Raw genomic sequence first — 111,981 nt, 5'->3', positions numbered from 1 at the left:
AAAAAAATCAATGTGCTCTAGTGGCGTCGTTAAATAAAACAAACTTTACTTTTTTCACTATTAGACTGAAGTTGACAGAGGAGACTATATAGTTAGCAAACACTGTAACTTGTTAACACTGAAGACTTTCTTTGTGGTCATCCCAGACCATGTAAATGTAGCACTTTTAATTTAAAAGACCGGCCTCGGTGGCGTCGTGGTTAGGCCATCGGTCAACAGGCTGGTAGGTACTGGGTTCGGATCCCAGTCGAGGCATGGGATTTTTAATCCAGATACCGACTCCAAACCCTGAGTGAATGCTCCGCAAGGCTCAATGGGTAGGTGTAAAACCACTTGCACCGACCAGTGACCCATAACTGGTTCAACAAAGGCCATGGTTTGTGCTATCCTGCCTGTGGGAAGCGCAAATTAAAGATCCCTTGCTGCTAATCGGAAAGAGTAGCCCATGAAGTGGAGACAGCGAGTTTCCTCTCAAAATCTGTGTGGTCCTTAACCATATGTCTGACGCCATATAACCGTAAATAAAATGTGTTGAATGCGTCGTTAAATAAAACATTTCTTTTAATTTAAAATGGGCGTACATCGGCCAGGTTTAGTGGGTGTGTTTCTTTAAACCAATATCCTGGGAGAAAGAGTTGGAGAATAGGGGTTGTCCTTTTTAGAGAATTTTGCTCCCAGGTAGCAAAAGGTGCATTAAAAAAATCTACAGGCCTACTGATATTAATAAAAGTGCTATAGCAACTAACGCTATATAGAAAGAAATAGCGTAAATAATTGTGATAGGTGAGCGTAAGTTAGCGAATAGCCTGGTTAATAAGCGCGTTAATCTGGCTTAATGCTGCGAAAGGCTCCCCCAGTTAACCAGGAATCACCTTAGCGAACCCACTTCATTAAACACCCACACGCTGGGAATTCGCCGTGTGCTTCCGATTTAATTCTTCCTTCCGCTGATTAGTAGAACAAAATGTAACGCGGAGAAACGTACCGAATTGGACCCGTATTAAAATCTCCACAAAAGGAAACAAACATGCTTAATTAAAAGCAAGGTCGTACCATAACTAAAGGTAAAGCCACAAGACTTGAACTATACACCGTGTCTCATCAGCTACAGCTAACTACCATAATCTGTTTTACAACATGTTAAAGCTGCAGTGTCTGGAATAGTTTTATTATCTAAGCATTTAGAATAGATGATCCAGTTCTGTTTGGTACATAAAAGGCCCACCGCATCGCTATAGTTTCGCAAAGTTCGCTTATCTACATTATCTAGGTCAACTGCAAACCCAATGGCCAGCTTGTTTTTCTTCAATTAGCGGGACGCCAGTAGAACTGGGAATTTACGCGATTTGCGAAGGCGCTTAGCTTCTCACGTGATTTTGAACGAATTTAACTGTCTTGATTGAGGGGTCGTCTCATACCTCCAAAATATATTTATATCCATAGAGGTATGGTACAATACCTTTCCAGGGGTCGGTGGGGGATTTGCCTTGAAAATTTGACAGTGACCAGCGGTTGGCACACGCGTTAGGGGGTGTTAATACTTACGTAACGTTCTAGGGGTACAGCAAGGGGCGGTATGGTATGTTCGATATACGTAACATTTATGAAGACTATATGTTATTTCTATTCATTACTTAGACCTAAAAATGTGGTGTGGTTTTTTTAATGCGCGGTCGATCTAGGATCGATCCCCATCGGCGGGATTGTTCCAGCCAGTGCGCCATGACTGGTATATAAAAGGCCATGGTATGTGATATCCTGTCTGTGGGATGGTACATATAAATGATCCCTTGCTAAAAAAAATAATAATAAAAAAAAATATTTTAAAAATGTAGCGGGTTTCCAAGGCGCGTGTGCAGGGATTTCAGCGGGGTTGGGGGTTATAGACTGCGTTGAGCGAAATTTATATGGGGCCATGCTCTCCCCCGAAAATATATTTCATTTTTCTTTTTATCTTGGTCAGGGAAGGGTTTCGAACCCCAATATCCTCCCACCTGCACATGCGCCCGTTTCCTCTCTTAGATTATATGTCAAAATTACCAAACGTTTGACATCCAAAGGCAGATGATTATTAAATCAATATGATCTAATACTGATGTCGTTAAACAAAACAAACTAACTTTACCCTTTCCAAACGAAATAATAGTTATTTGAATTTTGTCGATTTTACCCAACGTAACATTAAAAAGTGAAAACGGTAATTTTCTACTTTAGTAAATTTTATTAAAAATATATACATGATCAATGTGTTATACAAACTAAACTTTGAAAGTTCTACTAACACTTTATAAAATATTAATTCTTAAATAGGAAGGTACGATTGTCGATAGTACGTTGTCAAGATCAAAACCGTTTTAACGAAAGAATAGTACGTATCCTCAACCGAACGTTCTTTGTACAGCGCAAGAATTCTCATTTCATTTTTTGAGACGAACCCTACAATTTTAAATCCGCAAACGCACCTGTTAACTGAAATTGACAACAGGCTGTCGTTTCTGGTTGCCGAGCAATGGCCGCACAGGCGACGAATCGAGCGTATACTTTTAACGTTCTCCGTTCATAGCGAAAACACACGATTTTTTTAAAAGTGCAGTTGAACTTGTATTGTGCATCATATTATTATATGGTAACCAGACACTGTAATTTTAAACAGCTCGCGACTGCTAAAATTAACGAACGTTTCTGGTTCATGGCTACGTGGCTATATTTCAAAAACATTATATATACCGCAATATGGATACCGACTGAGATATGATCATGTAGCTGGTTGGAAAAAGTAATTTTCAGGATGAACGATAAATATGTGTGGTTTCAGTCACTTTTTAGTTGGTCAACTTTTGCCTTTAAACTACAGCCATTATTAGATGTATAATATATGGCAGTTACGACACCTGGTTGAGGGAGGGACACACACACACACACACACACACACACATACACACACACACACACAGAGAGAGAGAGAGAGAGAGAGAGAGAGAGAGAGAGAGAGAGAGAGAGAGAGAGAGAGAGAGAGAGAGAGAGAGAGAGAGAGAGAGAGAGAGAGAGAAACACACAGACCGGCAGAAACAAAGAGGAAAACAGGGACACAGAGAAAGGAAGAGAGGCACAGAGAGAAGACAGACAAGAAACAAAGATGACGAGAAACGGTGATAGTGGGGGAAAAAGAGACGAAGGGAGAGAGGGCGAGAGAGATAGTCAGACAGAGGCAGAGGTGAAACAGACATATAGGAGACAGACACAGAAAGAAATAGACAGAGATAAAGGAGAGAGAGAGAGAGAGAGAGAGAGAGAGAGAGAGAGAGAGAGAGAGAGAGAGAGAGAGAGAGAGAGAGAGAGAGAGAGAGAGAGAGAGAGAGTAAGTAGGGAATCAGGGACCCGTTCTTGTCACGGTCTCGGACACTCATATGACCTGTCATTTCTCACAGACAGACACCTAGGCTGGATGATCTATTCTAAATGTTTAATTACTAAACCTATACTCGAAACTGCTGGTGCAAAACTGTCGCTTAAAGTCAGCCAAGGAAAGGAAATCGTCTATTTGTTTAATCAGTTGGTAGTTAATGCCATTCGTTCTAAATCCTCATCCAATTTCGTCAAGAAACGTTTCACATACCCTTTTCATTAGCAAGATTAATAACGGTGATGCCGCCAGCGCAAGACATTCATTAGTTCTTTATCTCCACTGGTTTCCTCATAATATATAGATTTCCGATAAATCTTGTGCTTTAATTTTGCGATCCAAATCGTATTACATGACCCTTTTTGAACCACGCTGTACACGAAAGAACATCTCCTGTTTCAAATAAAAATAATATTGGTATTTACCTTTCGGCAGAATTTGAAACCAATTTCTTAATGTCGGAGTTTTGAAGAAAAAAAATACACGAGATGGGTCGCAGCATTTTTAGTCGATATTTTGGTTAAAATTGCATGGCTTTTGCTTTAAAGTAATGACAACCTTGATTTGTGTTCTGTCTGCAGGTTAGTACTAATCTGCTGTGACGTCCTAAGTCGTGATTCTACATTTATTCGTTTCACGTCGCGCTGTCATGACGTGCCGGCAAGACGTTTTGTTTGCTGTGTAATGAAGTTACAATGAAAAGGTTTCCACCAGGTCCCGCTTAGGTGGAATCTGACCTTTATTCCTGTTTTAATTTTTATTCAGTTTACGTTATTTGTGTGTTAATGTCAGTTATCTGGGTTGACTGAACTGATATTAATGGCAGGTAGTGAGTCAGTTAGGTAGGTCACAGACGAGCACATATTGCCAGTACTCGTATTCGCGCATTCAGTACAATCACTGGCATTTATATGCTTCTCAGGGTTTCTAAGGGATTTTTTTTTAATTATTTTTATTATGGTCCCATATTTTTGCAAGGTAGCATACCTGGGACTAAAAATGCAAACGTCTTTTGGCTACGATAATGGCAGTGGTGGTGTACCATCATAGAAGTACGGGCTCCCGAATTAATCGAAATTGCCCAAATCTGAATAACATTTATTCATATTAGCAGCTGTATAGGGTTGCAAACGAAACACTGCGCATTTTCACTTAAATTACAACTAATAGTGTTGGTAGAATGGTGGCAATGCATTGTAGAACGTTTTGAGGCCAGCTTATTTTGCCTGAATAACTCCATCGTTTTTGACCGAATTCGACGATTTTCTCCAGCTCAGGACCTCCCATCTCATACGCTTATATGTACCATTCCATAAATATCTATCCGATTTCCGATTTCAGCCTGACGCACATTTAACATTTTAGATTGTTTTCGAAATCTTTTTATTTTGTTATTAATAAATTTTTATTTTTACTTCATGTTTGATCTTTGTGTACAGTTTCTTTTCGGTATTGCATATGCTCCAGGCAACACAGCATTACCCCTATTTGCAAGCCAAAAATAAAACATACACTTCGATGAAGGAAATATTTGTTTTGAGGGCACTTTTTATCGTATTTCTATAGAAGCAATTCGATTAATTCTATCTCACAGCCTATTGATTTTCTTCATGCTACAACCTTCCACTGACAGAAAGGCGGATTTCGCTTCGCGGGGTAGCAAATGTCTGAGCGGCGGATGGTCAAAGGATCGATCCCTCACAGTGGTAGTCTCGATCAGTAAACCGTTTGATCTTGTTCATCTGATGATCATATGCTGTTCCTTTTTATTTAAAAAAAGAAGAAGAAAGAAACGAAAAACAACAACAACCCCAGCATGTTTTAGCCTCTATGGTGCTAGCGTTTTGCTTAAATGGCAAAGAACCAGATATCACAGATGTGACGTAATAGGTATTCACCAAAACTAAGTATTGATATATTAAATAATCAATGTGCTCCGCATGTATTCCAATATAATTGGGGCGAGATCAGTTGGTAGAGCGCTCGCCTGAGGAGCTTGCGTCGTAGGATCGAACCACCTCAGTGGACCCATTCTCTGATTGATGTTTTTTCAGTTCCCAACCAGTGCCCCACGACTGGTATATGAAAGGCCGTGGTATGTGCTGTCATGTCTGTAGGAAAGTTCATATAAAAGATTCCTTATTGCCACTTAGTAAATGTAGCGGGTTTTCTCTGAGACAACGAATCAAAAATTACCAAATGTTTTGATATCCGATAGCCGATTATTAATACATCAATGTGCTCTAGTGGTGTTATTAAACAAAACAAACTTTAACTTTAACAATATAACTTACCTTGCACGTAATTTACTGAAACAGATTTTGCAATCATTAAATGTTCCCAAAAGTTTTGTTTTGTTAAACGACACCACTGGGGCACATTGATTAATAAATCATCGGCTATTGGATGTCAAACATTTGGTAATTCTGACTCGTAGTCATCAGAGGAAACACGCTACATTTTTCCTAATGCAGCAATGGATCTTTTATATGCACTTTCCCACAGACAGGAAAGCACATACCACGGTCTTTGCCCAGTTGTGGTGCACTGGTTGGATTGAGAACAAATGTTCCCATGTCTGATACGAGTGTTTACATGCTACTGACTCGTAATATTCTGCAATTACATTCAATCACGCTTACCTGTGCACAATCGATCAATCTTAGACTTAGTTGATTAATGAGAGAGAAGCGGCACAATGCCCTTACCACCCACTGGGCAGTGTAATTTGAATTGACGCCAGTACTGGGATTCGAACCCAGAATCTACCATCCTTACGCCCCGCCCCATCCCAACAGCTTGACCATCGTTTGGAGTAGTCTTTTCGTAATAGTATTCCTGTCCCGCTGAAGTCCGTTCCTTCAGGATATTTGCATCCTAGAGATCTCTCGACGCCATTAAAGCTTTATTTCGTTCACTGCGGAGAAAGCCGTTAGCCTGGGAGCATTGTTATAATTTCAATGCTGTAGTTACTGCCTGTTGTGTACACTGATGGAAGTAGATAGTTTCCATCCCGCACGGCATCCCCGAGGGCTACCGGCTCGGATTCGAATCTTCGATACGCAGACGTGACGTACGATTCAATTGCGAAATATATTTTTGGAATCTCTTTGTATCCATTGTATTCGTATCTCGCAGAAAGTTCGAGATTTTATTATTAATGTATCGAATAGGAAGCACATTGAGTGAAAAGCCCGCGGGGCACAGAGAAATTCAAACGTTGTTTGTATTGATTCGAATTGCCGACCTTAAGAGGGTAATCTGTATGGCTGTGAAAAGAACAATACGTTTCATTTACAGTTTTTATGCTTCTAATGTCTAAAAACAAAATTCCACCAGACAATAAAATGCGCCTAAAGTCATGTTTGATAATTCCGATATGCAATTATGTTACATATCTGTAGAAGATGGGAACCACGAGCAGATATTCGAGTGAGTTGAGAGCCACTCAAGGTCACGTCGACGAAGTAAAGAAATAAAAATCGTCATCAGAAAATGCTTAAAACTGTCTGCATTTTAAAGCGGGTGCATATCGGGATCTTACAAGCTTCAGTGCTGAGTGAGTGGGTGTGCATATCGGCGGATGACCGCTAAACCAAGCCTTCTCTCACAGACTTCTGTCCTTGAGAGTACATTAAAATGACAAATCTCCTTCAAAGCTTTTGCTTGGGGAAAACATGTCATTAATTTCACGATCCATCAATGATCATTTAGTTTATCATGTTCAGCGTGTCTGCGCTCTATCGTCTGATCTTGAAATCACCAATAGCACCTCACTTACGATGCAACCAGGTGTAACGTTATTGTTTTTTTTGTTTATTTCTTTGTTTACACAGTTTGCAAATATATAGGATGCAAAACTATATTTTCCAACTTTTATTCGCGTATACACCTGTAATCAGTTCATGAAGACTAACATTAAATGAATGCTATATGATAGAAGACAATGTTTGCGAGCACTTGATCTTCTGAACGTGCCATTGTTTTAATATCTTACAATACGAGAACTCGGCATGTTCGTTCTTTCATTGCACCCTACTTGACATTGTCTGATTTCACGTTCAGTCACGCAGTGCGTTTGGAAGAGGTAAGGCCGGTCTGGTTTCGGCCTCACCAATATTTGGCCTGTTTATTTATTTAGTTTTTCCAAAAGCAGTAGTAAGGAGAGGCCTGTATCGGGCCACAACCTACTTTCGTGACCTTGACCTTGGTATGTTTCCTAGGTTGACCTTGACCTTGGTATGTTTCCTACGTTGACCCTGACTTTGGTATGTTTCCTAGGTTGACCTTGACCTTGGTATGTTTCCTAGGTTGACCTTGACCTTGGTATGTTTCCTACGTTGACCCTGACCTTGGTATGTTTCCTAGGTTGACCTTGACCTTGGTATGTTTCCTAGGTTGACATTGTCAAAGGTAGGCAGGTCATGGTCCCATATAGGTCTCCTTACTACTGAAAAGGGATTGTTCTAAGGATAAATTATAAAGACGAGCTCGCGGCGGAAAACTTTAACTGGTACCACAAATTTACTTTTCGCTAACGACACCACTAGACCAGTGTACCGGATTACGCAATTGGGGTGGGATGGGTGGGATGGGGGTGGGCTGTCCGTAGCAAACCGGTAGCATATTGCACATATCCCCATACTGCCATAGGCTTACATACTGACAAAAATATGTCTAAACGAAGCTCTAATTGCCTGATAACCACAATGGGCGCTTGTTTAAAAAATATTAACGAGTGGACCCACGGTCCCTTGAAAGTCCGGGGATCATAGCATTTGCTACACCTTGCTATGTTGTCGTCTAGGTACTACACAAGAGGACACTGATGTGTCAATCATCGGCTATTGGATGACAAACAATGGGCAATTCTGACTTATTAATCTTCAGAAGAAACCTGCCATAATTTACCATGACTTATGACCCATTGCATCTCTGGTGAACCAAGTGCCTATGAGCACAGGCGTTCGGATCCTGGTGGTATATACAACAATACAGCATACGCGGATGACTCGTTCCATCGAGCGGTACTAAACACCCGTAAACTCCAGCCTGGACCCGAACGTCCGTGCCTACCAGTGTTAAACTAGATGACCTGACGATCGAGTTATCAAGCACGGAAACAACGACGATCACTCTCGCTCGATCGGAAAACTTTGTACTTGCGAAATAATGGGGGGGGGGGGGGGGGGGGGGGAGAGAACCACCCAGAGATATCAATCACTCATCTCTATGACAATTTGGTTTATTACAACTCAATTTCGTTTGATTCGCAGTTCCCTGCAAATGTCTAATTCACCGTTTTACGAAGATTACCACGGACACGATCCGGAAGTTACGCATGCGGCGATCTTGAGTTCAGTAAATTACGTCAGAACAGTCGAGTAAATCGATTTATATTTAGTTACGAAAATGACCGAACTGTGAGAATGCTGGAATGAAAATAGAAAATGATACTAATGCGAAATGCTACATCGGTTTACAACTTTTGGCAAATATTGTAAACTAACTGGTTTTAATGTAAGTACTGGGCCAATTTCACCAAACATCGTAAGTTTACGTCTGCGATAAGCAGTGATTACTGGCATACATTTACAAGTGTTTGGTATTTATGTCACGACTAAAATTACATCATTAAGAAAAATGGAGCGTTGTAAGCACAAACGAAAATAAAATATGTGTTCTTTTAACTTTAGTTGTGGTATTATAATAGTAATAAGAATTGTGGTTTAGTCGTAGATTTACGTTTACGTGCAAAACTAGACTTGTACGATGTTTTGTGAAATTGGGCACAGGTTTACTGAAATTACTGTGTAGGTTTTTTGTATAGCTCAAATGATCGCAATCTCGTTGTTAACCGTTGTACCATGGAATGAGTTTGCACACCTAAAGTTATTACAGGTAATATTTGGAGGGCAGGTGAATAAATTGAAGATGTGAGTATCTGCCGCAGGTCTGTGCTCCTCGAACTAAGCTGCTGGACTCGTGCATAAGTTTCCTCTCATGGTGTCATGGGGACACTGGTAGCCCAAGGCAAACGTTTTTCAGTGCATCTGCCGGATCCTGAAATAATGGGGATAATTTGTTGCGACCATGGTGTTCCGAAGGTACAGAGTTTGCTATTTCTTTATTCTCACTGTTTTGTTTTTGGTTTTTGTAGTTGATAATCTCATTAGTATCGTTACATGTCTGCAGCTGTATTTGTAAAGACAATATTTAAGTTAATATGATAGTAAAAGTCGTGTCGCTAGTGACCAGGCGCGTGTGTAAGTGTGTGTGTGTGGGGTGGTGGTGGTGGTGGGGGCGCCTTTTTTCTCTCTTTGAATATACTTGTATTAATATCGCTCGCTTTCATTGTGGAATATAGCATATCAAATTTCACAAACATATATGAATACTAGTGACATTTGTCGAGTGCACCTCATCGTCTCATATACCGGTACTGAGTTTCATTTCTGCAGATAATCAAAATGAAACTCTTTTTTATTTTTTAAATTGTGAAGCAGATAACCTTATCTATAGTGTGTGTGTGTGTGTGTGTGAGAGAGAGAGAGAGAGAGAGAGAGAGAGAGAGAGAGAGAGAGAGAGAGAGAGAGAGAGAGATTATCTGTAAGCCTTTAACTTCCCTTGTTTGATGTTCAATTATGAGTTTTAAAGAATAATCAATGAATGATTAAAATATAATCAACATTGAAAAGATTCAGAATTTGATATAGCTATAAGGAACTATTATAGGAAATTTTACTTGTAAAAATCTATTACGGCCCATTCCATTCTCTGTGAGTCTGTGACAAAAATAATATATTAGTTTATTTGTTTTGGAAATAAATCATTCCTCCACTCTTTTACATTGATTATTTTGAGGAATGTAATTTTTCTCTCTGCTAGATTTTTCATGAACAAAAATATGTATTGTACAGACCCAAAACTGTATTTGTCAAGTCGGTTAAGTGCTTGCCTGACTGAAGTGCTTGCATTGCAGGATCGAACGACCACTATGGATCCATTCAACTGATTGGGGGTTTTCTTGTTCCAATCAGTGCACCACAACAAGTCAAAGGCCGTGGTATGTGCTTTCCTGCCTGTGAGAAAGTGCATATAAACAATCCCTTGCTGCATTAGGAAAAATGTAGCTGGTTTCCTCTGATGAATTACTAACTGTTTGACATCCAGGAGCCGATGATTAATTAGTCACTGTGCTCTAATGGTGTCGTTAAAGAAAGAAGGAAAAAACCCGAACTGATGTGTAAGACTGCTCATATACATGTATTTGTTCTATCATTTTTGTCCTTTTGTCGATCTGTTTCATGTTTGTACAATTAATTTAATAATAATATCATTATCATGTATATAAAACAATCTCTAAGACGTTGTAAAATAGAAAATAGCTAGGGTTTTTCTGTTAAAAACGCAGGGTTGGGCTCTGACATTAAAACACATAACCTTTCTAAAATCGGGTAACAAATACATTTTTAAAACATAATTGCGTATGTTGATACAAATAAAAACATTAATTTCATCCTCAATCATGAATTCCATTATGACATTTGGACAAAATTGTATGATACGGCACTGCCCTCGGTCTCTTGAACATCACTTTAATGTACAGCGAAGGTCATGTGAAGCTTTCTTGATGTTTCTGTAATTCCTTAGAAGTGTTGAATCCGTTCAGGAATGACATTCATATTCAGTATAACAGTTGGCCAATTAAAAGTCTGACAACTGAACTCCCCATGACTCTTGACAAGGTAGAGTTTCGGTAACAGGGAGAAAAGCGAGTGTAATTACATGAAGCATTTTTCTTCATCTCAGTTTACGCTTTAAGAAGACACTGTCGTTCAGTTATTGAGGGAAAAGAATTACGGAATGAATTACAAAACATGGGGAGTATAATGTTAATTGAGACTAATGCTGCTTAGCCATTTTGTTTTTTGTTCATAAAACCTTTCAGCACAAGTGTGGGTTGAATTATCTTTTCGATGTCTAGTATATGACACACGAGCCATGAAAGCTTCATTAGTCCAGACTGATCTAATAGAAGCGCCCGTGTGTTCCGGTGATATTGTCAAATTTGTGATGATTTATGCACCGTTTATGTTAATACTGACTGGCGATAGTTATTGGGTTTGATGGTATTTGTGATTAAAATATATATTATTATATTCTTTGACAGGTCACGGTTCTTTTTCCTTGAATATTGGTTTTAGGAATAACCTTTTAGCAATGGATTGTTATTAAAAATAAGAATAGTTTGATAAATAACCACAGAATGGTACCAGCGGGATTAATGCGCTTTAGGGGTTTTTCACTTCGCAACCCCATGTCCCCTTGCGCAATAACCAGGAACATTATTTTATGGAAATAGTTCCCTTCTGGCCAAATTAATTAAATTGTAACAAAATCGTACCCGTATAAAAGGCATTAAAACAATTTTTAATTTCTATGTAAATAATCACTTTCGATAGGTCAGTAATGAAAATGAAATCTACTTTTTATGCTTCAGTTGCACAGTTCTTGGTCTTTCTCCTTATCAGTGATAGATTAATGAATAATCATACACACTACCATTGTCCTATGCTGATCTTTTATTATGGGTTCAAACTGGTTCGGGGATACGAACTCGAGCATTTAATATTGACTATTTTATATTGACTATTTTATATTGTCTATGTTATATTGACTATTTCATATTGACTATGTTATATTGACTGATATATTGACTATGTTATACTGACTATGTTATATTGACTATTTTATATTCACTATGTTATATTCACTATTTTATATTCACTATGTTATATTGACTATTTAATACTGACTATGTTATACTGACTATTTTATATTGACTATGTTATACTGACTATTTTATATTGACTATGTTATATTGACTATCTTATATTGAGATCAGGAAGAGACTGGCCTCGGTGGTATAGTTGTTAAGCCATCGGACTTAAATTTGGTAGGCACTGGGTTCACATTCCGGTACGGGCTCTCACCCAGAGGGAGTTCAATGACTCGGTGACCTTTACATCGTCTCTCTCACTAACCCATTGTCCTGGACAGACAGCTCGGATAGCTGAAGCGTGTGCCCAGGACAGTGTACTTGAACCCTAATTGGACAGAAGCACAAATATAAATATAGGAAGGAAGGTAAGCAAGTGCTGCTGCTACAGGAACTGACATGGATGGTTGTATTTTGGAGATTTCAGCATGCAGGTAACTATGCGTTTTGTGCCAGATACTGACTGCTCAGCCAGTCCACCATTAATGCCTCAGTTTACGCGCGCATTAACCGTCTCGTGACATTTAGGAAATTAGTTCATCACGTGGAGATAGCTGTAATCAATTACACGATCTGTTTCATTGTCATAAACACAGATCAGATGATGTCATCGTAATGATGCGGCGTTGAGCGGAATTAACCGGGGATCTGTTTTCTGGACTATCATACATGTATTTTGTCTCGTCGTGTTTCACAACACTGCAGACAGAGAACAATATACATCTGTAGTTTATAATCATGAGTTAGAAATGATTGTACCACGCTTTGGTGTCGGTCCCTTTGATTTTACCCGTGGTGTATCCCATAGTTAGACCACGGGCGTGTCTGACCTAAATTTTAGCGATTGCTGAATGGCTGAAGAAAGTTACGCCTACAGGTCACATATAGTTAAGCAGGAAGTAAATTGGAACATTGTTTTAAAAAGTAGCACTTTCACTAACATTACTAATAAAGCTACCATATAAATCTGTACACCCTCGATCATTACACCCGTCACTCAACGGCCGCAAAAAGCATGGTCTGACTAGACAAATCTCTCGGAAAAGGATGATGTAACTATAACTTACTATATATGTGTACAGTTCAGTCTGCACGGGCGAATGAAGGGTTTTTCTTGGGAGGGGTGAAACGTTTGTAAAGGCTGCTTCAGCATCCAGGGAGGGGAAGCAACGTTTTAAAAAACAAGGAGCCTATAGTATTCAATAGTACACTAACGTGTAAGTATCGGTTAATGGTAATCTACGACAAAAATGTAGAGCTGACCAAGATATTTCATGATTCCCACTGTAAATCAATGATTGCGTTTGTAGGCCTATTCAATGTGTTAATCGCTGGGTTTCTCAGGTTTTTCCATTTCAGTGTGTGTGAGGGTGGGGTGGGGTGGGGTGTGTGCGTCCGGCTGTTACAAGCAGACCCTTGTACTAGTATAACAAACCAAATGACTATAATAGGAAAGGAATGTTTAAAAGTTAAAGATTTTTTGTTTAACGACACCACTAGAGCACATTGATTTATTAAACATCGGCTATTGGAAATGAAACATTTGGTTATTCTGACACGTAGTCTCTGAGGAAACCCGCTACATTTTTCCATTAGCAGCAAGGGATCTTTTATATGCACTTTCCCACAGACAACACAGCACATACCACGGCATTTTATACATACCAGTCGTGGATCACTGGTTGGGACAGGAAAAACACTGTAGCTGGTTTTTGAAATATCGTATGTATTTATGTACCTTTGAAACATCACACCTGGTCTCGTGCTTTTAAAACTGAAAGTCCATCTCAAAAACAGCAAGACCAGCACAAACCATCGCCTTTCAGAATTGATAATGTTTAGTGTTTGTTTTGTTTAACGACAACACTAGAACACATTGATTTATTAATCATCAGCTGTTGGATGTCAAACATTTGGTAATTTTGACACATAGTCTTAGAGGGGATACCCGCTACATTTTTCCATTAGTAGCAAGGGATCTTTTATATGCACCATCCCACAGATAGGATAACACATACCACGGCAATTTGATATACCAGTCGTGGTGCACTGGCTGGAGCCTGGTATGAGAAATGGCTCAACGTGCCTACCGACGGGGATCGGTCCTAGACCAAACGCGCATTAGGCAGACTCTTTATCACTGGTCCAAGTCGCGCCTCGAATTGATAATGCCTCACACACATTTCCCAACTCCACCAAATCCCCCTCCTGGAGTCTTATTAAAATCGTTTACTTTCTCCTTCACTGTCTGATATATCAAGAAATGCAATCATTGGCGCAGGTTTGAAAATAAATCCATTGATTAAAATGGAATTAGATTTGCGTGGCTTCTTCGCAAAAACTCTTATTAGAATAGACTCTTTTTGACCCGTGTGTCCAATCAGAATGATTAATGCATAACCTCAACAGACAAGACATCAAACCATTACGTCCTTGAGTCCATCCAATGAAGAATGCACTTATAGTATAGCTAGACTGGCATGAGATGATACAAATCTAGGATAATCGTGCCGCGAATTGGAACAAATCCTAATGAAGTTTGCCTATCGTGAAGAAGACAATTTGAAGAGTTAGGAAATAAAGTTGGGTTTAACTTAGTGGAGATATGTAATATAGTGGAAGCCCCTCACAAGGTATCTTCCACCTTTAGCCACCACAACGACATTTGCTGTGTCGTTATTTGCAGGCCCGTTACCAGGATTTTAAGAGGGGAGGGTCGTTTAGGCTTATGGTGAGGCATACACGAGGGGGCGAATTATGACGAATATTGAAAAAAAAAGTCACTAGTAGGGAGGGGGTTGACCGATCCACCCGACCCCCCATTGGCTACGGGCCTGATTTGCCATAGCAATTTATTATGGTTCGGTTTAGGAAAGAGTTCTTCATTAAAAGTGGGGTTCGGGAGCATGCTCCCAGGAATTTTTTAAATAAAGGTATTCAGAACGCATTTTATAGAAATGTGGTGTGGATGATGAATTTATTTTTATAAAGTCGTTAAATTGGGCACGTCAAACAGGCGGGGGTGGGTGGTCAGGGGACCCCTATAACTTCCATCTGGATCCACCAATGATATGAAGGCACAAACACCTAATTAAAATGCACTGAGCTTCTTGCCAAGGGTAGCGTGCTTGAATGTTACTTGGATAAAAATATGAATATAGGTTACAGCATCATCATTATTATCAACATCATTTTAGTAACTAGTAGCTGATACAAAACCAGGTTAGATACAGTGACATTTTTATGTAATTACTACACTATCGTTAGATCGATCTCCCGTCCTAAACAGTGCCCCCACGACTGATACATCAAAGGCCGTGGTATGTGCTATCTACGGAACAATGCATTTGTTGCAACCTTTCAGAATTATTAGTATGTATTGCGGAAATCAGTTTGTTTCCTTTCTCTCCCCCAAATGGGACTAAAGAAATGTTTTATTTAACGACGCACTCAACACATTTTATTGACGGTTATTTGGCGTCAGACATATGGTTAAGGACCACACCGATATTGAGAAAGGAAACCCGCTGTCGCCACTTCATGGGCTACTCGTTTTCATTATCAGCAAGGGATCTTTTATATGCACAATCCCACAGACAGAGTAGTACATACCACGGGCTTTGATATATCAGTCGTGGTGCATTGGCTGGAACAAGAAATAGCGCAATGAGGCCACCGACGGGGATCGATCTCACACCGACCGCGCATCGAGCGAGCGTTGTACCACTGGGCTACGTCCCGCCTCCAAATGCGACTAATATATATAACAAAGTGGAACATGCTGTCATGTCTGTGGGAAGTGCATGTAAAAGATGTTTTGCTACTTTTTTTTATCATGTTTCCTCTAAAATTAGGAATAAAATGTTATCAAATGTTTGAAATCCAATAGCCGATTATTGTCAATGTGCTCTAGTGGTGTCGACAAACAAAAAACAAAACTTCAACTTTTTTGACTTTCCCGAATGTCGAAATAACATACCAATATGTTAAACAACCAAATAGCTGCATTATTCCTTTTCTTTCCCGGTATTTAACGACTATCGTTGAAAGGGTTTGAAATACTGATGACCCGACCTGTTTTCGACGGTAAACATCACCACGGGCCGAGAGATCTTTTTGCCTTTATACATTATGATAATATTTGGTCCGGCAATTTTTGATTCGTTCTAGTAGAATTTGTAGCTTCCCGGACCGAATGTCCGGCAGAAATTTCAGCCAATTTCGATCGCTGCGTTAGTCGATGCTGTTGATGAGATTTTGAGAGTTTGATGCGGGTAATGCAAAGAAGAAGTATGAGATTTATCACTTTTAACACGCCACCGTGAACCGCTACCCTCTAGAGCACTATCTCTTCGCGATATCTCATTCACGTCGATAATGGAAAGTAAGTTACTCGGAACCCTTAAAGGTAATTTGCTATTTCGTGTCATGCATGAGCTAAATAAAACATGTCGACAAGGTTGGCCTAGCTCCAGATCTGGTGTTGTTTTGCAGATTAAGATGACGTCTTAAAGAGGAATGGTCTTTGGTTGTTTACTCCAAATTTATTGACGTCAGTAAGAGAAAAGGACACATATTATCTTTCTTTTTATGTAACTACATTTTTAGAACAGTATTTTATTGCTTTTCTTTTCATATCAATAAAATAAATAATGAATTTTGTTGCACACTTTTGAGAAAGACCGCAGTGTAATAAGAAAATCGTAAATCACAGTGTGTAAAAGCGACTATTCGGAGCTTTTAGCCTTGCATAAAGTGTGTTTTTTGTTTAACAACACCACTAGAGTACATTGATTAAGTAATCATCGGCTATTGGATGTCAAACATTTGGTAACTCTGACACATAGTCATCAGAGGAAACCCGCTACATTTTTCCTAATACAACAATGGATCTTTTATATGCACTTTCCCACAGACAGGAAAACACACACAACGGCCGTTGACCAGTTGTTATGCACTGGTTGGAACGAGAAAAAACCTCAGCCTTTGCAAGACTTCCATTTGTTTCCCCAGAAAATGAAACGCGCATCTTGCTTTGTTCTGCCTTTTAAAACACTATCTTACATGTTTTAAATATAAATATATATGAATAAATCCATTTCGAATGACCTTTGGCCAAATTACTTCAAATTTCGTTTGGACGCTGAAAGAAATACTAAATTCATACATGCGAAATTATTTTAGACAAAAATCAATATAGGGATGCTACAAGACATTACGATGTCCAGAAATGTATTGTTTATATAGATATTCATAATCTAAGTATAACGATGTAAGTAAATTGTAATTTTAATAATATAAAAATATTTTAATTGCCGAAAACATTTTTAAATGACTACATACTCAGGTTAGCCCTTATAGAGTATATACTACCAAATCAATCCGGCAGATGTACTGTAAAACGTTTGCCTTGGGCTACCAGTGTCCTCATGACACCATGAGAGGAAAACGTATGCACGAGTCCAGCAGCTTATTACGAGGAGCACAGACCTGTCGGAGTTACTCATATCTTCAATTTATTCACGTGCCCTCTCAATATTACCGTTCATAACTATAGGGTGTATACTACCAAATCAAATCCCACAGACGACAGTAGTAACATATGTGGCTAAAACTCCTACCTGCAGCGTATCAATCGATATAAATCGATAAAAATTGGGAGTCAAGCTGCTCATTTCTGATATAACGAGTAGCGTCTATGACTACCCTAGTTCCGCACAAAATTTGAGTACTTTTTTTTACAGGTACCCCATACATGTTTCAAGCACAAGGCTTCTTGACACAGTGGTACCAGATGAAATAAAATTGCATACATGTTTTGCCCAGATGAAACTATTTTTATTTTTACAACCGACACACTCACATTTATCACTTGTGGTATTCACTTCTCTATCAAACGTTGGGTGCACCTTGAACTTTGACCCAGCCGGAAATTATTTCGTTTAGTACTATCTTTAACATACAATGTCTGTGACTAGAGTGACAACATCCAAATGTGTCAAGTATGTCGTACCATAGTAATTTCGTATCTGATTTTGCCATTTCGTAGCGTAGTCGTTTCTTGAAACACCACTTTGGTTATTTCGCACCTCAGGAAATCGCTCTACTACCGGGCTAAATCCCAGCTACGGCTAGTTCAAACGCGTACATTCGGTCCATTATTAATTCTGCTTTTGATATACCAGTCGTGGAGCAATGTGGCTAGAACAGTTGAAGCCAATCAAGATACAAGCATAGTGTTCTACTCCACACCACAAGTATCTGGCCTGTCTGTCGAGAACAGGGGTGGTGGTGATCTTACACCTCCCCGTCGAGCAATTAATCTCAGTCTAGGTTGGAGCCGGTACCGGGAAGCGAACCCAGTACCTACCAGTCTTAAGACTGATGACTTAACCACTACGCCACCGAGGCCGGCATAAATCAGTGCTCCACAGATGGAGCGCTATGAACCAATTAACCACACCTCATCTCCTGCAATCTCCAGACGGAAATGGATTGCTAAAAACCTATGTTGTGTTTGTGTACCTCGTTCATTTCGCAAACAATACGTCGGATCGATTCGTCCAAGAGTCTTGTGGCGATGTCCGAGTCCAGCTCTCGAGACACACGTCATTAGAGAGAGGGGGCGAGCGACTTCCAGTCCGTATGTCTTTATTCCATAGAAAACTCCCAGACTGGAAGATGTCCGGTAGAGTACATTTATAAGAAAATGACAAACAGCATCTCGTAACATATTTACGATGTGTAAGTTTCCCTTAAAAGTATGTTTAAAAATAGAGTCTGCTATTCTCAGAAAAAGGTTTGTATGCATGTGCGCAACCATCGTGATCGGAAATATCTATTCTCTAGAAAATGTCCATACTAATTAAGGTATAATTACAATTTTGGACCAATAACAAAACATATCTGATGGGATCTCAAAGTACTTCTGTGAAATATTAACATGCATTGTTCATTATAAAACGCACCTGTCCATCTTGCACCCCATTCCCGCCAGTAAATAAGGCATTTAGGGAAAATAGAAATAAATATAATAATGGAAAGAAAAGAAATGTCTGCTTGACGACACCTCAGCACATTTTAAACTACTGCTATTTAGTGTATAACATTTGGTTAGTTTGACATTCTGTGAAGAGAGAGAGAGAGAGAGAGAGAGAGAGAGAGAGAGAGAGAGAGAGAGAGAGAGAGAGAGAGAGAGTGAGAGACGGATATATATAGAGAGGGGGAAGGAGACACCAGTAGCCGCCACACGTTTATATGCACCTTTGTATAGATTTCTCGTTCCAGCCAGTGCACCACGACTGGTACATCAAAGGTCGTGGAGTGTTCTATCCTGTCTATGTGATGGTGCATATAAAAGATCCCTTGCTTCTAACAGAAAAGAGTAGCTCATGAAGTGACGACAGCGGGTTTCCTCCCTCAATATCTATGTCCTACGCCATATAACCGTAAATAAAATGTGATGAATGCGTCGTTAAATAAAACATTTACTTCCTTTGTATAGTCACGGCAGTACATACCATGCTTATTTATTTACCAGTCGTGAGGCACTGGTTCAGACGAGTGGAAAATCCGAAGCATTGAGGGGGATCGATCCTGCAACCCTTCGCACCTCAGGCCAGCTCTACCACTAAGCGAAATCCCGACCATAAACATGCTACGTCCCAGACGTCAAAAAACAAAACAAAAAACTTTAAGAATATTTCATAAAACATAATATCTGGATTGAAACACACATTTTTCGTACACACTTTAATATAAACTTGCCTTTGTTTTGATTTAGGTGAGGAAAACCTCATATTGCTTTGCCCTGGTTATTATACTGTTAACCTGAATATGTTTGGGTACAAGCATAGTTAAAGTCGCTGAAGGTGGGTCTGACTTGGGGGTAAATTTAAAGGATATCATTCGTTATTTATGATTAATTTCATTTCAACTTATTACCGTGCTTATATCCAATTAAGGTTCAAGCACGCTGTGCTAGGCATACACCTCAGCTACATGGGTTGTCTGTGCAGGGCAGTGGGTTTGTTGTTAGATGGTCAATGGTTGTTGAGAGAGAAGAGGGTGTAGTGGCCATTGGGTCGTTAAAACTCTGCGTGGAAGCCAGTACCTAATTGCGAACCCAGTACCTAACAACCTTATGTCCGATGGCTTAACCATGACACCATCGAGGCCTGTATTTATGATTACACACACGTCTGATATCAATTTAAAGACATATGATTGGCTACTCCTAGGTGATGACCCGGTCGCCACAGTCATGTCATCCCTCGAATAAAGCACGATAGAAATTGATACAAGCATAGTTAAAGTCGTTGAAGGTAGGGAGTGATGGGGACTGTGGGGTAAACTTTAAAGAACATCATTCGTTATTTAAAATTAATTTCATGTCATTTCATTTCCTAAAATAGTGGAAATTAATGGATATATATTTTAATTTTTACAAATGTGTCAAAGCGCATGCAATGGAGTGTTCAATTTCAAAACATTTCAAACCCATGACTACCCATAGCAGTAGCATTTATGTTGAGTTTTTATTACGTAACCTCAAATTGTTTTCTGGCAGGAAGCCTTATTGTGTATCTCGAATGATGTTAAACAATAAGTGCCAACAAATACAAAGTTCTTTGTTGTCACGTAATGTGGTTGACTTTACCCTCGATTGTTAATTTACTGTCACAGTTAATTATTTATCGTGCTTATATCGAATTAATTTTGCAGTGTGCTGCCACGGACATTGACCATGTCTTTAGAATGTCTCTCATCAACATATACTATTGGTTAATGAGAGAAAGGTGGGTGTAGTGACACTGGCACCTCTCGCCCTCTCTCAGAACTTAGCCCCCCTCCCCCACCCCCATTCATGACCTGATTAAGAGCTGGTTAGTGCAGGGTCCAAGCGTTCATTCATTTCAACAAATTTTCGTGCTTATATCCAATTAAGGTTCGAGCACGCTGCCCTAGGCACACACCTCAGCTATCTGGGCTGTCTGTCCAAGACAGTGAGTTAGTTGTTAGTTGGTTAGTAGGTCCAAGCGAGTGCCAAGCGCAGCGGTGATGTACAAGGTAACTAAACCGACTTTCTCACTAACCATTAACCTCAATGCAAAACAGACAACTCGAAGAGGTCACGTGAGTATGTATGTATGTATGTATGTATGTATGTATGTATGTATGAATTATGTGCAAAACATGGCGAGATATGTAATAGGCTGTCGATGTGTGGTGTATCTTGGCGTGGTGTGACGTAGCTGGGCGTACTTTGTTGTAATTTGGCGTTGTCACGTAGTGTGGGGCGTAGCATCATTTGGTATTGCGTGCGTGTTACGTGCATACGTACATATATATTTGTGTATACTTTGGTATGTTCTTCTTATACAACACCATCAATACAGTGTTTTAATCTCTGTGTGTGTTAATTATATTTTGAAGGCACACGCTGCATATATTCAAACACGGGCAACTTGCTTACGCCGGAAATGAAGAGCGTTATCAATACTTGTAGGGAATCTATAAATAAATGTCTTCTCAAGTCTGAACAGTTTATCTTCGTGCTGCGCTCTTCAACAAGGAGACACTTGACTTACTTAATGCGATAACCACCACGAAACATATTAGTGCACAGAGTTCACTGGAGATCAGTGCCATAAATAGATGGGAACTTAGTTCGGTTCCTAACATATGCGAAAAATTGCCATTTTACTATTAAAGAGGCTTTTGTTTTGCCGAGGATTACCCCTTATTACTGTGCCCTTATTATGTTTTCATATTGCCAACCTGGATATGTTTAGGTACATGCATGGCCACTGAAGGTGGTGGTCGTTGTGGTGGTGGTGGTGGTGATAAACTTTAAAGACGATCCAGTAAAAACATAGACTCTGAGTACCAGGCCACACAGTAGGGACAACTAATTAATCAGAATTAAGGTTCGAGCACTCATCAACAATAAACTGTCAGGCAAGCTATAAGATATGTAAGTTGTTTCACTCAACCATCATCTAACATATATGTGGCCGGCAAACTGCCAAGTTTTGGGACGGTTTTAAAGGGGACAAGATCGTCACAGCAATCATGAAGCACTAATGTGTGCTCTGACAATAGGTGGACTGCCACTATCCAAGCAAGATCTTGCTGACTTGTCTGTATGAGGACTGCCACTCTTAAGACTGGTCCGACGAGAGAGAGAGAGAGAGAGAGAGAGAGAGAGAGAGAGAGAGAGAGAGAGAGAGAGAGAGAGAGAGAGAGAGAGAGAGAGAGAGAGAGAGGATGTGTGTGTGTGTACGTGTGTCGGGGGGATCGGGGAGAGGTGTCTTAAAGAACTTCTTGACGTTAGAAGACCCCCTTGAACTCAACGCACTCTGTTCGAACTCCACGTAGTCTTCCCGACCCGAGCCACATGTCGTGAGCATGGCTTTTAATTATCAACTCCATTATTACCACCATAATATCACGAAAATAGATTCGTTCACCAACGAGGCATTACATCAGCGATCATTGCAGTCCGTAACATTTCATATGCACTTTAAAATTGGTTCTTATGTCGCTTACAGATGCTAACACAGATACAGTTATGATAAATCTCCCTCCGAGGCCATAAACGTGTGGCGTGGCGTTTTCGGAAAATCCTAGGAAATTGATGTACCGCAGTAGTGAATTAACAGTAAGCTTGGCCGTGTTCGCAGGATGGCTTCAGCTAAGATCCTGTAATCTGTATTCTACACCGAGTCAGATGTTCTCATGTCGAGATAAGTCTCTCATAATTAACAAACTGTCGTATGCAGCAATTGGCAATATCTCGACAGATCTTGCCCAATCTCCGATGGGAATAACATCCAATTCGCCAGACTCCCCTCAACGGAGACACACGTATGTGAGTGCTTTTCATATATTGGACACGCCTTGTACTGATAATTAATTAGCAGGTTTAGTTCTTTAAATAGCAAGGTGATACTTCAGCAACGAGCACATTAAAGGTAAAAATGTATCAAAACAAGGGTGGTACTTCAGTAACGAGCAGATTAAAGGTAAAAGAAGTTATCTGAACATGGCCAGTCTCCTGGAGAAGGACGTGATCAAGCGAGACCTCAACCTTGGACAGTTTGACTGCATTGGTCAGACATGTTGCTCTATTTGTTGTCTGGCTAGTAAAGTCATGTATATGCTTTGAACTAGTATCAGTCTATTCAGGTATTCAGGTCTTCGCCGTAAGTTTCCCAGTAGAAGCCCACTCAAAACATAAATTAAAAACAACAAAGCAAAGAGGCAAACAAAACAAAGTGGAAAAACCACCACCGACAACAACAAAAAGAAAATTCGTATCAATAAAAACAACAACAACAACACGTCTTGACGCATATCCCCGTTTTCTAATAACATGTCATTATTGCAATTTGATGTGTGCTGTACACAATTTGAAAAAAACAAACCCAAAAAATCTTTGAGAATTATGGTATTCCATGTATTCTCGTTCTAGAAATAAACCTGTTCCAAAAGCTAAGCTTCATAAATGTCGTACTGATCACACAGGTTGTTATTACATATGCTCGTTGACCATTAGTTTTTCATCATAATAAGAAACATAAAATTCCATTAATTCTGTTTTCATTGCCATGGAATACGGTGCATCGTAATGATATAGCAGATATTACATTATTTCTGGAATATAATTAGCATGGATGTTTTTGTTTAAGGTTATTGCTATCGTGGAGATGATGACAGGTCAGTAGCAGCACGTCATTGTGAGATTCTAATGGTGGTAGGCTCGTTCGCGTCTAGGTGTCTCAGTCATATCAAGTGTTTGATCATTAGCTTATGAAAGAAATTACCAAGAGTATCGTGTTTGATGGAAGCTATTGTCTTCTATTGCCAAGTGTACCGGCCTCGGTGGCGTCGTGATTAGGTCATCGGTCTACAGGCTGGTAGGTACTGGGTTCGGATCCCAGTCGAGGCATGGGATTTTTAATCCAGATACCGACTCCAAACCCTGAGTGAGTGCTCCGCAAGGCTCAATGGGTAGGTATAAACCACTTGCACCGACCAGTGATCCATAACTGGTTCAACAAAGGCCATGGTTTGTGCTATCCTGCCTGTGGTAAGCGCAAATAAAAGATCCCTTGCTGCCTGTCGTAAAAGAGTAGCCTAAGTGGCGACAGCGGGTTTCCTCTAAAAAAAAACAGTGTCAAAATAACCATATGTTTGACGTCCAATAGCCGATGATAAGATAAAAAAATCAATGTGCTCTAGTGGCGTCGTTAAATAACACAAACTTTACTTTTTTCTGTCGTCATGTATGACGTTTAACTGTTGTTGATTCAGCAATGTTTTGGGTGCTGGGGATGGGTCTCTGCACCATACCCTTTTAACGAACGGGTGTCATATAAATTATACCCACATAGGCTTTTACCGTTCTAATCAGTGTTTGACCATTAGCTTAGTGTATGAAGTAACAGTTTATTTTGCTTAACGACACCAATAGAACACATTGATTTATTAATCATCGGTTACTGGATGTCAAACATGGTAATTTTGACATATAGTCTTAGAGAGAAAACCCGCTACATGTTCCATTAGTAGCAGGGGATTTTTTTTATGTGCACCATCCCACAGATAGGAAAGCACATACCACGGCCTTTGATATACCAGTCGTGGTACACTGGCTGGAACGAGAAATAGCCCAATGGGCCCACTGACGGGAATCGATCCCACACCGACCGCTCATCAGGTGGACGCTGTACCTCTGGGATACGTCCCGCTCGCTAGCGTATGAAAGACAGTTACTAAATCTGTTGTCGCTCCAGCAGTGTGTCGAGGGTTTGGGAGGAGTTGTGGCAGGTAGAACAGTGGTTTTAGATGCAGCTGGTTGTAGAGTTGACCTTTATCAGAATACCCATTGAAATGTGTCCCTTTGATCATTAGGCTAGCGTATGAAAAACAATTACCAAAACAACATCTGTGGGAAACGATTGTTTCTCACATGTCACTACTTAATACTCAGCCTGACATTTATCTGTCGTTGATTCGGTAATGTGCAATGTGCTCTCTCTCTCTCTCTCTCTCTCTCTCTCTCTCTCTCTCTCTCTCTCTCTCTCTCTCTCTCTCTCTCTCTCTCTCTCTCTCTCTCTCTCTCTCTCAAAGAAACTGGTCTTTATGAGTGGCAGTAGGACGTATCTTCCTGAAGGAGTGGCAGTTCTCCTATGGACCAAAAACCTGACGACCTTATTTAAACATCCTTTTGACTCTGCTTTGTGCAGAGGTTCCATTTGGAATATGTTAATGGTTTTGTTGTTCAGATTAATCAAACTAAGTCTTTCTCGATATAACAGATCCCATAAATAGTAAATTACAAGAAGAGTACAATAAGACATTTATAGAAATCTGTGGTACGACTGCTAAGTACAGACCAGCGATGATCTGCAGAGGACGGCATTGTTCATCGACACTGCTAGCCCCAAGCTGCAGTCAATCAGCGAATAAAAAGAAGAAGACTACATAATCAAATTTGCGATATAAAGCAAGACGGGGTGGAAAAAAACCCCCAGGTCGTTACAAGACATGGCTAAAGAGCCAAAAGCGGTGTTGACTTTCACGATTTTTATCAGCTCGTTCTCATTAATGGTGAGACGATCTGCCGAAAATACAAACGTAGATCAATTTTTAATTTCCTCCAACTGGAACTAGCACGATCAAGATACCACTGATGCTGATCGTCGATTTTCAAAACATCTGTCCCTGGCGCGGGCCATTTGTTAACGAATGGAATGGAGCGCCGAGGGCCGAGGAAAAAGTTGACACGAAGTCAACAAATCATCGTCTGCTTCAGAGTACTTCCGCCACGACAATCTCACTCTAATGGTATTATTCAGAAGAGAAATTACATTTACGCCTTCATTTGAATACAGTTTGTGTTCTAAGATTCTCTTTCTGTTTGATATTCAAGTCACTTTTCCAATCAGAACCTACTGACATTCAGTTTGAGAAATGGCTTCCGGTGGTCATCCGAGTCTGTGCTTGTGTAAAAAATGTCCACAGGCATTTTTCTTTCAAGGCATCGAGACTTTCATATTCTTTTGACTTTTTACTTTTGATGCTTTCGTTCTGGGTTGTTTTGTTTTTTTAAAGACGTCTGGCATGTTATGTATTATATCTGCATGAGTGTTTCTGGAATATGTTGTTTTCCAAGTTGAAAAACATGACATGGCCTCAAATATTGGCTGTGATATTTAAATGCCTCTGGCGGTCATTTCCCTTGAACGGAAGGAAAGACTTTAGCTAGTTTCTAGAAATCACATGCTTGAGATTAGTGTTTGAGTGTACTGTAACAGCGTGATTAAAGCGGGTGTTTCAAAATAACGGAATTAAAGAGGGTAAACCAACTGATCACGACCCAGCGGGTCCACGATAATAACAGAACTGGGGGAGGTTGGAGGGTAAACCAGCTGAGCATGACCTAAGTAGGCGTATGATAACAGAAATATGGTGGGTAAACATATTCAGTGCGATCGAGGCTAATGTACGATAATAACAGAATTAAGTAAACAATTTGACCAAGACAGGTGTACCATAATATAATTATAATAGTTAAACATTTTAACCATAACTAAGACGGGTACGGGTGTACCATAACAGTGATATGATGGGTAAACAGTTTCAACTCGACCGAGACTGGTGTACGATAATGAAAATTAGGATGGGTAAACAAATTCAGAATAACTGAGGTGGTGTACAAAAATAACAAGATGGGTAAACAATTTGTGTACATAACTGGGGCGGATGTACAATAATAACAGAATTAGGTTGTGTAAACAAATTGAGCACCAAGGAGGCGGGTGTTACGATACTAACAATTAGGATGGGTAAACAAATTGAGCATCACGGAGGCGGGTGTTACGATACTAACAATTAGGATGGGTAAACAAATTCAGCATGAACGACTATGATTATTATGAACTATTTTAACATTTTAACCACTAAGGTTTCCGGCATGTCAGAAAATTAATGGGACAATTTAGACTTTTTAAACAAAAAAGGAAAGGGATAATTAATTATTTTGAAGCGTAGCCAAAATTAGAAAGAAAAAATTGTACTCATTGATACAAAGTTTTGTCGCAAAATTTTGAGCAGGCAGACTAATGTTAAAAAGATTTATTTATAATAAATTAATTTTGTTACTTATATTAACTAATTATTATCCCTTGCGAGATTAGGGTAGAGCTGGAAATGGGTAGAATTTTGAAAATAGCAGTTAGTAAAAACAATTATAAAATTTATTTAAAAAAAAGAGAAAAAAGTTAACAAGCCAAAAAAAAAAGAATTGACTGCTCGGCCGAATATTTATATAATTTGGAGCACTTCAGAAGGACAGTCCAAAATTAAATAAGAGAAAGAAGAGAGGATCGGACTATTTAATAATATTAAAAAAAGAGTAATTTCGACATACATTTCTGAACGAAGGTCTAAAAGTTTAACGTCCGATCTATATGTCCACGTGAGTGGCCTCGTTAAGGTCGTTTTGTTCTTGAGGAGGTTGGCGCCTACGGAGACGAGATGAACTGCTTGCCGTTGAAGTGTGGCACAAGTTCCCCCATCTGTGACCTAGCAGGGTTTTTGCTAGCTCGACGTAATGGACGCCGGCGATGATCGTGAGTACTCTGTGGACAGTGTTGTTGTCCATTTCCCTGAAAAGGATTCTTCGTCTGTACAGACACCCCCGGCGCGTCGTCACCACTAGGCAGAGCGTTCCGTCTCGTAAGTCCGTATTGTGGATGGCCACCTTACTTCCGTCGGGGAAGCATTTAAAAGTTCCCTCGTGGATACCTCCGCGTGTGGTGTATCACCAACAAGTACTTAGAGTACTGGCTCTTCATCTTGCTGACTACTAGACTCCATGCGGCGAAATCCCTGCCTCGGCCAAAGGCGGAGGGCCGTGCCTTGGCTGGTTGGTCACTCGGAGGAGTGACGGCCTTCCGTTTGGCAATACCAACTTCCTTGTTCGTCTCAACTGAGTTCCCCGTGGGTGGGGGTCTCGACGGAGACGAACGTGAAGGTGCAGGAACGGGAGACGCCGGCCGTAGAGTCTCGCACATGGCGATGTTCAGCTTCTCTCCTGGCGTCGATTCATTAGGCTTCGCTGGCTGACTTTCCTCAACTGGCTTGGCTGGCTTGTCCGGTCGGGCTGGGGGCTTCAACGCACAAGGGACCGCCGCCAGTTTTGGTCCCCCTGTGCCGCCCCTGGCGCACGTTTCCCCTTCCTTGGACCCCTTCCCTCCTTCTGTGGAGCTGAGTCGCCGTACACCAAAGTCACGGATGCCCGTGACCCGGTGTACGCGACGCGGTACTCTATCAGCGTCCCATACGAAGTAATTAGTCCCCCAGGTGTGTGTGTGTGTGGGGGAGGTGGGGGGGGGGGGGGTGGTAACACGAGAGAGCATGGAACAGCGTCCGTCTTCATCGCCAGCTCGAGTAGGAATGAGCATGAACGAGGCTGGTTTACGATAATAACAATTAGGATGGATAAAAACAAATGCAGCATGATTGAGGCTGGTTTACCATAACAACAGAATTAAGATAGGTTAACATAATGCGCATAACTGGGGTGTGTGTGTGGGGGGGGGGGGGGGGGGGGGGGTGTTTTACCATAATATAATTAGTATGGGTAAACAAATTCAGCATGACCTTAGTAATGGAAACTGGCTGATATCGAAATATTAATAGTATTATGGAACTTGTTTATTATGTAACAGTGGAAATGTTGAAGATGAACATCATGTTGTATGAGGTTGCTTTATATTTAGTGTTACAAGAAAAATACATTTAAAACGATACGACTGGTTTAGATCGTCTACGTTTACGTCTATTCAGCTTCTTGACAATTCAAATGTGAAAACGCTTTCTAAGTTGTGAAAATATAACTAAAGCCTTTAAGTACAATTTTTTTGTAATTGGTTAATATATCATGCTTTTCAATTAATTATTTATTTATGTTCTCCACTAGCCATTTTTTTGTCACGAATGTATATACTCTTCAACAAAGTAGGGGAACTCTAATAAGAATTTACAATTGCCAAAATTGTAAGGTATATTAGCTGTGGAGAATGGTTATATGATAATAGTGAATTAATTGGGCAAACATTACAACCGGTAGTTCAGTATTACAGTAGGTTTTATGACCACCAAAGATCTTGAAGGACGATTCGGGTCAGAAGTGAAATTTGAAAGTTGATGGGGTTTTTTTATCAGTATATGGCAAATTCAAACAATAAAAATGACTAAAACCAAAACAATAACAACTGTATGATCACCAGAATGAAAAAGATTGACAAAAATAATGTTCCACAGTGATTAATGGACCTTCCTAGAAATTGTCAAAATCGAGAATGACACCCAACGCATGTGTACGGGGCAACTGCAAGCTATGGACTGTGTTTCGGTGTGTTGATAAACAGACCTGAACGTTCTTTACTAGGATGTCTGTGATCAAAACGTATGTTTTAATATTTCAGGTTCCCCTACTTTTTTCGAAGAGTATATATATACATTTTGCTTACTGTACTATTGTGCTTATAGTAATAAAGAATTGGAATGAACTCGTGCCACTCAGACACCCACAGCGACATTTACTCATCGACCTTTGAAACACGTCATACCAGCAGCATCTCATTGGTACAAAAAGGTTTCGTATACATAATTAAAACATCCAGATACGGTGTCATAGCACATTTCATATTATGCTATTTTTTATATGGATGGCGGGATCTAGCTCAGTCGGCAGAGCGGTCGCAGCTAATGAAAAATATAAGACTATAGAATTGTCTAAGACAATAGAGTTTAAGATTTGTCTACGCGAAATTTCCGTAAAACTTGTGAGAGGCGCGTTTCTCGTGGGCGTGTTGCGTACACGCCGTTAACAACAACACAGTTTTCAGAACGGAGTTTAAGGTTTCTATACGAGAAACGTCCGTGGAACGTGTGAGAGGCGCGTTTCTCGTGGGCGTGTTGCGTACACGCCGTTAACAACAACACAGTTTATGAATATAGTTTAAGATTTTTATACGAGAAACGTCCGTGGAACGTGTGAGAGGCGCGTGTATAGATTAACCATTTCCGTACATCCGAAATGTTTCTAGTTATCTAGCTTATTTAGCTTGTATTCCTGTTGTATTTTAATACCATTATGCTCTACAATACAGTCCGGAGGTCCAGTTTTCCACATACTATCCTTCTCTCACTACGTGGTGTCTTATTTCTAGCAGACCATTTTGTTTTTGGCAGGTTATATTTCTCTTAGATAAATAACAGTAGACCATATTTTACTTCCTGTTACGCGCCCTGTAAGTCAAATATGCATTTTGGTTGTTTTTATAAATGCATGAAAACCCCGCATCTGCGAAATCGTTGTGGGCATTATGGGTAAGGTTTTATTGAAACAATGCTTAGACGTCAAAAATCGATAACAATAATAAGACACTAGTAAAGATTTACCACTAGGTTTACTGGCCCTTAATTAATTGTCTTCAGTATAGGATCTGTCTAACAGTCATCGCAGGGTGTTCAAAGACAGCCTCGTCTCAACTAGCTCGTAGGGAGTTGAACTAAACGTAAAAACACCAAAACAAACAAAATACATCCACCATTAGCATGGACAGGAATGAAATAGACTTTGAGAAGAAAGATTGTGTCATGCGGGTTTATTTTCAGTTTATCTTCAAGTACTCCAGCTGGGAAGAATCTGGTAAGCCTAATGATCCGTCTAGATCATTATGACCTGTCAAAACAGTTTTCATATGCAGCAGATCAGCTTACAGTCATTTCGCCTGGGGCTTAAGAACAAAAGCAGCCCTAATTTGTATTCGTGTTAACTGTCAAGAATAGAAATTGAAATGAGTTAAAATGAAACGAATATGTATTTGACAAAATATCATGTCAAATTGGTGAAGTGAGAGAGAGAGAGAGAGAGAGAGAGAGAGAGAGAGAGAGAGAGAGAGAGAGAGAGAGAGAGAGAGAGAGAGAGAGAGATAGATAGATAGATACTACATACTAGTATACTAGAATGATCGCTAAAAGTTTGTTTTGTTTAATGAGACCACCAGAGCACATTGATTTATTAATCATCGAAAACCAGATGGCAAACATTTGGTAATTCTAACACATTCTTAGCAGCAAGTGGTCTTTTATATCACTTTCCCACATACAAAGCATCGCATACCCCAGCTTTTGATATACCAATCGTTGGGCTTTGGTTGGGACGGAGAAAATCTTTATAAAAGAGCGGGTCCACCGAGAGAGTTCGATCCTGCGACCTAGCAGGCGAGCGCTCTACCGCGCGAGCTACATCCCACCTTAAGACGATCAGAAATACACCGGATTTGCTGGAACTGGTCATTTCAGCAAGAGGTTGTAAGTGCATAATAACCGAGATCAGTGCCTTTAATCCAACAATGGTGTTATTGTGTTTCATACTTTCAAGTGACTCTAGCAGCGACTCTGGCCACATGGACATCTGCGAGGATTTAGCGTTAGGCACATACAAACTCACAAAAATCATCGTCTTGCCCCGACCGAAGTGTTTGTTGTTCCTGCTACTCGATGTGTTTGCGGAGAAAATAATCTCTATTCTTGTCCGGAACTAGTCTGATTTAAACCAGATTGTCGTGCTTCGTGTTTGGAGAAAGAGTCGAGTTGGAACAACACAGTAACAATTACTATCGAGTGGCACATTGGTCTGCAGACCATCACCATTGATTCTGTTCAATCAGTAGAACTTTGGCTTGAAGTTGAACGAGACGCATAAATAGCATTTTGGCATTTCAAATGTGTAAAAAAAAAAAAAAAAAAATGAAGCCACCCTGAAAAAACAAACACTGTTGAAAAAAACCCCTAAAAAATTACAAAAAAACACCTCCATATTGCTATTGCCACCCACGTCTTCATCAAGGAAGATGAATTCAATTTAACTTACTTTTGTGCTTATATCCAATTAAGGTTCTAGTAGATGAAGCTGCTGTTCTATGAACACATATCGACATATCTTGGCTGCTTGTCAATGTCATGGGTTAGTGGTTGGTTGTTAACTGGAAAGAGAAACAAGTCGATGTAGTAACATTACACCTTCCCGTTGAGCTGTTGAAACGTCCGGGTAGATGCTGGGGTGCGAACCCTTTACCTATAACTTCGATTGTTTTTAAAACACTATGCCTCTGAAGTCGGTTAGAAGGTGAAACAGAAGCTCGACTTCGTTGATCAATCCTGACGCCATAGTCGTATGACCAACGGCTTTAGAATACCAGCCTCGCATCCCGATAACGGCTACGACTCGTAGTGATGCACTAACATTTTCACCGTGGCAGTATACACCACATGCATTGATGAACACGCCACGGTCCGTATATTTCAAAGACGCTGGTGCTGTCATGTGGAAAAGGGCAAATTAAACAATACAATAAGCTCTGGCGTTGGACGTCAAGGCAGATTTTAATTTCAAATGAACTCTTATCTTGTATAGGTTCAGTTTTGTCATGCCAATCTTGAGAGTGGCAGTTTGTCTATACATGAACTATAAAGGCTGTATCATCAGAAACTCCTTGGATTTTAACATTTGCAAAAACATGAAACTGTGTTACATACCTCTCTGCTAATCAGAAGGATTGTTAGGGCATTAGTTAACAAGAAAACTTCGAAATGAGGTGGGGTTTTTTATATATAATATTGACAGAGGCATGAAACTGATGTCACAGTTATGGAGATTTTAGATTTGCGGGTGTTATTGTCTATTTGATCCCGCAAATGTCATGTTTGACCGAAGGCGTTATGTCCATTGTAAACTGAATCTTTTTTCTACGAAACTAACTGTATATTTGGTATTTCTTGAGAATAAAACCCTGGCTACAATCTAACTGTAGACCTTTGAATCGTCAACTTCGCCTGTTCCAATTGCTAATGATGTCACTTTCTAATGACGACATTAGCCTTCCGGGTGTTATTTTCATTTGATCTTGGAAAAAGAATGTAATTAACCAACCACAATATAGAACACACTCGCCATCAGTATACAATGAAGTGTACACTAAAGTTTATTGCCAGTCCATGATATATTTACTCAAGTAAGCAAACATGGCGGGCATGACAATGTACGAGAAACGTGGGCGCTCACAAATCGACAAATAAAACATAATACATAAGTGATATTATATATTTAATTGCAGCTGTCGTCATACAATGTATCATATACACCGAGTCACTATCAACTATTTCTGGTCAACGGCACAGTTATTGTAGTTAGCTGACGTTAGTCGATAGTAATTAGATCCATGCACATATATTTACATTTATACATATTTAAATTAAATGTGATTATAAATGTCAGCGATTCTGTTGGCACATTTTTGAAGATGCGCGTCTGAGTTGCATCGACAGAACGTGATATACCAATGATTTTCTGTTGACTCTGCCCCCTCCCCAGCCAGCTCATGTCTATACTGAACTGTCTAACCATCTAACTAATGTAGACTGATTTTTGGTGGTCAGTAGCCAAACGCAAGACCGTTTCTATAGTGAACCCGGACATCAATAACGAGTCGGGGCGGGGCGTGGCTCAATGGTACCGCGCTCTCCTGATGCGCGATCGATCTAGGATCGATTCCCGTCAATGGGCCCAATGGTCTATTTCTCGTTCCAGCCAGTGCTCCACAACTGGCATAACAAAGGTCGTGGTGTGTAATATCCTATCTGTGGGATGGTGCATATAAAATATCCCTTGCTGCTAATCGCAAAAGAGTAGCTCATGAAGTGGCGACAGCGGGTATCTGTGTGGTCCTTAACCATATGTCCGTCGCCATATAACCGTAAATAAAATGTGTTTAGTGCATCGTTAAATAAAACATTTCCTTCCTTCCAATAACGAGTCAGAACTTACTTTTCAACTATCTGAACAATCTTCTGTGACAAACTGGCGTCAAGGAATTGCGAAATATGTTAATGTCCAACATTGGTTCAGTCCTAGAAAACATGAATAAACCTCTGAGAGAGAGAGAGAGAGAGAGAGAGAGAGAGAGAGAGAGAGAGAGAGAGAGAGAGAGAGAGAGAGAGAGAGAGAGAGAGAGAGAGAGAGAGAGAGAGAGAGAGAGAGAGAGGAAGCTGACAGGTGAATAAACAAACCAAAGTCTGATTAATGAAGACATATCTCTACAATCTGAAGTTCGCGACTTAGAACTGTATACCTTGCGTTTCAGCTTACACTTCACTGGTATTAAGGAAAACCCTTCAGAAAATACCGACGATGATATCGTTGATGTGGCCAAAGAGATACTACCGACTCGAGCCCCAAGGTACAGAAAACAGAGCTGATTTTCCGATTTACTACTATCAGGCTAGACGTCGATTCTAGTAGTGAAGGTCGTCATCTAAACACGTTATGACACCCGATAGGAATAATGTGTTTAGTATCGAAAATATGACAAGTTAAACACACACTTATATATATGAAGAGTGTAAAGATGCGCCGCGATGGAAAATTGTGCCATACCTGGACCAGTGATGGGAATCTCTCAATGAAAGAGAAGGAAAACAGCAAACCTGGATTCAGTCAAACTAGAAATGACCTGTCAGGATTCTTGAAATTAAAACCTTCCACTGAATACCTAACCGATCTCTTCAAAGATACCACTGCGATCACAGTGTATGACAGACCTCTTTCTGTGTGTATACTAAAGGGATAAATACAGTTTACAACCTATTTTCTCTGCGTTGTCTTACATGCTGCATAAATTGACTCATGAATTACAGAGATAAAACTGGACTAATAAAATTTGACATTCCTGTGCCAAAGAAAATGAAAATAAAACCTCACGATTATCACAATACCAAGCGAAGCACCAGGCGCATATGCAGCAGTTTTAGCGGGGGGGGGGGGGGGGGGGGGGGGGGGGGGGGGGGGGGGGGGGGGGGGGGGGGGGGGGGGGGGATTGGGGGGGGGGGGGTTTGGGGGGGGGGGGGGGTTGAATGGCTCTTCTGTCATATGCTGCGAGTGGTTATTTCTTGTGCATTTTTAAATTTCCCCAAAGTTGTTAGGGACTAGCGTAGCCCAATCACACCTCCACCATATGTTATATTTGTCGTTCCATAACACGACGCATAGACAGTGTGTGTGCCCCCCCCCCCCCCCCCATGTGGATGGCTACCCAATATAAAATCCTTGCTACATCAATACCTACGCATCCCCATCTCCAACTTCAACGAACAAACAATAAAACAAACAAACAAACAAACAATCAAACACTTACCTCTATTGGTCTATTCCCTTAACACTTACAGACATATCACAAGGCAAAACACAGTAGTTAGCTGTGGTCATTGGCACTGATTGGGTTGTGTTTGACCCAAACAAAGATATTTTACATTTATACTCATTTAAACTAAATATGATTATAAATATCAAACAGCGATTCTGTTCGCATATTTCTGAAACTAAACTGTATATGCAAAACAATGTACGTGGTATCGCTTTGATATCGATAAGCATATTAATACGTCAGAGTATTGATGGTTTTATGATAATGTTTGCGACCATTTTTGTAATTTAACGGAAATGTTGAAATACCATTGAAATTCGCACCCCAAGTACCCTTCCCCTGCACCCGCGCCTGTCAGTGAATAAAGGTAGCGCAGTTCAAATAACAGGACCGTACCCTGGTCAAAATCCAGGGGGGGGGGGGGGCAGTACTTTTTATAAACAAACGAAACACTATACAAATTAAACCCTGAGATGTGTGTGCTATTTTCTGGAGTAAAAAATGTTTAAAAAAAATTAGATTCTCAGGGGGGTAACTGGCCCCCTACCCCCGGAGGGTACGGCCCTGAATAGTTTTTATGAATTCATTTCTGTTTGTATAAACATCAGCATTCAAATGTATGCTACTGTAATCTCCCACACAAATATCAGGCTGAGCACTACATTCCAATAAATGCGTTGTATCCGTGTGCTAAACAAGAATATTTCGGGGCATGTCGAATTGGGGGTCAACACCCCTGGCACCATCCTTTTGATTTTGCGCCTGACACATGTGTATTATAAGAGGCTTTCTAGTGTATTTGTAGAGGTATATACATTTTATTATTGTTAGAAATAGACAAGACAGTGGTATCGCATTACAAAACATTAAAGATAGTTGGGGGTAGGGATATATATTTTGAAATATTCATTTAAAAAGGCATTTAAGTACACAAGATTTGTAGTAATTGTTGAGTGTTAAAAAATAATTATATACGCTAAAACGTACTAATAAAATATGAAATTGAAGTTAAAACAACATTTTGGCCCAGAAAACTTTAATGGATAATACACTGTACTAAAATAATTACTATAATGCACACATATACATTCAATCTGACATGAATTGCAACTGTTTATTTAGGTACAGATTAAGTCAAATTTCAGTTTTAAGGTACTTGTCCGCAAAATAGGAGAACATGGCACCACGTGTGAGCCCAGTAACACCGCATTTCTATTTTGATATGCTGGTAAAACAAATAGCTAATTAATTAGCACACTTTGAGTGGTTGATATATTTCTAGAATATGCCTTTAAGACGGAAAGGCTGTCAAGCTGTAGTATGTTTTATTTTTACACCATAAAAAAATATTTCTGTTTCTCTTCAGACTAATACCGGCAATGTGTGTACAACTCGATACATATATGAACTCTTTCACTGCAGATAATATTTATATTGATTTTGCTTTTCATTATAGGTCAGTAGTCCAACCGTTTTATTCTATTTTAGTTTTGTATTGCAGGCTAATAGCTAAACTAATTTACTTGTTGAAAGTGTTCTTGGTAAATAGGACTTTTAAAATTGATCACTTGAGCGGAATGCATCATTATATGTGGCCTAAAACATGCCCAAACACATTAGGTAGGGTAGGTCGGCGTTTAAAAAATATATAGAAAAGACCGTGATATATGTTTTAATTACATCCACTCTTACGGGTCCAGATAACATTTATGTGTGTACTCTTTTCACCTACATATTAATTTTTAAAATAGTGGGGATAAATTATTGAATACAAATTACAAATTTTATTCTGTGGCTGATTATATATATATATATATATACTCTTCAAAAAAAGAAACGCAAAAGGGTACAAATGGGTTATAACTCCGATTTTATGTTTCCTACCGGTTCATGCTTTGTGAATATAAGGTCATTGCATGTCCCAAACACATTCCCACGGTTACATTCGATAAAACGCAGCTACTGTACAATAAAGTTCCAAAATGTGAATATTCGCAAAAACGCAGCCACGTGCAAACCATGTCACCACTGCACGTGCGTTGTCTGCACGTGCAACATGAACACCGACAGTATAAAAGTGCAGGGTGTTCGCTTGCCTGGCCTCTGTATCTGGCCGACAGTTGACAATGCAGGACATGCCACGTCTCAGTGAACCGCAGAGAAACAATGCCATCGGCCAACTAGACGCAGGCGAATCCAGAACGGCCGTTGCCAGGGCATTCCATGTGTCCCCAAGCACCATCTCCAGACTGTGGGACCGTTACCAGCAACATGGATCAACACGTGACCTCCCTAGATCCGGTCGACCACGGGTCACTACCCCCGGGCAGGACCGCTACATCCGGGTACGCCACCTTCGGGAACGATTGACTACTGCCACCTCCACAGCCGCAGCAATACCAGGTTTGCGCAGGATATCCGACCAGACCGTACGGAACCGCCTACGTGAGGTAGGAATTCGTGCCAGACGTCCAGTTCGAGGTGTCATCTTAACACCACAACACCGTCGACTCCGACTGCAGTGGTGCCAGATTCATCGACAATGGCCTCAACTGCGATGGAGACAGGTGTGGTTCAGTGACGAGTCCCGATTTCTGCTCCGACGTCCATGATGGAAGATATCGCGTGTATAGGCGTCGTGGTGAACGTTATGCGGCAAACTGCGTGCAGGAAGTGGACAGATTCGGCGGGGGTAGTGTCATGGTGTGGGCAGCCATCTCACACACTGGCAGAACTGACCTGGTCCACGTGCAGGGCAACCTGAATGCACAAGGCTACATTGACCAGATCCTCCGGCCACACATCGTTCCAGTTATGGCCAACGCCAACGCAGTGTTCCAACATGACAACGCCAGGCCTCACACAGCACGTCTCACAACGGCTTTCCTACAGAACAACAACATTAATGTCCTTCCTTGGCCATCGATATCACCGAATTTGAACCCAATTGAGCATCTATGGGACGAGTTGGACCGACGCCTCCGACAGCGACAACCACAGCCCCAGACCCTGCCCGAGCTGGCAGCAGCCTTGCAGGCCGAGTGGGCCACCATCCCCCGGGACGTCATCCGTACTCTGGTTGCTTCAACGGGCAGGCGGTGCCAGGCAGTTGTCAACACACGCGGAGGCCACACCCGGTATTGACTCCAGATGACCTTGACCTTGGTGGTGTGTCCTATCACTTACTCACAATGGACTAGAGTGAATTGTGAACAATCCTGCAACATTTGGTAATTATCGGACTCACCATTCAATAATTAAATCAATTCTCCAAATGTTACGACAATGTGGTTTTGCGTTTCTTCTTTTGAAGAGTATATATATATATACTCTTCAAAAGAAGAAACGCAAAACCACATTGTCGTAACATTTGGAGAATTGATTTAATTATTGAATGGTGAGTCCGATAATTACCAAATGTTGCAGGATTGTTCACAATTCACTCTAGTCCATTTTGAGTAAGTGATAGGACACACCACCAAGGTCAAGGTCATCTGGAGTCAATACCGGGTGTGGCCTCCGCGTGTGTTGACAACTGCCTGGCACCGCCTGCCCGTTGAAGCAACCAGAGTACGGATGACGTCCCGGGGGATGGTGGCCCACTCGGCCTGCAAGGCTGCTGCCAGCTCGGGCAGGGTCTGGGGCTGTGGTTGTCGCTGTCGGAGGCGTCGGTCCAACTCGTCCCATAGATGCTCAATTGGGTTCAAATCCGGTGATATCGATGGCCAAGGAAGGACATTAATGTTGTTGTTCTGTAGGAAAGCCGTTGTGAGACGTGCTGTGTGAGGCCTGGCGTTGTCATGTTGGAACACTGCGTTGGCGTTGGCCATAACTGGAACGATGTGTGGCCGGAGGATCTGGTCAATGTAGCCCTGTGCATTCAGGTTGCCCTGCACGTGGACCAGGTCAGTTCTGCCAGTGTGTGAGATGGCTGCCCACACCATGACACTACCCCCGCCGAATCTGTCCACTTCCTGCACGCAGTTTGCCGCATAACGTTCACCACGACGCCTATACACGCGACATCTTCCATCATGACGTCGGAGCAGAAATCGGGACTCGTTACTGAACCACACCTGTCTCCATCGCAGTTGAGGCCATTGTCGATGAATCTGGCACCACTGCAGTCGGAGTCGACGGTGTTGTGGTGTTAAGATGACACCTCGAACTGGACGTCTGGCACGAATTCCTACCTCACGTAGGCGGTTCCGTACGGTCTGGTCGGATATCCTGCGCAAACCTGGTATTGCTGCGGCTGTGGATGTGGCAGTAGTCAATCGTTCCCGAAGGTGGCGTACCCGGATGTAGCGGTCCTGCCCGGGGGTAGTGACCCGTGGTCGACCGGATCTAGGGAGGTCACGTGTTGATCCATGTTGCTGGTAACGGTCCCACAGTCTGGAGATGGTGCTTGGGGACACATGGAATGCCCTGGCAACGGCCGTTCTGGATTCGCCTGCGTCTAGTCGGCCGATGGCATTGTTTCTCTGCGGTTCACTGAGACGTGGCATGTCCTGGATTGTCAACTGTCGGCCAGATACAGAGGCCAGGCAAGCGAACACCCTGCACTTTTATACTGTCGGTGTTCATGTTGCACGTGCAGACAACGCACGTGCAGTGGTGACATGGTTTGCACGTGGCTGCGTTTTTGCGAATATTCACATTTTGGAACTTTATTGTACAGTAGCTGCGTTTTATCGAATGTAACCGTGGGAATGTGTTTGGGACATGCAATGACCTTATATTCACAAAGCATGAACCGGTAGGAAACATAAAATCGGAGTTATAACCCATTTGTACCCTTTTGCGTTTCTTTTTTTGAAGAGTATATATATATATATATATATATATATATATATATATATATATATATATATATAAAACACAAAATATAACATAAATATGGAACCGCTCCTCTTAAAACAAGAGGCTGAGTTATAATATGAACAATCAAAAAGAGTCAAAGCCTCGTTTCAAATCACAATTCCTTTTTCATTTTCGAATTTTCGCCCCTTCAGGCTTCATAGGTAAATCTGTTGACAACATAATACAAACTATAAAACTACTAGCAAATACAATTAAATTATAACTAACCTTAATACATAACGATAGCTTACGTTATATTTTAAAAATACAGTTTGTTTTGTTTAACGACACCACTAGAGTACATTGATTTACTAATCATCGGCTATCGGATGTCAAACATTTGGTAATTTTGACATATAGTCTTAGAGGAAGTCCGCTACATTTTTCCATTAGTAGCAAGGGATATTTTATATGAACCATCTCACAGACAGGATAGCACATACCGCGGCCTTTGGTATACCAGTCGTGGTGCACTAGCTGGAACCAAAAAAAATACAACCTACAAAAACCCCAACATAACAAAAAATAACATGATAACAAACCATTATTATAATACATATACACGGCTAAAACCACTCCACCCCCACCGCTATCGCCTATGTGGTCGTTTCTAGAACAGTCATCCAGTACTTTGTGTAATTGCGGCTCCAAAGTGGAGACTATTTGTATGTAATTTGTTTGTGTCAAACTCTAGATTGGAGACAATCTGTATGTACATGTAATTACGTATTATGGACGTCTGTTTTGTGTTGCAGGGACCTCAGCATGAATAACATCAGCCAGCTACCAGAAAATGTGTTCAGACATCTCATCCGACTGAAGGAATTGTAAGTGTGTTCTTTGTCTTAAAGGTTACGACGTGACATTTATAGCCAGCATAGACTTTTAGTCACATTAAAGGTGCCTGGTTTTCTCTTACAACAATGTAAACTGATTCCGTTTTTTTCTGAGTCAATGATCACCTACATTTTAAATTAATATACACCAGGGCCACGTTCCACGAAACGATCTTAGCCCTAAGATTACCTTAAGCGCATAGCTACCCTATGCACTTAAGTTGATCTTAGGGCTAAGATCGCTTCGTGAAACGGGGCCCTGGGAGTTAATTAAGCGCCACCTAATTTTGACCATGTCACTTATAATTCGCAAGTAATTTAGAACATTTCGTGAATAGAAAACACTGAAGTTAATGTGCAGTGTATACAGGGGATATTGAAAAAGGTTGACAGAAAGTGACACTATCGTTACATCAACATTTATTGAATTCTATGACCGAATGTGTGGTAATTAACTATGGAGCTGCAAGGCCGTAGCTAGCGGGGTGGGTCCAATCCAAAAAGCATTATAGAAACTTAAAGAAAATTATCTTCTTAACCGTTTAAGGAGTTTTACTCAGTTGCCCCCCCCCCCCCCCCCCCCCCCCCCCCCAACAACCAATTCCTATCTACGGCCCTGAGCTGGAGTCACAATGATGTGCTTCCAATAAGTAATGTATTCACTCTATCTCGGTAAACACGCAGTAGACACAGAACATGTAAACACTCTCTATATCAGGTTTAAACTCCATCGGTACGGACTACTACCTGTTTGGCTGTAATATAATTCAGGTGGTTATTATTTATGTTTCCAGTGTATATTAATCATGGGTATGTTCGTGATCATTCAACATTATGCATTTCTAAAAATTACTTATATATATAGTATATGTTTCATTATACAATCGGTCAGAATGTTCTAAGCACAAGAGGGATTTGAATTATGAAGACTATGCACCTATTGCCATGATCCCCTAGATCTACACCCTGCAGATGGCTAATTTCACCTTTAATAACTATTTAATCATTAAAAACAAATATGTGCACATGAAGACAAACACCGACCCAACATATATACATCGATCCATCATCTCAACAGGAGGAACACAGTTAACATTTTCCCTACACAATCGATTATGGATGTTTATACTCGATCATCACATAGGTAGAGCCAAATCGATCAATTGTAGATTATAATCGATCATTGGAACATCACTACTTTATTTATATCTCTGCCGTTCTAATGCATGCACGAGTCAATAAAGTGGTTTCTCTAATAGAACTATAATGAGAGAAAGAAATTTAAGTCACTGTCACCATGATAATGTCTGTATAAAGTACAAAGATGTAATATGAGATTGAAGGTCTATTCCCTGACATTGAATGTCAGTGACGCAGTTAACTTCTTGACATCCTCACATTGAATGTCAGTGACACACTTAACTGCTTGACATCCTCACATTGAATGTCAGTGACACAGGTAACTTCTTGACACCCTGACATTGAATGTCAGTGACACAGTTAACTTCTTGACACCCTGACATTGAATGTCAGTGATACAGTTAACTTCTTGACACCCTGCCATTGAATGGCAGTGACACAGTTAACTTCTTGACACCCTGACATTGAATGTCATTGACACAGTTAACTTCTTGACATCCTGACATTGAATGTCATTGACACAGTTAACTTCTTGACACCCTGACATTGAATGTCAGTGACACATTTAACTTCTTGACACCCTGACATCGAACGTCAGTGACACAGTTAACTTCTTAATACAGTTAACTTCTTGACACCCTGACATTGAACGTCAGTGACACACTTAACTTCTTGACACCCTGACATTGAATGTGAGTGACACAGTTAATTGCTTGACACCCTGACATTGAATGTCAGTGCCACAGTTACCTTCTTGATACACTAACATTGAATGTCAGTGACACAGGTAACTTCTTGACACCCTGGCATTGAATGTCAGTGATACAGTTAACTTTTTGACACCCTGACATTGAACGTCAGTGACACAGTTAACTTATTGACACTATGGATGAAGGTTTTGGTAGGAGTCACTATTCGCAGTGGTAAAGCACTTGCCTGATGCGCGGTCGGTTTAGGATCGATCCCCGTCGGTAGGCGTATATCTCGTCCCAACCAGGGCACCACAACTGGTATATCAAAGGCCGTGGTATGTGCTATCCTGCATGTGGGGTGATGCATATAAAATATCCTTTGCTACTTAACGGGAAAATGTAGAGGGTTTGACATCCAATAGCCGTTATTTACTATCTGTGACACACAATAGCTGGGGTGTCGTTAAAATTCATTCATTTATTCCAATAGCCGTTGATAAATAAATCAATGTGCTCTAGTGGTGTCGTTAAACAAACCTTTTATTTCTGTCCTCGGTATATGAGATTGTCGTTATTTTATGACCATATCAATAATAATGATCGAATAATGTTAAAGGTTCGCTATAAACATTTCATTATGACGGATCAGCGTCAAAGTTATTGATTTTCGTTTTAAAAGGTAATGATTCTACCTTCTACTGCATATCCATAAAAATGCAGCTTAATAATTTAAAAATTTATTTATTTTTTATTTTTATTGTAACTAACAGATTAAACACGTGACGTATGTATGCGTCGCATCCACATAATCACCTATACGCATGAATGTGTATCTATGCATATTTGAGATTTGTTCACATGGAATGTAGCGTACACTATTTGACACCCAGTAGCCGATGCTTAATTAATCACTGTACTTTAGTGGTATTGATGATAAAACAGACTTTAAACTTTGATATTGTTTTCATTTCAGGAGACTGGTTAGTAACAATTTGAGAGACTTACCCAGAAGACTGTTTCGTAGAGTCAAGTACCTCCAAGTGCTGTAAGTATGCCCATTAGGGCGGTTCTAAAATTCAAGCGGGCTAGGGGTCTGGATTACTTATTTATTCAAACCTGGTGATCTTGTTGTATGGCAGTAGAAAGTCACCTGTTACTGTGTATCACCCAATTTAGGAGCGCTCCCTTAATGCGCCGTCGGTGGGACCATAGGTCTATTTCTCGTTTCAGCCAGTGCACCACGACTGGTATAGCCTCTCTAAGACGATATGTCAATTACCAAAAGTTTGACATCCAATAGGCGATGATTAATAAATCAATGTGCTTTAAACAAAACAAATTCATTCCTTTAGCCATATTCATTTTTTTTTTTAACTTCTCCACGGTTATTGTAGGCTTGGTCTGGTTCTGAAGTTCTACATGGAAATTGAAAACCAGTATGCGGACGAGAGTTGTTACTGTCGTTTAGCTAGTTACGACGGCTAATGATGAAAGGCGACGTGACAAAAGCGACGTTTTCCGTCAACCCGAACGTAGTGACAACGGCTCTTAATTTGACAAGTTCTGTTTTAGTTGCAATGCATCGTAAAAGGCGCAGACCCTAGTTTCAGCCAGTGAAAATGGGCACTAAGTTTAGTTGATTTACAAAGCTGCAACACACATTTGAATAACGTTATAAGGTAGTACTAAACCAAATAACTTCCGGCTGGGTCAAATTTCGAGGTGCACCGAAATTTTTATAGAGAAGTGAACACCACAAGTCCTGTGATTGGTTATAAATGTGAGTGTGTTGGTTGTAAAAAATAATAGTTTCATGTGGGTAAAACAAATGTGCAATTTTATTTCATCTAGTACCAATGTGTCAAGTAGCCTTGTGCTTGAAATATGTATGGGGTACCTGTAAAAAAAAATACTCGAATTTTGTGCAGAACTAGGGTAGTCATAGACGCTACCCGTTATCTCAGAAACGAGCAGCTTGACCCCCAATTTTTTCTGATTCACTTTAAGTGTGAGGGGTGGTAGTATTTATATCCGTGGGGTTTATGTCGGTTGATACGCTGCAGGTAGGAGTTTTAGCCACATATGTTACTATTGTCGTCTATGGGATTTGATTTGGTAGTATACACCCTATAGCACATATTCAGTGCATAATAAAAAAATATTATGATTTTGTCATTTTATTTAATTAAACTATACTGGTTGATTAATTAGCCATCACTCGATCATGAAAGTTCACAATGACCTTGACCTTGACAATAATCTCTGTACATGGCTCTGAATGGAGTTTGAATCAAAGTTAGCACTGAAGAAAAGTTGGTTTTGGTCTATAATTCATACTGTAAAGATTTCAATAATTTCTTTTTACATGGTATTCGAATTGCCATATACAACTGCTCTTAAATATGGTATTATATATAGGCAACCTGAACTAAGATTTTAATAGCAATTTATTTTTATATTAAAAATAGCATGTGCCAATAGTGGGTTAATGTCTTTAGTTTCCATTAACATCGTTAATTTTTTATGTATGAAATTCTGAAAACTAAAATTGCAGGAAGTAATGACTTAATGTCCTGAACATTAGTGTTGGGAGGAAATCCTGTATGCTGGGTGTGGGTGTCTTCAAGTTACCAGGTGTGGGAATTTCAAATCCATCGGCCATGCAGATTTTCATAATGAACCATCAAAACTATTTTTTACCCAGATGAAACTATTATTTTTTACAACCAACACACTCACATTTATAACCAATCACAGGACTTGTGGTGTTCACTTCTCTATCAAAAGTTGGGTGCACCTCCAACTTTGACCCAGCCGGAAGTTATTTGGTTTAGTACTACCTAAAGGGACCATCCAATTTCCGATCCTCCAAAATCCCTCGCGTGCCCTTCTGGTCGTCAGATGGGACTGCCTCTGCTCCCTTGAGTTTGTCGGTTTGAGTATGTGAACCCCTTCTTTTCCCATCCCAGATCTTCTCCTGTCCTGGTCGAAAGAACTGTCCCATCCAGAACTTGTGCCTATGACAGATGTGAGCTACCACAGCTTATTCTGAATGTGGACGTTAAATAATTTCCAATACAATCCGAAACAACTGCGGCGATGTGACGTTGTGCGCTGACCGGAGGCTGGCGGTAAATATCAAATCTATTGTGAGACGCGACACAAAGCCCCGTATGTAATCCTCGAGCCACGTTTCTCTCCACTAATCACTTCTATGACAACAATAAGCAACGGTTAATATCAACTAGAAAGTCATGCAGTGCAAGGAAAGGACAAACGTTAGAAAACAACAATAATGTTAATATGCCATTCTTTTTATTTTAAAGTATATTGTCGTCCTATTTTCGGGGCTATTTGTCCAGATCGGTAAGGTAATGGTTCGATGGCAAATCATCACTGAGTCATTAAAACACGGGGGGGGGGGGGGGGGGGGGGGGGGCGGTAATATGATGTGAACCCAGCATCCGTGAGCCTTACAACCGATTGTTTTTCTACTACACAACTGACGTGACTGAGTTCGGATATGTCATTCTGAAAGGAACACAAAAAGAAACCCCACAAAAAAAAAAACCCATATAAAAATGTGACCCATATTCATCCAGGGTGATCGACCCTACGATTCAGTTCCATATCTCTGTTGAAATTGCGAAACTGAGTTAATTTATAAAAACAAAACAATCACTTCTGCCTTGTTTGTTGGGATACATGATTTTTTCCTCTAATATTATTTTATACCACTGGGTGTCATTAGAGACTGACAAAATATAATAAAGAAAAACAAATCAAATCCTGCTCAGATGGTTTCTTATTCTCTGGAAAGCAACACTGTTAACATTTATACTGAGTGTAGAGATGTTTAGGACATTAAATGCAATTAACTTTTTTTTTTTATCGAATTTAAAATCTATCTTCCATGATGACACCGTCCGTCTCAAGCGTATTTGAAATCTACCGTACCAGGTGTTAACGTCTTCTTCACTTGACGGTTACATCTACAATAAAAGTCGGGCAGCTTCTATCGTCTCTTCTGTTAGTCGAGAGTAATGGGAGGTAATATATACCTCTGGGACGAAAACACAATACCCTCACTTTGATAGATCATGTATAAATGAGATCATGATGGCATTAAGAAATAATATATCTTTACAAACATTTGGTATAAATCAATATTGAATGTTGCCAGTACTTGGTATCTGACAGGAACGTCGTGAGTGTTGATAAATTTGTATTATCTTTCGCCATCTACTGTCCATAGATACTATCTGAATGTTAATCTATCTAACTGTTTCTAATGCTAATCTTAAATCTGATGTAGGCAATTACGTTATACAGTATCTATTTTTCTACAATAATCTCGTCAAATAGGCTTCTATTTAAAATTTTGAATAATGTATCAAATTGACCCCTAAAAATTGTTATAATGTTCCAAAAACCAACTGTTGTATGAGTTGATCGCAGAGGGTTGTTTTAATTCTTGTTTACAGGATTTGAAATTGACAGATTCATTAGCGTAGATGAACATCATTGCCGTGTTATCCAAAATACCTTTTATGAATTTCAGCCACCCACATGACGTCACTACTGTATTGTTAAACTCGAGACATGTTTTATATCCCCAACTCATTGCACGTGGCAAGCAGCATGCAGGACTTATCTTATTTTTAATCTCATTTAGAATAATTTTTCCCACCCGACCTGAAACATTCATTCATATTGTACCATAGTGTGACACCAAATAGGCGATGTTCTTTTGTACTGAGGTGTCGTTAAACATTCATTCATATTGTACCATAGTGTGACACCAAATAGGCGATGTTCTTTTGTACTGAGGTGTCGTTAAACATCCATTCATATTGTACCAAAGTGTGACACCAAATAGGCGATGTTCTTTTGTACTGAGGTGTCGTTAAACACTCATTCATCCACATGACATGTCGTGACACATTTAAAAAATAATAGATCTTTTAAATTTATTCCAAAGACAATATCGAGCCGTGCACCTTAATAACACATTTTAGAAATGGATCCCCATGATTGTCAAAAGGCAGTGAGATCTTTTACTTTTACAAAAAGTCAAATAATTTGTTTTCCAAAATCGATGTAAAGCGTCAACATCTGAGATGTTGTTATGTGAGTCTTTTTTTTCTGTGCGTCAATTACGTAATACATTTTTATATTCAATTTCAGATGGTTACAGGGAAACCGTTTCAGGGAGGTTCCTAGCAAAGCTATTCAGAATCTGCAACGTCTAGTCGAATTGTAAGTCTTCAGTGTTTCGAGAGAATCCATACAACACCTCCATCACGATTTGTGTGTTGATTATGTCACCTTTTCACGTACACAAGGCAAAACTTACGTCACAAATTTATCGCAACCTTTGCAAGTCTTCCTTTTAGCCTTAATTTCAATGGTTTATCCACAAACGAACCACGTGAATCATCCACGTCAAACAATTAAAACAAATTACACATGATGTTTTATTTAATGTGTAAAATGTCACCTATTTTCATATAATTCAAATAATTAATAAAAAAAAGCGTTTAGAGTTTGGAGACAATTTGCTCTAAAATGGAAGAAAAAGGTTTTCTAAATAATGAAAAAGATCCTCCGTCACCGTTGATTCCCTGTGGTTCTGAATTTAAGGATTTCACAGATGACGGTCCCGAATTCCGCTGTTGTTATTTCACAAATTAATGCTTTTAAAATCATGTGGTATTAGAAATACGAAGTAATAAAATCTAGTCTTTAAAATACTTCTTGATTCTAAAAACATTACAGAAATTGTCAAAATTCGTAACAACATAAAATAATAAACATTAAAAATACACAAAATAGTTACAATTTTTTAAAATTAACTATTCGCTGTAACCAAGTGAAATAATAAGTATAAAATGTTTGACATATTTTTCAAATCTTTTAAGGATTGAAACAAAATTAAATAACAAGTACTGAAAGTATTCTGACCATTATTTGCAGACATCTCGATGCCAACAGAATATTTCGACTAGCAGACGACAGTTTTCGCAATATGACGTCACTAAAACGTCTCTGGTTAGACGCGAACAGAATGACGCAAGTTCCGGTTCGGGCGCTGAGTTCACTAAAATCCCTAGAGGCCTTGTAAGTAAAACATAATTTCTCTTTTGACCGAGTCGTCATAATACCGTGGTAGGCGCTGCCCTGTCTATGTAATGGTGCATATATAAAATATTCCTTGCTACAAATGCAATAATGTTGAGGGTTTCCTCTCTAAGTATATATATATCAACATTACCAAATGTTTGGTATCCAATAACTAATGATTGATAAATCAATGTTATCTAGTGGTGTCGTTAAATAAAACAAACTATAACTTTAATGCAGTGACATTTTCTGTGAAGACTTCTTATTGGTAGGTTTATTATAAATTTTAGACATGAAATATTACCAATGTGACGACAGGAGAAATATTACCAATGTACACGAAAGGAGTATATGTTTTACGACAGGTTAACATATTTGTAACTATGTCAGTTTGGTGTCTTGAATAGTTATTTCGCCAATTGGTATAGATAGTTACAGAGGAAACCCGTTGTCGTGACATAGATTTCTTCTACTTAAAGGCACCAAGGGAGTTTATACTATAGGTACTTTCCCATAAACAGGATAGTACATACAGATGTACAACAGATCTGGAAAATGAACCAACGACTCAGTTTGAAACATTCTGAGATATCTTGTAAGACATCTCAGTTGGCATCAATTCGTAGTCCGATCCTCCATGATCAACATGAGTCGCAAGTTTAGAAAACAGTTTATTTTGTTTAACGACACCACTAGAGCACATTTGATTAATTAATCATCTTCTATTGGATGTCAAACATTTGGTATTTCTGATACGTAGTCGTCAGAAAAAACCCGCTACATTTTTCCTATTACTGCAAAGGATGTTATATATGCACTTTCGCACAGACAGGAAAGCACAAACCACGGTCTTTGACCAGTTGTGGTGCATTGGTGGAAATGACCAAAAAATCGAATCAGTTGAATGGATTCATGAAGGTGGTTCGATCCTGCGACGCAAGCACCCCAAGCGAGCACTGAACCGACTGAGCTAAATCCCGCCCATGAGTCACAAGAAAGAAAGAAAGGAAGGAATGTTTTATTTAACGACGCACTCAACACATTTTATTTACAGTTATATTGCGTCAGACATATGGTTAAGGACCACACAGATTTTGAGAGGAAACCCGCTGTCGCCACTACATGGGGTACTCTTTCCGATTAGCAGCAAGGGATATTTTATTTGCGCTTCCCACAGGCGGGATAGCACAAACCATGACCTTTGTTAAACCAGATATGGATCACTGGTCGGTGCAAGTGGTTTACACCTACCCATTGAGCCTTGCGGAGCACTCACTCAGGGTTTGGAGTCCGTATCTGGATTAAAAATCCCATGCCTCGACTGGGATCCGAACCCATTACCTACCAGCCTGTAGACCGATGGCCTAAACACGACGCCACCGAGGCCGGTCACCCCATGAGTCATAAGAGTTGATAGGATGATTTCAGAACTGTGCTCCCTCTTTTAAAAACCCGTAGTTTTCTATCGCGCTAATAACCCAACCTCTTTCTGGACAGACGGTGCACATAGTTAAGTTGTTCAGAGCGCCCGGCTTATAGTTAATTGGACATAAGTATAAGAAGGAAAATATGTGCTGTTTCAGAATTAAGAGGGGGCGGGGGCGGGAATTAACCACCCACAAAATAAAACAGAGTTTCAACCATCTATTCAGAGAGGGGAAGATATGATTCACCCACCAGAGACAAAACAAAACAGAGTTTAAACCATATATTCAGAGGGGAAGATGTGGTAGACCTGCCAGACAGAAAATAAATATATAAATAAATTGCAGTGTTTCCCCACTACGTCCCATGAAGTCAATTTTACAACAGTCCTAATATAAGATACACGTTCATCCTCTCCGGTCGGTTGTTGTCAGAGCAATCTCTAAATTCAGTCGTCTTTAATGAAACCAAAGGAAATTGCATTTGGTATATTGTGCAGACCTGGTGAATAGATCCACTAAGATCAATGGCTGCGGTATTTCATATGACCATGACTTTAATTGGTGAGGCATGGCTTGATTAAACCAGTCTGGACCTAAAGAGCGAAACACAATATGTCACTTTCTGTCCATGTGTCATGGTTGATCAAAACAGGAAAACTACAGTTGTGATTATTACCCTAGTTGGACCTAACAGACAGTTTTTCTATGGTCGTATACTTGAGCCCGACTTCTCGTCTCATCGACAGTTTAACCGTGATTCATGTTTCAAATTCAGTTTGAGAGGATCAACCGAATTTTGCATTTCAGATTAATTAATAAAGTTTGATCTCCGCTCGACATCTGTTTAAACTGAATAACTCTGAAGAGGCATCTTGGGTCGAAGGGTCGAATCCCCTCGGTGGACCCAATCTCTGATTGAATGTTCCCAGTCTCAACGAGTGCCCTACAACTGGTATATCATAGGTCATGGTATATGCTATCCTGTTTGTTGAAATGTGACTGTAAAAGATGCCTTGCTCCTAATGGAAAACTGTAGCTATGTATCAGATCCCTTGCTACTAACGGATATAATATGTACCGCGTTTCCTTTTTAAGACTATATGTCAAAATTACCAAATGTTTTACATCAAATAGCCGATTATTAATAAATCAGTATGCTCTAGTGGTGCCCTTAACCAAAACAAACTTTAACTTTGAAACAAAAACGAAACGAAAAGACGTGTTAAACGACACGTCAGCTCTGTTATGCTGCTATTGCGAAGCGTCGTGTTTAAATTGAAGGAGGAAACCCGTTGCCACTATGTAGACTATTCCTGCAGAATAGCATCGAGATTTCTTTTATATGAGCTAAAACCAAACTCATGATGGCCGAAACAAAATGTCCACAATATGGCGAACATCTGGTATCAACATTGTTTTAACAATAAATCACGAATACCTACTCTTGCAACTTATAATGTATGTTTAAATATTGGTTGTGTATCCACTACATTCGGTTAACATATTTACGAACGCTGGGTGGTACAAGCAACCAAAGTACAGCTGGGTGGAACAAGCAACCTAAGTACAGCTGGGTGGAACAAGTAACCTAAGTACAGCTGGGTGGAACAAGCAACCAAAGTACAGCTGGGTGGAACACGCAACCTAAGTACAGCTGGGTGGAACAAGCAACCTAAGTACAGCTGGGTGGAACAAGAAACCAAAGTACAGCTGGGTGGAACAAGCGACCTAATTACAGCTAGGTGGAACAAGAAACCAAAGTACAGCTGGGTGGAGCAAGCAACCGAAGTACAGCTGGGTGATACAAGCAACCAAAGTACAGCTGGGTGGAAAAAGCAACCAAAGTACAGTTGGATGGTACACGCAACCAGAGTACAAAATTAAAAGAAGCCTTTAAGACTAAATTAAACTATATACACAGTGACCCGTTATTGAGGAATTGTGCTCGTGTTTAATAAAATACGTCTATTTTAAAATGTTTCAGTGTCTATTAAAATGTTTCCAAATTGTACGAATGCATTTTTACTTTTATATGAAGCCACACTTATGCCTAACTGTTGCCGAGATAAGGTATATGACCTCGAAAAAATATCTGCGTCAAAAAAGTACGTTAGAAATAATGATAATGGTTTGTAAGGATTCTTCCAGTCATTGACAACATATTTTGTCCAGATGTTGACTGTGCGAGAAGGAGAAATGTAAAATGATATACTCCGATCCGTGCAGAGTCTCTAGAGGTATCATTAAACACGTATTTAGTCCAGTAGCATAACGCAGAACGTCGCTGAAGGTGGGGGAAGGGGTAGTGGTTGAGCCGTGGGGTGCGTTGTTTGGATAAACTAGATTCTAAGCGTATGTGAAGAGGGTCGGGGGAATCGCCTGTTCCCTCCCCCACCAACAGTGCTGGAACAAATCTTGGAATTTGAGCAAATACGAGCTGATTTTAAAACCTTTGACCGTGCATTCTACCCACAATGTTATAATTCTAATAATGCGTAGCGATTCGTTTGGAACCCTATATCGCTGTTTGGTGGTAAAGTAAATATGAAGATACGCTGTTATCTAGATTCGGCCATTTCCCCTTTAATTCGGATAAAAATCAACTTGCCCTGACCCTACCACACCAATCCACCCCCAAAAAGGGCAGCCCGTACGATTATGAGCTGGATGTATAGCAGCAAAAACTAATTTCTCTTTGGGAAACACAAGTGACATAATAGCGTTTTTCTCATGGATCCCTTTCGTTACAGACCCCCTGGGTACAAGTCTACAGTTCCAGTGAGATCATCTTTGGTATTTCTATCTGATTTTAGATATATTATGTAATAATCCATATGAACAGTAGCTGTAAAAGCTAGCAGGACGTGTTAAATTAATCTGTCTTGTGTGATGCATTTGTTTAAGGGCAGTGATTCATCACCCATCATCACACACTGTGTCTTGTAAATCCCACGAGAGTTTTTCTCGCAGTAATTTGACACTACTGTTATCACACTTCAGACCATAATGTATATGTCTACACATAATATGATTACATCCTTGTGCTTTATAATATGTTATGTCCTTGAATTCATTTTACACTCATATATCAAAACTACAAATTGTAGTCAAAATCGTATCGCTATATACAAGACAGTCTAAAGCAAGATTTGTTATTTAATCAGTTCGCGGATCAGTGTCAGTTCACAGAAGCGGCTACGTCTGTCTGTTGTGGCGAGATGTAGCAGTGGTAATATAACGCGGTCGGTCTAGGATCGATCCCCATCAACTGGCTGATTCATGATTGGGCTATTTCTCTATTCTTCTTTTTTTAACGTATTAAATTTTATAAAATCATACATACAAACATACATACATAGATACATACATACATGCATGCATACTTACATACATACATGCATACATACATACATATGACCGGCCTCGGTGGCGTCGGGGCAGGCCATCGGTCTACAGGCTGGTAGGTACTGGGTTCGGATCCCAGTCGAGGCATGGGATTTTTAATCGAGATACCGACTCCAAACCCTGAGTGAGTGCTCCGCAAGGCTCAATGGGTAGGTGTAAACCACTTGCACCGACCAGTGATCCATAACTGGTTCAACAAAGGCCATGGTTTGTGCTATCCTGCCTGTGGGAAGCGCAAATAAAAGATCCCTTGCTGCCTGTCGTAAAAAGAGTAGCCTATGTGGCGACAGCGGGTTTCCTCTAAAAACAGTGTCAGAATGACCATATGTTTGACGTCCAATAGCCGATGATAAGATAAAAAATCAATGTGCTCAAGCGGCGTCGTTAAATAAAACAAACTTTACTTTACATACATACATACATACATGCATACATACATAGTGTGGTTTGGTGCTTCCCAGTATAAAATCCTGGCTACGCCAGTGTAACAAAGGCCGTGGTATGTATTATCCTGTTTATGGGTTAGTTCATATAAAAGATCCCTTGCTGCTATTAAAACAAGGAGCCATGGAGTAGCAGCATCAAGTTTTTTTCTTCTCATTACCTCATTAACCATAGGTTCGACACCATATTACAGTAAATAAAAATGTGTTGAGTGCTTCATTAAATAAACTTAAGAAAGATTTGGTTTAGTGGGGCTAGGCCCTACAAATCGCCACTTTTACATTTATATCTATTCAGATTCTGTTTTCATTACGTACACATGGAAACACACTCAAACTCAAGCATATTTACATTCTATACTTTAATCTGTCTAAACAATCGATTATAGTTTGTTTTTTTAATCGATCATCAACTCGGTAGAAGCCAACCGATCAATTATCGACTAATCAATCAGTGGAACATAACCTGTATAATTTACTGTCATGTTACTTGACGATAACAACTAGTATGCAACAAAGAAGGCCGCGTGAAGGGGAAAAACTCGTATGTCATAATAGTGGTCTGTTCTGAATGCATGAAAGTCAGATTTATAAGAATGCAGACAGCAGTAGATCAAAGTGAAAGGTATTTATATATCTTGAAAATCGATCAACGCCAATTTAAAAATAAAAGGTCGACAGCCAGGCTATATTATCAACAATATTATGTATAACTAATCCGAAGGATATTTGGTTACAGCAGGTAAGCAATGATTATTAAACTCCCAGAAAGTGATGGTACCCGGTGTTTAGAAAAAAGATATGCACACCCTGCCCGCGATATGTTATGGGATCGACTTTCCCCAGATAAATCCATTGGGTTGATCGCCATTCCATTCAGTACTTTGCGACTACAAAACCGAAGTCAAAGGTATGTGCTTTTCTGTCTGGAAAAATACAAATAAAAGATTACTTGCTGCAAATCAGAAGCAAAGCGGGTTTCTGCTTTAACATTCTAGTCCAAGGTTCACAATTACAGTATGTTTCGTTATTAATAATCGCTGATTGAACGATTTGCGGAGGTGTCTTCTCTCTTTCCTTTACATTATGAGCAGACAATTCAGCTTTCATTGCGTTTGTTTTCATAAAAATTGTAAGGTCAATAAAACCCATTACGAAATTAGTTATCGATGTATCGAATCGTGAAACTGTTTATCAATATTAGTTGTAAAAAAAAAATCTGTATTTTTTAAATGCTATAATACTAATGGAACTAAAGGCTATACTCAACCACTGAAATTCTTTAACATTTATATCATAATAATTCAAGACTGCGAGGGGGCAGACACTAATAGACACTTTTCCATTATTTTCTACTTCCGCTAGGGACGGGATTTGGCTTAGTCGGTTGAGCGCTCAACTGTAGTGCTTGCGTCGGTGGATCCATTCAACTGATTGGGATTTGTTTTCCTTCCAACCAGTGCATCACAACTGGTCAAATTCCCTGGTATGTGCTTGCCTGTCTGTGGGAAAGTGCATATAAAAGATCCCTTGCTGCATTAGAAACAATGTAGCGGTTTCCTGTGACTACGAGTCAGAATTACCAAATGTTTGACATCCAATAGCCGATGATTAATTAATCATTGTACTCTAGTGGTAGTGGTGTCGTTAAACAAAACAAACTTTACCCCCGCTAGGTACAGGTGTGTAACAAATGTTATTAATATTGCGACGGCTCTATATTTCTGATACTAGTTTATATATGTATACTAATACAAAGTGGTATGTTTGTATAATACTGTTTGTATATATGTGTATACTATTACAATATAAGTTGTAGAAGCATCACGAGGGGTATATGGTTTTTTATGTACCCTCTGTGTGTTCTTTTTTACCCCGAGCCGAAGGCGAGGGGGTAAAAGAGCACACAGAGGGTACATAAAAAGCCATATACCCCGAGAGATGCTTCTACGACGAATTTATCTTGCCGACATGTTAAACCATAAGCCAAATAATCAAAATAACGCCAGACAATAATTGTTAAAGCCGCACACCCTAGTTCCATCCAGCGAAAATAAATTATAATTTAGTTAATCTACAAACCTGTAACACACTTAGATCACGTTTTTATCAAATGGAATGAAAAAGCAGGTTTAATATCGATAAATACCATGGGAATCCCCATGTCCCAATTGCTTGAAATAATTTTGAAAGCCGCACACCCTAGTTCCATCCAGCGAAAATAAATTATAATTTGGTTAATCTACAAACCTGTAACACACTTAGATCACGTTTTTATCAAATGGAGTGAAAAAGCAGGTTTTATATCGATAAATACCATGGGAATCCCCATGTCCCAATTGCTTGAAATAATTTTGAAAGTTAGTATTCTGATGTGACCGGTAGATGTCGCTCGAAGCACAACAATGCCTACGTCACGACAAATTTCACAGAGTGCGCGCAGACTTGGGGTGCGTTCTTTTCACCTCTCCTGGATATGTTCCAACTGTTCTGTCCTGGTTGTATCCCCTCTCCAGATATTTTAAAGGGACATACCCTAGTTTTTAAACACTGACGCATATTTTTGACTATTATAACCGTTTTTGATAACTTAAATCATAATTTACATAGATTTTATTGTTTCGATTATCAATTTCCGTACATTTGAAGTGTTTTTGGTCATCCTGGTATTTTTAATATCACAAAATGCATTTCTCATATTTTTAAAAACGCACGTGCGTCTGAGAAGTAACAGTTATGGAGTCGAGTTTTAGTCTATTTTTAGAGGATATTTCACCTTTTCAAAGTCACAAACTCATGTTTCACTCAATCGTAACTTTATCCAAATGTTTTACAGGTTTGTAGATTAACTAAACTTAGTGTTAATTTTCACGGGTTGAAACTAGGGTATGTCCCTTTAAGACTTAGCAAAATTATTGGTTTTAAGGGTTTGTAACGTTTTGTATTGAGACACTTACTTGTCTGAACTTTATTGTTACTGAAAATGTTCACGAACTGTGAAGAAAAATCTCACAAATGAACAACAACAAATCGGATGTTGATTGCGCGAACCGTGCACGAGAAAACAAACCGAACCAAAATGATAACGGTCACGTGGTATACCAACATCTGTGACGTTTACACAGGAAGATTCCCTCTAAAAATAGATTGGACCTCGCTTGCTTAACGGTTTTTTCTCGATAGCACGTCTTGTGAAAAAATGCAAAAAATGCATTTCGTGGTTTTACAAACATCAGGATTACCAAAAAGCACTTCAGGTGAATGGAAATGTGTATTCTAAATAATAAAATGTAAGTAAAGTGCAATTTTATTTGTGAAAAATGGGGTTTAATAGCGAAAAACAACGCCTTAATGGTTAACAAATAACTATTACTAGGGTGTGTTCCTTTAACAATTTATTAACGGAGCCGTACCACGCGGACGCGAACGAAACCACTTGCCAGTGACGAAAAATAGTTCCATCGATAAACGAATTCTTAACTTCAAATGTTTGTAATACGAAATTGTCAGAAACAGATATTAATATACTTGATTGATTATCAATGTTATTTATAATCTAATTATTGCTTTAGCATTAACTGGGGTGGTTGGAAACTGTTGGAAATTACAGACGGGGTATAAGAGAATTTGGCTCCGCCCACAGGGGTATAAGGGATTTGTCCAACGGCAAACAACCAATGAGATTAAAGAATTTTACATAAAGGCGAGATAAAGTGGTATGTTTGTATAATACTGTTTGTATATATGTGTATATTATTATAAAGTGGAGTGTTTGTATAATACTGTTTGTATATATGTGTATATTATTATAAAGTGGACTGTTTATACATATATACAAACAGTATTATACATACTATTACAAAGTGGAGTGTTTGTATAATACTGTTTGTATTTATGTGTATATTATTATAAAGTGGTGTGTTTGTATAATACTATTTGTATATATGTGTATATTATTATAAAGTCGTGTGTTTGTATAATACTATTTGCATATATGTGTTTATTATTATTATTATTATTATTATTATTATTATTATACAGTGGTGTGTTCGTATAATACTATAAATTTTGATTTTATTTACAGAACACTTGCTTTGAACGAAATAAGGGAGGTACCTGCCTATGCATTTCGTAATCTCTCCGGCGTTTTGGTATTGTAAGTTCTTTAATGTTTAGACTTTTAATTCGCCAATATTCATTCTATTTACTAGTATGTATACGTTTAGAAAATATTAACCTATTTCGTTTGCTATTGTCCCCAACAATGGTAATGATCTAAATAATTCAAAACGATATTTGTATATAATATTGTTATATTAGGATAGAACAGAATTGAATAAGGATAGAATAGAATTAGAATAGCGTTAGAATACAGTTAAAATAGAATAGAATCGAATAGAACAGAACAGAACAGTACAGGTTAGAATAGAATAGAACAGAACAGAACAGTACATGTTAGAATAGAATAGAACAGAATAGAACAGAACAGAACAGTACAGGTTAGAATAGAATAGAATGGAATAGAACAGAACAGTACAGGTTAGAATATAATATAATATAATATAATTAGGGTAGAATATAACAGAATATAATGTAGTAAGAATTGAATTAAAATCAGAACAGAACAGAAGAGAAGAGAAGAGAATTAGAATAAAGTTAGAATAGAGTTAAAATAGAATAGAACAAAACAGTACAGGTTAGAATATAATATAATATAATATAATATAATATAATATAATATAATATAATATAATTAGGATAGAATATAATAGAATATAATGTATTAAGAATAGAATTAAAATTAGAAAAGAACAGAACAGAACAGAATAGAATAGAATTAAACAATACTATATACATCTCACCAGGATTTATATTTAACGTCCAAGAAAGTTTCTGTTTCGTTGCAAATGTCATATTTTGTATACGTACGTTAAACCTTTTGCTTCTCAAAATGTGTATCCCATGGGGACCCGTTAAGGATCCCATGGCTACCGGTTATGATCCAGTGTTATAAGCTTCAAAGAACTATAATTCCAGTAGAAATACTGGAGGTAGTAAACGGGGAACAGCCATCGTTAGAAATTGGCATTTGTACCAAAGGAGAGTAAAAGCTTGAGTTGAAGGTAATCAAATTGAACATCCCTTTATCTCGCTTAACACTATGTTACAAGATGTAATAAACTTAGCCTCTCTTCCTTGTTGGAAAAGCTGTCGATAAAATCTGATATGGTATTCGGTGATTTTTTTTTTGGCCATAATTATTTTGCTGCAGTGATAAAATATCATAAAATTCTTCTTTTTCTCTCTTGTTTTTAGACTGCTTCACGATAACTTAATTGAGGATTTCCATGACAACGCCTTTGTGGGTCTCACGTCTTTGAGGATTCTGTATGTGCTTTGCTAATTTGTTATAAAGGGTTTTCACACATAGCTTCACGCTTTACAAAAATCTTATGTCATCACTATTGATTTAGTGGGTTTTTTCCTATAGCTTGATGGAAAAGAAATTCAAATTTTATTTTTTGAGCAGATTATATGTTAGTGGTTTTGAGCACACATTTTATATTAGTATGAATTTTGTGTTTCTCTCTGTTTCTGTCTCTTTCAATCTCTGTGTCTCTGCATCTCTGTCATTCTCTCATTCTCATTCTCTCTCTCTCTCTCTCTCTCTCTCTCTCTCTCTCTCTCTCTCTCTCTCTCTCTCTCTCTCTCTCTCTCTCTCTCTCTCTCTGTGTGTGTGTGTGTGTGTGTCTACGTGCGTGTGTTTCTAGTGCATCAGCGTGTATGTAAGTATTATTAAATATTTGTTTTTAACATTTCAGTTTTTAAAATTATAAAGCTCTGTCTAAAAGATAATCAAAAGATTTAATCAACGGGGTAGTCACTAGCCAGACGTAATTTTATTATAAGATTTATTAAAATCAATAAAATACACCTATAAATTAAAATATTTCGATGGGGCGAAAGAAACAAGAAAAGAAAATTATGTACCATCACTAAATAATATTTTATAATTTCAGGCAAGTGAATAAAAACCGAATGAAGAAAATTCCAGTCGCATTAAAGTCGTTGCCAGATTTGGAAGAACTGTAAGTGTGACCCTATACACCAATGCACATCACCACCATATGTAGTATCTTAATATAGCCCGGTTTAGGAAATAAGTTTTCATTAATAAAATAATACAAAATACAAAAATGATGATTATATGTGGTTATTTAAAAAAACCCATTGGTTTGATGGTGCTTGTCATTTTTAGAACTAAAGGATAATAATAACTGTCATGCAACTTATACCACAGCAAAATGTGTCGGAGCTTTAGCATAAGGGTGAATAACTCAAACTTTATATGAAAATCGATGTTGATTTTTTTTTGGCATAGAAGTTACGAAGCGAATGCGCTTCCTGACAATAATAGGCCTTTCGGCATTGTCCTATTTTTAACAGAATATATTGAAACAGAAATTATATTGAAAGTTATGCAATCTTAAGTGAATGTGCAACCATACGGTATCGTAAAATAGAAAAAGTCGATTGTAAACAAGTGTAGTATCGGTACGCCATATGTCCTTTTTGGACAGACCAATCAAGGGTCAAGATAACCCATTTAAAATTTTCTGATATGCCATTAAACAAATATTTGTTTTCGTTTCATTTGGAAGAATTCTGTAATTATGATTTCAAATTACGAGTGTGTTTCTCCAGCTATCCCTAGAACTGTAATCTTGTAGTCACGGACAGAAGGCTAAAATTGGCGAAGAACGGATTAACCGACAACTCCCATAATGGTTCGCAGTATCTGAGTGCTGAATGATTCCATAATCCCTCGATTGTGTGTATAATTACAGTCGATAAATGTACAGATGAGTTCTATTCAGAAACTAGGGAATATTTTCGAACCTATATCAATTGTGCTGGCAGAGTTCAGATCTGTGTTCATGCCAGGAACAGGAGTTTGACCTATGGTGAGGTTTTGCTACACATTTTATAGCCAGCATTTGCTACACATTTTATAGCCAGCATTTGCTATAAATATGGACAGACCTCGGGGTACAACAACAAAAGATACAAAAATATTAAGTTTGCTTTACTGTATTTAAAGGGACATTCCTGAGTTTGCTGCAATTTTTAAGATGTTATCGACTAACCGAGACTTTTTAACGAGTGTAATTACATATATCAAATATATTTTTCTGCATACAATATTAGTGGCTGTATATTAAACGTGTTTATGATCGTTTCAATATTTGTACTACGTTAAATTTCATTTTATTTTCTAAAATATAATTTTTTCATACATACGAAATTATTTGAAGACAAAATCCAGTTTGGGCTTCTTACAAATATTAAGTCAACCAGAAACACATTGAATATACAGACACTGATATTCTAAACAAGAACATGTGTTTAATATGCAAGTTTAATCGAAGAAAAAAATTATTTGTCGGAAACATCTTACAATGCAACAAACTCAGGAATGTCCCTTTAACATTATTCAGTTTAAATCCAATTAGTTTTAGTGTCTATTAAAGCTATCAATGTCTTGAGGACATTTTAGGATCAATTTGGCAATATAATCTGTTTACCGAATTAGTTTAATAATGATAATGATAATGATAATGATATATATATATATATTCCCATTTCGTTTGTTGTTCAGTATATATACAAACACAGTGTAAGTTTTCTTTGTGTTGTTTTAATGAATGTTAAATGAATAACCGAAGTCACAAGTTGGCTTGTAGGTTGTATTTTCCTTTCCAACACGAAACATTCTTTATACGATACATATATTTAGTGACACGTAATTGCCATGGTTTATAGTCCTTAGCTGTTAAGCTGGGGTTAACAATTAAAATCCATAGTGTCCTTAGTGTCCTTAATTGCTGTAATTTAATTTGACAATAATTGGTTTGATTGTTAGCCCCTAGTTAACTAAAGACTAAGTTATTGCATAAATGACAGGGGGCAGAATATCAATTAATTAAATCGTACATGAACAGCTAAATATATAAATTGCTTTTGAATATATTTGTAAATGTTGCACTATGAAAATACTGTCAATTAATTTAGTTGCACAATTAAATCTCTGTTTTCTTTTCCAGAGATATTGATGACAACAATATTGAGTATCTGCCAGACTATAGCTTTGCTGAGAATAAGAACTTAATGTTACTACAGCTGAAGGGTAATCCCATTCTGTCTGTAGGAAAGAAGGCCTTTTCTAATTTACCAAAACTCAGGAAAATGTAAGTAATATCAACATTGACAATTTTCGTTAAGTTTACATAAACGCGTTATAATGTGTAATAAAGGTGTGAAACGGATCTACTGTGTAATACGTGTTCAGTGATATAACGAAAGCGATTCAAATAACTGCTTTAGATTGAAATTAGATGAATGTTTAACACTTTAACCAGAACCACACCTAGCGGATGTGGACAGGGGCAGGGGCAGGGGTCGTCTTCCACTGAATATGACGCAAAGGTGTCATTTTCGTCTACCTGTGACCTCATTTTAGTTTTACGGCCATCACATTAAGTTAGTTCTTATTAGAATCAGCGTTGCTGATTTCGCATGTACAGCCATATCTATGTTGAACAGGCGTATGACGAAGAATTATAAGTTTGCTTCTTGCCACAGGTGGCTGCTTAATACAAGTTGTTTGTAGACTCAGAGAAAGTATATTACACAGGTGGTGGGAGGTGGAGCCAGCTATGTATAGGTTAGAAGGCATTAAGACGTTTCTTCAGAAATAAAAAAGGGCGGAGCGAAGCGGAGACCGTTCTTATTTCCAAATGAAACGTCTTAAGCCTTCTAACCGATTTAGACGGCATTTCATAGGTTCATTACTTGATATGGGCGGGGCAAGCGTCAATGCGTGTTCGCGCTAGTTGTTTTGACGTCATTCGTACAGCTCTTGGCGATGATGTCTGGCCAATTGTGTTGAAGTAATTTTTTTCACATGACTTGTTATTAAAACGGCTTTTTGGTGTGTCTTCACGATTAAGACGATCAGAATGCTGATATCCGATTGGTTGAATTGGAGAGAAACCGAGGAAATGCCGTCTAATGAGGGGAGGGCATAAGAAGTTAATTTTTTGAAGGCCTCAAATACAATGTTTTAACCTCAGAAGTACATGTAGCAATGTTTTTATGACAATTGTCGAATATTTTAAAAGTTCGTTTTATAAAAGGACACAAAAGCAAAGCCACTCCATACCAGACACATCAAGGTAACATAGAGGTATATCTATGGAGACGATGCAAACTAACAAACGGTACAGGGCTCGTGCTTTAAATCTTAGAGTCTAGACTCAAACCTTTAATGACGTCATAACGTTGAAGTCTCAGACATTTACCTGCATTATATACTGAACTCCATCAAAAACGTACCATTTCAGATGTGTTGTTGTAAAAGACATATGAGAAGAAATAATAATTATAACTGATTTTGTATAATTGGATGTATTCAAGTAGGCAATAAATAACCTACACATTGCAAAAAATAAAAAGGTTAGGGTTTTTGTTTCATAGCCATAACAGCGGAAAATTGGGTAGTGCGTTTTTAAAGGAGTTCAGTACATATACATGTACATCACAGTGCATGTACATGACAGTCTTCCTCCAGACACTTGCAGCAAACCAAAACATTGCATCTTTCCTACTAAAAGAAATAAACTCATATCCATACATTAAATAGGCTATACACTCCTAAGAACTCCTAGAACTAATGTGCGTATCTTTTCTTGCAGCTATCTATCTGAAGCGCACGACATGACGGAGTTTCCCGACCTAGAGGGAACATCGAGTCTGGACGGGCTGAGATTCGACAGGGCCAACATCAGAGTCATCCCCCCTGATATGTGTCACCACTTACCGCTTTTGAAAACCCTGTGAGTTTGGGGATGAAGGATTGGTTTTGTTTTTGTTTCCTCCTCTTCCCGATCTGGCTGCTCCTCCTATCATTCAACGTCTTTCTCTGGCCACATCCTCATCCCAGTCCTTGTCTCTCTACTTGACGCCATATAACCGTAAATAAAATGCGTTTAGAGCGCCGTTAAATAAAGCATTTCCTTGTCTCTCCACCATGCGACATGTGTTTGTCTCTTGTGGCTATCAATGTCACAACTTCTGTCATTTCCCATCATCTTGTATGTGCTCAGACTGATCACTTCGGAGAATGTTGTGTGGTCACTTCTGGCATTGCTAAAAGATACTTATAACCACCTACTACAGTCTCCTACAACCGGTCTGAAATTTGACAGGGCCAAAATCGGAGTACTCCCCGCTGACATGTGTTACCACTTACAGCTTCTGAAAACCCCGTGAGTTACTGTTTAGTGCCATATGTTGTTTTGACGTTATCCATTTAATGAATATATGACTTCAAGTAAATCTCTTAAGTCATTAAGGCTGAAGTAGTCTACTGTAAAAACAAATTTCAAATAACATGGTTACGGCAAAGCCATTTTATGGTATCAGTATATATGGTGAAAATGTAGTGTCGTTCCCGAATGTTTTTGAATAACTTGTTCAGGCTATTTAAAGCTACATTCTTTACTAGCAAACTTAGTCCCAAAAGTTAACAAATGAACTAAAAACATAATACCAAAAAAAAGAAGAAAAAAGATAGAAGGATTAATGAAAAACGTCTGTTGCCTTGATACAGCATTTTAAACTAGACTAGCCACTACAACTAAAGGCTGTTGAAGAATTGCTTGTCATGAGAAAAAATATTATGGGTGATCTCTTGTAAAATCTATTAAATACTAAAAGTATACATATTGCAACTTAAAAAAAAATCAATGTTTATAAATACGCTGTTTGAAAATTGAGTACGAGGTTTTTAAGACCCGTTACAGAAAAACAAACCGCTAATTATTTATTGTAAGTAGTTTATGTCGGGAAGTAATAGTCAACACATTGTAATCAATGCATTTACCGTCAACCATCTTGTGTGGTGTATTTAACAAAATGTTTATGTCTATATTTCCTCTGTGCCACTGATCAACTGCCCGAGTGTTAATAAAGTCTTGTCTTGTGTTGCTAATGTAAAAGTAAAGTAAAGTTTGTTTTATTTAACGACGCTACTAGAGCACATTGATTTTTCTTATCTTACCATCGGCTATTGGACGTCAAACACATGGTCATTCTGACACTGTTTTTTAGAGGAAACCCGCTGTCGTCACATAGGCTACTCTTTTACGACAGACAGCAAGGGATCTTTTATTTGCGCTTCCCACAGGCAGGATAGCACAAACCATGGCCTTTGTTGAACCAGTTATGGATCACTGGTCGGTGCAAGTGGTTTACACCTACCCACTGAGGCTTGTGGAGCACTCACTCAGGGTTTGGAGTCGGTATCTGGATTAAAAATCCCATGCCTCGACTGGGATCCGAACCCAGTACCTACCAGCCTGTAGATCGATGGCCTAATCACGACGCCACCGAGGCCGGTTAGTTGCTAATGTAAATCACGTGACAGTGTATCCAGGTACCACATCGTAATTACCCTTGTTATTGAGTATAGCAGCTCAGTACGTTCTACTTTAGCAAATAGGTTTTCAGTAAAACTTTATTATAAAATATTGAAATGTTTTCAAATATTTCTTTGATGATTTACAAATAGTTCGACCCCTTTAATACTACAATAACCCATTGGTTTTGAAGTTACTTGCAATGTGTTTATTACTACGTGAAAACAAATGTGCATATAAGGACTATGGTGTAACAGCAAATTGAAACAGTAATTTGGCTTAAAGATGGATAGTTCCAAATCTTTGTGATATTGATTTTTATGCTTGTCAATGTACATGCTAAACATAGCAGTCACGTGGCCCTGTCTATATTGTGCTATTTTTCACAAACTATATTCTAACACAGAATCTAACACAGAATTTGTATTGAAATGCACGCGGAAGTGAATGGTATTGTGCAAACTTCATATACCATTGAGCGTTCAACACACAGGACGCCTTCTTCGCTGTTTAGCATAACATTGTTTGTATGCAAAAATTACAGCAGACTTGTTTATTAAGACAGCTGATTATACATAAAATACTTAGGTTTGTGATTTACATAAGCATATACGTATCGGCTCCCATTTGTGTAGGGAGTGGCAGACTGGCTTTTGCCGGAATTAAACGAAAATGCCCGAATCTGGATAAAAACATTTATTCATATTAGCATTACTACCAAACAGCTATATAGGGTTGCAAACGAATCACTACGCATGGAATACAACTCATTTGGAGGGTAGATGATGTAAATACGTGGTAAAAAGGTCATTTTGCCTGAATATCTCTATCATTTTTGCCCGAGGTATCGTATGCTTATGTACATTAGGAAGCTATGTTATATGTTAGAGTGGCGATATTGCACTTTTAAGAGATAGAAAATCTTTACTTATTAATTATCTGCATCTCTTCTATTTCAGAGATGTCCACTCAAATCGGATAGACCAGCTTCCAAACGTCACTGGGTGTTCCGCTCTTCTCAACCTGTAAGTTTAAAAACAGAACACTTATTTTTGACACACTCGTTTAACAAAACACTGGGTGTTCATTTGTCGTATCAAACGGCCATATCACTCATATGTTAAAGACACGCTAAAGTCAAACCTTCCAATCAAGTTAACACAAATGAAACTGATTGCTGTTACTGACTTATATGTTCGTTGCATATCCAAACACCGTAAATACGTTTTTGTTGGAAAAGACTTCGACTCTATTGATGAAACGAAATTGACTCTATGGGGGACAGCAAAAATAACACTATTGTATTATGTATATGGGTTTTTTCGGAAGTGTTTCGTAAAACAACAAAATCGACTCTGTTGGATAATGTATATGATATTTTGGTATTTTGTATATAAATATGGGATACATCCATATTGAATCGTTAGGTTATAGGTCTATTTTTGGTGGGGTTTGTTGTTGTTTGTTGGGTTGGGTTTGTTTTTGTTTTAATATTGGAATGACAAGATGAAATCTATTGGAATGTTTGTGTAGAAATGTGGTAAACAACGGAATTGACTCTACTGGATTATGTATCGAGGTTTTTTTTAATGTGTTGTAGAAATATGGGTAACAACGCAATCACGTCTCTGGAGGGACGTCCGTTTCGTAGTCTGCACGAACTAACCGACCTAACCTTGGGCCACAACTACATCACACATATCCCGGAAGATGCCTTCTATGGACTGGATAAGCTTCTTTACTTGTACGTGACACAATGTAAAGCGCTGACGTTGTAGTATAGAAACATCACGCAGTACACGAACATTTGTTTAATATCAAAGTTGCGTCATTTGACTTGCACATCAACAGGCTGAATATCATAGTTGCGTCATTTGACTTGCACATCAACAGGTTTAAAGAAAAAAAATGTCTACATAATACAAAAATATTATTTTTGTGTACCAATTCACAAATCATTTAAAATATACTTAATAATCATTCGTTTGTGATAAATTAATATTGTTTCTAAAAATAATTTTAGTCCATTTAGCCTTTCGAGTTATACGGTTATGCTCTTTTTTAATTAAACCATTATCTGCAATTCATATTTTTAATATAATGGTTATGCTACTTGTATGGAGTCAGCTATAAGTATTTTAACGTGGTTCAATATATTATCGTTTATTAATGTAATATTGTGTTACTAATATTGTATTTAACAGAGATCTCTCTCACAACAAACTCAGCAGGATTCATCCAGCAGCGTTCATTCCACTCATGAACGTTGAAGACTTGTAAGTATGCAGTAAACATCAAATAAACAACGCTCATCTTAACAATAACGTAGATATACTTGTCACTTCAGGCGCATTATTTCTGCATAAAAATGTACCTGGTAAATCATCATATATAAGTCTATAACCATAATTACAACTTCCCAAATTAATTAATGATAAAACTTTAAAATATTGTTTCCACCAAAACCACCATAAAATTAAATTTATATACAAATATTCAGTTAATTTCAATTAATAACCGGCCTCGGTGGTGTCGTGGTTAAGCCATCGGACATAAGGCTGGTAGGTACTGGGTTCGCAGCACGGTACCGGCTCCAACCTAGAGCTGAGGTGCGTGTCCAGGACAGCGTGCTTGAACCTTAGTTGGACATAAGCACAAAATAAGTTTAAATTAACAAATTAATATGATTCCGTAAACAACTATCAGTAATGAAATGTATCATCCTTAATTACTTAACGTGCTTCCAAATCATTTAATTAATGTGTCTCCAGTGGGATGTAGCACAGTGGTAGAGCGCAGTTGGCCGAGGATCGATCCCAGTAATTATTGGGCCCATTGGGTTATTTCTCGTTCCAGCCAGTAATCCACAACTGGTATAACAAAGACCATGTTATGTACTATCCTGTCTGTGGGATGCTGCATCCCTTATTTGCGAGTACGAAACCATAAGCCGTAATGTGTCAGCCTAATACCCTACACCCATCTTTGGTGGCTATTTTACCACGTTTTTCAGTACATTAATGATCTTCTTTCAGAAACCTGGGCGACAACCACATCCCCATGTTACCAGAGAGCGGACTTGAGAACCTGAACAAACTGAAGACCTACCACAATCCAGAACTCAGGGAATTCCCGCGGAAGGAAGCGTTCCCCAAAATAAAACTGCTGATTTTATCCTATGCCTATCACTGCTGTGACTTTCTCGACACGGGAACTGAAGTGAGCATGCTACGTCTACTAGAGTCGTAACTGGCGTAGCATACGGGGTGCTGGTGGTGGAACGTGTGAAATGTAACAAAGAAAGACATGTTTTATTTAACGACGCACTCAACACATTGTATTTACGGTTATATGGCGTCAGACATATGGATAAGGACCACACATATATTGAGAGAGGAAACCCGCTGTCGCCACTTCATGGGCTACTCTTTCCGATTAGCAGCAAGGGATGCATCATCCCGAACGTGTGAAGTGTACCAAGCAATTTTATATATTTATATATATATATATATATATATATATATATATATATATATATATATATATATATATATATATATATACACACACACACACACACACACACACACACATTCAATTATCACTGCAGATGGGGGTTTTCGGGGTTTGTTTTTGTCTTTGTTTTTTGGTTGTTTTGTTTTAGTTTGTTTTCGTTGTTTTTCATAATGCTTACGTAAGGAGTGTTTGTGTTACAGACGAAGAACAAGATTCAGCTAAAGGAGGACGTGACGTGGATGCACGGGGACAAGCCGGTGGGCGGGGTCTGGGAGGCCTTCCAGAACGTCTCCGAGTTCTGGGAAACACTGTGTACGTGATCACCACGTGAAACGGTTACAGGCATTATATTAATAGTAATAATACACGTGTAACAAATGTTGCAAACATAGGTAAAGTAAACAAAAATAATGGTTAGAGAGCAGGGAGTGATTGCATGAGCAAGCAAATGAATGAAGGTGATGAATTAATGAATTAATATTAAAAATAAAACTTTTACAGGTACAATAAATTACCTAATAAATAAATTAATTAATTAATTAATTAATGAGGAGTCACCATTTCTTCTATATACCATTGCTACGTTAGATGGATTGGTGGAACAGAATATAAAGAAGCCTTAAAACAGGTGGTAGTAAAAGCAGATTCGATCTGTTTGTAAATGGTTGAAATGTGACAAGGCAATGACATCTGTTTGTAAATGGTTGAAATGTGACAAGGCAATGACATCTGTTTGTAAATGGTTGAAATTTGACAAGACGATGACATCTGTTTATAAATGGTTGAAATTTGACAAGGCGATGACATCTGTTTGTAAATGGTTGAAATTTGACAAGGCGATGACATCTTTTTGTAAATGGTTGAAATTTGACAAGATGATGAAATCTGTTTGTAAATGGTTGAAATTAACACGACGATGACATCTATTTGTAAATGGTTGAAATTTCACAAGAAGGTGATAGCTGTTTGTAAATGGTTGACATTTTACAAGACGATGTCATTAATTTACTCTTTTACAAGATATTGTTAGAAATTAACATAACTGTGCAAATCATCCCATGATGTTTATGAATGACCAATACAAATGTCTTGAATATCATTTCATTTCTTTTTTTTTTACCTTCAGCTGTAAATCATTCATTTGTCGTGGACAATATTTTTGAGAATTTCGGCACGTACGATACGGATTTCCCTGACTACGAGTCGTCGTTCCCAGAAGGCAGCGGGAAATACCTGGAGGACTACAAACCTCGAGAATACGCCCATGACCTCGTCATCGCCAGACCGCCAATCAACTGCAAGCCAAAACCTGGTGAGGCAGTTTGTTTAATTATTTTATTTTATTTTATTTTATTTTATATAAAAATCCAAGCAGGTTGCCCTGGGAACATTCCTCAACTATCTCAATCTGATTAAAATTAGCTCTACTGGTCTACCAGTAGATCTAACAGCATTGCGTGGACTCCCATGTCCAGGTGACATTTCATCTATAAATAACAATTTAAATATCGACCAATATTGATTGGTCGAATGAAAGGTCAACTGGACATGAGCTCCAACAGGGTGGTGTTAGATCCACAGGTAATAGTAATTAACCAGTGGAGCTAATTTTAATTAGATTGCAACTATCTGAGCTCTTTCTCCAGGATAGAGATTAGTCATCGGCGTGGGAAAGATTTGATATTAGAGGAGCCATCCACATTTGGGATGGGGAACCACACTGTCTATAAGTCGTGTTATGAGCCAATAGCTAAATATAAAAAGTGGTGGGGGTAGAGGTGTGATTGAAGAGACGCGGCCCTCATGTCCTCTCCCCCGGGCTACGCTAGTGCTACTGGTAGTTAACAATAGAGTAGACAGTGTAATGACCATATATACATGTATATTGGACTACATATAGTACGGGAAATTTTTATGGACTGTGGTTGGCCTAAATAGAGATTGTGGGGAAATGAACCACACATTAGATGTTGAATACATTAAGACTGAAGTCTCGTTGGTGTGGCATGTTTTGTTGTTAAATTGTGTATCATGTATCACTTTAAAAGTAAGCTATGTATCAAAGAAAAAGATTTACTATCAAGAGACAACATATTAATGAGATGGATCCTATTTAACAAAACATCGTGAGTTTACGGGAAACATGAAGGAAAAATCTATTGACGTGTCCATATCCAATGAAGATTCAGGCACGTCCATCCTAGGCACGAGTTCTGATTTGCGCCAGCGAATTTGTATTGAGGGATACATTTAATTTGGAATAAATTAGTATACTGAAAATAAATGAATAGTAATTCAAGCCAAAATGTGTGTGTGTGTGTGTGTGTGTGTGTGTGTGTGTGTGTGTGTGTGTGTGAGTAAGTTTATGACTAGCAGTTATATATCTGACGCACGGTAACGTGTTACATCATTAGCATGTAGCATTGTAAGGACAAATAAAAAGAAAATGAAATATATACACTTCAGACTATATTAGTTATAGTGAATTTCGAAATTCTAACTGTAGTTTAGTCGTAGATTTGTTTCAGCGCAACATTAGGTTTACGATATTTTGTGAATAGCGTCCCAGGATGTGTGCAAATTGTCAATATTCTGTGTTGTATGCTGCATATTATATATTACTGTTTAATTGGCAGGTCCCTTCATGCCGTGTGACGACCTGTTCGGGTGGTGGTCTCTCCGCTGTGGAGTGTGGATTGTTAATGTACTGTTTAATTGACAGGTCCCTTCATGCCGTGTGACGACCTGTTCGGGTGGTGGTCTCTCCGCTGTGGGGTGTGGATTGTTAATGTACTGTTTAATTGGCAGGTCCCTTCATGCCGTGTGACGACCTGTTCGGGTGGTGGTCTCTCCGCTGTGGGGTGTGGATTGTTAATGTACTGTTTAATTGACAGGTCCCTTCATGCCGTGTGACGACCTGTTCGGGTGGTGGTCTCTCCGCTGTGGGGTGTGGATTGTTAATGTACTGTTAATTAACAGGTCCCGTCATGTCGTGTGACGACCTGTTCAGGTGGTGATCTCTCCGCTGTGGCGTGTGGATTGTTATTGTACTGTTTAATTGGCAGGTCCCTTCATGCCGTGTGACGACCTGTTCAGGTGGTGATCTCTCCGCTGTGGGTTGTGGATTGTTAATGTACTGTTTAATTGGCAGGTCCCTTCATGCCGTGTGACGACCTGTTCGGGTGGTGGTCTCTCCGCTGTGGGGTGTGGATTGTTAATGTACTGTTTAATTGGCAGGTCCCTTCATGCCGTGTGACGACCTGTTCGGGTGGTGGTCTCTCCGCTGTGGGGTGTGGATTGTTAATGTACTGTTTAATTGACAGGTCCCTTCATGCCGTGTGACGACCTGTTCGGGTGGTGGTCTCTCCGCTGTGGGGTGTGGATTGTTAATGTACTGTTAATTAACAGGTCCCGTCATGTCGTGTGACGACCTGTTCAGGTGGTGATCTCTCCGCTGTGGCGTGTGGATTGTTATTGTACTGTTTAATTGGCAGGTCCCTTCATGCCGTGTGACGACCTGTTCAGGTGGTGATCTCTCCGCTGTGGGTTGTGGATTGTTAATGTACTGTTTAATTGGCAGGTCCCTTCATGCCGTGTGACGACCTGTTCGGGTGGTGGTCTCTCCGCTGTGGGGTGTGGATTGTTAATGTACTGTTTAATTGGCAGGTCCCTTCATGCCGTGTGACGACCTGTTCGGGTGGTGGTCTCTCCGCTGTGGGGTGTGGATTGTCTTCATGCTGGCTCTGCTCGGTAACGGCGTCGTGCTGTTCGTCTCGGTGACTAGTCGGACCAAGATGGACGTCCCACGCTTCCTCATCTGTAACCTCGCCTGCGCCGACTTCTTCATGGGGATCTACCTCGGCTTCCTCGCCATTGTCGACGCCTCCACGCTGGGTGCGTGTGTAGTGGGTTAAAGGGACTATTCTGTGTTTCTAGCCATTGTAAAATGTTTCCGAATATTGCTAGTCTCAGTCTCTCTTACCGTCAGAGTACTAGGGTTAGGCTCAGACCAAGTTGGCCAACTCGATGGTTGTGATGTAATTCCCCAAACTCCCGACTTAGGATGTGTTCAGATTAACAATCAATGGTTATACGTCGACAATCGAGTTGTAAGAACACTCAAACCAGCAATTCGACAGTCGTTGGCCAACTTTGTGCTAGCAGGTGGTAGTCCGATTCTAGTATAACATAATCCTTTTGGTGGCTAAAATTACATATTAAAGATATTTTCTTTTTGTCAAACATCAGTGTCTGAATATCCTGTGTGTTTGTGGACGTTTTCTAATATTTGAAAGTCAGTTTTCATTTAATTTTTAATACATATGAGTTTTGTACGCACGAAATAATTGAAGATAAAAATCCTGTTTGGACCACTATAAATATTAGGATAACAAACACCTTTGTTTATACAGACACTGATATTTTAAACAAGAAAATATCTTTAATATGTAATTGTATCATCAAAAAGGTACTGTTAGTCGTACACATGCCACAATGGCACCAAACTCCAGATAGTCCCTTTAATAAACATAAGTATTAGTTCATAATAAAATAATTGCTAAGTATAGAATAAATGTTAATAGCAGACGACCAAACAGACATGCCTTCAGCCCATTCGGGTCGGGTTTCTCGTAATTGTTGACGTCTACACACTGGGTACGTGTGTATATTTAGAATAGAAATGAAAATGTGTGTAAAAGTCTATAATAATGGTTAAATTTAAAATAAATGTTAAAAGCAGAAGACAAAACAGAAATGTCTTCGTTTAATTCGGCTTCTTAGTAATTTATCATGTCTGCACGTTGGGTACGTGTGTATTTGGAATAGAAATAAAAACGTGCGTAAAAGAAAATAATAATTGCTAAGTGTAAAAATAAATGTTAACAGCAGCCAATTCGTGTTGGCTTTCTCTCAGTTGTTCATGTCTGCACGTTGGGCACGTGTGTATTTGGAACAGAAATAAAAACGTGCGTAAAAGAAAATAATAATTGCTAAGTGTAAAAATAAATGTTAACAGCAGCCAATTCGTGTTGGCTTTCTCTCAATTGTTCATGTATACACGCTGGGTACGTGTGTTTTTGGAATAGAAACAAAAATGGGTGTAAAAGTGTAAAATAATAATTGCTAAGTGTAGAAATAAATGTTAATAGCAAGGTATCCAAACAAACAAACCAAAGATGTATTCAACCAGTCCCTTTTACGTCTATCTTATCAATTATGCTTTTTGAATTACTTGTTTATAAAGCACTCACAATCGGTCGGTAGAAATAACATGGTATAGTTTTCAGTATGGCTGACATATAGATTTCCCTACATATGCCAAGTAACAAAGCGATCATATAATTTGACAGTAATTGTTATCTGTTCTTGACATTCGTGCTAAATCAATAATATCATACATTTGTACAGTTTGGGTTTTTGTAAAACACTGATCGAAAGTAGAAATTAAGGGGGGAAAAACTGACCAGGCAGTAATTTTGTAAGAACTGTTTGTGACATAAACTTGTGTTCTGTCCCGGGTCAGATCACTGGCTATCCAGAGACCGGACCCGGGACAGACATACTCGAAACTCTAGTGGTATAGGAGCATGTAAATAAATATTATAAACTTGTTCCCAGTACGCTTTCTCGCAGTTAGCGTTTTGTAAAGATCATAAGTCCAATTCAAATAGCTTCAAAAAAATCAGATTCATTTTAATACCGTCCAATTTTTTATTATAATATATTTGTGTGTATAAAAAAGGTACAATCTTTGATTTTGTTAAAAAGCAAACCAAAAGAAACAAAAATAAATAAATAAATAAATAAACGCAAACAAAACAAACCAAACAAACAAACAATCAAACAAACCAACATTAAAAAATATATTTAACAAAAAAACCCCACCAACCACATTTTAACATGTCTACATAATATGTGCTACTCAAAATTCAATACAAAAATGTTAAAATCCTGCTTTTAATTACAGGAGAGTTCCGGAAACACGCCATCTGGTGGCAGATGAGTGCCGGGTGTGTGATATCGGGTTTCCTAGGCGTGTTGTCTAGCGAGCTGAGTGTGTTCACTCTGACCGTCATAACACTGGAGAGGTTCTACGCCATCACACACGCCATGCAGCTCAACAAGAGACTGTCACTCAGACATTCAAGTAAGTGACACATTTTCCACTACACTACAGTGTGCGTTTTTCAAAAGACAAACCGATTTTGACTAATGGCTAAGACAACACTAAAAAGTGTCTGCGTACATAGTTTGAGATACATCTGTACCAAATATTGAAACTAGCTTTTGTCTCCAGCTTAAAGGGACTGTCCTGAGTTTGCTGCCATTGTAAGATGTTTGATAATAAGTCTTTCTAGTGACTAAACATATGCATTAATGGACATGGAATGGGCATTTGGCAAAATAGTGGTTCATTCAACGAATCTCAATCCAGTGACTCGTCTATAGGAGGACAGCCAAAGGTGCGCCTTTCCACTTGGTAGAAGATTCTATACTGGACAAGACGTCCTTCTTTTAACAAAGAGGACTGCCACTCCCATACTAGGTCACTAAATACAAAAAGCGTTCATGACGTGCACCCATGGGCGTATGGGGACTCTTTGATTTAAGGGGGCTGGAGAGGTTGATTTACCCGAAATTTTACCCAGATAAAATTTGCCCGAATTTTCCCCACTGTTTTCCCACTGTTTTGCCCGAATTTGGGGGGGTGGGGGGGGGGGGCAATTGACCCCCCCCCCCCGGGTCGTACGCCCATGCGTGCACCCATGAATCGCCGTCAAACAGTAATGATATCATGAAGTTCAACTGCTACAAATATTAGGACACTGATATTCAGCTCAGTCCATTTTGACATACTAGTAATTTTCACCTCGTAGGTGGTTTTTCATCATGACAACCAGATTAATTTTGAAGAGGAACGTTTAAACTATCAAATTATACCAGTTGTTTGCTTTTTAAGATTTTTTATTATTATTTGGAATTGACCTCCGGCTATAAGCGTGTGCACCTTCAGTGAGACAAAGCGTTGATGCAATAATTAAAACTACCAATGGACTAACCGTCCATCTGACCGATAGTGGTCACATGATACAAAAATGGCAGCCTCCAGCAGTATCTTTTTTATTAAGTTATTAATTGGAATAGAATTTATGTTGTATTTAAGTAAATACGTTATTTTGAAAATGATTTGAGTGTAAATAACTGGGAAACTCGACTTTATTATTAGTGTAGTCAGCGAAATCTCAGCCGAGATAGAAGGGAAAGGGTGAGCACCTTAACACCCATCCCTTGGATACCGCGTTTACCTTCACTGTAGTAAATTAAATGTTAAGATATCACGCCACAATTTGTCATGTCGTTATTAACTGTAGCAACTTAATAGGTTTACATTAACAGGACTTCAGTGAAAGAATAAGGAAACATTGCTAAATGCGGTTTTCAAAGTTCAGCTAATTTGGACTTTGTGACATTTTAATATCCCCGTCTTTGTACACATACATTATTTGTTATTGTTATAGTATACGTAACCGCATTTGTAAATATGTTTTATGCGGTCACATGGAAATAAGTACATAAAAGCAAATTGAGACGGTGCTATGGCATATGGGTGAATAAATCAAAGGTTCTGTCGATAACATATATTAATTTTGTCATGCCATTTACCGAGTGATTATAACTTATTCTTTGTGATATCATGTTATTTTTTTACGCAGTATATTCTGGAGTAATATTTGAATTGACTTGCATGGAGTAAATAATGATGCTGTACAACCTTAATGATTTTCATATTGTCCCACATATTTTGTTGTTGTTTGTCCAATCTATGTGTGCATGAAATATATTTTACATCCTTTTTATGTGTAGTATATGTCATATGATTTATAATTAAAGTATTTTAATCCTAACACATATTTAAAATAAAAATCATTTGTTGAAGAGGGGCAAACTAGAAATACACGCTCCCCACCTCCAGCACAGCTAGTTGGGTACATGTTTCTGTCAGTGGTTTTTTTCTCTTTTTCCTCTTTACAGTATTTTGTGTGTATTTTCCTTTCTTCAGACATCTCACAACATGGCGAGTTGCAGGTGTTTATTTCTTTACAGAACTGTGCAGAATGTTTCTACATTCAGGACTCAATGGAGAAGTTTTATTTCACTTGCTACTGTCTAGTAAATAACATATATTCACTAGTTTTTAAAAACATTATTTTATCAAATGTTATTTTCTTGTGAAGGTTACATAATGCTCGGTGGGTGGATCTACGCCACACTGCTGGCCAGTCTTCCACTGTTTGGCATCAGCGACTACAGAACGTTCGCCGTCTGCCTCCCGTTTGAGATCAAGAGCCTCATCTCAAAAGGTAACGGTGCATGACATTATCACTCAACATCAAGACAATCGATGATAACATTTATAACCACTTCCAAGTCATTTAGTGAATTATATATATATATATATATATATATATATATATATATATATATAGTGTGTGTGTGTGTGTGTGTGTGTGTGTGTGTGTGTGTGTCCGCATGTTAGAATCCGCCATCTTGGATTTGACCCACTTGTACCACTTTTCGGTGCTCTGATTTCTATAGACTTGTTATATGTTATTCTCTACAACAAGTAGAACCAGAAACTACAAAACATCAATTGTTAAAATTTGTTCCCATTCAAGTGTTTCTCTCGTAGATTGACTGGCCTATAACGTGTATCCTCGACACTGTCTAGAAGCGATTCTAACTCTTCTTACGTTTCAAGCAGGCTTCGTTTATTTTAACTTGAGTTCCATGTTTATATCCATTTTTAACATTTATTTTTATTTTGGGTTACAATGCTGTATTCGGTGTGCAGAAGATGCTGTTTTCAAGTTGATTATAACATAAGTATATGTTTTTAACGTGATAAAAGTAATAATGTTTTAGGATAATTTCTAATTCCACTTTATGTCAATATAATTTCTGTAAGGATCATCAAAATTACTCTTTCCCTATGTGCATTAATAGTATTCTATTCCCTTGGCAACTGAAATTATACACAAACACGCACAGTTATGTTTGTCTTTATACGGTTCTGTTTGAATCATACCTACCTAGTCCAATCAGAGTGGGTTTTTGTACCATATGTAATCCTTTACATATATCTCCAAATTGATAATTATGAATTGAAGTAACTTAGTTGAAATTTGCAAAACTAGTTGACAATAAATTAGCCAAACGAGCGAACTCCGGAGTTTTTTTAATGTTTAATATATCTTTAGCTTTTTATTCGATTATGTTGGGATAAGTCAAATTGAATTTCTTTATAGTTTTTTTCAAACAAAATGAATCAAGTTTCTAGCGTTGGTTGTGTTGTCTAGACTAAACCCTGTGACAGTTTGCAATAAAAATTAATAACTGCATAATGGTCTTCAATTATAACTACAAAATCCTGCTGTTGTTCGTTAATAAAACTTCAACACGACTAACTGTACTAGGTTTTACTAAGGTACGTCTACTTCCTAATGGTCTTTAATGGTCTCTTCAAAACCTTGCTAGTGTTAATTAATAAACGTTAACACGACTGTTTGTGTTGTTTTGGGGTACAACTGCTTCATACTGGTGTCTCCAAATCAATGCTTTGTTTATTAATACACTTTGATGTGGTTATATTTGTATATGTAAGGTACGTCGGCTTTATAATGATCTTCAGTGGTCTTTCTAAAATCCTGCTAGTGTTTACTAATAAACCATATCACGACTATTTGTATTGGGTTTTTTTTCTCCAGAATACGCCTGCTTCATAACGGTGTCTCCAAATTCCAGGTTACGTTTATTGTTTTTTGGGTAATGATCTTCAGTGGTCTTTCCAAAATCCTGCTAGTATTTACTGAAGAAATTAACAATGTTTTGTTTATGGTTTTCAGGGTACGTCTGCTTCATAATGGTCTTCAATGGTCTCTCGTTCTTCATCATACTAAGTTGCTACCTGCTCATGTACATCAGCATACGTGACTCTCAGGCATGGAACTCTAACGACACGCGTGTTGCCAAACGAATGGCTCTGTTGGTTTTCACGGACCTTCTGTGCTGGGCACCAATAGCCATCCTCTCCCTGGCAGCAGCCTTTGGCAAAGAGCTCATTCAGCTGAACGAAGCCAAAGTCTTGACAATCTTTGTCCTCCCGCTGAACAGTTGTGCGAATCCGTTTCTGTACGCCATTCTGACAAAGCAGTTTAAGAAAGACTGTGTTCTGCTGTGTCGCCGATTGGAGGATTCATCCATTGCGAGGCATTTCTCCCGAGCCAGCAACCGCCACGCCTCTCTGTCCTGGGGCACCTCGCGCAGACCCTCGGGTCTGAACAGTCTAGTGCCCGGGGAGAAGAATAACGGGAACCCCAATTCGGTCAGTTCCGGGAGCAACATGTATGGTGTTCTCAATTACAACGTCGATGTGAGTTACGGGAAACCAACAAAGAGCACGGGGTTGTCGGAAAAACAGGAATCGGAATATGAGCAGAAACAAACGAAATGGAACAAAGGCGTGTGTGAAGCGTGTGTCAAGTGCGCCAGTGCGAACAGTCAGCACAAGTCGAATAAAGATAAAAAGCGTGTTAAGAAAGTGGACAACAAGAAGTACAGATACCGCGGGATTGGTGACTCTGAGGTGATTCTCCATCGTGAATTCGCCTCCAGTGATAACCAGGACAAGTTGACGAGCACGCTTGACACCTACGTCAGCGTCGACTTCAACAACGACGACCAGGTGTCCTCGAATCATTCCAAAGACGTGAAGTACAATCCCAACATGTTCAAGGGAGATAACTGCTATTGCAAGGATGCTTCGGGAAAAGCACAGATTGCCCTCCCCGTTGTTACGTACGACGACAGCTCTGAAAGTGTAGAGTTCCACGACACAGGTCAGAAAATTCGAAAGAACAATTGGAAGCACAGCATACCATGCTGTAGCACCGAATCCAGCCCTTTAGATCCGAACAGCTGTTGTCAGTATGACTTGTCTGCCCCAACTGTTGATAAATCTGATGACACTACGGGTGCATACGCCGTGTCGCCCGATAATGATTCACAGGCGCACGTGCAGTCTGGGGTAGCAAGAGTCCAGTGCAAGAACACCGGCAGCGTGAATCCCGAGCTGGGTAACAAAGAACAAGAACACAACAAGGATCAGGACAGGGTAAGCTCCGGCACTGCCTCAAAAAAGAGACACAGACATAAAAAACGAGGTCCGGGCAAGAAGACGTGTGTGGAGGTGAACGGTCCCGATCTCGTGACCGGTCTCGGGTGTGATTTGAGCTGCGACAACGATTACTCCAGGTCCAGAAAGAAGCGATCGGAAGACGTTGATAAAAACATCCATCTTCGTTTCTTCACCCAGTCCCTCGCTGAGCACGACTTCATCCAGTCGACCGTCTGTCGGTCGAACAGCTTGGTGGAGCTGACAAAACCCCAGCTGATAGAACTGTACCACCCTTCGTCTAAGAGATTCAGCCTGACCCCCGGACAGGAGGGGTACATGCTGCTCAGCGGGAACAGCCGCGATTCCGCATATGTAGAGGACGATGAGGAATATGAATTCATTTCTCAGATGCTCAATGGCTACATCAAACCGACTCGCTCGAAACCTCTAAGAGGTCCTACTCGTTCTGATTTCGTAGACGAAGAGGAGGCTGTCCAGCTTCTTGGAACGAACTCTCCGGCGCACAAAGTTAACAAAGTTCCTCTCCATAAAGTGATGAATGCAGACGATTCTAGAGGATCGTGTCAAAACTTGTCTAGTAACAGGAGTTGTGACAAGGAAAGTGGTTTCAATTCTGAAGTGTAGGTTTAGTTGGTCATTACATAAACTATGATTAAGTCAGGTTACAAGGTGCATTAATACGAGGACACTATATGTATTAATTACCGAGACACTAGATGTATTAATGCCGAGGCGCTAGATGTGGACACCAGATGTGTTAAACCCAAGACACTATTAGCAGCATTCATTACCGAGAATCCAACCTTAGCGTAACCTCAACGAAGTTAAAAGCAGACCAGTTCCAAAGAACTCGGTCATCTCTTAAGTGACTAGACTTAGAATAGATTTAGTCAGAGCCCAAATACCAAGGGTTTACATGCCCAGCAAAACCTTTTTAAGAGTAGTTAAATTAGAAAATTACATATTCAGTCCTTAAAGTATATTTACAGTAAAATACCTCATGTATTATTTTCATGCTTGTGAGCCTGAAAGCCTTCTCTGAGGTTGAGCCTAACAAAAAAAAATCAGATTGCATGAAATTCTATTTTATGATTATATTTATAAATTTTAATATAATAATACAAATAAACGATGTATGTGTCTAATGCGGTATCTGATAACATGTTTACGCAGCATGCAGATTTACTCACAAGCATGATGTAAATACGTATTTTGATGTTTAAAAAGGAACGCGCTAAAGCTACGTTTTTGTTGTACAAAATAATGAAACAAGTTTAATAACTGGGAACCTAGTCAGGTCAAGATTGCAATTTATCCTGATTATATATATATATATATATATATATATATATATATATATATATATATGTGTGTGTGTGTGTGTGTGTGTGTGTGTGTGTGTGTGTGTGTGTGTGTGTGTGTGTGTATATATATATATATATATATATATATATATATATATAATACCAAGACAAAATTATAGCTGTTTGGGACGGAACAACTTGTATCCTAGTTATGATCAGCAAATGAGTGTTGTATTGTTCAAAGTTACTTATTCTTTTATTTCCAGTTGATGGTTTTGATTTTTTACAAAACATTTTGAAGACAATCTTTATTTTAAAAATAAGAAATAAATTGTTGTTATTTAAGACTATTTTGTTTTGGTGTATAGATATTGCAGACGACAAGATATTCAAGATGTGTGGACCTACAACTCTTAAAACCGGTAAGGTTGTGAAATAAAACGGTTCATTTCGTTTATGTTTCGTATTATGTTGGATTGCAGTATAAATAAAATAACGAGTTACTGTCTGAAGATATCGGCTTTATCGATCATGATAAATAAAATAACGGGTTATTGTCTTAAGATATCGGCTTTATCCTGTGAATGTGAGAATGGCAGAGCTTCGTGGCATTCGCCGTTCTAACCTTCGCAGACTAAATATATATGTAGCGTTTATATTTTACATCAGGACAGATATTTGCTATTGTGTCAATAGTGTGTTGTCACGAATATATCAAGTCATTTGATTTTGAGAGAATAATTACAACTTATTATCAATGGATGGATATTCTTTACCGTGACCATATCAAGCTACGGTTCAGGCATGCCCTAACTGGGCCATGATTTTGATAGCATAAGTATCGGAAGCGAAGTCCACAGTGCACAAACACTTTGGCCAATGCCCAATGTATTATAGTTGTACAATTGATTTGTCAAACCCTGACAACCATAAAGTGCACCTCCCCACATAGCGGACACACAAAAGTGTGTAGAAAGTGTGATCAACATTAAACAATGTTATACTCCGGTGTGGTGATCTATAGTTGTTTATAACAAGTTGTGCTTAATACATACATCCTCGAGTACGCGTTGACCCAGGTGATCTATGTAGGTCGCGTAATTTGACCCGTCAACCAGTTTATATCCACTGAACAGAGCCGTAGCTATAAAAAATAATAATAAATAAAATTAATAATAATAATAATAATAATAATAAAAATAATAATAATAGATCATTCTTCATTAAGTGCTATTTTTTGGTTACCTATTCCAGATTTTTTCACCTTTGCACTTTCAGCAAACATATTCCCTAATGAAGTAAACATACAGTTTTTGTTAATTACTACACACATTTTGGGAGTTATTTTTAATTTAATTTACTTTATTTAGTTGCTTTTATATGAATATATAGGCTGTTTTACTATGTCACTAGCATAAACACACAAGTTTCAAGGTATATTGTTTAATGTTTTGAAGACATTACACAAAATACGTTTGTACTATTGTACACATTAAACATCAGAATTAACCAAATATAGTTTAAATGACGTTTAAGAATGCACAATGTTTTCAAAATGATGAAGACATGTTGGTTAGATGTTTTTGTGTCAGTGATGCTACTGATTTTGAATGATACCCAAACTGACAGTTATTAGATTTTTAAACTTATTTAATTACTGGTCTTTTTTAATTATGTATGTATGTATTATTAACTTGATTTGAATCAAACTCGAATATCTGCTGTTAATATCGTTTACTATTTGTATGGTTTTAAATCATACCACTCTTTGTGTTGCTTGTATGGTTAAAGCTATTGATGCAGTCATAACGTTGCCAACGTTATAACTGTACAAGATGAGACTGGGAAAACCATGGTCAATACTTAGATAAAAGTAAATAAATTCAGGACACAGGCACTTAGACTTTGATTTTTATATTAACTTACAATTCGTTTTTCTTTTTTAAAGGGATATTCCTGAGTTTGCTGCAATTTGTAAGATGTTATCGACTAACAGAGACGTTTTAACGATTGTAATTACATATCAAATATATATTTCTGCATAAAATATTAGTGGCTATATATTAAACTTGTTTTTGATCGGTTAAATTTCATTTTATTTCTTAAAATAGATATGCAAGAGGTTTATTTGCATATATTAAGCATTAAAATGTCATATATATTTTGCTCATTTTGTTTGTAAACACTTGAACTTTAGCAAATACCTTTTTGTTTTAAATCTTATCATTCTGTGCTAATCCCACATGCATTTTATAGTGTAACACCAATGACAAAATCTCCTCACGTATATGCCTTTAAAAATTGTTTTTCTAGTTCGGGTCAGTCATTTAAGCAAAATGTTCACAAGTTCAGATTATATACAGTTTTTTTAAATTCACGTATAGAAATTGTTTTCCGATTTCATACAACCAAAAAATTCAAATGTTTATGGCTTGAAAAATTACCCTTAATGGAGAATGACCGAACTAGGGCCCTGCCGAAGGTTCAAATACGTTCATCCCGTTTGCGGGGCGGGATGTAGCCCAGTGGTAAAGCGCTCGCCTGATGCGCGGTATGTTTGGGATCGATTCCCGTCGGTGGGCTCATGGGCAATTTGTCGTTCCAGCCAGAGCGCCACGACTGGTATATCAAAGGCCGTGGTATGTGCTATCCTGTCTGTGGGATGACGCATATAAAAGATCTTATGCTATTAATGGAAAAATGTGGCGGGTTTCCTCTCGAAAGCAACATGTCAAAATCACCAAATGTTTGACATCCAATAGCTGATGTATTGTGTTCTAATGGTGTCGTTAAGCAAAACAAACTTCAACACACTTTCTTTCATCCTAGATCCTGCGTTAAAGAGGAAACCCGCTTCATTTTCAAAGTAGCAGCAACGGGTCTTTTATTTGCACTTTCCCACAAAGAGTACAGCACATATCACGCCCTTTGATGTACCAGTCGTAGGGCACTGGTTGATTTGGCGCGGGAAAGAAAACAGTCAGAGAATGGGTCCACTGAGGGGGGGGGGGGGGGGGGGGGGGGGGGGTCGATACTAAGAACGAATCGTATCAGACGTTGAAATGAAATGAAAATGTTCATCATCTACTGAAGCAAAATACAAACACATCTACAGTTTTAATAAACTCACAATGTTCGACTCGTCCATGTTCAGAGATGCGGTTTTGATTACAGAAAACGATTGTGTCGTTCAATTTAAATATTCGAGTATATAAACTATCAACTTATTCATTAAAATACAAAACAGCAACACCAAATCTGGTAAATCGTTAAATTGAAAGACATTTGTTTGGGAGTGTCAGGCCTCGAAGTACTAAGAACGTATTATTCTCAGGAGTGACAGTTCTCCTGTTGTCGAAGGACCAAGAAGTGTGTTCTGTATACTGAGAACAGTTACGAACTTCTTGATGCATAGTCGTCGGAAGAATGCGATTAATTGGGACAGATAATGTACACTCATCTGTATTTAAAGAGATGCTGGATATTACTTATTTTGTGATATTGTTTTAGTAATATGCACGTGCTAGGTTTGTTCATGTGTCTGGCTCTTCCTCTTCAGTCCATACCGTAAAACCTACAATAAATAGGTAGCACAAAACCAAATAGTATTTGAGCGGGTCAAAAGTTTTGGCTCATCAACTTTTGATTCCAGTTAACACTAGGAGTCCTGCTATTGGAGATAATTGTGACAGGATTTGTTGTTATAAAACGTTTCATCTGGCCAGTAAATTCCTGTAATTCAATTTTGAACTAGTGTCAGTGTGCCAGCTGTAATTGTTATTATCAACTTCCCTGTGGGCTTGGACCAACCATTCAGCCTTTCCTCTTAACCTCCCAGGGACCTAAAGTATACTATTTCATTGGTTAATATAATTTATTAATTAAATATTTAGACCAGCCCATCAAAAATTGCGTCAAACTCATATTTTAATAATTATTTTAAATTAGTATAGTTGTAGTTGTATTATTTTTCTTTAAGAGCGCAATCAAAATGTATTAACCCCCATCTCCCCATTATTAATTTTATGGATTTAATATTCTAAATTTCAAAATTGTCCCTACTATTTAGGATGTTCCTGCCCCGAATCAGACCCCCGATCTTATCGGAGGCCAGACTCGGGATAGGCGTGTACGAAACCCAGTGGTATATGAACACGTTAAACAAGTTAAACGTAAGTATAGCTGTGCTTCAAACGTGAGGAGTCCTACTAAAACAGGATGACAATGTGTGTGTGTAACTAGGGCAGTCAAAGACGCTTACCGTTATGTCTGGAACGAGCAGCTTAACCCCCAATTTTGTTCTGATTTATTTTAAGAGTGAGGGCTGATAGTATTTATAGCCACGGTGTGTATGTTGATTGAAACGCTGCCTGTGGCAGTTTTAGACACACGTACTACTATTGGTATCTATGTGATTTGATTTGGTGGTGTGTTCTCTACAGATCATCCAGCCTCAGTATGATTGTATTTATTTTGCTGATGAGTTGTAAAATTTAATGCAATGAACAAACTTGAACCTGAACGATCGATGACCATGTTAGTGAATTAAAGAAGAATCGGAACATTTCCAAATAACCAAATGTTTGAAACCTACATAATATTCTGGTGGTACCAAATGTTTGAAACCTACATAATATCCTGGTGGTACCAAATGTTTGAAACCTACATAATATTCTGGTGGTACCAAATGTTTGAAACCTACATAATATCCTGGTGGTACCAAATGTTAAAACCCTACATAATATCCTGGTGGTACCAAATGTTAAAACCCTACCTAATATTCTGGTGGTACCAAATGTTTGAAACCTACATAATATCCTGGTGGTACCAAATGTTAAAACCCTACATAATATCCTGGTAGTACCAAATGTTAAAACCCTACATAATATCCTAGTGGTACCAAATGTTAAAACCCTACATAATAACCTGGTAGTACCAAAGAAACCTAAATAATATCCTGACGGTACCAAATGTTAGATACCTAAATAATATCCTGACGGTACTAAATGTTAGATACCTAAATAATATCCTGGTGGTACCAAATGTTAGACACCTAAATAATATCCTGGTGGTACCAAATGTTAGACATGTAAATAATATCCTGATGGTACCAAATGTTAGACATGTAAATAATATCCTGATGGTACCAAATGTTAGACATCTAAACAATATGCTGGAGGTACTGGGTCCTACAACACCCCGTCCCACCCAACCTTGCCAGGTTCCGCTATGACATCAACGCCCTCTAACAAAACATGCAATGAGAATCCAGTACTTAAGTTCGTGTTTTGACTGCCCTGTGTTTTCTTTTTAATTAAAAAAATAAATATTTATTATTATTTGTTTTTGTTCTTCTCGAATTTACCCGAAAATATTCCTTGTCATTTGTGATCATTTTGTTGGTGTGGGACATCGTCGGATGAATACATCAACCTACACCGTGTTTTATACCATGTATGTGCTTATTTTCATATTCATACATTTTATATGCTATTTTCATTTTATAGTAAAAACATAAGTCATGCTTTGTTACCTGAAGAAACCTCACAACCCACACTGGTACAACAACGTGCCTTACACGTACCAGATAGCCGACGTTGCAGGGCAGTAGCTAGTAAGGGCTGTTGCCCCATCCCCCACCCCCACCTTCCCCCCAAAAAAAATTAATAAAAAAATTAATAAATAAATAAATAAAATAAAATAAAATAAAATAAAATAAATAAATAAATAAAATAGAAAAAAATAAACATATACCTGCTTTGTCATGGTGCATTTTACTTGAGAATGCAGGAAATTGCCTTCAGAATCTCTCTCTCTCTCTCTCTCTCTCTCTCTCTCTCTCTCTCTCTCTCTCTCTCTCTCTCTCTCTCTCTCTCTCTCTCTCTCTCTATCTCTGTGGATGTATGCCTCCCGAAGACCTCTAATTGACGGAAACCAAGGGAGCTAAATGTTTAAAATGAAAATCCAACATAACGATATATTCAGCGGGAAATTGCATTTCAGGACATCTAGTTTTCAAATATGTCCAGGGGCCTAATTCACAAAGGTCTCTTAGGCTGTGTTAGACAACAAAGCATCCACTTTGCAAGTCTTTTAGCACTGCACTGCGAGATCGCAAAGTTGTGAGAGTTTAGTCAGTTAGGGTCATGGGCAGCCTGTCCTCGAACCCCAATTGGAACATGGCACCCTCGAACTGTCCGCCAGTCAACACGTCCCTCCTATAAATGTTCCTGCACACGCGCCTTATAGTGCATCTGGCTTTGCATGTTATTTCCATCCAATAATGTATCTGCCGCCCCACCATCTAGCTACGGCCCTGCGTAGTGTTCTGTTGGAGTGTTGTATATTCTCATGTTATCATTTAACGTTGTTGTGTTCATTTAAGTTTAAACACGTGACAATAAAAGCCTATATTATAATGAACAGTGTTAGTGTCATTATTCTGTTATTGTTGACGAAACAAATGCAAAAATTAGTAGGGTATGAATTTCTCGCGTCTGCTGCAGCTTATCTTAATCATTCCCAGTCTGGAGCTTCACGAGGTAAGACGTGTTTGTTTCGCGTGTGCACACTGCACGTGCTTTCGTGAGCTCGACTTGGGGGTCCTTCATTTCGTTGTTTTTGTCAGCAAAATGAAGTTTTGTACTGGGATGTATGCGGCCATTGGAACTGATTGAACGCTGGACCGCTTCTCGTTTCGACAGCCTGCACCACCAGGTTGGATTCTTTTTTAGCGAGATTCCTTGCCTCCACGTCATTTCTCTCCGTCTGACTGTCGACTTGGGTTTTTTTCGTGACTCGTATGACGGCCATTCTGCAGAACGCCACGGTTGTTCACTTTTAGTCTCTACATGTCCGAGCCTGTCCTAGCAGCACTGGAAGATTGACCGCCCCACTCTAAGAAGAAATAGGAAGCGGGGTCGGCCCCACTACTATTTTTCTAGACTTTACCTTGCTTTATAGTGATACCATCTCGTATCCTCCAGAGTCGGACCCGTCCGCACCACTATACCAAACCATGACGACTGGACTATACCCTAGTCTGATACTCTCTCTCGTTCAGACGGATCCGGCTTCTCAAGATCTGTATTTCAGCACAGCACTACACCTTCAACGTCTATCGACTGTCAATCTAGAGGTTTTCTTGACGGGATGCAACCCATCTCGTCCCTTTAAGCTGTGCACCCAAACGGCCTTAACGAGGCCACTCGCGTGGACATATCGATCGGACTTTAAACTTTTAGATCTGCGTTCAAAATTTTATGTCGAAATTACTTCTTTATTTTTAAATATTATTAAATAGTCCGATCCTCTCTTCTTTCTCTTATTTAATTTTGGACTGTCCTTCTAAAATGCTCCAAATTATATAAATATTCGGCCGAGCAGTCAATTCTTTTTATTTTTGGCTTGTAACCTTTTTATTTTTTTTATTTATTCTATTAACTTTTTTACTAATTGCTATTTTCAAAATTCTGCCCATTTTCACCCCCTCCATCCCGAGTCCGGCCACCGATCTTATCGGAGGTCGGACTCGGGATGGGCGTGTTCGAAACCCTAGTGGTGTATGGGCACGTTAAACTAGTTATCATCATCATCATCATCAAACCGGGTACAATCTCAAACCGTCACACCAGGTCACGCAATGATTCAACACTTCCAAAAATACCGCACAGGTCTACTAAAGAATAAAACAAACGACCTAGGAAGTTGGAAGTTTGCAACAATACATGATGGGAGTAGGATAGTGTACAACATGTCAACAATAACACCACAGTGCAACATTACCTGTAATTGTTCCATTAGAATTTGTTTCCACTATTTCTGCATCGGATGGCGTAAGGCATCCGTAACACACCGAATGCAAACACGGCAAAAGTATTGGAATCGCTTGCGTCTCTGCAAAAGAGAGTTTACAAACTGCACAACATTTCAATAAATCGGCATGTGCAGACGTTTGTTCTTTCTTTTCTTCGCTTTCCACCTTTTCTATCGCCATATCTCCCTCGGACATTTTGAAGTTGGTGGATGAGAAAAAACCCACCAAAGCTGCAACGGCGAAAGTTATTCAGTTGGCGGGAAACTGTGATTATCTCCCCTTGTCCACTGGAGCTGTTGTGTAAATTTATATTTAGCCACGCCTGGATGGGCGTTACCACGTATTAGCTTTACTGGTTGTCTCGTTTGAAATAATTCTAGGTCGCGGGACTTGTTGATGTGTATCTGTCTACGTCCCGGTACTCGTTAATTGCCCTCTCCCAATAACATACACTATGACAATAACGGCGACTACAACTATTACAAGATATACAAGAAATTACAAGAAATACAACAAAACACAGAATAAATAAATAAATAATAAATAAAAAAAGTAAATAAAGAAAGAAATAAATGATGAAAAATGAAGAAGGAAACCAAACGAAGGTGATTTATTTAAAATAATATTTCCGTTGATTCTCGCAGCTTTCAGTTGAAATGCAAAAGTTCTCCGATGTGATCAGTGTACTGGCTGATCAACTCGCTTTTCAGAGACCAGATTCTGGCATCGATAGTGCGGTATTTTCGTTTTCGTGCCAGAGCTCGCCATTGACCATCTAACTGCTGCAGTTTGACTTCCACTGTAGACTGCTCACGTTTCAATAGACCTACCACCTCAAATATGTTCGGATGACTCTTCTGGGCGATTTGATTCATTTTATGGTGCCATGCATCCTTCCAAATGGTTATTTGTCCGGTGGCTGTCATTGCCAAAGTGGTTCCACATTTCTAGGGTACATAGCCCTTCTATCCAGGTGTTAGTGACGTAGTCCATCAGTAATGTTACCTTTTCATCCTGGGGACTGTGCCAGCCCAAACGTCCCCCACGGGAAGGGCTGAAGCATGCCTTACTACCTTTTGTACATCATCGTTTTCAATATATTCTGATGCTAGTCCTACTTTTTGTGTACGACGCCAAATACACTGAATGTAATGGAAAAAACAGCCTCTCAATCGTGTGGTGGGGAATACAGTGCGTACAGCGTTGTGAGCAGATCTCTCAAAGTCCATCTGAAATGTCCTCTGAGCACTGCCGCGTGGTTGTGCTACATCTGTGCTGCCATCTGCAACATGTTGTCCACAGTCACGACGTAGGCTCTGCACTGCGAGTTAACACATTTCTAATATGTTCTCTCTCCATTCTTTTTATTTACGCGAAATTTATGCTCGTTATAATATAGATGCCTGCCGCCTCGTATTGTGTCAATATAAGTCAATCGAACCTGTTCAGCTGCCATTATTTTAAATCTCAAAGAGTTTCCCATTTCGATGAAAAACTTTATATAGATTAAACAGGAAAAAACCTACAATGCACAAGCGCCTGCTCAACCAAACACATATAAAAATACTACCTACGACAGTAATCCTTTAAAACGATAGAACCGGCCTCGGTGGCGCAGTGGTTAAGCCATCGGACTACAGGCTGGTAGGTACAGGGTTCGCAGCCCGGTACTGGCTCCCACCCAGAGCGAGTTCTTAAGGGCTCAATGGGTAGGTGTAAGGCCACTACACCATGTTCTCTCTCACTAACCACTAACCAACTAACAACTAACCCACTGTCCTGGACAGACAGCCCAGATAGCTGAGGTGTGTGCCCAGGATAGCGTGCTTGAACCCTAATTGGATATAAGCACGAAAATAAGTTGAAATGAAATGAAATAAAACGGTAGAGATCAATACGAGCAATATAAAACAAAACTGAGGAGAAAAAGACACACATACATAATACACGCATACGCAGCACACAATACACACATACATACACACACAAGCACACACGCACAAATACACACACTCACAAACAATACACGCACACAACATACGCACACATAAAAACACGCAAACATGCACACACAACAGGCACGCATACACACAACACAATACACACATACACACATTCTTGGTAAGTATCCGCGATGGATGGATGAATATTCTTTACCGTGCCCAGATCAAGCTACGGTTCAGGCATGCCCTCCCTGGGCCACGATTTTTATAGCATGAGTGTCGGAAGCGAAGTCCACAGTGCATTATCCCCACCCCCAACGCTGCAAATGATATATCCCCATTTGAGAATGAAATTAATACAGAACTTCGCATTCGCGAAAATTCGAGAAAATGACTAGCCGTCACAAACACTTTGGCTAATGCCCATTGTATTATAGTTCTACAGCTGATTTGTCTAACCCTGACAACCGCAAAGTGCACCTGCCCACGTAGCGGACACACAACGGTGTGTAGAAAGTGTGATCAACATTAAAAAATGTTATACTCGGATGTGGTGATCTATAGTTGTTTTGTTATATAACAAGTTGTGCTTAATACATTAATCCTCGAGTACGCGTTGGCCCAGGTGATCTATGTAGGTCGTATAATTTGACCCGTTAACCAGTTTATATCCACTGAACAGGGCCGTAGCTAGCGGGGTGTGATGGGGTGGGTCGGCGAGGAGGCAAGACCACCCAAAAATCCGGTAAAAATAATAGAAACTTTAAAGAAAATCCTCTCCTTAACCGTTTGAGGAGTTTTAGGTATGTTCGTTCGTTCCAAGAATTCACCTGCACCTCCCCCCCCCCCCCCCCCCGGAATTTTTTTTTAATAAAAAAATAAATAAAAAGTAATAATAATAATAATAATAATAATAATAAATCATGATGGATCATTCTTCATTAAGCGCTATTTTTTGGTTACCTATTCCTAATTTTATCACCTTTGCACTTTCAGCAAAAATATTCCCAAATATAATGAAGTAAACATACAGTTTTTGTTAATTACTACACACATTTTTGGGGTTATTTTTAATTTAATTTATTTTATTTAGTTGCTTTTTTTATATGAATATATAGGCTGTTTTACCATGTCACTAGCATGAACACACACGTTTCAAGGTATATTGTTGTTTAATGTTTTGAAGACATTACACAAAATACGTTTCTACTATTGTACACATTAAATATCAGAATTAACCAAATATAGTTTAAATAACGTTTAAGAATGCACAATGTTTTCAAAATGATGAAGTCATGTTGGTTAGAAGTTTTTGTGTCAGTAATGCTACCGATTTTGAATTTGTCAATTTGTATATATTATGATACCCAAACTGACAGTCTTGAACATCACTGAGCACTGCAGTGCTAAAAAGAAGTAAATGGGACTCACAAAGAATACACAGTGTTTTCAAAATGATGAAACATGTTGGTTACCATTTTCAGTCAATGGCATACGATGTTTTACACGAACTTAATGATGTAAAATATAAAACACTGCATTTTGATCACTGAACACACGGAAAGGTGTTTGTTAATCGCATGGTTTGAAGAGAATTCGTTGCTTACTGTTATTTTGTAAGTGGTGTTACTGCCAGCGGTGTAACCAAATAATGTAACACCACTAATAATCAAGTAACACCACTGACAAACCATACAACTTCAATAACATTCAAACAATAGTTTAACTAAAAATTTGTTATTTCTTGTTAAAATGTATAAACAATCTTGAAAATGTTATAAAACAAACTGACATATATGTCCCCATACTGAAAAGTAACTACATTATCAATTTGATACACAAGTCACTTATTAGATTTCTAAACTTATTTAATTACTGAAGTCTTTTTTTAATTATGTATGTATGTTATTATTAGTTTGATTTAAATCAAATTCGAATATCTATTGTTAATATCATTTGCTATTAAAATTTGTATGGTTTTAAATCATACCACTCTTTGTGTCGCTTGTATAGTTAAAGCTATTGATGCATAACGCTGCCAAATGCCAAAAAGTTATTTATATAACTGTACAAGACGAGACTCGGACAACCATGGTCAATACTTAGATAAAAACAATTAAATTCAGGACACAGGCATTTAGACTTTGATATTTATATTAAATTACAATTCGTTTTTCTTTTTGTAAGATTGTGGAATTAATTTTAATTTAGTGTTTGTAAAAACAAAGTTATATAAATTAATATTTAAACTGTAGCAATAATATTTTACTGGGTTAGTTTATTTTATTACTGCAGTGTTTAAACTAATAAAAACTCAAAAAAATAAAACAAAATCTGCACTGATGGTGGTGTTACCCTGAGCAACATCAAACGTACGATGTCAGCGGTGAAACCACTACTTTATTTAGACTTAGTTATTTAACCAATTGTGTCATCAATAAAACAAGGGTGTTATATTCAATTAAAGCCGCACACCCTAGTTCCATCCAGCGAAAATAAATTATCATTTGGTTAATCTACAAACCTGTAACACACTTAGATCACGTTTTTATCAAATGGAGTGAAAAAGCAGGTTTTATATCGATAAATACCATGGGAATCCCCATGTCCCAATTGCTTGAAATAATTTTGAAAGTTAGTATTCTGTCACCGGTAGATGTCGCTCGAAGCACAACAATGCCTACGTCACGACAAATTTCACAGACTTGGGGGTGCGTTCGTTTCACCTCTCCTGGACATGTTCCAACTGTTTTGTCCTGGTTGTTTCCCCTCTCCAGATATCGTAAGACTTAGCAAAATTATTGGTTTTAAGGGTTTGTAACGTTTTGTATTGAGACACTTACTTGTCTGAACTTTATTGTTACTGAAAATGTTCACGAACTGTGAAGAAAAATCTCACAAATGACGGATGTTGATTGCGCGAACTGTGCACGAGAAAACAAACCGAACCAAAATGATAACAGTCACGTGATATACCAACGTCTGTGACATTGAAATGGAAATATCCCCTCTAAAAATAGATTGGACCTCGCTTGCTTAACGGTTTTTTCTCGACAACACGTCTTGTGAAAAAATGCAAAAAATGCATTTCGTGGTTTTACAAACATCAGGATTACCAAAAAGCACTTCAGGTGAATGGAAATGTGTATTCTAAATAATAAAATGTAAGTAAAGTGCAATTTTATTTGTGAAAAATGGGGTTTAATAGCGAAAAACAACGCCGTAATGGTTAACAAATAAACGTAACTAGGGTGTGTCCCTTTAATATGCTCTAAAAATTCAATATGGTGTTGCACACAATTTTAATATTAAAGAATTATACAAAACATGATAAAAAATAAAAAATAAAATATGCAAACATTGTAAATATAAATATGATGGTCTTTTCAGAGGTTTATTTGCATATATTACCCCAGCAGGCACTCATACGGGGAAAATAAAAATCATAATTTGTCACTGAGAAATTATCATGCATTGGTTTGACGATTTGACGCCAACAAAACAATAACCTTGTCGGTACTAAATATGACGTCATCACGATTTGGCAAAGCACACACAATGACGTCACATAGTTTAAAGCCTTTGCATTTATGTATTTCTGGTTTCAGTGTTAAATTTGTAATAAAATGGTACTTTAATGCAATTCATTACAGATTTTTTTCTTTTTACTGGATATATAAAACTTTGGGTTTTGAAAATTGTCACGGGGATCCTATAATACCCGTAACTGAATAAAACACGATTATCCAAATATCTCTCCTAACTGTATATCTATTAGATCTCTCTGTATCGGGCAGTGTATACCCGAGTGGCTCGGCTCTAGGTAATCAGAGATAAGATCTTATATAAAGTATATGTATATAGCACGTTTAGTTCACTAGAAAACACAACACAACACAATACACTTTGGAATCTGTATTAATACTACGCTGACAAATATATTTGCCGCAGTTACTTAATTAACAACAGCAATAATAATAACAACCCAGAACTAATCACTTAATTAGTTAATCACTAGGTGTCTAGTTTACACAATATTCTAATCACTTCACCGTGATACAACACACACACGTGTGATAATTGAGAAACGCTTCCAGTGGAACTTAATTAATAAAGGAATTACAACTCTATTCCTACTTGGTTAATTTCTAATTAACCCTTAACTACTCATTCAGTAACCTTGAAATACCGAATTAATACTGGTACCTATCACAATAAAGACAATAAAATACAGTTTACCTAGGTCCTCTAGGATGACTGGCTAAGCTTTAATAATTTTTAGACAGTGAAGCCTACAATTTACTTCGTCAGTTTACCGGAAACACTGTCTAAATAATATTGGTATAATACAGTATTAAAATATTTAAAGTCACATCAATCACATCAAGGTTATACAACAGAGCAGAAAATATATATAATTACCAAGTCCAAACGGACGCGCTCCCTGGAAGCCTTCCAATATGTTTCTCCCCGATATCTCTAAAACCCTAGCTATTTATCATAAAATGCGAATATCGCCTGGGGGCACAACGCGGTCCTCCCCCTATCAAGTGATATTTCCACAGCGACCAAGCCGGCATATTTTTCTTGGAAGCCTAGACTGGTCGTCGCCTAGTTCGCCAGCAATACCCCGATCGTGCCGAACTAGCGGAGGTATTACGTAACTACTGGCCACATGGCCTCCACAACTGGACTGGGTGTGTATTAGAAAGAGCTCGACGACCGTCGCGCAGAGGTATTACGTAACAAAGTGCCCACCTGGGCTTAAGTGCATATTGGAACTGCACACGGCCCTCTAAAACAATGAATATCGCCACAGGCGAAAACAAAATTAAGAGCATGTTCCGTCACACACCCCCACCTCAAAAAGGATATTTCCTCTACTCTAGGAATAGGGAAATATACTACATTAAAACAAATGTGCGTTAACCGACGCATCCGGGCATTTACAACACATAGTAATAAGGTGACTACCAGTAATCACACTGAGTCTCTGAGTCCCTGGTATACAAATAAAATATATAAAAACAAAACAGAAATCAAGAATGTCAACACATTATCATAACGTTCAACTTCGGGACAGGGCATCAGCGATTACATTAGAAGTGCCCTTGATATGTTCAATGGTAATTGGGAATTCCTGCAGAAGAAGACTCCATCTCAAAACTCTCTGGTTGGTGGCTTTCATGCTGTGAATGAAAGTGAGCGGATTATGGTCCGTAAAGACCATCACTTGATGCACTGCCGATTTCACGTAGATCTGAAAATGCTTCAGAGCTTGTACCATGGCCAAAGCTTCCTTCTCTATAGTGGAATAGTTCATCTGGTGTTTGTCAAACGTTTTGGAAAAGAAACTTACAGGATGGTCCAGTCCATTCTCGTCTTCCTGGAACAGCACAGCTCCAGCTCCCACGTCACTGGCATCCACAGCCAGCTTGAAAGGCATTCGGTAGTCTGGTGCTGCCATCACGGGAGACGAGGAGCGCATCTGCTTGAGACGGTTGAATGACTTCTCGCATTCATCTGACCACTGGAACTTCGTTTCCTTCTTTTTCAGTGTCGCACGTTTTCCAGATTTTCTCCGATAGGCATGCTGTCGAATCGGTGTAGCGTTGGGTTCCAAGCGCACATCCTGGCTTAAGGTATTGGTAACCGTTGGAAGGTCCTGACAAATGGAAACATTGTCTTGTGTCAACGTAGTCAACTTTGCTCGCTGGGGGCTCAAGTCTGCTAGAATCTGGCCGTTGGCTAACTTGACCTCTGCAGTCTTGACGTCATCACAGGAAATTGAGTGACTCTGAATTTGGACAGGTAGCACTGGAACTATCGGCAGTCTGTCAAAATAACCTTTTAGCAAATTGATGTGACAATACCGACTTTTCCTAACCCTATCAGGAGTGTTTATCACATACCCCAGTGTTCAAGATTAACGGTATCCCGATATCCCGGGGATACCAGAATTTAATTTTGGATACCAGACTTCAAGAACCCAGTATCCCACCGGGATACAATATAATACTAAATTCTCAGGTGGAATACCAGATTTTGAAATGTTAGTATCCAACTGGGATACTGGCCAAAAATTTTAATCTCGAACACTGTACCCTGTCTCATTAACCCGTTTGTGCACAACATAGGGCCCGAAATACCTGTTCTGCAATGAACCCCGTTTAATGGGAAGGTACAGCAGCACCTTATCCCCTGGTTTAAATTCCCGACTCCTAGCCTTCCTATCAAACACTGATTTTATTTTGCTCTGAGCATGGCTCGGTTGCTTCCTAGCTAATTCGGTCGCCTGCCACCTCCTATCTCTAACTCTCTTATTCATTAATACTCTCTCTGTTAACAATGTAGTGCGAGCTGCCAACAAATTTGGATCAGCCCCCTGCTCTAGGATTAACTCTTGTCTATTACAAGGTAAGTCCCCTCTATCAAACACAACTGGTTCATTTACCCTCTGCGGAAGTTCAACCGGTTCCACCACATTTAGTTCGTCAGTTGACTTATCTACCAATTTACTCATAACCTCATCCACTCCAATTTCTTGGCTCACACACGTATCAGACAATTCACAAATATCCTCTGGGTCTTGTGTTACCCTTCTGGCCATAGCCCTAGTCTTTACACACGCAGGATATCTAATCTCATCAACCTCACTCTCTTCTATTGGTAAAGGGCTGTCTTTAATTAACAATTGGTCACATTTCGGCGGACAACACTGACTAGTCAAATCATTACCCAACAAAACTCCTATGTTTTCAACAGGCAAGTCCTTTACAACACCCATAATGACTGGTCCCGTCACAAACTTCGAACACAAGAAAACGTTATGTAACCGGACAACCATTTTTTCTCCAGTAACTGAGGTTAAGGCCAAACTAGGTCCTGTATCTGAATTCTCAATACCAGCTAAACACTCTGACGTTATCAGCGACTGACTACACCCGGTATCTCGATAAATTGATATTGCCTTAGGACTCAATTCTTGTTTCACATCACAAACCATACCAGTGGACACATACGGGTTTACTTTCTCTGCCATGGGACTAACCCGTAACTCTGTCGCTAACGGAGCTGACCTCACTAAACCGACCACGTGCGCATCATCGCGTTTCCTTTTAAAACAGTCCCCGACAAGATGGTTATCCTTTTTACAGTAACTGCAATGTGGACGAAAAGTTCGTGCATTGGCTGATAATGCAGGCCTATCCTTACTTTGCCCACCAGGTGCATTCCTTGCCTGACTAGCTGACCAACTAGATGACTCTCCCCGATAGTTACTTTCCCGGGAAAAACCTGGCTGAAATTTCTTCTTATCACCCTGTTGTAAAGAGCTACCCTGTACTGCCTGAGCTTTGTGTATTAACACGTAATTTTCTGCCACTATGCCTGCCTCCTTTATTTTTTTTATATCACGATCCTCTAAATGAATACGTAAGCTAACTGGTAATCCATTTTTAATGTCCTGTAAGATTAACAACTCCCGTAACTCGGTATATGACTCTACCTGATGAGAAACCACCCATTTATCAAACATCCCTGCCTTCTTAGCCACAAACTCACTATAAGACTGACCCTGCGTTTTTCTCAACTCGCTATACCGTAAACGATAATCCTCAGGTCGTAATTCATAAGCCCTCAACACTGCCGCCTTAACTAGGTCGTACTGACTTGCTCGCTCATCACTCATTGAATTATAAGCTACGCTAGCCTTCCCCTTAAACTTAGACACGGCTAACAATGTCCACTTAGACTGCGGCCAATTTAGCTGCTTGGCGGCCCGTTCAAAAAGTTGGAAGAACATATCTACCTCCTGTTCGTCAAATACAGGCACTGATCTATAAGCCTCCGACATGTTAAACCCATTTCCGGCTTCCCGTCTAACTTCTTCAGTATTGAACTTTAACTCATGTTCCACTTTTAATTTTGCTAACTGGAATTCTCTATCCCTATCTCTCTCTTCTCTCTCCCTCTCTTCTCTCTCTCTCTCTCTCTTCTCTCTCCCTCTCTTCTCTCTCTCTCTCTCTCTCTCTCTCTCTCTCTCTCTCTCTCTCTCTCTCTCTCTCTCTCTCTCTCTCTCTCTCTCTCTCTCTCTCTCTCTCTCTATCTAATGCACGTTCTTCTCTTTCGTACTCAAGCTTATTAAAAGCTAATTGTTGTTCCACACTTAACTCATTTATTTCTATCTCTGGAACAATCTCACTGTCTTCCATAACAGGCCTATCGCCAAAAAGTTCCTGGATAATAATTGTCTTTATATCACCCAAGGTTTTAGCTGATGTTAAATCAATTTCTCGCTCACCCGCGATTTCAACTAACTCGGCCTTACGTGCTCGCTTAATCTCCACTACACTGAGCGTAGGCCTATCCAGCAAATTTGTATCCATGTTTAGATATGACGCACTTATTATTAATTAATTTTCTAGTGAACAACGTTGCTACTTCTAGTTATTTGTAAAAAATAATTTATAAAGCCCCCATTTACAAACAATACTTTTTTAAATATGTATGTCCCGTTTCAGATCCGGGACGAGCGCCCTAATTTTCTACTCCTGTCACGGGGATCCTATAATACCCGTAACTGAATGAAACAGGATTATCCAAATATCTCTCCTAACTGTATATCTATTAGATCTCTCTGTAACTGGCAGTTATACCCGCGTGGCTCGTCTAGGTATGATCAGAGATAAGATCTTATATAAAGTATATGTAGTATTATAGCACATTTAGTTCACTAGAAAACACAACAAAAACACAATACACTTTGGAATCTGTATTAATACTACGCTGACAAATGTACTGCCGCAGTAGTTAATTAACAACAATAAATAATAACAACCCAGAACTGATTTTTTTCTTTTTACTGGATATATAAAACTTTGGGTTTTGAAAATTGTCACGGGGATCCTATAATACCCGTAACTGAATAAAACACGATTATCCAAATATCTCTCCTAACTGTATATCTATTAGATCTCTCTGTATCGGGCAGTGTATACCCGAGTGGCTCGGCTCTAGGTAATCAGAGATAAGATCTTATATAAAGTATATGTATATAGCACGTTTAGTTCACTAGAAAACACAACACAACACAATACACTTTGGAATCTGTATTAATACTACGCTGACAAATATATTTGCCGCAGTTACTTAATTAACAACAGCAATAATAATAACAACCCAGAACTAATCACTTAATTAGTTAATCTCTAGGTGTCTAGTTTACACAATATTGTAATCACTTCACCGTGACACAACACCCACACGTGTGATACTTGAGAAACGCTTCCAGGGGAACTTAAGTAATAAAGGAATTACAACTCTATTCCTAACTGGTTAATTTTTAATTAACCCTTAACTACTCATTCAATAACCTTGTAATACAGACTTAATACTGGTACCTATCACGATAAAGACAATAACCTACAGTTTACCTAGGTCCTCTAGGATGACTGGCTAAGCTTTAATAATTAGAACAGTGAAGCTTACAATTTACTTCGTCAGTTTACTGGAAACACTGTCTAAATAATATTGGTATAATACAGTATTAAAATATTTAAAGTCACATCAATCACATCAAGGTTATACAACAGAGCAGAAAATATATATAATTACCAAGTCCCAACGGACGCTCTCCCTGGAAGCCTTCCAATATGTTTCTCCCCGATATCTCTAAAACCCTAGCTATTTATTAAAAAAATCCGAATATCACCTGGGGGCACAACACGGTCCTCCCCCTATCAAGTGATATTTCCACAGCGACCAAGCCGGCATATTTTTCTTGGAAGCCTAGACTGGTCGTCGCCTAGTTCGCCAGCAATACCCCGATAATGCCGAACTAGCGGAGGTATTACGTAACTACTGGCCACATGGCCTCCACAACTGGACTGGGTGTGTATTAGAAAGAGCTCGACAATCGTCGCGCAGAGGTATTACGTAACAAAGTGCCCACTTGGGTTTAAGTGCATATTGGAACTGCACACGGCCTTCTAAAACAATTAATATCGCCACAGGCGAAAACAAAATTAAGAGCATGTACCGTCACAGATAATTATAAAATGACTTTCCAAGACGTATTTATTAATTTAGCTTCCAGGTTATACAAACTTTCATCATGACACTTTTTAAGTATATAAATATAACTCGTTCCCTTAAAATAACACAAAAAACTTTGATCATGTTTGTTTTGGCCGTCAAAATAACGAAGTTTTTCTTCAATAGCTTTTTTGTGGTTGAACAAAATCGGGAATTAAGTAAACAGATGGATAGAGTATTCATTCTAGAGCCGTATCGCAATATTATTTTAAACAGAAAGGCATTTAGCATGCAGCTGTAAGACAAAATGTACTCACCGTCGTGTGTCGAAGCGAGCTTTATCCGTCATTTTGGTAGTGGTATACGAAGTTCAAGCACGTGTCATACGGTTTAGGTTGGACCCCTTGATTTTGCTCATTTTGTTTGTAAACACATGAACTTTAGCAAATACCTTTTTGTTTTAAGTCTTATCAGTTTGTGCTAATCCCACATGCATTTTATAGTGTAACACCAATGACAAAATGTCCTCACTTATATGCCTTTAAAACTTGTTTTTCTAGTTCGGGTCAATCATTTAAGCAAAAAATTCCACAGATTATATACAGTTTTTTAAATTCACATATAGAAATCGTTTTCCGATTTCATACAACCAAAAAATTCAAATGTTTATGGCTTGAAAAATTACACTTAATGGAGAATGACCGAACTAGGGCCCTGCTGAAGGTTCATATACGTTCATCCCGTTTGCGGGGCGGGATGTAGCCCAGTGGTAAAGCGCTCGCCTGATGCGCGGTATGTTTGGGATCGATTCCCGTCGATGGGCCCATGGGCAATTTCTCTTTCCAGCCAGAGCGTCACCACTGGTATATCAAAGGCCGTGGTATGTGCTATCCTATCTGTGGGATGACGCATATAAAAGATCTCATGCTATTAATGGGAAAATGTGGCGGGTTGCCTCTCTAAAGCAACATGTCAAAATTACCAAATGTTTGACATCCAATAGCTGATGTATTGTGTTCTAATGGTGTCGTTAAGCAAAACAAACTACAACACACTTTCTTTCAACCTAGATCCTACGTTAAAGAGGAAACCCGCTTCATTTTCAAAGCAGCAGCAACGCGTCTTTTATTTAACTTTCCCACAAAGAGTACAGCACATATCACGCCCTTTGATTTGCCAGTCGTGTGGGCACTGGTTGGTTTGGTGCGAGAAAGAAAACAGTCAGAGAATGGGTCCACTGAGGGAGGGGGGGGGGGGGGGGGGGGGGGGGGGGGGGGGGGGGGGGGGGGTGGGGGAGGGGGGGGAGGGGGGGGGGGGGGAGGGGGTAGATACTAAGAACGAATCGACTCAGACGTTGAAATGAAATGAAAATGTTCATCATATACTGAAGCAAAATACAAACACATCTACAGTTTAATAAACTCACAATGTTCGACTCGGCCATGTTCAGAGATGCGGTTTTCATTACAGATATAAACTATCAACTTATTCATTAAAATACAAAACAACAACACCAAATGTGGTAAATCGTTAAACTGAAAGACATATGTTTGAAGTACTAAGAACGTATTATTCTCAGCAGTGGCAGTTCTCCTGTTGTCGAAGGACCAAAAAGTGTGTTCTGTATACTGAGAACAGTGACGATCTCTTAAAGCATAGTCGCCGGAAGAATGCGATTAACTGGGACAGATAATGCACCGTCATATGTATTTAAAGAATGCTGGATATTACTTATTTTACGATATTGTTTTAGTAATATGCACGTGCTAGGTTTGTTGGTGTGTCTGGCTCTGCCCTTTCAGTCCATACCGTAAAACCTACAATAAATAGGTAGCACAAAACCAAATAGTATTTGAGCGGGTCAAAAGTTTTGGCTCATCAACTTTTGTTTCCAGTTAACACTAGGAGTCCTGCTATTGGAGATAACTGTGACAGTGTTTGTTGTTATAAAATGTTTCATCTTGCCAGTAAATTCCTGTAATTTAATTTTGAACTAGTGTCAGTGTGGCAGCTGTAATTGTTATTATCAACTTCCCTGTGGGCTTGGACCAGCCATTCAGCCTTTCATCTTAACCTCCCAGGGGCCTAAGGTATACTATTTCATTGGTTAATATAATTTATTAATTAAATATTTAGACCAGCCCATCAAAAATTGCGTCAAACTCATATTTTAATAATTATTTTAAATTAGTATAGTTGTAGTTGTATTATTTTTCTTTAAGAGCGCAGTCAAAATTTATTAACCCCCATTTCCCCATTATTAATTTTATGGATTTAATATTCTAAATTTCAAAATTGTCCCTACTATTTAGGATGTTCCTGCCCCGAGTCAGACCCTCGATCTCATCGAAGGCCGGACTCGGGATAGGCGTGTTCGAAACCCAGTGGTATATGAACACGTTAAACAAGTTAAACGTAAGTATAATTGTGCTTCAAACGTGAGGAGTCCTACTAAAACAGGATGACAATGTTTGTGTGTAACTAGGGCAGTCAAAGACGCTTACCGTTATGTCTGGAACGAGAAGCTTAACCCCCAATTTTGTTGATTTATTTTGAGAGAAAGGGCTGATAGTATTTATAGTCACGGTGTGTATGTTGATTGAAACGCTGCCTGTGGCAATTTTAGTCACAGGTACTACTATTGGTATCTATGTGATTTGATTTGGTGGTGTGTTCTCTACAGTTCATCCAGCCTCAATATGATTGTATTTATTATGCTGATGAGTTGTAAAATTTAATGCAATGAACAAACTTGAACCTGAACGATCGATGACCATGTTAGTGAATTAAAGAAGAATCGGAACATTTCCAAATAACCAAATGTTTGAAACCTACATAATAACCTGGTGGTACCAAATGTTAGAACCCTACATAATAACCTGGTGGTACCAAATGTTAAAATCCTACATAATATCTTGGTGGTACCAAATTTTAAAACCCTACATAATATCCTGGTGGTACCAAAGAAACCTAAATAATAGCCTGACGGTACCAAATGTTAGACATCTAAGTAATATCCTGGTGGTACCAAATGTTAGACATCTAAATAATATCCTGGTGGTACCAAATGTTAGACATCTAAATAACATCCTGGTGGTACCAAATGTTAGGCACCTAAATAACATCCTGGTGGTACCAAATGTTGGACACCTAAATGACATCCTGGTGGTACCAAATGTTAGACATCTAAATGACATCCTGGTGGTACCAAATGTTAGACACCTAAATGACATTCTAGTGGTACCAAATGTTGGACATCTAAATAACATCCTGGTGGTACCAAATGTTGGACACCTAAATAACATCCTGGTGGTACCAAATGTTGGACACCTAAATAATATCCTGATGGTACCAAATGTTAGACATCTAAACAATATGCTGGAGGTACTGGGTCCTACAACACCCCGTGTTCTCGAATTTACCCTAAAATATTCCTTGTCATTTGTGATCATTTTGTTGGTGTGGAACATCGTCGGATGAATACATCAAACTACACCGTGGTTTATACCATGTGTGTGTTTATTTTCATATTCATACATTATATATGCTATTTTCATTTTATAGTAAAAAACATAAGTCATGCTTTGTTACCTGAAGAAACCTCACAACCCACACTGGTACAACAACGTGCCTTACACGTATTAGATAGCCGACGTTGCAGGGCCGTAGCTAATAAGGGCTGTTGTCCCCTCCCCCCCCCAAAAAAAAAAAATAAAAAAAAATAAAAAAAAAATAAAACTAATAATAATAATAAATAAATAAATAAATAAATAAATAAAATAGAAAAAAAATAAACATATACCTGCTTTGTTATGGTGAATTTTACTTGAGAATGCAGGAAATTGCCTTTCAGAATCTCTCTCTCTCTCTCTCTCTCTCTCTCTCTCTCTCTCTCTCTCTCTCTCTCTCTCTCTCTCTCTCTCTCTCTCTCTCTCTCTATATATATATATATATATATATATATATATATATATATATATAAATCTGTGGATGTATGCCTCCCGAACACCTCCAATTGACGGAAACGCCTTATAAAGGGAGCTGTATATTGAGCGGGAAATTGCATTTCAGGACATCTAGTTTTCAAATATGTCCAGGGGCTTAATTCACAAAGGTCTCTTAAGCTCTGTTAGACAACAAAGCATCCTCTTTGCAAGTCTTTTAGCATTGCACTGTGAGATCGCAAAGTTGTGAGAGTTTAGTCAATTAGGCTCATGGGCAGCATGTCCTCGGACCCCAATTGGAACATGGCGCCCTCGAAATGTCCGCCAGTCAACACGTCCCTCCTATAAATGTTCCGGCACACGCGCCTTACAGTGCATCTGGCTTTGCATGCTATTTCCATCCAATAATGTATTTGCCGCCCCACCACCACCCCCTCCTAAAACAAATTCTAGCTACAGCCCTGCGTAGTGTTCTGTTGGAGTGTTGTATATTCTCATGTTATCATTTAACATTGTGGTGTTCATTTAAGTTTAAACACATGACAATAAAACCCTATATTATAATGAACAGTGTTAGTGTCATTATTCTGTTATTGTTGACGAAAACAAATGCAAAAATTAGTAGGGTATGAATTTCTCGTGCCTACTGCAGCTCATCTTAATCAGACTTGATCATGCATATCCTTTTCCACAAATGTCATGGCAGAGTTTTAGCGGGGAGCGGGCAGGGTAACAAATACGTTTTTGTTCCATGACAGACATACTAAAAAATGTTGTTTTTATTAACTTGACACGGACCATCTGAGAAAAACAGTATTGGTGTGAAGACATTAGCGTATATGGAGAAAGAAAGTAAAGTTTGTTTTATTTAACGACGCCACTAGAGCACATTGATTTTTTATCTTATCATCGGCTATTGGACGTCAGACATATGGTCATTCTGACAGGTTTTGTTTAGAGGAAATCCGCTGTTGCCACATAGGCTACTCTTTTACGACAGGCAGCAAGGGATCTTTTATTTGCGCTTCCCACAGGCAGGATAGCACAAACCATGGCCTTTGTTGAACCAGTTATGGATGGAGAAAGAGGTCAATAAAGTCATGGAATACCAGAACACCATTTGGAGACTAGTATTACCAAGGGTTTGTAGTTGAAGGCAGATATTTTAATGGTATCTTATGATACCCACGAGTCGTGTGGTACCTCTAAGACAGTTTGCAGGGGGCTTGACTGTTTTTGTGTACTCTTCCTCGCCGTGGTGTAATTCCATTACAATAGTTTTCGGGGGGGGGGGGGGGGGGGGGGGGGGGTGACTTGGGTAGATTTTTGGGATGAGTTTTTTCAGAATCTGTTTATGGGACATTTCAGTATATACCTCAGACTTTAAGGGTAAAATTGGAATCGAATAATTTCCAATAATAAATAATTCTGAGCAGTAGGGAAGTCAGCGGAATTACACATCAGAAGGAATAACTTTGATTATGCATTTCCATAAAACTGCAGAAATCATTCTTCATATACTGTCCTGTGCATATGTATGCCAAATTAGAGGCCACAAATAAAATGAGGTCTGTCTTGGGCATGACGTATTCCTTAAACCTGGTCTTCATCTTCCGTAGGTCATGCCCCCAGGTGATATTTGGTTTTTGGTGGAGGTCGATCCGTAGGTTAAACTCCCAGGCGGTCTTTGATTTTGTTGGGAGGTCGATCCGCCTGTAAACCGATGGCCTAACCACGACGCCACTGAGGCCGGTCGCCAGTCATAATACATTTTATTTGTCGCCGCTATATTATTGCAAGGCTGGACATGCGTTACGTGAGTCGGGTTATTATTCAGTATTGCCACCTTTGGACATTAGCGTAGGAGAGGGGGCAGCGGGCAACTGCAGATACCGATATTCGGGCAAAATGTGCAAATCGTAGAGCTTTTTACCATGTATTTCCATCATTCTACCCTCAAAGTTAGTTGTAATTTATGTAAAAATGCATAGTGATTCATTTGCAAACCCTATATAGCTGTTTGGTAGCAATGCTAATAGGCAGGCTTTTGCCCGGATTAAACGAAATTGCCAGAATCTGGATAACAACATTCATTCATGCCCCCCTAAAAAAATGGCAGCCTGTACGCCTATGCCTTTGGATTATATATAATATGATTGACCAAGGTGTCTGAAAATGGTGTGTGTGTTGGTGTGTTTGAGAGAGAGAGAGAGAGAGCGATCTGAAAATTTGAATCTAAATAAACAACACAAACAAATCTATTTCATTAACAAGTAATTTTTTCACAAAAAGAACAATTGTACAATAGGTACAAAACATTTGATGTTAATAATTATGAAAAATAAATAAACATTTTTTGGATTTTTACTACTAAATTATTATCCACTATTAATACAAATCAATGAACATGCATTCGAATTTTGGAAGCAAAATAAATGGACGTTTTTTCGAGAATATTTCTTCCAAACACTGCTGCGGTGTACTAATTCCTGCTAAAATAACGACAAGACATTTTACCCACATACAATATCCTAAAGAAGAAGCACCATGTCAAAATTAAATCATAATGAAACATTCTGTTAAGAAGAGTAAGATGAATTTCCCACTGCGATCGAAGTCTGTGGTAAGATGCCATGTCCTATGTTTGGTAGGAAGGAGGAAGGAAATGTTTTATTTAACAATGCACTCAACACATTTTATTTACGGTTATATGGCATCAGACATATGGTTAAGGACCACACAGATATTGAGAGAGGAAACCCGCTGTTGCCACTTCATGGGCTACTCTTTTCGATTAGCTGCAAGGGATCTTTTATATGCATAATCCCAGAAAACAGGAAAACACATACCACGGCCTTTGATATACCAGTCGTGGTGCACTGGCTGCAGCGAGAAAAATCCCAATGGGATGTTTGGTAGGATGTAGAGGGCTGTCTGAATTCATCACTCCATATCAAACAGTGCCTCGTGATGATACATCAAATAACTGGTATATACTGTCCTGCCTGTGGGAAAATGCATAGAAGTAATGAAGGTTTTTGGCATTTTTATACCCATGACCCACAACATAATTTTTTTAATTAAGTATGCGTGGAGTGTGGGAGGGGGAATGCAACAGGCCCACACGTCATAAATAAATTAATTAAAATGCTTTTCCTCCTTACCATGTAATGAGTTTTGTAAGTCTTTAACATCTCCACCACCCCACCCTCCACCAGTAAGAGTAGTCTGTATGGGTTGCAGCTTTCATATGTACAATATCTCTGTATAATACCTAACAGTCTTGGATTAAAAGCGACTAGGTTCAAAAAACATTCTTTTCTGCAGATCTATCACACGTAATACTAATATGGCATATGAGAATTGATGTCAATTTTGTACAATATTGTCAATCACTCACTCTCACTCACTGGACTAGGTGGACATAGAAGTAGGAGCAGTTCTTGTACTAAGGATCAAGGTAAGCCATTTGTTGAAATTTTGTGTACTTGTTCTTTTCAGTTTAGACATTTATTATTATCTGTAGTTCTCTGTATTTGTGCAGGTACATATATTTTTGTGTGTTACGCTCTCTAGTGCATAATAGCCAGCCTATCTATTGTATACTCTCCTAACATACTGTACCAAACATTTAGATTAAAACCCAATCAAAATGGAAGCCACTAACACCCAATCCATAGTTAGCCAGGTAGCCGGGCCTAGCCCACCACAACCCGAGAGTATGAATGGTCTTATACCAAATGTAGAAGCCTTGTTAGAAGATCCCCCCCCCCCTACCCCAGCCCCAATGACTAGGACCACGACCACCAAACCACGGGTGGCCGCCTTGGAGGCCTGTCCCGCCGGTGCGGCTACGTACCATAGACGAGAACGTGGAATTCGTTCCAACCTGTCCCAAACGTAGGGCCGCTGACTTGGCCATAAAGCTAGCGCTTAACTCCGCTACTAACTTAGGAAACCTCAACACCCCACGAAGCTCTACCAAACGTAGGGGCTCCCCCGATCTAGCAGTAGATACAAGCTCCGATGAGGAAAGTGATAGTGATGGAGAAATAGATGTAGAAACGGTTAACTCTGAGATCAAAACCAGTAACCAGTTCCAACCACTAGCCAAAAACCCCCCACAGTTTAGGGCAGTTAAACGGGCAAGGAGATCTACTAAACATGGCGCATCACCTATGCCCAACAAACTTGTTGGAATTAGAAAAGTCCTATTTAATCAGACCAACCCAACTCTCTACCAGTACTTCTACTGGCAACAGGCGGTAGCAACCATTCAGGAGGAGAAAACCCAAAATAACGTGACCGAGGTTATCTTCCATACTCGCCTCGCCAATGGTGAAACATTCATCAAAGGCGATGAGGAAGCACTTGTAAACCTGGACACGCTATTTGAGTTTAGCTCAGAGCCAAACAGCCAGGATACGTCTACAGTTAGACTAGTTTCCATTTCAATCCCCCTCGGGACGAAACCAACGTTTACTAACTCTATTCAAACCCCCCTCCCAGTGGTCAAATCGCATTACAAACAGAGTAGTCAGTGTGGTCGAGAAATCCACACAAGGATCAATGAAGCCATTACTAAAAAAAAGCTGTCAGCGGAAAATCACCTTTATCGACAACAAAGAGCAAACCACCCAAACTGACATGCGAGTGCGAGTGCGAATAATTTGTACATGCTCATATACCACTAGAGTTCCGAGCATGTCCGTCCCGGGGCCTGTCTCTGGATAGCCAGGGGCTTGTCCCGGGACAGAAATAAAATAAGCGGACAATTTTGAAATTTACATCCAAAAATTAAATAGTGGGCCTTTAAAATTTTGATGCGCATCTCTAATATAATTAATTAAAAAAATTCTACTCATTAAATTTGGTCGCTAGATTAGATCGGGTGGTCAAAAAGAAATTAGATAAGATGGGGGGGGGGGGGGGGGTAGAGTTGAAAATGGGCAGAATTTTGAAAATAGCAATTAGTAAAAAAGTTAATAGAAAAAAAAAAAAAAATTACAAGCCAAAAATAAAAAGAATTGACTGCTCGGTCGAATATTTATATAATTTGGAGCATTTTAGAAGGACAGTCCAAAAATAAATAAGAGAAAGAATAGAGGATCGGACTATTTAATAATATTAAAAAAAAAAAAGTAATTTCGACATAAACTTTTGAATGAAGGTCTAAAAGTTTAAAGTCCGATATATATGTCCACGTGAGTGGCCTCGTTAAGGCCGTTAGGTTGGTTTCTACTTCGGAGAGGCTGGAGATTCCCGGAGTGTCGGCAGTTGGTCTTTTCGCTGACGTAGTGTCTGAACTACACTGGAGTAGCCGGGGCCGCAGACTGCACTGATCATCTTGTGTATGGATCTGTTGTCGATCTTGGCGAACAAGATGCACTGTCTGTAGGTCTGGTCCCTCCGGTGCGTGACGACTACTCTACGTATTCCACTAAAGATCTTGTTGTGTAGCTCGTAGCTGCTGCCGTCATCCAGTGGTCTCCAGTCCGCGTTGAGGTATCCTCCCCGAAGTCGTTGTGGATCCCGCGTGTCCCCCTGCATATACTGGTGCAGTTGGCGTCGAAGTCCGTTGATGGCAAGGACCCATTCGGCGTCGTCAGGGGGCGGGGCTACTGGCGGCGGCTTGGTCTTGGCTGGTTGGGTGGTCGGTGATGTCGCCTTCCGCTTCGCCGCCGCAACAACATGTCCCTGTGCCGACTCAACGGGAGCGGTCGGTATAATTGACCGCTGCACCGGAGTCGGCGTCCGGGGAGTGGAGGTCGGTGGTACCGCCCTTGGAGGCTGGCACATCGCGATGTCCAGGCTCGAATACGGCCGATCCGGGGATGCAGGCGCCGATGGCGATCGCGTCCTCTCCGGCGAACTCGGTAGGGGCAGCGACGCAGAAGGGACCGCCGCTGGCGGTTGAGCCGCCAGCTTTGTCCCCCCCCCCCCCCCCGAGCCGTCCCTGGCACGGGTTTTTTCTTCCTCCTTCCTCTTCCAGTCCCTCCGTTCCTCTTCTTTGGAGGCGGGTCACCGTATACCAAAGACACGGTCGCCCGTGTCCCGGTATAGGTAACCCGGAACTCCAGTAGAGCCCCAAAGCTGGCTATCAGTCCCCCCAGGTGGAGGGGGGGGGGGGGGGGGCAACTCGAGAGCGCACGTAGACACGTCTACTCGCATCGCGAAAACAGTTGGGACCTTGGTGAATGCGAGCTAGCCTGTGTGCCACGACAGCCCAGGACCCATATTCACAAAAAGGTGTAAATTTACGTCTACGACTAGCACTTACGTCTGCCGTAGACTTACGTTTACGTGCAAGAAGCACCTTATTCTCAAAGACTGTCGTAAATGCAAAC

At 39.1% G+C, this 111,981-nt stretch overlaps 1 protein-coding gene and 1 long non-coding RNA gene across 2 annotated transcripts; one reads left to right on the top strand and one right to left on the bottom strand.

Annotated features, from left to right (window-relative positions):
• Nucleotides 1-30,854: 30,854 nt before the first annotated feature.
• Nucleotides 30,855-49,063, bottom strand: LOC121380831. Its single transcript, XR_005959008.1, has 4 exons — nucleotides 48,966-49,063; nucleotides 34,096-34,178; nucleotides 32,143-32,254; nucleotides 30,855-31,042 (listed from the first exon to the last, which is right to left on the bottom strand). It is a non-coding gene; the product is annotated as an uncharacterized LOC121380831 (long non-coding RNA).
• Nucleotides 49,064-49,068: 5 nt separating this feature from the next.
• LOC121381645 lies at nucleotides 49,069-81,752 on the top strand. Its single transcript, XM_041510982.1, has 16 exons — nucleotides 49,069-49,121; nucleotides 52,150-52,395; nucleotides 59,716-59,787; nucleotides 60,420-60,488; nucleotides 62,505-62,648; nucleotides 64,155-64,295; nucleotides 66,839-66,904; nucleotides 67,480-67,623; nucleotides 68,084-68,155; nucleotides 68,915-69,098; nucleotides 69,596-69,707; nucleotides 70,522-70,707; nucleotides 73,062-73,289; nucleotides 75,364-75,543; nucleotides 77,633-77,758; nucleotides 79,301-81,752. Exons 1-16 carry the CDS (start codon nucleotides 49,069-49,071, stop codon nucleotides 81,214-81,216), a joined length of 3,939 nt encoding a protein of 1,312 aa, XP_041366916.1. The 3' UTR covers nucleotides 81,217-81,752.
• The last annotated feature ends 30,229 nt before the right edge of the window (nucleotides 81,753-111,981 follow it).

This window comes from Gigantopelta aegis, chromosome 9 (genome assembly GCF_016097555.1).
Source record: "Gigantopelta aegis isolate Gae_Host chromosome 9, Gae_host_genome, whole genome shotgun sequence".
NCBI lineage: Eukaryota > Metazoa > Mollusca > Gastropoda > Neomphalida > Peltospiridae > Gigantopelta > Gigantopelta aegis.
This window is presented reverse-complemented; position numbering and strand designations above follow the sequence as displayed.

What these genes read in the sequence shown, in the direction of transcription:
- LOC121381645 (XM_041510982.1), top strand. Translation starts at nt 49,069, where the DNA reads ATGACGCAAGTTCCGGTTCGGGCGCTGAGTTCACTAAAATCCCTAGAG. An exon ending in CTCATGAACGTTGAAGACTT is followed by an intron (nt 68,156 to 68,914) that starts GTAAGTATGCAG and finishes ATCTTCTTTCAG; the next exon opens with AAACCTGGGCGACAACCACA. An exon ending in CGAGTTCTGGGAAACACTGT is followed by an intron (nt 69,708 to 70,521) that starts GTACGTGATCAC and finishes TTTTACCTTCAG; the next exon opens with CTGTAAATCATTCATTTGTC.